This window comes from Citrus sinensis, chromosome 7, assembly GCF_022201045.2.
Source record: "Citrus sinensis cultivar Valencia sweet orange chromosome 7, DVS_A1.0, whole genome shotgun sequence".
Taxonomy (NCBI): Eukaryota; Viridiplantae; Streptophyta; class Magnoliopsida; order Sapindales; family Rutaceae; genus Citrus; species Citrus sinensis.
In genome coordinates, this window is record NC_068562.1 from 25,618,016 (window position 1) to 25,762,194 (window position 144,179).

The following is a 144,179-nucleotide window of genomic DNA, read 5'->3' on the forward strand; positions in this document are numbered from 1 at the left end:
AAAATATTTTAATTAGTTAACAAACTAATTAAAAAGAATTATAATGGATCACAACCCTTTTCATGTTGAATTCTAAGTCTCTCTATTCAATTTGTATTCATCAATTTAATTTGAATATTACTTATTGCTCATTAATGAATGAATGAATGAATGAATTATTCATTAAATTAAACAAATATTAAATATTAAATATTTAAATCCAAGTCTAAAACGAACTCATAATCAATGCTATAAAAGCATATAGCATCATAGAAAAATCCTTATTTATTTTTTCATTCTGTTAAATTAATAAACTTTTCCCTTTTCTATGTCTATGTGCTTCTCTCTACAAGCGAAAAATAAATTAATATTGACAATTTTAACTGGTCACAAATTTCACATGAATTGAATTTCTTTTATAAGGAAGATACGTAAAAACAATTTTGAAAGTTACGAAATTAGTTTAGATTCTACAATCGCATAAAATATTATAAAAATATTTGTAATTGTTTTCATATTTCATAATTGACGTATGCACCCACCTATAATTCCAATTAATTGAGATGATGGGCCAGAGTCTGACTTGCACTTTACTTTAGGATGATACACGGAAGTATGATTGATTATATTTTAAAATATGAATAGTAAAGAAAAATACTTTTGCTGTTAATTTTAATAATTTAAAATAATTACGAATTTTTTTTTAAAAAATAAAAAATCAGAAGGGCAGAACCCATAGCCATAGTCACATGAAGCGCAAGTGCCCTAAAATCTTTATTCTTTAACTCATCTGTCATATTAATAATGAGGGAAAATATGTGGTGCAACTGTGGTACCGTGCCACAATTGCATCCAGCTGTTGAATGTTAGTGGACCCTACCAATCTAAGTGCATCCAACGGTTGGATGCAACTGTGGCATGGTACCACAGTTGCACCGTAGCTTTATCCTACTAATGATAATACTCTGTATTCGAACCCCAACTAATAACTATTACTTCATCAACTCAAAACCCTAACTACTATTTTACTTACACACAGAAGCACACTTTTCTCTCATTTTCAACATAGTTTTCGGTTTGAGCTTCTGTACAAAGCTTGTTGTCATCAGATTGCAAATTGTAAATGATAAACTGCGATGTTATGCCATCATTCCAATCACATTATCAGGGCATTGAGTCAGGAAGATTATTAATAATAAACACCATTTGAGGAAGGAATGGCAACACAGACGGAAGCCTCAAATGTATACAGCCTTTAGAAGACTTTTTACAGGGCACATAAAGGAAGCTACCTCTATATACAACTCTGTCTAATACTCCATAACTGAAAGAAGAACTCCAGGCCCTTGTGTCAAAGCTATAAATAATATGCGGATTCAGTACAACTTAGCCATTTGAAGAACTAAGAAGTACAAAAATTTCTATCATTCAAAATGTAAATTGAAATCAGTGGACTAGTGCTGCATATTGCGCCTAACCTCAATAAAATCAACTTCTTTCTAATTCCGCCAAAGCATAATGTGTGACTAGGATTATAAAATCTACTCCAGTTATTATTTTTTCAACGTTTTCAAAAAAAAGGGGATCCTCATCTTTTCTCATAAGGTAAAACGAAGGATTTCCAAATTTTTTCTATTCATGACCCTCAGCCTTCCATCCTCGGCTCACCTGATTTCTTCAAGCTACCCAATATTCCATCAATCAATTTGTCTTTTTCATTATCAAGTGGGTCCGACACAAAAGAATAGCGCTTCTTAGGTCTTTGCTTCAGTGCAAAATTTCCTGAAGAAGTTGCACTAGTGGTTGCTTCTTCAGAAGAAGCAGATGGTATTACTCCATCGGTTGAACAATCAACCATGCCATCAACATTCTCTGACTTGTTCTTATTGTTGTCGACTTCCTCCTTACTGCTGTACCATGAATCCAGGATTTGCAACAATGAGCTATCTTCGTTATCCACCTCTGGCTTCCCTTGCCCTTCTGGTTGTGTTGCAGTGGAGGCGTCTCCTCCAGAATCTGAAAATTCATCATCAGAGACTGAAGGTTCATAATCTGGATAAGTTTCCGTCTCTGTTTCTTTCACTGGCTCTCCCTTCAGCCCCGATTGCACTGCCTTTCTGTCAAAGCTCAAGTTAGAAACAGGCCCCAGCTCCTCCCATTGAGAGTCAGAATCATCACTCTTCTTTGACGTTTCTAATAGCTCCCTATCTGAGTTAGATAATGGATGATGAGCATCAACTTCTTCAAAGCCAGGATCTGAAGTTTCCAGGCCAGAGCTACACATCACCTTGTTGGAAGGAAGCATATACCTGGACTCAATCGTCACCCCAGGCATTATCTGCAACAGGGTCCGCAACTTTTGGTAACCAAGTTTTTGTATATCCAGATGGTAGCCATACCTCTCAATGAAAAGTTGTCTGAAGCCTCTCATATTATATCCTTCTGGGTACTCCTTCAATATCTCATCAACAAGCTTTTGGCAGTCGGCTAATATGTCATTTCTAGATCTGTCCTTAGGATTCTTATTGATGGCAGATGCAGGAACTCCAGCATGTGAAATCTTCCAACTCTGTTTCTCTTCGTCATGCTTTTGCACTTTCGGCTGGTCAGATTTTGAAGGTGTATTCAAAAAGATTGATCTCAACCCATTTGCAGCAAGAGAATGATCTAAAGAAGATTTCTTTCTAACCAGACCAGAAAGTTTGAAAGGTGACTTTTCAGATGGGTATTCTTCTACCCATTTCTTCTCCAATATCATCAAATCCACAAGGTCAAGAAGATCACACTCACTAAGGTCTCTGAGAACCAAAGGGCCTTCCTCTTTCAAAGATTCTGCCATCTGCTTCCTGTCGTGAATCACAAAAGTATAAGAAATATTAAAATATTGTCTGAATTCAACTATTTACATTTTAAACTTCAGAATTATCATGCCTGAAATTTCATACTACATTGTTACCACAAAAAAAAAAAATCCATCTACTAAGGTCACCGATGAATGAAACCAATAAATGTTGCAGAAATTGCAAGGCAAAAGCTAATGCACGATGAACTGATTGTCTCCCTTTTAAACTTCAGAATTATCATGCCTGAAATTTCATACTACATTGTTACCACAAAAAAGAAAAATCCATCTACTAAGGTCACTGATGAATGAAACCAATAAATGTTGCAGAAATTGCAAGGCAAAAGCTAACGCACGATGAACTGATTGTCTCCCTTTTTTATATATCTTCCAATCTGCAACTCATTTGCATAATTTGCAAATCTTTTGCAGAAATTCATTCAATCTTTTTGATGCATTTGCAATTCCAAACTCATACAAGGAGAGAGATGCCTGATTTACAAGTTCAAATAAGACCATCTACCTATTCAATTTCATATGTAAGCCTCTTTTGAAATAAGAAAAACTTGAACTAAATAAAGCAAAAATCTAGCAATTTGCTTAGTTACAAAAGTTTTTTCAGCCAATAAATTCTTAATATTCTAACCAATAACTAAATAACAATGCTGACTAATTGTAAGAAGCCATGTTCCTGTAAGTTCAGAGTAACCACTAGTCATAGGTAGTTCAAGAGGTCTCACTTCATTTTATATCCTTTCTGTATCTGAAATTGACAACAAAACTGGAGGAAAAGAAAGGAAATCTAGCGATTGCACGAACCTGGTCCTTGACTGAGAGACAATGACTGATCCTCTTGGTGACTCCATAAATGATTCCATGTTTGACCAGAAAGAATCCTTTAAGAAAACTGCATGCTTTTGAGCATTACTGTTTGTCTGGTTCAACTTTTCACTGGACAGATCACTCAATGAATCAGAGTCTGGACGGCTTCTCCGAAATTTACACCAGTTTACTATTTGACTAAGAACACCGGCGCTCATGGTAGATTTTTCACCACAAGCATGAGCACTTTTAGCTGTTTTTTTCCCCTGAACTGATTCTGCTAGATCATCATCCTGAGTTGGAGATCTGATGTTCTTTTCCTCAACTTTTTTCTTTTTGCCATCACCATAAGCCAAAGGTTTTTCAGGGCGTTTCTTACTTATCTTCTGTGAAATATCTCCTGAGTCACTACATTTTTCTGGAATGTGCTGACTTTTTATATCAGAATCACCATTTTTTCCGCCAAACCATCTTATCCAAATTTTTTTAAAGAACACAACCTCATTCACGGGATCTTGTTTCAATACATGTGGCTCGTCTTCCTGCACTGCAACTGGTGAACTAACATTCTTGTCCATCGGAGGGGGCTGTTGAACTTTTTTCAGAGGCTCCTGCACTTCTGCATTGATAACGTTCTCTTTCTCACTCGATAAAGGGTGCTGTTGAACTTTTCTCGATGGCTGATCCACAACTGCTTCAGGAGATGAAGATGGCTTACCATTGGCAGCTCCATTTTTAAGTCCTTGATCAACACTTAATTTCAAGGACTCCGACAGCTCTCGGTCTCCATTTCTACAAACATGTCCATTAGATGTACCATTTTCGCAATCGTGTCCATTAGATGTACCCAGATCTATCTCAAATGGTTCAGGAGCTTTTGGAGTGCTTCCATAGACCAAAAACTGACCATCAGGTTCAGGTTGAAGCCTTAAAATGTTTGGCATTGATAAAAGAAAGCGGGAGAATTTCTTATATCCATATAGGTCTTTATCTATAGTAACAGGACTCTTGCTTAACTCTGCCCGAAGTTCTGTAATGAAAATTCCTTCAGGATATGATTTTAAAATATAACGAATCTGCCTAACAACTGACTTTGGAACTGGACGAAGCTTATCTGAAGCAGGCTCAGGAGGCTCAACAGAACGTGAAATTGCTGGCTGTTCAGCTACTGAGAAAGGATCTAGAAGAGGCCCCTTATAATGGCCATACCAGGAACCATATGGACCATCGGGTGGTTGATTAAAATGCTTTCCAGCTAGGTTCTCTTTTCGAAGCAAAGAATCCCAATTCCACATGACACTTGCAGCACTGCAGAGAACATTAGAAGCACTTTCTCGACTTGCAAGCAATATGTTATAGTTGTTCATCCTTAAACGATGCAAAACGCTGGCAAAGTCCCTGTCACCAGAGATTAAGAAAAGATGTGCAGGCGGAGGGTTTTGAGAAACCCAGCACATGAGATCTACTAAAAGCGATCTATCGGCACTATTCTTTCCACCTGTACTTCAAGAAATATTTGCATGGTTAATGGCCGGAACCAGTGGAACTAATTAGGAAGACACTCAACTGCAAGACATCATTAAAACTGACTGCAATAGCACAAAGTCAATTGTAATAATTTGACCTGTTCACTTTCTGCAACAAAAGGAAGATGTTGAAAAACTTATAATGAATAAAGCTGAGTCATGATCTTGACTCATTCTCATACAACTTGTTCAATTTTCATTCCTCAGAATCTCAAGTTGAATGGCAGAATCATAAAATGAAACTATGCAAAAAAAATATAAAAAAAATTAAAAATTTAAAGAAAACTGACAGATACACATATCTGTTTGTATGCATTAAGAGTATATATACAACTCCAATGGAAGATTAGGGATGAAAACGAAAATGGATGTATCATGCTCAACCCAATCTTCAACCCTCTCTCACTCTCTCTCCGTGGTTAGAGATTGCTAATAAATTACTGCCTTCCATAACGTAGCCCCTAAAAATCTAAAGAATGCTCTCTTCCTGAATCTCATACAAATGCAATCCTCAGCAGAGCCATAATACAGGGGAGTTTCACAGTTGATCAAACATTGGCACACTAACATCAACATTGAAAAAAAAAGGAAAAAAAAAAAGACAAATGCACAGCACATTATCATTTTAATCTCACCCGGATTTCAAAATTTTCATCCTTTCCCACCTACAACAGCAACCACTATCAACGCACAATTATTCAGCTTCTATTTAATACAAAATATGAAACATACATAAACAACCACGCAAACTATGCCATTTCATCATTTTAGTCCTTCAATTCGCACACAATTCAAATCAACATACCAACATGTCAAACCAAAAGTTCCAAAAATTTTACAACAACAACAATCATTCAATTTCCAGAAACAAAAATATACCATGAGGAACATGAGCAATATTAATCCCGGTTGACGAAAGCGCCTCCTGATTGGCCCGGGACATCTGCACCACGTCCCCAAATGCGGTGATCGTAATGGGGCCCTTAATCCCATTAACCCTAATGGCTGCAGTGATCGTGTGAGCAACCTTAAAAGCGTTCACACCAGCAGGCAAATTGCAGTTCTCAAAATCCCACCACACCGAAACCCTAACGTTTTTGGACTCCTCTTCATGGCGTCTAGGCGAAGTATTAGAAGAGGTTGAAAAATGGGCAACGAAAATTCTGAGAGGCGATGAAGGCGAAGACGAAGAAGAAGAACAAGAGAGAGAAAGGAGGGATTTTGGGGAAAATGGTTTCATTGTAAATTAAGTTTTTAGGGTTTTGAGAGGAAATGCGAGGACGGTCTGGCTTCATTTCATGGTGGGTGTGAGAAAAATTCCAAGGATTTGCAGGGAGAAGGGTTTAGGCACAGTGAAAGAGATGGAGGGTAAAAACCTAAAACCCTAATGCACGTGTGTAGCACACGTGTGATTTATCATGTTGGGTTTGAGCCTTGGGTTGGGTCTGTTTATTCATAGATATGATGGGTGACTGCGGCCCAGGTAATTATTTCTTGATTAACACGTAACTGCTCATTATTAATTCCCACTTTAATCTTTGATTATAATGAAGTTATTGGTTGTTTCAAAAGGGCCAAAAAAAAAAAATAATAATACTACTTTAGTCTCTTGCTGTCAAGTTTTTAATTAAATGATTATTATCTTTTGATCAACTGCAGTCTGCAGCTAATACTAAATGTTAAGACAGTAAATGATAGTGATAAACTGAAAAAGTGAAGTATATTATGAGCTTTTGTGTTTTATTTTACCCTAAGATTTGATATATAACTCTAATTTTCTTGCTAATTATTAATTATAATTCTATTGGTTAGATGCGATTATTTATTTTTCAAGTATGATAAATTTTTTTCTTTTTAGAGATGTAAGATTTATTTTTCAGTGGGATTTCACTAATTCTTTTTTTTTTTATATATTGTTATACAGTACTGTTACTGATATTACATCAGGTATTTCAATTAATATTTATAAACAGATTCTACAATTGAGACCTTCTTCATGACATGTACTCCTCTGAAGCGTTGCTAAGATTCTTTAAACCCTCTCAAATATTCAAGAACTGTCCACTCCACTAACATACATCATGTATTACAATTAATATTTACAAACATATTCTACAATTGGGACATTCTTCATGGCATGTACTCCTCTGAAGCGCTGCCCAGATTCTTTAAACCCTCTAAAAAATTTGAGAACTGTCCACTCCACTCACATTTCGTGAGGGATAGATTGACTTCACTCAATTATTTAATAATTGAAAGAGGATTGTAGATAACCCCCATAAATATTTTTATGGAGGGTCGAACATTTGCACTCAACATTGTAAGTGTAAGAGTTCTCCCACTGGACCAAAGGCCCATTGAGAGGATTTTACTAATTCAAAACTAATGATTGTGATCAAATCCAATCATTGGGTGGTTTGAATTTTGATATGATTTGATTCATACAAAAAAAAAAACTTCGTAAAATTTAAAAATAAGGAAATGTATTAATGAGAACTAAATAATAAATAAGTGTACTGATGAAAACATATATCCCAAGAGTTTGGCTGAATAGTTTTTTAGCTGCTTTCTCATATACTCTTATGAATTTATCAGCCCTATTGTGCCCGCAATAGGCACATAACATCAAATTCACCATGTTATATAGTGAAAGTGAATGGTAACTATGTAAGCATTAAAGTTTTTTAAAAGAAAGTTATATGAGGTGTTGTGACTTTAATTAATGGTTAATTTAGGTTAGAAGCAATATTTGTTAGGGGTGTTCGCGGATCGAATTTTACAGATTAGACATCAATCCATATCCGATTCACAATTTTACAGATTATAATTTTTCAATCTAATCTAATCCATGGATTGATTAAATTCAATCCAAATCCAATCCATACATCCGCGGATCGGATGCGGATTTGACTCAATCCATATCCAATCCATACGTATGCGGATCAGATGCGGATTTAACTTAATCCATATCCAATCCACCATTTTGTGCATCAGTTTCCGAATTAAAAATTTTTAGTTCTCCCCAATCCATGAACTAATGAAATTTAAAAAATATATATATATAATATAAAAATAGTTTTACTACCAATTAAATTTAAAATTGAATAAAATTTAAACAAATTAATTGTTTAAATAAAACTAAAATAATACATTCAAAGTTTCAAAATATAGCACATCGAGATTAATTGTTCAAATAAAGTTACACTAATACGTTTAAAGTTTTAAAATATAACACACTAAGATTAATTGTTCAAATAAAGTTACAATAATACATTAATATAACACCGAAATTAATTATTCAAGTAAAGCCACAATTAATTGAAATGACGAAATTTCTGAAACCAAACACAGTCTGATCCTTCACCAGAGCTATTGCACTTGTCGAAAAGTGGTGATTATGGAGCCGTCAACGATGGGAACTAGGAGAAGTACAGGTGGCGATCTTGAAGGTTGTGATAGTGCAATTGTTTGGTTGGAACTAGTGATTGTGAAGTGGTTCAATGGACTCGGGGAAGAAGATGGCTTGCTCTCGCTAGAATCACGCGGTCAACGTCCTTGAAATCGGTGTCGAGAGTGTATCGAACTAGTATTGAGTGTTGCTAATGCGTGGGACGGCGGAGAAGCTTAGGGTTTTTTGTTTGTAAATTATTGGTGACTTGACGTTATGTTATTTTACTTTTGGGTGACTTTGCAAATTGTTGGTAACTTTGCGTTATATTAATTTGCTTTTGCTAATGCGTGTGACTTTACTTTTATTTTGTTTTACAAGTTATATTTGTATATTTGATTATTTAATTATTTTTTATTTAATATTATTATTGGGTAATGGCTAAAATATGTAATAGTGCTTATTTAACTATGTAATGTCACATTTATAATATTCTTTAATTAAATTTATAATAATTATATATATATATATATATTCACGGATTTTTACGGATTTACAGAAGTAAATCCATATCCAATCCACGGATCAGACGAATTGAGCGGATCAAATTAAATTCTGAACACTCCTAATATTATTTGTCAACTGTAAGTATACCCAAAATATAGTTGTCGAAAACTTCTCAAGTTTTGTAAAGTCTTTTATTAGATTTCAAAAGTTACCTGCTTATATTAGTCAAACTTTGCGTAATAATATTTTAGTTTCTCAAATTTCAATGAAAAATTTTAATAGTTTACATCAAGTTTTTGAGTTTGTTACCTTTTTTAATTTTCCCCCTTAAAGAACCTGAATGGAATGGCATGGGCATAAATTTGATAGTTAAAGTAATTTTATTACGTACAGTTGTTCGATCAAATTCTTATATTAATATCAAACCGGGCCTCAATCTATTAAAATGAAAACCATTAAAGTCCTTAGCTTCTGGAGACACAGGTGAAATGAAGATCCATCGAATCCATCAAACCCGAACAATTGTTTTAGCTATAATACCATAACCAAGGTTGCGTCTTCAGTTTTTTTAATCAAGGCAGTAAAATGTACAAAGAATAGCTAATACACATACATATATGCAACATGTTATGTAAAGACACCAAAGACAAATTTAAAATTTCTTCCGCGATGCTTAGTCCGTGTTTAGTTGGAAGAAATAGTTGGTGAGAAGAGGAAATGAAAGGAAAAACAAGGAGAGAAAATGAGTAAAAAAGAGAGGTCAATCTCATTTTCATTATTTGGTTGGACATAAAATTTATCTTTTGCCACTTATTTCTTTCCACTCTACTCTTTTCTACTCGTCTCCTCTACTTTTGTTTCTTCAAACCAAATGCCTTCAGAATAAGCTCAAACACCGAGTTTAAATACAAACTTAAAACTCTAACATAGAAGAATTAAAAACGAAACGAATCTAATTTTAAAAAATTTGAAGCGGGCAAACCTCGCAACCTCTTATTCAATGGCAGACCTAGGAATTTAATCTAGAGGGAACTTAATTTAAATACAACTGTTGGTGAATAAAATATTACTAGCATAAATTCATAATATTATCTATAATTTAAATAGATAATTTTTGGGTGATAAGGTTAGTATGCAGGAGATTAAAATGAAGACAGGTGTAGTTTAGCTAGCTTGACACCTATATTAGATAAGCACAAAATTATCTATAAAAGCGGCAAGATTATGACAGTAAAGGGGAAAAAGGAAAGAAAAAAGGCAAATGGGGAATATAGAAGCAGAGCAAGAAAGAAGAAAGCAGAGCAAGTAGGAAGACAAGCAAGAAGCCATAAAGAAGTCAAAAAGCCAAGAAGACATAAAGAAACCGAAGATAAGCTGAAACAGAAGACAAGCAAGAAGCCATAAAGAAGTCAAAAAGCCAAGAAGACATAAAGAAACCGAAGATAAGCTGAAACAGAGATTACTAGCAGCAGCAAACACAAAGCACAGCAGCTTATTTGTTTGTAATAACAACAACTAAAGAATTTTAGGGGATGATGACAAAAGCAAAGAATGGCAGTGGCATGTCAGTAGCAGTTGCGTCCAAGTCTATTAAGAATCAACGACTTAGGGTGATTTCGCATGGAAATTCAAATTTTTTTCAACTTGATCAAACTATAATTGGAGAAGAAATTTTCTTTCTTTATGATAAAAAGAGAGATATTAAATTTTTAAGGAAATGAGAGCCATTAAACATAATGACTAACATAGGGGAATTAGAGATAAGAATGATATGTTTAAATAATATAAATGAAAAGTTATAAATTGGAGTATGAAAATAACTAGAAATAATAAGGATTTTTTTTTAATAGTCTGTATTTAAGAATGGAACTTAATGAGATATAAAATCAGGGCTTAATAGCTACAGCCTTCCATTAAATCATGAATATTAGGTCAAATTTTAAAAGGCCTAGAAGACCTCAATCTGGTCTAAATAGATCATGCATGTAAAATATTTTTTAAAAAGAGCAGAGCTAGTGGCACCCACTAAAATTCTTATAAAATCACTCTTTGTAAATTTACAATTTCAACCGCGACTAAATAAGTTTTAAAGCTAGAGGAAAAAAATATCTAATTAAAACACATGTATCATCTTCTAGTGATTAATATATGGTTATTAATTGTGGGTGCCTAGATTTTTAAAATTATCAGAGTAGAGCTAGAGGCTAATAATTTATATATATATATATATATATATATATATATATATATGTGTGTGTGTGTGTGTGTGTGTGTGTGTGTGTGTGTGTGTATTTCTAAGCTTCATTATGATTTTAGTTTAATAGTACTATATTGATTAATAACACAAACACTTTATCTTATTAAAGTAATCATTATTTTGAGAGCTTTTAGAAGCTAGTAGTTATATTGAAAATAAATCTCATTAATAATGTGCGTGAAAATATGAAATCAAGTCTAGCGGAAATTCTACAAGCTACAGAGATTCTGGCGTTTTGTTAAAACAAATAAGAAGCTAGATCGTAGGTTTACTTGGGTGTTTTTATTGTAATTTTTAAATATTGTAATTTTGGGTAATTTTGTGTTTTTAGAATTATTGTAATTTTTAAATATTGTAATTTTGGGTAATTTTGTGTTTTTAGAATTATTGTAATTTTTAAATATTTTTAATTGGGTGTTTTTAAAATAGGAGTTTAATGAGAAGTTTAGTAGGAGTGGCTCTTCTCTTAGGTGACTTAGACAATTACTTAGGGTCCTATTATATATTAAAACCTTAAGTTTGTATTAAACATATATTTTATCTTAAAGAAATTTAATTTCTATAGTATAGCTAACTCAATTATAATTAATATATTAATTTTTAATTATTGTTGCTCTATCATTATCTCTTTTTTTTTTTAAATAAACAACCAAAATTTATGCAAAGACTTTCTGCATAAAAGCTTACATTTATTACCTTATCCACTAGCATATTTTCCTCCTAAAACAAAGATACTATGTGCATTTCTTAGGGAAAAAAATCAGCCTTTTTTTCCACTATTTTCTATGGTCAATCGTCGTTGCTCAAAGACTCATAAGTCATATTATCGAAGTTAATTTGTAGTTTCAATAATTCCCAAATTTCAAATTTTTATCTTTCTATACTCCTCTTAATTACTTGTATTATTTAGTTGTCTCATTTCTTTTTGAAAATATTCTTATATTTGTAGGTTGTTTTTTTTTTTTTTAATAATTGTTTGCTTGTTTTCAAAAAATATTTACTGGAAAAAATCGAGCAAAACAGGTAAAAATTCAAGAAAAGAAAAGAAAAGAAAAGTTAGTCCTAGCCCTTCATAAGTGTGTCACAAGCAGTAATAGAGATGTTAAGTAAAAACATATAGTAATTAAATAAGTTTCAATTGAATTAAAAGATGATGAAACAATTTGTCTAAAGTCCTATAAATACTTGAGCCACTTCTGAACGTAGAAGGGTCAAATGCCACCACTCAATTTAAAATATATATATATATATATATATATATATATATATATATATATATAATTAAAAATTTAATGTTGAACATATGCATTCATATAACAAGTAATTGTATGCGACTATCATACAACTTTTGACTTTGACACCAAATAAAAAGTTGAATTAAATATATATATTATTTTAAAGCCCATCATGTTGACTTTTTGGTATTACTTGACTTATAAATACATATTTTATTTGCCCTCTTCATTTATTCCATTCTTCAGTTCAAGTTGACAGAAGCCAAGAGTTAAGATAGAGTGTCCTAAGAGCTTTAAACTCTTATTTTAGTGATTTGAGAGTTTGTGTGTATTGTGATTTTGGGTTGTGAGACAAAATATTATAATACTTATAATTCATTTCACTAATAAAATATTTCCTTCTATTTTCACTGTGAATATAGGTTAAAAGCTGAACCACTTAAATTCTAATATCTTAGTGTGATCATTATTTTTTAATTTTACTTTAACAGTGTGTCTACTTCACTCATTAATTTCCAAACGTTTAAAATACTACAAATTATTATCGGACCACTCTTACAACAATTACAAAATGCCTCTCATATGTTGTGCGTGCATATATATTACATTCAGAAATTGCACAAAGTAGCACATGAAGTCAAAGGACTTTTTGTTTCTCAAAAAACACATGGACGTATGGCAATCAAATGGTCGATAATTGGTTTATTAAAAAGAGAAAGCGTCAAGTTCAATTGAATATTTAAAGCAAATTTGTGACATTATGACACGTAATATCCACATTTTTCATTCAGCTGGTTAATTTCTGCTTTACGGCTGATGTGGTGATTGCATGCAAGTTTCGTGATAGTTTCTCATGCAAATAATTATTGGTGGTCCGAGCCAAATCAAGAATATACTTGCTCCTTTTTTCCTTTCTTTTTTTTTTTTCTTTTTGAATTTGTACTTTGTATTTTAGTTTGCTTTATATAACAACGACAACACTCTTAAGCTTGATACCAAGACAACTGGATCGAAGTTGATATAACAAAATCGTCTTCTTTTCTTGCTTTTAATTTTTGTCCAAATTTTTAAAGCCGTTAAGTACCTTTCAAAAAGATGCATCTTCTTGACAAACTTAAAGCATTCAAATTCGATCTCAATTTGTCTTCAATTTTGTGAGATACATAGTATGTGGAGTGTGGACAATGTGAATCATTGGCAGCATTGAGGATTGCCCAGCTGGTTAGTATTGCCTTAATCAAACTAAACCTTCCTCCTGACTCATGCAACGTGGCTCAAATGCTGAATCTCTTATTGATAAATTTTATTAATTTAACTAAAACATACATAAATAAAATAGAACTTAAAAAATCACCTTCTGAGGTAATGTAAAGGGCAATATAGCGGCCAGATCCCCTAATTGCTTCTCTTGATACGAAATAAGAGAACTTCTACTGACAATCTAATAACAAAATGATTACAAGGTTCCGAATTTGTAAAAGAGGAAAAAATCATGAACAACATATATCTAAACATGAAATAATTAAGAAATAAAAGTTTGGACGTTGATATCGGACACAAGTTGTGATTTGGTTGTTGTTAAGCCTAATTTTTTTGTCAGGCGTGCTTTGACAGAATAGTTCGAAGTACTTATCATTTGATGTCTGTAAGTGAAAATGCAAAGTAAGGTCACAATGGACGTGATTTAATTATCTGCTTTTTGACTCTTCAGAATTCACGCCGAAGACTGAATCATTTCTTATTCAACCCATGAATAGGAGCTTGTTTTACATATATTTTACTACATGTATATTGAAGTTGGATTCAATGTTGAACTCTGATTCTTGTTAACTTTTTTAAAAAATATAATTGCTAGTTATTAGAAACGACTATAAAAATAATTGAATCTTAATTATATATGGACACACGGCAAAAGATTATGAACAAGTGAGTACAACTCAGCTCTGTATTGGATTTAAATTTATGTATATGGCATTATTTATGTTTTAAAATGATTTTCTACCGTGGATTTTTCCATCTACTTTGTCCATTTATTTATCTAAATTTGTATTGAGTTATGATTATATGATAACAATTGTAAATTCTTACACTTCTAAAGAACTATTCAAGCGATTTCATGTCAAGTAATGATGTATAGTTAACTACTTATTAAATCAATTTTTCATTATTCAATAGATAAATGTCACGTTATATTTTTGACATGGAAGGGGGAACAAAGATTTTGAGAGAGCAAAAGCCGGTGACAAAAGCGACACAGATCATTTTGGTCAATTGTATATGTAAATTACATGTCATCTTAATTTTGAATATTTTTTTATTTATTGTTTTTATTTATTGTTTAGCCTAATTAATAGTAATTTATTCTCCTTCCTTAAGCAGAATTCAAACTACGAATCTCTTATTTCGGATATAAAAAATTTTAGTATTTTAACTGGATGGCACCCGCAAATCTTAATTATTTATCATGACATTGATTTCAGTCAAGATCTGGGACCATTTTCCAGTTATACACGGCTTCTTTTCCTGAGGTTGACGCTCTTTCTTTAGCAAAAGATGTAACTTCAATCGTTTTTAAGACACTTCAAATCTGATGTAGTCTCTCTCCATGCAAATCAATCAAAAAAATCTCTCCTATTAATTAATTTTTTAATTTTATTATTATTATTTTTTTTAAAACGACTTATTTCATTTCTTCCTCAATCAACGCGTCCTCTTTTTCACTTAATGCAATTGTTATCAGTGATGATGATTGAGACTTCTGGCAATTTATGGCCAAACTACTACCGAAATTCGAGAAAGATGTAAAACAACATCGTTTCTTGCCGGCCATTATAACCATTTAAGTAAATAAACAATCTTAAAGTTAAAAATACACAAACATAAATATGACTTTATAATCTAGCATTTTGTAGGATAATATGATATTCATATATAGATGTACATAGTTTTTAGGATAATATGATATTCATATATAGATGTACATAGTTACTCCCTTGTTGCGTGATGACTAACTATTTAGGACCAGAATTCTTTCTTAATCTGGCATTTTCCAATTATGAATTAATAAAATATGAGTTTGTGATGGATAGTGGGTAATTATCGGTGGAGGAACTATGATTTCGATTTGACGGAGGCCATAATAGAGAACACATATGCTAAAGTAGGCTGTCACATTATTTAGGTAAAATTGAGAAGACTAGGGCCATAGTGGATTAGTCATAAAATATAGAATGTTATAACAAAATTATATAAAATGACGGGACCATATGTAAAATTCACATGAATGTAGTGAAATTTCAATTCATATGTGGCTCTATTTACATTTTAAAAATTACTTTAAATATTTATTTATAAAATTTTAAAAATTAATTTTTCTTTATACACTCTTTTAAATGCTAAAAATGTCTTTACTTAAATCTTTTTAAATTAATTATTTTTATTTACTATGCACGCATATAAAAATATTCAATTCATCAAAAGCAATAAACAAAATTAAGATGAAGACGTCTTCAATTCTTTTGGAGAAAAATATTTTAAGTACTTATTTAAATGAATCAAATTCATTATCAAAATTAACTCGTTTTCTTAAACAAAAAGAAGAAATAAATAAAAACATCAAATTTCAAAGTTTATTATTTATCTAATCCTAACCTTGCTTCAATCTTAAAAATTATTCAAGAAATCAACATGCAAGTTCATTAGAAGCTTTATGAGGAAATGCCATAACTATAATCCTCAACTAATAATGAAACTAATTTTAGGAAGAAATCAATATAGTTAACGAACCATCACCAGATTTTGCCAACTTAAAAAGTAGATTGCCAGATTTCAGGAAACTGAAAATTGGTTAGTGCAATTAAAAGTTTATTTACTGAAAAATCAAAAGGGTAGTAGTTTATTTATTAATATTTGTAAAGTTTTAGGGTTAAAGTAGAAGAATTGTATATACGTTGAAAGACTAGTGTACTAACTATATGGTGGGTATTAGAATTAATTACGTTTTATTTATTCATAATATATTGTCTTTAATAATAAATCATACCATGAGTATTTTTGTAATAAATTATTTTATTACAATAAGAGTGCTCAACGTATTTTCTAGAGTGTAAATAGTTCCAACCTATTAAGTAGTGATCCATTTGGATTTTATTTGTCATATATTCCTTTTTTTTTTTTCAATTTTGTTCATATTTTCTTACTACAATAGCATTTTTTTATATTTGAAATATGAATATGTCTAAATTTGACTGAAGTTTGAATGGATTTAAATACAAATATTCGAATGATTGTTTCTTTTCTCTCTTTTTTTTAGTATTTGAATATAAGTGGCATTTTATTTGTTGTTATAAATAAAAGCATTTTAAACATCGTTAGTTGACATTCTGTCTTCATTAGTCAAAGGGAATGATTTTAAAATTTAGGAAATAAGCATATTTAATAGAGATATTTTTTGGATATAATATTTACTTCTCATTTAGATTAAAGTTACAGAAATTTACTTGTTTTATTTAAATGTAAACATTTGAAAATCAAATATAAGTTACAAAAACAAGTTAAAAATTAATAAAATTTCAAATTTCTGATATTTATCGTATAAACTTTTCCTTGAGGGACATAAGTATGAACAAAATGGGGTTAAAAAAAATATTTATGCATTTCAGTGATGCTCGTTACTCTGGGATAACATAGCTGGACCCTCTTACTAAAGTAGGAAATGAGACATGATCTCTCACCTATAAAATAGAAGAAATTAATTAAAGAATTAATCAATACAATATTCAAATATTAACCATGACGCTTTCTTTTTTGCGGGAATCACTCTGCTGTCTCCAACATAAATTCAATTAATTAGTAAAACAGTCAATGAGTAAATAGACCTAATTGTTCTTGAATCCTCTAATTTAATTTAATTTAATTTTTTTTTTAAAGTTTCGAATAAACCAAAGTTCTTTCTGTGAACGCTTAATCGATCATTTGTAATAAACAAATCATACAGCTCTTAAAGGAATCGATAGTGGACGTTAAAAAAGGCCAAAAAAGAATCAAGAAGAAGAAATGAGAGAATTTAGCTTTACTTTGTTAGATTGTGTTGCAATTAAAATATGCAAAAAAATTATTTGGAGTAAAGCAGAATCCTATCACCTTAAAAGAATTTATATCAATCAATTAATTAATTAATTAAGGCCATAGTGCTGTAAGAATCAATGTTGCGCGGGATTTAATTAAACATACATAATCAATGGAAAAGAATATATAGATTAATGTGTGACGTCGACTGAAGTTGTGGGCTTCATGCAACACATGTGACAATCCCACGTATGATATCAACAAGTACAGCGATAAGCAGAATAATTGATTCAAATAAGTGATTAATTTAATTTCTTACTCTTCTTTCCTATCTTTTACGTAACCTGGGGGCTAGGCTTTAGTTCAATAATTTCTAATTAGTAACTCGGTATACAGGAATTATGCTGTTTTGATGTTAATGAAAAAGAAGTATGTGGATGTCTTTAGGCTTTTACTGTGATAAGAGTTAAACATTACTGATGGAAATAAAATAAATAAACAATCAATCAAATGGTAGATTGTCTCTGTCTTAATTATTAATTATGAAAGACTGATTGTCAAATAACATTAAGATTGATTAACTCAAATTTACTAACCAACTATTATTATCAAATTATGTTAAATTGAGTACTCTTTGTGTTCATGAATTAATAAGAGAGAAATTCACTTTATATTATTTCTAAAAAATTTCAAACTGTATAGTATTGGAGCAGCATTTTTAATTTGCCTGATCACTTGAGTTCAACTGGAAGAAAGATGAGTTAAAAAAACAATTTGAATTTTCTCCACTCTCCTTATTTTATTTTCAAAAACCTTTATGTGGTTGAGGTTTTTAAACAATCCTTATTTGTAAACTAAAATGTTAGACTTCGTCTCGGTATTAATTATCCTACGATAAAATAACGAAATCCAGCTCCCTCCAAGAAAAAGAAAAAGTCAGATTCTAAATAAGATTAGTGTGTTCATTGAAATTTTGTCCTTCAAGTAAAGTTTATGTCTCGGCCACCTTAAGCTTACAGGTTTTTACATTATGCCCTCCTAAAGTAAAATTGTTTTAGTTTTTTTTTTTTCGTTTTTTTTGTTATTTTTTAATGTCAAAATCTTAATTCCACCCCTGGAATATCTTCCAATCAAAGCTAAACATAAGAGAATCAAATGGTAAACTAAAATGAATTTAAGTAGTCTAATAAATGATTCTTTTGACATTTCTTTCATGTTAATGGAATGAAATTTCTAACTTTTTCTTTTAATTAAAAAATTGAATTCTGACCAAAATAAGGAAAAAAAATCATGATTCTTATGCCAAAACCATTCCGATCACGTTGTTTTCATTACAATTACTCCTTTTACTTGAAGCCGCTAGCATCTTTTGTCATGAAATTCCTTTTCTAGCATTAATTAGTAGGGTAAGAAAAAAGCAATGGGGTATATCCTACAAAGTTAATAAAATGGTCACCTACATCTATTTTCATGTTTCCATCAACAGATCATCTAAAAAAAAAATTATACAACTTTATCACATTACTATATGATCATCCAATTGCATAACATCATACATTTTTAGTATTATTTTCAATCATCATAAATGCATTGCGTAAAGTTAATAAATGGTCACCTATATCTATATATCCATGTTTCCATCAATGGATTATTTAAATAAAATTCAATATATCATTATCACATCACCAACCATTCAATTACATAATATCACACATTCTTATTATTTTTAAATACATTGCGTAAATATAACAACACGTGCTGTTATATATGGGACTGAATACGTTTCTATTGAGATGTGGCCGATTTAGTCTCACCTAAATTTTTCAGAGAAACTTTATGATAACAAATTTTGGTGGTCCCTTAAGCTAAAGCAGTCTATCATGTTCGCCACACACGTCCCAATAATAGAAGAAACACTTGTACTTTTCAGTGAGCATTCTCTTCATTGCCCATTTTCCCTGCGCTTATATAAACCCTCTCTTGATGACCATTATTGTACTTGGCATTCCAAGGTCTGTGACTGAGATAAAAACAGCTAGCTAGTAGATTCATGATGCAATTGCCATTAATGGATAAACAGAGGCCTTACTTGACTGTAATTCTTATACAAGCAATCTATGCTGGCATGTTCTTGCTCTCTAAAGCTGCTTTCAATGGCGGTATGAACAATTTTGTGTTCATCTTCTACAGGCAGGCTTTTGCAACTCTCTTCGTAGCTCCTATTTCCTTGGCTGTTGAATGGTAATAATAACGATTTAATATCTTTTTTAAAAAATTATGTTCATTAATCATTTTTCTTCTTCTTTGTCAATTAATGATAATAATAATAATAATGATGACCATCTCTTTTTTTTGGGTGTTACAGGAAAAAAGCACCTCCCCTTTCATTTCTCACCTTCTGCAAGATCTTTTTCCTCTCTTTAATCGGGTATGTTCTGTGTTCTACCTCCAAAACATTGATGAATATTATGGCAAGAATTAAATTTTTTAAGTTTTTTTTTTTTGAATTTCAGGATAACTTTCAGCTTGGACTTGTATGGTATTGCTTTGATTTATACTTCAGCAACTTTGGCTGCTGCAACTACAAATTGCCTTCCTGCTATTACTTTCTTCCTTGCAGTTCTGCTTAGGTAATTTGTTTAATAAAGTTGCTTGAACTTTAATCAAATCGCATGAATTCTTTTATCAAACAAATTTAGAGATGCTTCATTAAAGCTTTAATTTTAAATATGCATCGCCTCACAATTAAAGTTTTTTGTGCATGATGGGTGCATGTTCTTGGATGTTTCAGATATGTGATGTATTTTTTGAGAAAGGTAGTCCATGTCTTATTAGTCGAGTCGTTTTTGAGTTTGTATTTTGTAAAATACGAGCTTAATAATAAATTATCTCAACTTTCACAATTTCATGATCAGCCATCAATTTATTATTAATTAATCATGTTAGCTTTAATACACATATCATAAAAAATTAATTGTCTTTGTCAAACAAAAGATAGAGGAAGTTCATCATTTCCAACTTGTTTGTTAGGTTTAAACTTAAGAGGTTTTAATTTTTATAAGGAAAAAGAAGAAGAAAGAACAAATATAAATTTTTTTATGAATTTGTTTGTTGTTTGATTAATTGAGCTGATAAGGACCAGCTAGCGAGATTCCACTTCTAGGGAAGAGAAGAGTGGGAAAAAAAAGTTGACTTTGATCAACTGAATGTCTGTACAATTAACTGGGCATAATTATGTGCTATTATATAATACAATAATAATTTAAAAGCTAATTAATTTGTATTCAGTATAACTATGAGTTTTCATGTAATTTTATTTAACTCATCATCTAAATTTAAATTTTATGATATGTAAAAGGTAAAATATTTAATTTGTACTTTAATCAATCCCACCTTTAAAAAAATTATAAAAAAAAAATGAAAGATTGATGGCTAATTAAAAAACTTGTACAATTTCATTAGAAGCCAAACCAAGGGTCCCTATAGTGATACGTATCGACTGACAAAGCCAAAACTTGGTGTAATGACCATGATAAATCCAAGTATTGCCTTTGTCTTGTCACAAAAGCATGCACCACTCCCATGCCATGATATTACAAACGATCACTCTCTAAATCAGTTACGTGGAGTTAGCTGCATGAGTAGACGTACAGATTATTTTTGCAGGTTTCAGATTTTAGCGTCGAAGGACGCCTCTCCTTGAAGGACAGTAGATGTGACCCAAAATGAGCCCCCACCGCACACAATATTATAAAAGTAGAAACGACCCACATCTATTGTTGGACCCATCTCATTTGGTAGCCTAAATGCAAAGCGTTTTCACTTTTCACTCAACTTAGAGTTGCTTATGTAAATTGTTTTCGCAACATATATACTGTTACAATAATAAAATTAATTGAAAACTAATTTGTGTTATAGGATGGAGGTTTTGAAGTTGAAGACAGTCCCTGGGGTGGCAAAGCTTGTAGGTATATTAATTTGCATAGGTGGTGCAGCCACTCTGGCCTTTTACAATGGCCCGCAGCTGAGACTTTTGTGCCACCATCACATTTTTGGACACCATAACAGCCAACAAATTCATGGTCATGTTTCCTCTGGCAAAACTTGGATAAAGGGTTGCTTTATCATGCTCTCTTCCAACACCTTTTTTGGTTTGTGGCTTGTATTGCAGGTACCTAGCCTCTTCTACTACTGATTTGTGTTTCTTTTATAGTCTCATTTTATATTACTTGTTGGGTCAAAAATATATGCATTATTGTAAATGCAAAGGTTTGTAGAATTTTATGAAAATTATAAGTAGGAGAAAGATCAAAACTAGATCCCAAAAAAAAAAGGCATATTTTACGAAGAGAAAATGACATCTTTCTCAGATATTATTTTTATCACCTAGTTCTCTAATAAATAATTAGTTACTGATTTCATCCTTGGTAGTTTTCACATAAAATTGATTGTATGGGACCTTTTGAAATTAAACTAACTTGTTAGTTAATTTATTTGTTAAAAGATCACATTAATTTATTCTTCAACATTTTTTTTTGTTCCTGCTAAAATTTTGACATCAATGATGAAAGAGGATATTAAAACCCTATGAACCAATGGGTAAATATAATTTTTAAGAGAGACTAAAATATCATTCCCCCTTTTTAAAAAGACACACACTAACACTTGTTTTTAATACTAATTTTAGACCTTTATTACCTTACAAGATATGCCAAGATCTAGAAATACCATAGTAATGATTTTATTCATCATTGTTCATTGCAGGGTTTCGTGATGAAAAGCTACCCATCAAAGCTTCTCTTTACAACGCTGCAATGCTTTCTAAGCTCAATTCAATCGTTTGCAATTGCCATTGCTTTGGAAAGAGACCCCCATGAATGGGTGTTAGGCTGGAATGTCAGACTCCTCGCTGTGGCATATTGTGTATATAAATCTAGCTCTATCTCCTTTAACTTTTCAGTTTTTTGCTGTCTATGTTTAAATTTTTTTATATAATTTCTCTTATTCCACAAGCAATTATTAGGTGCATATGCTCATATGTTTTTAAATACAGTTTGATCTATACATTGTGTTTTAGTTGGTTGGCTAAACATTGAAGAATAGATCAAATTCGTATTTTAAAATCAAATATATGTCCATTCAGTGGATTATTTCCCTCTCATGCATATATCAAATCATTTTACCAAAAGGTGGATAAAAACTTTATATATAGACAAAGCTTGAAAAACTAAATTTTGCTTCGTTATGAAAAGTTTTTTAAATTCATGATAATAAATTAATCAAATTCTTAAATATTTTTTGCACATAAGCTTTAATGAAATGCAATCTTATATCTAAAATCAAAGATTAGTAACCTTATTTGTAAATTATGACAGGGAATTATTGTGACTGCCCTGACATACTACTTACAAGCATGGGTTATTGAGAAGAAGGGGCCAGTGTTCTTGGCCATGTCCACACCTCTAGCATTAATCTTTACAACGATTGCTTCTGTATTTCTCTTATGTGAGATTATCACATTAGGAAGGTATATACATAATTTATCCTCTCATATATTTTCTTTTTTTTAAGGTACGAACATATGCATAAATCTGAATTTGATGCCATACATTATGATTTAGTAGCGGTAGGCTTTTGCATGTATAGTATCAAATTTAGATTTAAAAATATACAGACATTCATAGTTTCTAATAACTCATTCACTCTCACTAATACATTAATTAAAACTTTTATATTTTTAATTATTTTTAGTTTATTATTTTACTTCAAGAAAAATTAGCATTTAATAATTTATATGATTTAATATAGGATTTTGGGTGGGCTATTGTTGATCGGAGGGCTTTATGCTGTGTTATGGGGGAAGAGCAAAGAGCAAAAGATGGTTGATAAAAGTTGCTTGCCAACTCAAGTTGATCAGAAAGTAATGAACTCAGATCAGATCAAAGTAATGGCAGCTAAGAGTCCTTCTTCACCAATGTTTCTATAAAATATATACTAATACAAGTATTTTATGTGTTCGGATTAGCTTTTATGGCCTAAGGCTTGAGATGGGCATGCAATTTTTGAGTTTTATTTAATGGTGTGGGAGAATTAAAGAAGAAAAGAAAGAATATGAAAATAAGGAGGAGATAAATATTTCCTACTGCTTAATTTAAAAGTTGTTTAGCTTTATCTAGCCACAAAGCCATCGATTTTATAATTTTTTTATTAGAAACTGCTTCTTAAAATCCTTGATCAATTGTCTCCTCCTCCTCCTCCTCATTTTGCTTCTATAATTACGAGATATTGAAATATCATATTATGTAGCAAGAGCAATACCTTTTCCCCTAAGGGATTAGTCAAATGGTTTTCAAATACTTTTATTTAATTGATTATTTAAATTCAAATTTAGAGAAGTAAAAGGCTGAAAATAGATTTCAACTTTACCAACCCCTTATCTTTAAAAATATATTCAAAATACTATGTAGAAAGAGTTAATTAATATTGAGAAAAGAAAAATCTCATATCCATTAAAAATAGCTGTTGGGCGCTCAACTCAAAAATTAGTCTAATACTAGTCCATGAGTCCACCGCTAATGACCAGGCTGCATTAGAATGATCATTTATCCAATTTTTTAGAAAGGAATTGAAATTAAATCCCTAATTAAGATGTGATGTGTGAAAATTTAAACACTTCGTTTCACTTTTTTACTTTTATTTGGTAAGCTAATTTTCAATTTTCAACAATTGAATGAGCAAAATATTAGTTTGGACATTAAAAAATATCGATTGAGCCAAAATGAATCATCTCAATTTGCAATTAAATAATTGACGATGATATATGGACTCGCTAAAACCGTATGGATGAATGATGATGAGTGGGAATATTACAAGCTTTATTAATCCGTGCAAATTTTGCTTGTAAATTCAATTTAAAACCTTAATTGAACCCAAGAGGGAATTAAATAGGGCCAAGCCCCGGGCCAATTAACAATAATAATAATAATAATTTATAAGAATCGTTTTAATTAATGGATTGAGAAGTAACTAAAATTCTATGGAGTGTCAATTTAAGGTACCTACAAAATAGCAACATGTAAAGACTCGACATCACAAACTAATACACATTCTCCACACACTAATGTTAAGGAAACTCATAAATGTTTGACTGACCAATTATGTAAAGAATCATCAATTTTGATTCACTTTCCAAGAATGTTTTTGAATTCATGGCAACTCAATCATAGATTTTATAAAGACGAATGAAATTAACCTTCTTATTATTGTTCTTCAATTATACGCCACAAAGGAAGTGAAGAGGAAACCAAAAAAAAAAGGCCATTAACGTTGAAGGTGCATTCTCTTTAATCTTTTTCCATTCTTATACTCTTATTCCTCTTTATTTTTATAAATCTTTGACTGTTTTCGCAAACTAATCTCTCTGCTTCTTTGCCTTTACCTTTATTGCTTTTCTCTTATACTTTATATATCATTATTATCTGCCTTTTCTATTTATTAATCTAGTTTTTGAGTTAATTTTTTATACTTCTTGGGTTTCTCATGCTGTTTCAGATCCAAAAAGTTAATATTTAGTTTTTGTAATTTTCTAAATTTTTTACATATGAAACAAAATTTTTCATGCTGAGTTCTAATAATATATACAACTGGTTTATTCATTTGTTCATTTTTTGACTGATACATTCAGCACTTTTTTTTTTTTTTACTAATGAAATCTTTTGAAAAAAATAGTTAATCAAATAATTTATTGCTTTGATATATAGATAAAGAAAAAAAATGGGACGTGGGAAGCTAACCCTAAAACTAATAGACAAGGAGAAACCTCGAATGATAACGTATCAAAAAAGAAAGAGAGGCTTGAAGAAGAAGGCACAAGAATTCGCCACCCTTTGCGGCGTTCCGACTTGCGTGATCATCTACGGTCCAAGGCTGAACAGCCGCCCCGGCTCCGTCGACGTCGAGGTTTGGCCTAAAGATCACAAAGAGTTCATGCAAGTTGTTAACTTGTATAGGGACAAGGCTTTTACCTCTGTACGTGGAGTGAAGTCTCAAAATCTCTATGATTTTTTTGCTGATCGGAACAGAAAAGTTTACGAGAAGATTGTTAAAATCCGGAAGGCTAATTTTGAATCCAAGTTCTCGAGTGATTTGGATGAAGATTTCAACAATTTTTCAATGCATCAATTGAAGGGAATGCTTGTTGTGCTTGATAATAACATTGATGTTGCTACAAGGAAGCTTGCATTGATAAAAGGGCATCATCAAAATTTTGGTTGCTATAATGATAATAACAATGCTAATAATAGTGCTCAAGTTTTGTTTCAGCAGCCGCAGCCACTAGCTTCTCATCATGTAAACATGCAGCTGGCTTCATATCATCATCATGAACCTATTCAAATGGTTTCATTCGACTTCAATCCGGTCGATAATCCGACGATGATGATGATGTTGATGAACGGTGGTGATCAAATTCAATTGGGTTGTAATACTACTGCCCTGTACAATCATCATCATCCTATGCAACATGCTGTGTATTGTGATCCAGTGGGTGCAATGATAGAGAACCGTGTGATGATGAACAATCCAAGGGCTGCTATGCGTTTTGTTGGCTCAACAATGCAACAATTCCAGCCTTTTATTGAACAGTTTCCTGCTCTTCCAAGCCCTCAGTTTAACGGTTTTTATGGTGATAATGGGTTTCTTCGCAAGAGAGAAAAGTTGTAGATATGGAGCTGGAAGATAGATTTATATTTTATTGTCATTATTGAAGCAATAAAAGCTTGTGACAGGCTTGTGATGGGCTTTAATTTAAGTTTAATTGGTTGAATAAAGTTTAGCACTCGGGATTCTTATTTCATTTAAAGTTCTCAGATGATATTTTACTTCACTAATTTCAATTTTACTTCACTAATTTCAACATTCAATTCACATTCAGTTCGGGATATTTAAGTATTTGCTGTAAATTTAGGCCTTATTTAGTATTGAAATTGGATAATCTCATTAAATTAAGTAAATGATAATTGAAGATAAATTTTTTGACTTAAGAGCTTGTTTATTAAACATCTAAAATCTAAAATTTTATTAATTTCAGATATTTTTCAAAATTTACTTGTTTGTATTTTTTAACTTATGTCTAAATATTTATTATTTGTAACTTATGTTTGATTTTTAGATATTTATGTCTAAAGAGAAATAATAAAATTTTGTAATTTTTATCTGAATGGAAAAATATTTGAATGAGAAGTGAATATTATATTTTAAAAATATCTCAATTAAATATATTATTTTCTTAAACTATAAAATCTAATCCCCTTTTTGTTTTTATTTAAAAGGATATAAATGTCAAAATAACCATGTTTAAAATGCTATTTATTTAAAGAAATAAATAAGATGATACCCATATTCAAATATGAAAACAAGAAACACAAAACATATTATTCAGACATTTGTATTAAATTTCAGATTAAAGAAAAAATATCCTAATTTATTTCTATCTTTTTAAAATCATTTGAGCATTTAGATAGCGCAATACCTGAACTTTCAGCTAGGATGCATAAAATAAACAAGCAATTAGAGCAATTCCTAAGCCTTATACTTATTGGTGACCGGGCATTCTTTTATTATTTTGAGGAATCTCATTATCGTAAGCAGCATTGTATTCCCCATGGATAAAACAGCACCCAGCACCTATGGCATCGACATCCCACTGGCAATAGTCTTTCCACGCTTCAGTAGAAGTATTATAGTGCGCCAGTTGTTACAGACAATCAATTTGACACACACAAACAGTCAAAACAGAGACAGGCGGTCCACCTGAAGAAGAAGGCGACAACACATGTAAATGCTCGATTGAGATTGTGCAATGCAGCTGCAAGTGTTGTCGTTTTCAATTTCGATACTTGCCAAAAAAATAAATTGAATAAGTAAATTTGACTTTGCCGTTTCACCTCCAAGCCACTGCTCATCGCTGTCCCACGTAATGTACTTCTTGTTATAGAAGGCAATTAGAAGACTCTAAACAGTTTAACTAGGCATTAAATTTTCTTAGCTGATGCCAGGAGATTTGCTTTCGCGTTATTAATTTATACGGAGGGTCAATATGAGCAAAAGTTTTCTATTCATGCAGAGACTAGCTATATAATCAAAACAAGTTCTTGGGTTTCACGCATGCAAAATTTACTTCAAAATGCTACATATTGACCCCAACCCCCTCTCTTCCTCGTTTGTCTAAACCGTAGTTCTAAACGTTTTACATTATTTCCTCAGAAAGTTCAGTAATTCAGTGAATTGGTTTTGTGAGCACTGCGCAGTAACTGGATGACTTCAGCAGCAACAAGTTGGGCATGAATCCAGCACCAACCAAAAAAAAAAAAAAAGGACAAAAAAACAAACGTCGGCGGCCAAGCTTAGTGAATTAGCAGATATCATCAAGCTTAGTGACAAACTATAGAAAATTTGGTATCTTACTTGCAAACTAAATTCAAGTTCCACACAGAAATTCGCACAAATTAACACAGTGAAAAGTATCTCATTAATATAAACAGCTAATTTACAAATAAAATTGAAAGATTACCAAAGCATTTATCTTCCTTGTAATTTGTATTGGAAATATGAGTTAATATTGTTTCTGAAGACCAATTTTCACTCCACTAAAAAGATTTTTCCGATGTAAAAAGAATATAAATAAAGTGGATTGACCTCAAGGATACAATGACACTATTTTGAGATTCCATTCCAAACACAACTGTTTAGAATAGCAAAGAAAATTTTATAAAGGAAATATTAAATAGAAGGAGAGGTAATAGTTGTGTCTTGAAGGCTTTGTATATTTCCTTTTTTATAGAGAAACCCTCTATAATCCTTTTACTAATTCAATTTGAATCAATCAATCACTTTCTTTATTTAATTTGAATTAGTCATTCTTGTCATCGTGTCTCATAATATAATTTAATTTTAAATAATTCAAATCACATCTAGATTTCACCTATTTAACTCTAATTTGTAAATAAATTAAACTTATGATTAATTTTAAATTAAATATAAAAGTGATGGTTCTCACTTTCTTGACATGTGGGAAGTTAATATTTTGAAATATTAAGAAAACTCCAACAGTTTACAATTGAAAAGAAAGATGAAGGAAAACATACCCACAGAACCCAAGTAGACACCTTCGATGAAGCCCACCCATGTCAGATTAGGCCTCTTCTTCCTATCAACAAAAGGGAAAATAGTAATGGGCCCCCAAACCACATTATTCGATGGGGTATCGAGTTTTTACAAAAATACATGTAAGGACGTGTGTATTATTATTATACACATGTAATTTTTATTTTTAAATTACAATATAATTAAGGAAAATGATGTTCTCACACTTTCGCGCACAAACGTTTGCACAAAACGGTGCGTTTTGTGCACCTTTAAAAGGCTCTTCGTACGTGCACAACAATACACACGCTCTTCCCAGCTCCTCCCACTCGCGTATGCCTCCTTTCACTACAACAAAAAACCACTACCTCCTTTCACTGCAACAAAAACCCAGAAGCTTCCTCATTCTCTAGACACCATTCTCCCTCGCTCTCGGCTCTGTACTCCCTCATTCTCGCTGGATCTGTTTTGCCACACTCTCTCGGCTCCGATCACCCTCATTCTCGGTGGCTCCATTTCCCTCACTGTCTCGGTTCCGATCTGCCTCAATCTCTCCCTCAATCCCTCGATCTCAGTTTCATCTATTTGCAATGAAAATTACGTTTATGGTTGAAATATTATTTTTTGTTATTTGTAACTTTGCATTAAATCGTGTATAGCTTTCGGTTTACAAGGAAAAGTTTGAACTAATTTCAATGGACAGGGAACCTCAACCAAACCATTTTCAGCTGCAAAACCATGTTGCAAATGCACTGCATAATCACTCACAAATCTCTAAGCCACATGAACAGACCAAGCAACTGGGTTTTCTCAGATTTCATTCAACTTGACAAAAATCGCATAGACTAACAATACTCTTGCAGTGGCTGCAAACAACCCACTTTTGTAATATCAACAACATCAACTTCAATGAACCATAAATAAATCAAACAAAATATTCTTTGAGAGAAATTCCAAGTTCAAATATTCATTAAATCATCTTCCCAAAAAAAAACGAGCTGTTGCACAGTTGCAGTGAAAACCGAGCTATTGCAGTGAAAGGAGAACGAAACGTAATGTGCGTGTGTCTTGTGGAATTACGAGGAGCCTTTTAAAGGTTGCACAAAACGCACCGTTTTGTGCAAACTTTTGTGCGCATATTTGTGAGCATATCGCTACTGTATAATTAAATGGTATCTTATTAAAGTTTGTTGAACTTACTTAGTCGAGTCCTTAGTTAAGGATTCGATTCTTTTTTATGAGAGTGTGAGAATTTTCATTTGTTATTTTCTTGATTTCAAGTCTCTTATATTTTTGCTTTTTAGTTTCGTATTTTTGAATTGTACTTTAATTTTGATATGGCGTGACAAGTCTCAAAGAACATTGGGGGCTAGGCTTCAGCTCCTACAAGCATATTGGATTGTATTTTCTAGTATTTGTATTGTAGTCTCTAATGTACTATAATAATAAAAAGAAATATATGATGGTACATTATGAAAATCTAAGTACAGAACGAATTGATTCTTCTAATTTTCTTTTAAATATCTAAGGGAAAAAAAATTAACATTTCTAATACAAACGGAAGGGACTTGAACTCTCAACCTCCCAATGACAAAATTAGGTTGGTATATAATTTTAGTAAAACATCTAACTGCCACAATGTGAGGTTCTTACAATTTTAAAAATAATTAAATATATAATTATCTATTGTATTATATTGTGTGCAAAAATTTCATATTTTAACTTTATATATATAATCACACTCAAGTCGGGACATTCAAATTTTTTGGACTAGAATCAGTGAATTACAGCGCTATAGAAAGACTTTAGTAAAATTTCAGAAAAAAAGAAATGTAAAAAGTTTTTAAGTGGGACGAACGCAAAACATAACTTGTTCTTCTGTGCAGTAAAACATTAATAATATTTTCATAGTGATAATAAGAGAACAAATTTAAAACATGTAGCACAATATTATTGAATTTTCCTGTTAGCACAATATTATTGAATTTTCCTGTTCAACTATCTCATGCAAGTTTTTTTCGTAAATAAAAATAATTCAAAGATCAAACCGAGTTGAACAACAAGAGCGGTAGCAGAAATAATTCTGTAATTATGCGATCATCAAAACCCTCTGGATGCTCATTTCACCAAATACAGCCAGCTTCTAGAAAATATTTACCCAACAAGCATTGCGCCTTGAACCAACACCATCGCCATCACTGCTTTGATTCAATAAAGTTACACAATTATTGCTAATGAAGTCATAGTGCTTGACAGTCTAATGTGAAAACAAAACTGCAAAGAACCCACTTCTTTTATTTTTCTTCCTTAATTAATTCTTTAAAGACTTGAATTTAAACACAAAATTTTACTTAAAAAGTGGATTGCTTATATATACACACAAACATAATAAAGGGATATTATCATTTTCCCACAAAAAATATTCTGACACATCATGTCAGTATCACGATTTGGTAAAACCATCAATTTACCATCAAACATTTAAATTGTTAGTATTTTCCCACCATTCCGTTAAAACTTGGTTAATATGTAACGAAAAAATCATAAAAGGTCAATTTTACCCCTGGAGCATAAAAGACGATTTTGCCCTTTAAGAAGGAAGAACAACAAATGATAATTTAACTTCAAAATTCATAAAAGGTTAATTGCATGGTCTTTTAAAAGGTCAATTTTACAAAATTCGTAAAAGGTAATTTTTGCCCTTTAAGAAGGAAGAACAACAAATGATGATTTAATTACAAAATTTATAAAAGGTTAATTACATGGTCTTTTATGCTCCAAGGGTAAAATTGACCTTTTATGAATTTTCCATTACTTATTAACTGAATTTTAACGGAATGGTGGGAAAATACTAGCAGTTTAAATGTTTAGTGGTAAACTGATGGTTTTACCAAATCGTGGTACTGACATGATTTGTTAGAATACCTTTGGTGGGAAAATGATAATATCCCTATAATAAAATGAAGATTTTGCAGATTAGGATTAGGTTTGGAAGTTGATTCACTTGTATTTAATTATATCTTACTATATACATACGACAATTAAGGTTCCTAACTGTGCGCTTCTACTTAATTTTGAAAACAGATGAAGAAAACGCCCAATTTTTTTTCCCTGCTAATATCACTTAAGTTGTACTTGATAACTAGTGATTCCTATGTTGTCACAACATTTTTATCCCAATTATATTATGACGCAAAATTCTTTTTTTCTTTTTGATATGGATATTACCATCACACTGTAACATATATTATATTAATATCAGACTATTATACTGATATTTACCATCAGATTATTAATGGGTTTAGTTTACATTAGATCTTATGAATATTGTTCAGTTTTTACCCTCATCAATATTTGAGAGATTTTTACATTGATATCTATAATTAGACTGTTAACGGAACTAATATACATTAAATCTTATGAAACATAATTTACATTAAATTTTATGAACTATTGTCAAGATTTTTAGTATCATTAATATTTGAGGGACTACAACACTAATATTTAGAATCAGACTATTATTGAAAGTAGATTACTTAAATCTTATGAAACATTGCCCAAATTTTTACTCTATCACACTATTATTGGGATTAATTTATATTAAATCTTATGAAGTACCACCTAGAATTTTATCCTCACTTGTCTTATTAGACTATCACTAGGACTAGTTCGCATTAAATTTTATAAAGCATTGTCCAGACTTTTATTCGTATTTCGTAAGAGAAAAAAATGCCTCCACTTAATTACATTAAATTTTATGAAATATTATCCAAATTTTTACTCTCATTAAGATTCAAAGGACGTCTACTACACTCATATTCCATGAGTAGAATGTCATGGGTTGCTCAAATTTTCCACCAACGGAGGTTAATTCCACGCGCACAGGTTCGCTTTGCAAAAGTCCGCCTCAAAGTGGAGTGCGCTTAAAACTAGGATGCACTTAATACTAAAGGCGGGATGCGCTTAAAAATGGGTTGCCAACACAACTAGCCAGCCGTGGTGTGCTTAGTGATCATCCAAGCCCAACCCGAGTTCTAGAGTTCTCTACAATTTGTAAATACCTAGAAGTTTCTAAGACTCTTCACTTAGACCCCTAGGATATTTATGCAAGTTGCATGGAAGGTTCAAGAACCTAGCACCCCAACACCTATAAATAAGGGTGAGCCCCCTCATTTGCTCAATAACCACACCACACACAAAAACACTCTAGCACACACACAAGCTCTCTAGCGCTTGTAAAGCTCTCTTATAATTTATTCTTTGTGAGTAATAAAATCATATTTGGTCATATTGTTGTCTTATTTATAGCATTTCTACAAAGCATTCTCGCTTGGCTAGTTGAGAAGTTCGGAAAGGCTTACTTAGCAACTTATGTGCTAGAAGTCATCTAAATGTCGTATGAGTTTTATGCTCAAAACTCTCATCCCGTGACAAGTGGTATCAGAGCTAAGGTTTGCACCCATGCAAGCTAGCTCAACAAGCAATGACCAATCCTCCTAACACAACATAAGAGGGCGTAGTCGGTGTGGAGGTACCGGAGCAAGTCTGTGGCCGTGAGGAGGGACGCGCACAAGCTAAATCTCGCGGCAAGTCCAAGGCTGCTTTTGTAGACACCTTGGAGCCTTGCATGGCCACACTCGAAACTTTGATGTCCGCTGTCCATGACACCCCTGATAATTTGGAGGTAACAGTCGATAGTCTCGAGGGCGAGTATGGTGAGTTCACGGTAGCCACCAAGGCTCTCATGCAAGACCAAGCTGACTCTCTCCGAGGGGAGTTTCGAACATTCCATGATGAGTTGTAGAAATTACGTAGCTTTGTGCAAAGCGAGCTGTGAGCAGTCCATGCGGAGGTCGATGAAGTCCGCTTGGACTGGGCTTGGCACAAGCGTACACTCACACCTAGCCTGGCTTTTCTACGAGCGATGTGCGCCGCATCGATGTGCCAAAGCCCGATGCTTACGATGGTACACGCAATGCCACCGTCGTCGATAACTTCATATTTGAGCTAGAGCAATACTTCGATACCATGAGTGTTCGTGATGAGGCATCGAAGGTAGGCACCGCGCCCACATTCCTTCAAGGCATCGCATAACTATGGTGGCGGCGGAAGCATGGTGAGATGGGCAAGGGCATTTGCGCCATCAACACTTAGGCTGAGTTCCAACAAGAACTCCACAAGCACTTTGCCCCAAGCAACGCGGAGAAGGTAACGCAAGTGCGCCTATGTCGGCTTAAGCAAATGGGTAGCGTCCGCAATAGAGTTCACTACCCTAATGCTTGAGATATCCGACATGTCTGATAAGGACTATCTCTTCTACTTCCAAAATGGTCTCAAGGATTGGGCCAAAGTGGAACTTGATAGACGTGGCATACAAACTCTCAATGACGCGACTGCCGTTGCAGAGTTACTTACCGACTACTCCGCCCAACTCAAGGACAAGAGGTCTATCTACAACAAAGGTGGGGGAGAGGGTCATGAGGACAAAGGCCACAATCGCAAGGAATAAGGGCAGAAAAAGCCTCCAAGCAGCAAGAGTGGACAAAGTAAATCCAAGAAGTCGCCCAAGCCTCGAAGCTCATACTTCATATATAATGACTCTCATTGGATGCGTGACTGCTCAGAGAAAAAATCGCTTAATGCCCTTGTGGCTCAGCTTAAGGGCCAATACACACCAACCATGGAGGAACCCTAACTTAGCATGGGTTCACTCCAATGCCTTGGCGCACTTGTGAGCCAACTGCCAGCACCCACAAGGAAAGAGCTAATGTATGTGAGTGCGCTCATCAACAGTCATGTCGTTCATGCGCTCCTCAACACCAGAGTAACGCACAACTTCATTCATCTCCGAAGATGAGGCCAAGCGCCTAGGCCTCAAGGCAATTCGCGGAGCATGTACAGAACTACAAGCACGAGAATGTGATGAGGACGTCGCAAGCATAGGTGGGGAGGATTGTCACGAGCCGCTCAAATTTGCCACCAACAGAGGCTAATTTTGCACGCACGGGTTATCTTAGCAAAAGTCCGCCTCGAAGTAGAGTGCGCTTAGAACCAGGATGCACTTAGCACTAAAGGCGGGATGCACTTAGAAATTGGCTGCCAACACAACTAGCCAGCCGTGGTGTGCTTAGTGATCATCCAAGCTCGGCCTGAGTTCTAGAGTTCTCTACAATTTGTAAATATCTAAAGTTTCTAAAACTCTTCACTTAGACCCCTAGGATATTTATATAAGTTACATGGAAGTTTCAAGAACCTAGCACCCCAACACCTATAAATAGGGGTGAGCTCCCTCATTTGCTCAACAACCACACCACACACACAAACACTCCAGCATACACACAAGCTCTCCAGCTCTCTTGTAATTTATTCTTTGTGAGTAATAAAATCCTATTCGACCATACTGCTCTCTTCTCTCTAGCATTTCCGCCAAACATTCTCACTTGACTAGTTGAAAAGTTCAGAAATACTTACTTAGCGACTAGTGTGCTAGAGGTCGTCTAAGTGCCACACGGGTTTGTTGTGCAAAACTCTCATCCTGTGACAAGCAGCTCTAATCACTCGGACAAAAGTGGGGCGGAAGTTAGAACCGAAGATAGTGACAATTTTCTACCATATATATGTGCATGTATCGCCACAGGATCACTTAAATGGACAACATTCTAAATGGTCTCCCCTATCATTTAGCACATTCTGAAAACAGAATAAAAATAAAAACATCATTTTTATTTTATTTAATCCACCATGAAGGTGGGGTTAGGCCGGACCCCTACTTGTGTTATAAATTATAAAATGGAAGGAACATGAGAAGGGGGATATGAGCCAAAACCTCTTAGAGAAAGCAAGAGCAAACAAATAATAAAAGAATCAACTAGGTTGTTTAATTAGAGGACCACTGGGAAAACTTCTTATGAGTTAAATAAATAAGGAAAGCAACGAACATAAGAAACAGTGAGTGCTCATATTATACTCAATCCTGTCAATCCCTTAAGTCTTCAAGGACAGAAAGAAATTTAACAGAAAATGCAGGCCAAATGAATGAGATTTTAACAAAAAATAGAAACAAGTACACTCACAAAATTAATCGAACAAAAAAGAAAAAGGAAAATGACCATTGAACTATATGGTTACTGCAACCACCTCCCTGCATATCATCACTCACACTTTGACCCTATTATACAGGAACTTCACTTGATCTCCTCTGCTTTCTTTTCCAGCTCTGATTCTGTCACGGGTTCTATTTTCTTCTCGGCTGATTCTGTGGCTTCTGTTTTCTTCTCGGATGATTCTTCTTCAGTTTTGGTCTCGGTGGCTGTCGCAGCAGGGGCAGCTTCAACTGTTTTCTCTGCTGTTTCATCCTTATCAGTAGCATCGACAAACGACTCTGGGGTCGGGGGAACCTCAGATTTTTGAGCCTCTAGATTTGTAGTTTCGGATTCCTCTTCAGGCTTTTCGGTCTCTTTTGATTCTTCTATCACCGTCTCCGAAGGAGCATTCCCACCTTCTGTCGAGTCCTTTCCTTGTTCATTCTGAAAACATTTTGCATATGACCAAATAAAATTCTAGAATAAAAATGTTTGTTCTAGAAAAACAAAGATTCAGTCAACGTAATGCTACAATTTTTCTCTCTAATGAACTAAATCTTTGACTAATAATACATCTCTAGCAAATCCCATAGATCAAGCCAAAATTTATGCACATAAAGAAAAAATCAAAGCTGTAAATTATCAGCCAAATAAATTAAATATTATTGTTTTAAAAGATAGAGAGAATGTACAAATTCCATAATACACACTTATTTTTTCATAATTTGAATTCAAATAATTAATAAAATAAAATTATTTAAAAACCACTCGACTACTAACCTGTTAATTTCATTTGGAGAAAGGTGGGCAACCATTTAAGATCAAAGCATGCACGATAAAAGTGAAAACTAAAAAGAGTTGCCGGCAATTGGACACCAATATTGGTAAAAGTTGAATAATATAAAATCAAATGATCCCAATAAGCTACAGTACGACAGATAGTCTTTTTGTGGGTGTTGGTATATTCACCTAGACAATAATTTAAGCCATTTTATGGTAACCACCAACCATATCTGCCCATCCAAATATTATGTTTCTCAATAGTCATTTTCAATCTATTCAAAAGCTATGGATTTAAATATCCGGGGCCTAATTGCTTATAGAATCAACAACAATAAGCATAGAATATTGCAATTAATAATCAAAAGAAAGCTTTACCAATATATTCGGTATTTAGCTTAAGTTGTGATTGAGAACAGCCTCATGATGGTCAAACAAAGCATGCAATGTCCCAATCATTCAACTCATTTTTCTGATGAAAATGAATCAAACTCCAAAACGAAGAAGTTAAATTAAATTAATTTTTCTCTCTCTCACATGGGGGTACATGAAGATACAAGAAACTCTAAAAGCCAAACAATGCCAATGTCTATGATATCTCAGAAGATTAAAGAAAAAATAACCAGAAAACGATGCAATGTGAAACAAAAACAAAGAGGAGACAAACAACTGGTGGGTCACAGGGTCAGTAAAATTAAGGCCACTTTGTTTGTCATCAAATAAAAGATATATTCAAAGAGAACCAATACCAAAGATACCTTGTATATACTGATTCCCCCATACAACGCAATAGATTCTGAACCCTTTTAACTTTAATATTCATCATATGAAAACAAGAAATGACAGAAAGCAGAAAAATTCTTCAACGTAAAAAAAAATTTAAAAAAAAATCATCTTTTTGAAAGATTAATTTAGAGAATCTAATAGTTAACAAGCGTGCCAACAAATATTGTACAAACGAATAGACATAGGACAGCATGAATAAAGTTAAACAATTAAGTATATTAAATCGTGAAATCAAAGAGGTTGAGGATTTAATTAATTACTAAGTTTATTTAATTATTACTCAAAAAGTTTTCTGAATTTGCCAGCGTCATAGACTTCCAAGCTTTTACTTGGATATATCTTAAAATGACAACAAATTAACAACCTAATTTTCTATTATTTTCTTTCACTTTCTAGGCAACCAAATGGTGCTGGGATTGATTGCACCCACAAACATTTCAATGAATTCTAAACGTACTAGGCAATGATAAAGACAGAACATCAAGTTCTTTTTGATATCAAAAGACGATTTAAAACTTCAAGAAAAATTATTTCAACAAGGAAAATTAACCGTCTTCAGAAAAATAATTAATTAATCTACAATTCAGGATTACAGTGATCTGGGTATCATCAGAAATAATCAAGATGTCATAGACCAATTAAATCAAAACATTAATACGCAAAAAAAAAAATCAAATTAGATCCATAGACACCAATTCAAAAAGGCTAATCAACAAAACAAAAAAGAAATTCATATTAATATTAATTGTCACCTTGAACAAGTTACTGAGAGATCGAGGCTTGGTTTCTTGATGATCACCATCAACTTTTTTATCATCTTCAACAATCTCCTTATTAACTTCTTTGTTATCTTCAACATCGTTAGCAGTTGCATCAGGCTGATCATCATCAACTTTTTTATCACCTTCTTCAGCCTTCTTCTTCTGATCACCACATTCTTCCACAACAACAACATCCTTTGCTTCAGACGGCAACGTCGTCGTCGTCGTCGTAGTTGGAATAGCACCACCACCGCCTGCAGCGGCGACCTGCTCCTTAGCAGGCTCAGGCGCGGGGGCCGGCGCTGGTGCCTCTCCCTCTTCACCCTTCAACACCTTTGGCTTTGTCGCACAACCCCCCATATTGATTTTCTTCTTTTTTCCTTTTTGTCTATCAGAAATTAAAACAAAAAACAAAGAGCTTATAACTTCTCTCTTTAAAAAAACAAAAAAAAAATTCTTTTTAATTTTCTTTTTTTTGATGAGAGAAAGAGAGAGAATATAGGTGATTTATAGGGGAAGAAGAAGGGTTTTAATTAGTTGTTTCCGACATTCGTTCTGTGGAGAGAGACAGACAGACAAACAACACAAACAGATCATTGGAAGTGTTTTTCACAAACGTTTTTATTTCTTTATCTTTTAATTAGTGGGCAATAATAATAATAATAATAATAATCTTAGATAGAACTACATAGTATAGGGTTTGCTTATAAGTTTATTATTATTCTTTCTTTTTTTGCTATGGTAACAGGAGTCACAGGCTGTATGCTTTGTAGTGACTCCCTGCGTTTTTTTATGTTTATTAAAAGATAGTATAATAATAATAATAATAAAAGAAAGAGAGAAGATGAAGAAGCTGAATAATAGGAAAAGGAAGAGAGATGGGATGTGGTGGGGTGGGGGTGATGTTTAGATGTTTATTTACGGTTTTAACGGGAGAGAAAATCAATGATGTTTTTATTTCTTTATTATTTTGGGTATTAACTAATTAACATTTGGGTTCTTGAGTTTTTACAGATTACAATTTCAAATATAAGGACATACGTTTTATATTTGTGGCACATGAGTCCCTAGTAACATTGTAAGATCTATGGTGGTAATATGTGACATGAGTACATGACTAGTTTATTAGATATATACAAATACTGACATACAGTTGTTAAATTTTGTTTGACATAAGACGACATGATTATTAATCATGCTGAATTCGAGTCATGTACCCATTTAACAATTGTGTTAGATTTGAAATTATAGAGTTCTTGAACATTTGTAGCGCAACTAACTATTTGATTAATCATATCTTATTGCTCTTATTATTTATTTAAAGAACTATGTCATTTTTGTTTTTATTTTAAAATATTCTTCGTCATTTTTGGATCAAAATTTGTTATAATTTGAGTAAGTAATACTATTTTTAATATATTAAAGGAAATTATCAAAGATCCAGCTGACTTTTATCAAAAGGTCAAAAATATCCAATTCCTTCAATAATTATCAAGGTTTGGACTTTGATGTCTATTAGTGTCCATTTTTATGTTAACTTTGTGACAATTTATAAAGAAGTCTGGTTAGATGTACTAGTGATAATTTTTTAAGAAATTTGTATTGTGTCAAACTTTTGCTAAATATTATGTGGGCCGCTATTCATCCTCTATAAAATACATGTTAAATTGGTGACATTATTATTAATTATGACCCATTTCAATGCTTTAGTATTGCATGAGTTTTTAATATTTGAAATTCTTGACATGATTAATAAGCAGGTCAAGATCACCCAAACAACATAAAAATATTGTTGTACTTTTTTTTAACTCAGTATTCCAATCTAAATAACCTACGTACCCTCACGGCCTCACCATATTGAATTTCAACCACAAACATAGAAGCACGTAACCTGACTGGTACCTTAGTCATTTAACAAATATTTATGGACCCAATTGATATAAATAGACAAATTATAGCCGTATTTATGAAAATGTAAAAATCTAGAAATCCAGATGTTATTATTACCCTTTTTGTTTTTCGGTTTTTGTGTTTTGTGTGTTGATCATTATTTCCTAAATAAGTCCCACACATTCCATGTCAGAATTGCTTGATCAAAATTCAAATTCGGTGGCGTTTGTTTATTGGTTTCTTCCAAATTTAAAGGGTTGATTAATCTAAACTCTTTGTTTGCGTCACAACCATATGTGTGCTAAAGAGAAAAATTCCAGTTCATACGGCGATTCTTAAAAAAGAAAAAAATAATAATTTAGTGCGTGTATGGACGCTTTTTTTTAACTAATTAAATATACAGTTGCATATAGGGTAAAAGTTTGTTTAGTCCCTATATTATGAGGTTAGTGTCCATTTAGTCTCTGTATTTTTAAAAACACTTCAAAACATCCCTGCTACTAAATATTGACCCTTATGCCATTATTTTTTATTATTTTTAACTTGCTTTTACAATATTACATTTTTATAATAATGTTTCTTTTTTTGATATTAATAAAAAATTAAATTATCAAATTAAACTCAAAAATAAAATAAAAACAAAAAAGGTATATATTAATTTTTGTGGAAGCTCACGTATGTCTAAAAAATTAATATCTTAAAAAATTACATTATCAATTTTTTTAGAAAAATTAATATTTTATCTCAAGAGTGTGTTCCACAAAAATTAATATATTTTATTTTATTTTATTTTATTTTTTGGTGTTAAACTGGTAATTTATTTTTTTCTTTTTAATAATGTCTAAAAAAATTATTATAATAGGGTTATTTTTTCTTTTTAATAATGTCTAAAAAATTATTATAATAGGGCAATATTATAAAAATAAGTTAAAAGGAACAAAAGATAATGGCAAAAGTGTCAATAATTTAATGGTAGGGATGATTTGAGGTATTTTTAAAAATATAGGGACTAAACGGGTATTAACTTCAAAATATAGGGACTAAACGAGCTTTTACCCGTTGCATATATACAGCCAAAAAAAATTATTTATTTTTTTTCTGTAATAGTATAACTATTAAGAACATTGATGGATTTAGCCTTTTGGTATGCCGGCAGTGACTCCAATTTTGGCCATTAATGGGAAATTGGGAAGACGGCAAAGGCCAATGTTCTAATTGGAAATATCAACATATTGAACCAAAAAAAAAAAAAAAAGTAATAAATAAATAAATAGTAAAACTTATCAGAACTTGGGTTGTGCCTCAAGTCTTGCCAAGACTTTCTGATATTTCTATAGCATATATATTTGTATTACTACTTCGGAAAGCCAAATTTTCTCCTTATCGACCAAATAATAATAAAAATTAGGGGAAGAGAGTCACATTATAGAGCTTGTCGCGAGAGTCTTGACCCATTTGACCAAGATCATATTCTTTTGGGGGGCTATTATTAGTGTAAAAAGACCAATATGTCCATTTTATCATAAAAATTTTTATTCAATCTTTTCACTCATATTCTAGAAAAACGTATTTATAAGACTCTGTTATATTTTGTCATGCATATAAGTCTTGTCTTGCACTCTATCCTTCTCACATACTCTCTCTCTCATTATGTAAATTTTAATAAAATAAAGTGATGAATTTATTGTTTTTTATTAAATTTACAGCATATTAGTAGTTGCCCCTCTTGAATAAAAAATTTCTGATTCTATCTCTTTCAAGTTGTTGATATCCTCTTCTCCAAAAAAAAAAAAAACGTTGTTGATGTCTAATTTTTGTAATTGCAATAAATTTGCCAGGTAGATGTGGAGACCAAATTATTGAGAATCTAAGAAGTTGATAATATGAAAACTTGAAAAGCTGTCGAGTTTAAGGGCGGCCGAAATATGCTGATATAATCCCTTGAGTTTGGCATATAGAATAATATTATGCATGTAAGTTGTTTTGTGTGTCCATATAATTATATCGTGTGTTCCATTACACATTAAACTTTATTTCTATATATGAATTTTTTTTTTATTTTGTTAAATGTGCTCTCCACTTCACTATCTAATTATCTTCTTCTGTCTAATCAATATAACCTTTCAAATAAATATTATTTAAATAGAACTTTTGTTAGTGGAGTTTTTACTAAAAAAATTTATTAAAATTGTCAATATGAGTTTTTATTAAAATTGTACGATTAGTTTAATAGATAAAATTTTTAAAGTTATTTTTATGAAATAAATGAATAAAGATTGTCAAATAAGTAAATGATTTTTAGACATTTTAATATTTTAAAAAATCATTTCAACCTTTACTACCAAAACTCTAAATTTTGAGTTTATTTTTTCTAATAGGAGCAAAATAATTTATTTAATCTTAAAAAAACTAATTAAAAAAAATCCAAACAACAAAAAAAAATATTGAAAAGAGTTTATGAAATTAAATAAGCACTTATAGCCATTAAACTATACCAAATAGGCATTTTATTTCATATGTCTTGTAGTTTTTTATGTTCAGCATATTTATTCAGGCTAGCTATCAATATTACATATTTTTATGGGGTTATATTTTATTAATTTAATTTCATATTTAATCCGACTCAATATATCATTATTAATTAAAAAAAAAGCTAATTACATAGAATGTAGATATTATATATATACTCTACTTTTAGTCTAAGAACAATAGTCATTTCAAAAATTCAGAACTCCTAATTTTTTATTGAGCAGTGTTCCAAAGACAATTTTATCATCCACATAAATTTGTCATACAAACTTAATGCCACATGATGTAATTATAGGAGTGAAAACAAAAATGTTAATACAATAAATGAGAATAAAAATTTTGATATTATTATTTATTTTTGCTTTGATTACTTGTACTTATAAGTGATATAATGTAGAGTCACTAATATCATTGGACGTATATATTGAAAAGTTCAAACACACACAGAAAATCTTTTTTTATAATACAAAGGTATTTTGGGATCCAACCTTACTATATTTACCGTGGCATTTGGTTTATATTATTATTATCAAAGGTGGGAAAAGCAAAATTCCATACTCTCCTCGAACTTAGCACAATTTTGTTTTAATAACGGAAAAAATGGATCCAGTTACGGTACCACAGTGGTATTGTACCACTACTTTTGTCTTTTGTGCCAGCACTGTTGTAAATTTTCATATAACTCATTTCACTTATTTTTATTTAAATTTTACTTTACAAATATTAAGTTAATTTCCACTGCATCCATATGAACATTTTAGTTAGCACCTTATGCTATTTATTATTTATAAATTTTTATTTCATATTGCACTTGTATCACAATACCCCTCTCTTTATCACAATACTCGCGAACCCGACCCGAATTCCGTTTCTGTTTCCATTTCCGGCCACTCCACCAACCAAGGTTGGTACCTAACGGAAGCTCGTGCGACGCCGGTCATCTCCATGCCATCCTTGTCGCAAAAAGAACAGGCCCGACCCGAACCCGTGAACCCGACTCGGATTCCGTTTCCATTTTTGGCCACTCCACCAGCCAAGGTTGTGAAATATCATCTATGCAACCCAAGAGGGGGGTGAATTGGGTTATAAAAAATTATGCAAAACAAACCGCACAACAATTTTTATCTAATGCCTTAATAAGAATAAAAATAATAAATTTAATCAAGCAAAATAATAAAAGAGTAAGGGAAGAGAAATCAAACACATGATTTTTACGTGGTTCGGCTAACCGTGCCTACATCTATGCCTCCAAGCTCACTGGGCTTGAGGATTCCACTAAGCAAGCCTCCAAGGCTTCTACCGCTCTTACAATTGACTTCCAACGTGTCAATAAACCTTTACACTAAGAGATTATTCCCAATCTCTTAACCCAAGTGTATCCCAACACTTACAATTTCACACTTTGATTTTAAAGAATATTGCAAAATAAATCACTCTCACACAATTTGTTTGATTACAAAATGAAAATCCAAAGTGTGAGTAAATGAAATAAATACAAGAATTTAAGGCTCAATAAAATTTGTATGCTCAATAATTTGCTCAATGACAATTGTTTGAATCGTTGAAGTTTGAATTTGATTGAATTTATTTATAGTTGGAGCTGAAAACTAGCCGTTATTGACTTTCTTCTCACTGTTGGATCGCCGTTAACTAGATGTCAGATCACTGTTTTGATTGGTCAATCTAACCGTTGGGTTGAATTTTCAAATTGTCGGATCGCCGTTAGTGTCCAGAGGCTATTTTTCAATTCTGCTCGATGTCGGTTAGTCGTTTGATACAGTGACTGCTACAGCGAATTATTTTATAAAATTACAATTTGGCCCCAAAATTTTATAAAGTTATACTATGACCCAAAACTTTATAAAACTTATCAAATAAGTCCATTTCTAGAATTTTAAGCAATATTTTCTAATTTCAAAGTTCTCAAAACTTTTTCAATTTAAAACATTAATCACGAAGATCATAAAATTACTTTTTATTGAATATAAAGCCTTTATAGTATGAAAACTATATGAAAGAGTAATTTGAGCTTTTAAATCAATCTTAATCAAGTTTATTATCATCAAAATCAATATTAAAGAAATATTTATGTTAACAGGTTGGTACCTATCGGAAGCTCGTGCGACGCTGGTCATCTCCATGCCATCCTTGTCACCAGAAAGCGTTTGGAAAGCTGCCGATTGAAGCCGTGAAAAGCCGCAGAATTGTCGCAATTTCGTCAATTTTTGGTAACCCCACCACTTGGGTTTTGCTCTCCACAATTCCCTCTGTCTTTTCCGACCAACCATAGTTGTCGATTGCCATTGATTAGCCGTTGAAGGATTAACTTAATATTTGTGAATAAAAATGAGTAAAAAAGATTTTATAAAAATTTACAGCAGTACTGGCACTAAAGATAAAAGTAGTGATACGGTGGTCCCGCAGCTGAATCCGGAATAAAATTGCAAACTTCTTTTTCTTTCAAAATGGTAACGATACTTTCTTAAAGTCTGAGTCCATTAATTCCCAAAAGAAGGCCCGAGCCCATTAGCCCACCAACACATTTTTATCCATTTACAAGCAATGGCATGCCAAAGCCCATGAAAGAACTATAAAATTCAGCCCAAATACTTTGCAATTCATAATCGTCATTCCTCTACTGAAACTGAATCATCCGAATCAAATTCTCTCTTGAGTGATGCTACTGGCTCCCCTCAAAAACCCTTATGAAACCCCTCTCATAGACTTACAATTTTATCCCTTTTTAAAATTACATAGAAAGACTACTGACAAATTTTAAAATAACTATCATTTCTTTTCTAATTTAATCGCAGATAAATTATATGATTTTTCTTCTTTTTTAAAGATGGCCATTAATTCACTATTGTTTTTTAAAATTTTTGTTGATAATTCCTCTCTCAATAAAATTTTACAGCAATTATATCTTTAAATATCATCAACTATATCATGCGTATTATTTAATGCTTACAACTTTTTATCTTTCATTTTTCTTCTCATTAAGTGTAAGTTTATTTAGTCACGTTTGATTCTTTTCAAGTCTTAAAATTAATCAACTTTAAAAGAGTTACCCAATCTTCTTTTCCAAAAAATATTTAGTGCTCAGAAGTTGAAAGAATATCCATAATTTAATTATTACAATGCTAGATTCAATTGCAATTTTCTTTTTTCCTTTCTGTTCCAAAGAATAATTACGGGAGAGGAGAAAAATATAGAGATTTTTGTTCAAATTTGGAATGACAAATAGAAAGAGTGAAAGATTGATTGATGATGATGAGCAAATGATTTAAAAAGCAATTGTTTGCTACTAAACAAAGAGAAAGAGATGGGGTGCACACGAAAGGTGTTTCCAAAATCAAATTATGAGGGCTTAAAGATAGTATCATTTGGGAATTATGTAGTGAGGTATTTTAAGTGAAGGGGTTTGATAAGGATATTTGAGGGGTTCTAATGGTTCTACTCTTCCTTCTTTGGATACCCACAAAGCCTCACCAATAACTTCCCTATAGATTTGTTGCAACAACAAATCCCATTTCGTCACGTGTTCAAATGCACAAAATAACATAAAAATAAACTGTAATTAGACAAATAAACTAGAGCAAACCAATTCTTTATTTTTTAAACAATACTTGTACTCGTTCATACCATAAATATTGTTAAAAACCCTCTGTCGTGAAAAAGATTTGCGGCCTTTGATAGGTAAGATAAACTCAAAACACCCCTTCTTTATCTCATACTACTACTTCAATGCATAATCAAATATTAAAAAAGAAAACAGTCCCACTCGAAATTGAAACAAAGTCAAGACTTGTATCAAAATTCATTAATTTAACCAATATTTGGAGAGAAACAAAAACAGCAGCAACTATAGCAGCAACTTGCAGCCATTGCGTTCTTCGTTTAACTAGGAACGGGATGATTAAGATTATTTGATGTCTTTTGTTCTTCTTTAACGTTCTCACGGGGGTATTTGGCTAAACATTAATATTTTGTTTAACCTTTTTTATTCAAATAACAGTGCTCTTTTCGGATAGTTGGGTTACAAAATTCAGATTGCTATCTTCAATCTCGGTCGATTTGCCAACTTCCAAAAAACTGCGAGCAAATATTATTAAAACATTTAGCATCTTGATTTTCTAATAATTAATCAGACGAGTGACATTTATTTTTTTTGTTTGTGGTTATGAGTTTCTGAAGTTGTGCAAATCCAGACAGCAGGCCCCCATAAAATAAGAGTTTGATCTAGTGAAACACGTGACTACATGTGGTAAAGATCTTTAGAATGATTGAATTGGCCACGTGCCAGCATTTTATCTTAAATTTGTCTCCTGAAGATCCGTTTCGGGCAGAATAATAAATATAATTCCAATTTTATTCTCTTTAGTCTCCAGACAATTTCAGTAGTTTTGAGCCAAAATTGAAACGAAGCACTCAAAATGGGCAGCGAAAATGAGCACATAGGGATGCTACCATTGATGGCTCATGGCCATCTCATTCCATTCTTAGCTCTAGCAAAGCAAATCCACCGAAGCACTGGCTTCAAAATAACCATTGCCAATACTCCTCTCAATATCCAATACCTTCAGAATACCATTTCCTCTGCTAACCCCAATTCCCCAGAAAAATTCAACATCAACCTTGTTGAGCTTCCTTTCTGTAGCTCTGATCATGGCTTACCACCAAACACTGAAAACACCGAGAACTTGTCTTTGGATCTAATCATCAATTTTTTTACTTCATCACAAAGCCCCAAGACCCCCTTATATAACCTTTTAATGGACATCAAAGAGAAAGCAGGCAAGCCTCCAATTTGTATAATAACAGATACTTTCTTTGGATGGGCTGTGGATGTTGCAAAAAGTGCAGGTAGTACTAATGTTACTTTTGCTACTGGTGGAGCATATGTCACCTTAGCTTATACATCTATGTGGCTTAATCTTCCTCAAAAGAAAACAAACTCTGATGAGTTTACCCTGCCAGGGTTTCCTGAAAGATGTCATTTTCATATCACTCAGTTGCATAAGTATTTGAGAATGGCTGGTGGTAGTGATGATTGGTCTAAGTTTATGCAGCCAAATATTACACAGTCATTCGAGTCTTATGGGATGTTGTGTAATACTGCTGAAGACATTGAACCTGGAGCATTGCAATGGCTTAGAAACTACATAAAGCTTCCTGTTTGGGCCATTGGACCTCTACTTCCTCAATCTTATCTCAAGAAATCGTCCTCATCAGCGCCTTCATGTTCTTCAATTTACAATCAGCATTCAGGGAAAAAACCTGGAGTAAAAATCCTGAGAAGATCATTGAGTGGCTTGATTTACATGATCCTGCCTCTGTTCTTCACATTTCATTTGGTTCACAAAATACCATAAGTTCATCCCAAATGATGGAACTGGACATTGGTTTGGAAGCAAGTGCTAAATCTTTCCTCTGGGTCATTACGCCACCGGTTGGTTTTGACCTGAGAGCTGAATTTAGATCAGAATGGTTGCCTGAAGGATTTGAAGAAAGAATCAAAGAAATTAAACAAGGCTTGTTGGTGAGAAACTGGGCACCGCAGTTGGAGATTTTGTCACACAAATCAACAGGAGCATTTTTGAGCCATTGTGGCTGGAATTCAGTGTTGGAAAGTTTAAGCCAAGGATTGCCTACGATTGGTTGGCCAATAGCAGCAGAGCAGACTTATAATTCAAAGATGCTTGTTGAGGAAATGGGGGTGGCTGTAGAGATGACAAGAGGAGTTCAAAGCACGATTGTAGGACATGAGGTGAAAAATGTGATAGAAATGGTGATGGACAAGGCAGGGAAGGGGCAAGAAATGAAGGAGAAAGCTGAAAAAATTGGAAGGCAAATAAGGGCATCAATGACAGAGGATGGAGATGACAGAGGCTCCTCTTTAAAAGGATTGGATGAATTTATAAGGTCCATTTTGTTAAGAAGACAAGATCAATCAGTGTAATATCCCACATTGCAAGCAATTGAGTTAATAAGTCTTCTCCCAACTTAATAATTGTATTTTGGGTGGCAATGTGCAAAGTCTTATCAGTTGTTTGCTTTTAATTCTTTGTTTGGAATTAGGGTGTGTGGGTTAATTTTTTTTTTTTAATAATTTGATCCTTTCAATGTTTTTTTTTTTTTCAATTTCATCAGCTTTTTCTGCACACTATTATTTTAGGTGTTTAATATTCATGAATTCGAAGTCTTTGTGGCCAATTACGTTGTTACACCGGAAAAAAAGGGTTTGAATTATTTGAGGGTGCGTTTGGAATTAAGGTACTGTGAAAAAAAAGCTATAAGTATGAAACAAAAGTTAGTAATATATAGTAAATGTAAATTTTAAATAATAATTTTAATTAAATTATTAAAGATATAATAGATTTTTCATTATAGAAGTGAAAAATCATATTAACATAACTTCCAAATTACAGTAGTTAGTGTTTACCTCAGTCACAAACACACCATGAGTCGTGTTCGCGCCAACTTGATTAATAATTTTGTCGGGTTTGAATTTAAATTTTATTTATGACAGAATGAATTATTTAATTAATTACACTAATAGACAATAATCTCTTGACATATTGACATTTATTTTACACGATTGGAGAAAAGATAAACAATAAACATAGAATCACAGTTTAATCAAAACAATGAAACTCCGTCTTTGGTTGTAATTTGTAGAGACGAAATTGGGTTAAAAAAAAGCATAACAAAATCTAATAAGAGAGAACTGTTATATTGTAAACGACATTAATGTACTGGAGCAGAATCCGGAATCCATGCTTGCAAATTGAAACTATGGTAATTGGTGCGGTTATGCCAACAGCCCAGCGTGACATGACATGATCATATTTTCTATATTAATTATAGGTTAATGATCTAAACTGTTATATGTTATATTTTGTTAGCGGTAGTTAGCACCTACATTAGCTATAAATTCACAACTGTGCTACCGACTTCTAGTTAAGAGGCAGTGCATATATATATATACGTGAATGAGATTCCTACATTAACTCAAAACATTAATTGAGAACAAGAGTTAGAAAGTGTTAAGTGGAAATGGCTTCTCTTTTAATAAATCTAATTTTTTTATTCAGTTTCTACCCGGCGATTGCTGTGACGGGCAATGAGATCGGTGCAAATGTATTACAGACGTACATTGTTCGTGTGCAAAAGCCAGAGCAGGGTACTTTCTCCACGGAAAAAGATTTAGAAAGATGGTACCATTCGTTCTTGCCGGCTACCGTCTCAAAATCACCAGCCGATGATCATCATCAATCACGCATCCTGTATTGCTACAAGAATGTGATGTCAGGTTTTGCTGCCAGGCTGACAGCAGAGGAAGTGAAGGCCATGGAAACAAAGAAGGGTTTTATATCAGCCCATGTTGAAACGTATCTGGGAACACATACAACAAACAGCCCTAAATTCTTGGGTTTGAATCAAAATTCAGGATTGTGGAAAGATTCAAATTTGGGTAAAGGAGTTATTATTGGAGTAATAGACTCAGGAGTGAAACCCGATCACCCTTCATTTAGTGATGAAGGAATGCCGCCACCACCAGCAAAGTGGAAAGGGAAATGTGAATTAGAAGGGGCGACTTGTAATAACAAGGTAATTGGGGTAAGAAATTTCCTTAGTAGCATTGGTGAGCCAGCTGTTGATGATATGGGGCATGGAACCCACACGGCAAGCACGGCCGCTGGGAATTTCGTGAGTGGTGCCAATACGTTTGGTTTGGCCAATGGGACTGCAGTAGGCATGGCACCTTTAGCTCACTTAGCAATATACAAAACTGGTAATGGAAAACATCAGGAAGGTTTTCAGAGTAGAATTGCTGCTGCAATAGAAGCTGCTGTTCAAGACGGTGTTGATGTGATTTCGATTTCATATGGTTCTCCTCCTTTAGCATTTTATGATGATCCAATTGCATCAGCAGCATTTACTGCTGTTCGAAATGGCATTTTTGTGAGCTGTGCGGCAGGGAATAAGGGACCGGATCCTAGTAGTTCAACTAATGGGGCTCCATGGATTCTTACTGTGGGAGCAAGCACCACTGATAGAAGCATAGTTGCATCGGCACAGCTAGGAAATCATGCAACATATGACGTCGAAATCCTTTTCATGCTGGTCAATTTCACTTCCATGCAATTGCCTCTTGTTTACCCTGGCGGGAGGAATTCATCGGCAGCATTTTGCTTGCCAGGATCTTTAAATAATATTGATGTCAAAGGCAAAGTAGTGGTATGCGAGAGAGATGGAAATATGAGGAGAAATGAAACGGAATATTATGTCAAGGAAGCTGGTGGTGCTGCCATGATTCTAATAAGTGACAAGTTTGATGCTTATAGTGCTATACTCGAAACACATGTACTTCCAGCAGTGCAAGTAGGTTATGCAACTGGGGAGAGTATTAAAGCTTATATAAATTCAACACCGTCACCAACTGTTGCAATATTATTAAGAACAGGCAACAAGAAATCTGCACCTGAAGTTGCCAGTCTATCAGCAAGAGGACCCAACAAAGTAAGCCCTGGAATCTTGAAGCCAGATATTATTGGACCCGGTGTGAGCATATTAGCTGCCTGGCCATCTTCTCAGGAAAACATAACAAAAACAAAAGCCACATTTGAGATTGCAGATGGCACGTCAATGTCTTGCCCGCATCTTAGCGGTATTGCAGCTTTGCTCAAAAGCACCCATCCTGACTGGTCACCTGCTGCTATAAAATCCGCCATCATGACTACTGCTGATATAGTAAATCTTGAAGGCAAGCCAATTATTAATAACTACAATCTTCTACCAGCTGATTTATTTGCTGTTGGTGCAGGCCACGTTAACCCATCAAAAACAAATGATCCAGGGCTTATTTACGATATCCAGCCCGATGATTATGTTCCTTATTTATGTGGCTTGAATTACACAGACCAACAGGTACAAACCATTGTGGATCATGACGTGCAATGTTCAAAAGTGCCAAGCATTGCTGAAGCAGAGCTAAATTATCCTTCATTTTCTATCAAATTGGGGTCTAGCCCTCAAACATATAATAGGACAATAACAAACGTGGGCGAAGCTAATTCATCCTACACTCATCAGATTGTTGCCCCAGAAGGAGTAGAGATTAGCGTACAACCTAATGAAATATCTTTTACGGAAAGAAATCAAAAGGTGACATACTCGATAACATTCACTAGAAGCCAGAAAACAAGTGCATCTTATGCCCAAGGATATTTAAGCTGGGTTTCAACTCAACATACTGTGAGGAGCCCTATTGCTGTAAGTTTTGAGTAATGAACACTGCAATTAGCTACCTGGGGATACAACAGCAATGAAAAATTCATATATGGAACGACCACCACAGTACCATCTAACAAAATTAAGCCATGTGCCGTGAATTTGTTTTTCTCTCGCCTTATTATTGGTCATTTTCTTAATGAATATACATTTGTTCGTATATTATTAGATGACTGGTGAATGATATGGCTTGCTCGTCCCTTGTACACTCTCTCAAAGGGGACAAAAACTCTCCCAACTATACTATGTAAGCAAGCTCAAGAGTAGTGATATTGTGACAATGTAAGAAACTAAAGTTACACTTTTATTGTTTCAATGCCTCAAATGCTATTTTACAAAAATATTATAAAATAACATAAAAAAATAATCAAACATTATAAATGAGGGATTTATCAAATAAATGTACATAGACACGTCAATAGTCTTGATTCTTGCCATAAGTGTGTGTTATATTGGTGTTGATGTTTTGTCATATATGCATCATATAATGAAGAGTGGGACTATTGGTAACTCTCTGAATATCTTTTACACTCCTTTTCTTTATTAACCTCACTAAAATATTTTAAAAAATTATAAAATTCTTTTAACACCTCTGTCAATGATAAAAATACCCTTAAATAAAATTTATTGTGTAAACTCCATTCGCTCACTTTTATTATTAAACTCAATTTCAACAACCGGGTCTCATTCATTTAAAAAATAATAATGAGTTTTCATTCTCTCTATTATAGCCATCAATGGTAAATTCCTCACCCGAAAATTAGAGAACAAACCAACTTTTTTTATTTCTAAAATAAAAAAAAATTATTTGAATTTTGAGTGGGGGTTTAATTAGAAATTATCTTATTATATAATTTTAATAAAGGCTAAAATTATAAAATAATTAAAATGGTTTTAAGAGGTATTTAGAGGGTTGCCAATAGTCCCACTCTATAATAAATTGATTCTTGTCATTTGTGTATCATATAGAGATGCCCAACGAGTTGGGTCAGCCATCAAAGGAAAGCTCATGCAGACTCGTGCTCGTGCATGCAATCTCCACCATGTGCATCGTGCTGTGTTGTACCTAAATTTTTGCTAAAGCCCAGCCTGGCACGTGTCATGCCCAAGTGTGTTGTGCCGTGCCTTATAAAAAAAGCATGACGAGCATTTTTTTTAGAGTGCATACCAAGTTGTTAGCGTACTTTTTTCTAGCCGATATACCTTTTTTTTTTGTCCATGTTCTTTATTCAAACTTAATAGAATCAAAAGTTCAAAACCAAGGTCCATATTTAATAATAATAAATTAATAATAGTGAGAGAATGTAATACTTACTACTAAGTTGAACTCTATGGTATTAAAATTCTTTTTTAATACTTAACAACAACAATAAATTTTTCTTAACTGTTAGTTTAATTGTTAACTTAAACTTACATAAAGTTATAAATCATAATTCATAATAACATTAATATATACATTTTATAAAGTCATGATATTTATAATTTTATTATTAAAATCATGATATCATCTATTCATTTAATAAATTATAAACATAAAACAACTAGAGTTTTTTTTAAAATAAGAATTAAATGAATTTAAAAACCCTATGCTAATAAAATATATTAAAAGATTCTATTTCAAATTATTTGTAAAATTATAAAATTTAAAGTTTATTTTCATTAAAAAGTGAAACATATTCCAATCCAACCCAGTCTCAGTGCATACTATGCCGTGTCGCATGTCTTACCAAAATGTGCTTGTATTGTGTTGTGCTATGATGTACGGGATGCGTGCTGTGGCCATGTCGTGCCACCTGCCGTCTGACCCATTGGCCATCTCTAATATCACGTAATGATATTGATTTCTATTATATATACATAGGAGAATGCATGATATCTTCATGTGATTCTTATATAAGATTATATGATTATACTATGTAATTTGATAAAAGTTGGTTATTTGCACCTTAAAACTATTTTGATAAATTTTGAAAATTAGAGTTTTACTTTACACACTCCTAAAAAAACCAAATAATCCTCAATTAAAAGGTTTTATTACATCATTATTTTATTTCTAGACAAATAAAACTTGTTATCATAGCAAAATTAATCAATTGCTAAACACGTTCACAGCAATGAACGTATTTTTTTCTTTTTATTGTCATTCCATGTGAATATTTGAAGTTATTGATTGAACAAAATTATCTTCTTAACGTTCTATCCATCAAGAACCTAATGACTCTTTACTAATGTACGTAAAGTTTGGTAATCACTTCACTGTGGAGATGGAAGGAAATCTAATACATATTATCTATAAAATAATCCTTCATGTAATTCATCTCTCAAAGTTAACCGAGAAAATGTGCAAGGTTTAGCTTTTATGAAACTGGAGGTAAAAGAAGTTGGGGTGGAGGAAACAGTTATGCCAAATCGAAGCTTAGATGATTATTACTTACGGTAAATCTTTTTGTACTAATACTCTCTGTAGAAATAATTTTCATGTAATCATAAAAAAGTTTAATTCCAATTTGAGTTATAGATAAAAATAAACTTCAGATTATAATAAGTTATAATTTTTCTTAGTCTCGTATTAAAGTACTTGTCTCCACATGGTAATAATAATTTGTAAATTACAAAAAATATGTGCTATGTTACATTAAAGGTTTAAGTTAGAATAAAATATTATTTTAAAGTTGCTTGGGACAATGTCTTATTCTTTAATCTTTTAAGATAACCTTGAATATTTTCAATACTACATAAATATATATACTAGTTTTTGATATCATATCTATCTCTTTTATCAATACCATACATAGGATTTGACATAATCCATTAATTAATTATTGATGAAGCACACACGTTTACTTTTATATTAGTTTCACTAAGGATAATTAAATCAAAACGATTATTTTGTAACTACACTTTTATTAAGTTACAATTAACCTCCTCAAAGCAATAGGATTAGTTTGGTGCCAACATTATAATTACCGAAAATTTTTACTATATTAGGGTCTTTAGAGAATAATATAAATAAATGTGTCATCTTTTGAGATAGTTTTGATTAATTTGAAATTGATCTACGTTTCGACACAAGCATGCAGTGGCAGAACCAAGATTTTGGTTCAATGGAAGTCATAAGAGAGAAAAACTAAAGTAAGATGTAACGTCATATCAGGAAAATTGAGGAGGCTAGTAGCGAGGGCTAGAATGGAGGAATCACAAAATATGGTTAGATAAAAGAAAATAATGTAAAAATACGGGGCCAATTTAAATTTCATATAGACATGGTAAAATTTCCACTTCAAAACTTTAACTGTCATGTAACCTTTTCTGGCCCAGGGTGATTGGAGCCACCATAGACTTGACCTAAGTTCCGCCCATAGGCGCAGGCCACAAGGCTTCAAGTTTATCAGAGCAATGACAATGAGCCAAAGGGCGATATAAAGAACAACTCATTGTACACTTACGTGTTTCAGAATTAGTCACACAAAATTATTTTGTACTATTATATCTTTTTACTATAATAATTCATAGAAATTAATATATATATATAATAGTTTTATGTTCTAAAATTTTAAAGTGTGGAAAAGTATGGAAAAATTCTAAAATCGTACGGTTTGAAAGATTTATAGTTTTAAACTTTTAAAATCATGTAATTTTAAAATTTTTTTAAATTTTCTCGCACTTTAAAATATTGGATTGAAACATTTATATATTTATATATATATATATATATATATAATTTCAATTGTTAAAAAGAGTTCTTATGATCTTACTAAAATTTTGGACAAAAAGAAAACAAAAAAGACAATCCCCAATATCCAAGATCTTCAGAAAGAAATCAAAGACATTAAACTTGAGATAAGAGAGTTAAAAGAAAAACAAAAGAATGATTCTCAAACCATCCAACTTCTTTTACAAAAGTAATTACAAGATAATTCAGATAATGAATCTGATTCTGAGAATGACGATAAAAATGATCAAAATCTAGAAAACATTGAGTCTGTACCCAATGATTTTCTATTTGTTTTAAAGCAAATCACTATGAGGAAATATTTGATTAAAATTGCCTTAAATTTTTCCAATGATTTTGCAATTGACGCCATTGCCCTTTTTGACACTGGTGCTGATTTGAATTGCATAAGAGAGGACATTGTCCCCAAAAGATTTCATGAGAAAACTAAAGAAAGACTTTCTGCCGCCAACAATTCAAAACTTAAAGTTAATTCTAAAGTTGAAGCTTCAATTCATAACGATAGTTTTGAATTTAGAACTTCTTTTGTTCTCACAAATGACATTCATCATGCTGTCACTCTAGGAACCCATTTTATAAATCTTATTACTCCCTATACTGTCAATTACGATAATATATCTTTCAAAGCAAAAAATAAAAAATTTGTTTTCCCGTTTATTGAAAAACCAAAAACAAGAAATTTAAATATTGTCAAAGCTTGTTCTGTTTATCATAATCAAATCAATAATCTTCTCGGATCAAGACAAAATGATTTAATGTTTTTACAAAAGGATTTAAGTTTACAAAGGATCGAAAGCCAATTACAAAATGATTTCATACAAAAGAAAATTTCTGATTTCAAAGCTCTCATTGAAAAAGAAATTTGTGCTGATCTACCATCTACTTTTTGGAATAGAAAACAACACTTGGTAGATTTACCTTATGAAAATTCTTTTGATGAAAGACAGATTCCCACTAAAGCCCGTCCAATCCAAATGAACATGGAATTGGAACAACACTGTAAAGCTTAAATAAGTGACTTGGAGTCCAAATGACTTATTGTTAAATCTCGGTCTCCTTGGTCTTGCGCCGCATTTTATGTTAATAAGAATTCCGAGATTGAAAGGGGAACACCTAGATTGGTTATAAATTATAAACCCCTTAATAAAGTATTAGAATGGATTAGGTACCCAATACCTAATAAAAAGGATTTGCTTCAAAAACTGCATTCTGCTTTCATATTTTCAAAATTTGACATGAAGTCGGGTTTTTGGCAAATTCAAATCCATCATAAAGACCGTTATAAAACTGCTTTTACTATTCCATTCGGACAGTATGAATGGACGGTTATGCCGTTTGGTTTAAAAAATGCACCTTCGGAATTTCAAAGAATTATGAATGACATTTATAACCCTTTTTCCGAATTCTGCATTATTTACATAGATGATGTTTTGATTTTTTCTCAAACCATCGACCAACATTTCAAATATTTAAAGACCTTTTACTTAGCCACCAAAAAGGCTGGACTAGCCATTTCTAGTTCCAAGGTTTCCTTGTTTCAAACTAAGATCAGGTTCCTAGGTCATCACATTTCCAAAGGAACAATTACTCCTATCGAGCGTTCTCTTGTCTTTGCAGACAAATTCCCAGATAAAATCTTAGATAAAACTCAATTACAAAGGTTTCTAGGAAGTTTAATTTATGTACTAATTAGGTAGTTTCTGTAAACAATTCAATTATGACTCCTTTAAAACCTCCACTTCTAAGGATTGTAATGGTGAGTGTTCTTCCAAACCTCACAAAAGACATTACAAATTCAAAAGCCATAGGAAGCCATTCCGAAATTTTAGAGATTCTTTTTATAAGAAACCTATGAGGTCTCATAAGAAGCCCAACTTCTTTAAGAAGAAAGAGTTTAAAGCCAGACCAAAGACCTCTTTTAATTACAAAGAATCTATATGCCATAAATGTGGAATAAAATGCCATACAACAAAATACTGCAGGATGAATAGAAAGCTCCAGGAGCTTGGCCTTGACGAATAAATCATTTCCAAAGTTGCTCCTCTTCTTGTAGAATCTTCTGACTCTGAGTCTTCCATGTCGGGAGATAGTGACTCTCTCCAGGTCGATGAGTTAATTGACTCAGATACTTCTGCATATAGCAGTAGTGATTCTGAATCTGATTCTTATTTAAAGAAAATCAATGTTTTGACTAAAGATCAAGAAACATTTCTTGAGCTCGTAAAACATATTTCTGATCCAAATCTTCAAAAAGAGTATCTTGATAAGCTTTTAAAAACTCTGGATTTTAATAAAGTAGAGACTTCATAAGGTAAATCTACCAAGTGTTGTTTTCTATTCCAAAAAGCATATGGTAGATCAGCACAGATTCCCACTAAAGCTCGTCTAATCCAAATGAACATGGAATTGGAATAACATTGTAAAGCTGAAATAAGTGACTTAGAGTCCAAAGGACTTATTGTTAAATCTCGATCTCCTTAGTCTTGCGCCGCGTTTTATGTTAATAAGAATTCCGAGATTAAAAGGGGAACACCTAGATTGGTTATAAATTATAAACCCCTTAATAAAGCATTAAAATGGATTAGGTACCCAATACCTAATAAAAATGATTTGCTTCAAAAATTGCATTCTGCTTTCATATTTTCAAAATTTGACATGAAGTCGGGTTTTTGGCAAATTCAAATCCATCCTAAAGACTGTTATAAAATTGCTTTTACTGTTCCATTCAGACAGTATGAATGGACGGTTATGCCGTTTGGTTTAAAAAATACACTTTCGGAATTTCAAAGAATTATGAATGACATTTATAACCCTTTTTCTGAATTCTGCATTGTTTACATAGATGATGTTTTGATTTTTTCTCAAACCATCGACCAACATTTATATATATATATATATATATATATATATATATATATATATATATATATATATGTATGTATATGTATGTATGCATGTATATTGCAATGCCTTTATTTCTATCCAAATCGACAAAAACTCCAAAAGTGGCTTTACATGGAGCAAACCTTGAGTTGACATGAATTTATATTTGAAAAAAAAAATGTTTCTGAATATTTTTTTTGTCAATAGTTTTTTCAAACAATTAATATCCCTGCTAAACATTGTTTAGAAAACTAAGAATTGAATTTAAAACTTTATTTCAAATGCCCAATAGTTTCTCTCTCCACTTAATTAATAGTTTTTTTCAAACAAAATAACTGCTTATTCCCCCAAAAAAAAACTGTAAAGGTGATTTTGTCAATAGCAACTATTTAGGGGCTAATGCTGTCATAAAATTGGTTTAAAATAGCCGAAAAATAGACCTTTTCTACCATAATCAACAGATTATTTATCTCCATATTCTTAACTACCCCTTAGTTTTACCGGCATTCGTCGCTTTTCTAAAAACGGTTGGAGGAGTCTCTCCCAAACCATAAAGGTGAATTATAACTATCCGAAAAATTACGTAATAAGATAATTAATAACCCATCCATTAACCAGATTAAAAGAAAAAAACAACATGAGTATTAATTTTGTGCTTATCTAAATACCATATTATGTAACGCAAAGCATATGATGCGTTCTTTAAAGTTCAGATTAGGAGAGGATTCTTATTTCTAAACCCTGAGCACTACAGGGAAAAAAAAAATGAATGAATATGAAGTTGTGTTGATGAATCAAAAACGCTGGTAATGGGGGATGGTAGTAGAAGGAAAGAAGAGGATTCGGACGAAGGAGAATACGAGATGGATGATTTGAACGAAAGCCTGAGAGAATCGCGTGAAAGCAGGTTTAATTTAGTGGCTAATCAGGTCAGCCTTCTTCGTCGGAATCCGAATCGTGAATCCGTACTCAGTGGATTCAGACATTTCTCCCGAAACTTGGTCTTTCATCCTGATAACAGGTTTAAATTTAATTTTCCAAATAACTTTTTTTCATTTTTCAATTGCATTGATATTATTAAAAGACTAAACAAGCAACAGGATTTTAGAATCGAGTCCTGCTTCCAGGCTTCCGAATTTTTTGAACTATAATTAGAGTTCTACAGAGCTGTATAGTAATTAGAGTTCAAATCAAGATCGTATAAAATTCAGGTGTCCTGACCTAAGCACCGTTATACTTTAGTGTATATCATCAATGAGAACACTCTCTTCCATTTGTTCTCTCAAATTAATTAAAGAATGAATGCAGGTGGTATCGGGCATGGACAAAATTCATACTGATATGGGCAGTGTATTCATCCATCTTCACGCCAGTGGAGTTCGGCTTCTTCAGGGGACTGTCCAAGAACCTCTATGTATTGGACATTGTTGGACAGATAGCTTTCCTTTTTGACATTGTCTTGCAATTCTGTCTTGCTTACAGAGATAGCCAAACCTACCGTTTGATCTGTAAGCGCACACCAATTGCCCTCCGGTTAGCCGTCTTTCCCCTCATCTTCTTGTACATTATAGCTCATTATCATCATTTAATTCTTGTCGGTTTCTTCTTCGGTTTATTTTCAGGTACTTGAGATCAAGTTTTATCATTGATCTGTTTAGTTGCATGCCTTGGGACCTTATTTACAAGGTACGAGTTTTTCCTTATCCTTTTTTGCTTCATTGATTGATTGATTGATTATACTTGTTGTCTCCTTGTGTTGTATTGATAATTTTGTATCTTTGGTTGCTTTTGATTGCCTACATGGACAATTTCTTTCTTTTTTCCTCGTCATAGATTTTGCATTTTGAGGATATTATGGCTGGAAATCAATAATAGTAAACCAACACCACATGATGATGATTATGAGTTCTAATGTCACATCTCAGTTAAAGCCCGGGAGGCTTTATAAGCCTTGGTTCTCCTAAGTAGATGCGTTTTGGCTAAAAAAACATGTGCGTAAGCCCAACGCAGATAACATCTTATGTCAAAATGTCTTTGAAATGAAACACAGGATATGGGATGTACAAAACTTTTGTTCATATATTGATTATTTGGAGTTGTCAACGTATAGTTACTGTTGTTATAACCATTGCAGAAATATTTTCCCAACAGGCTAGTGGAAGAAAAGAAGCAGTCAGGTACCTTTTGTGGATTAGGTTATATCGAGTACGCAAAGTCAGTCAGTTTTTCCACAAGATGGAGAAGGATATACGAATCAATTACATGTTTGCCAGGATAGTGAAACTTATTGCTGTTGAGCTGTACTGCTCGCATATAGCTGCATGCATCTTTTACTATTTGGCTACCACTCTGCCTCCTGACCAAGAGGGGTACACATGGATTGGAAGTTTAAAGATGGGTGACTATAGCTACGCAGATTTCAGAGAGATTGGCTTCTGGAAACGTTACATAACGTCTATGTATGCTTCCGTTGTAACCATGACCACTGTTGGTAGGTTATCTTTCTAACTTATATTCTACCTGAATATATTCGAAAGCATTGTGGTTTCGAATTATTTTCCTTGGATATTTGTGTCTTATACAGTTGAATTTATGGCAACACTGTATGGTTGATTCATATGTTTACTAAAAGCAACAGCATGCCATTTTAACATTCTGAGAACATGGATGTTTTCAGCATTGTCTTAAATTTGTGCTCTTTCCACTACAGGCTATGGAGATGTACATGCAGTCAATCTGAGGGAAATGGTGTTCATAATGATTTATGTCTCCTTTGACATGATTCTTGGCGCTTACTTGATTGGTAACATGACGGCATTAATTGTAAAAGGATCAAAGACAGAAAAGTTCAGGGATAAAATGACAGATCTCATGAAATATATTAACAGAAATAGACTTGGGAGGGATATCCGTGATCAGATCATAGGCCATTTGCGTTTACAGTATGAAAGCAGCTACACTGAGGCATCAGTCCTTCAGGACATCCCCATCTCCATTCGTGCCAAGGTAATTTATTCACAGGAATTAACACTCAATGTTCTTTATTCTCTCTTTTCCCTTTTACTTCTTTTAATAAGAAAAAAAAAATCAAAGGGATGCAGTCGGATTCATCCCCTGATGAAGCGAGAATGCCAAATTATTTGTTCAAAACATATGTTATGTTATACAATATCTATCAGTGGTTGACATCTGTTTTTATCTCTTGCAGATTTCTCAAACTTTATACTTGCCGTACATTGAAAAGGTTCCCCTTTTCAAGGGATGCTCTTCAGAGTTTATTAATCAGATTGTAAGTCATTTCTTTGCCATTTCATGATAGACACCAATTTAATTCCACCAAAAGTAAATCCGCTGCATTTACAAGGTTTTGTAGAAAGTTCATTCTGGTCATGGTTTGGATTGCAATGCTATCATGCACTTAGTACTATCAAGAATTGAAAACAATGGATTATAAGCCACAGCTCTTCGTATTCTTTGCTCTTGCAGGTTATTAGACTCCATGAGGAATTTTTTCTCCCAGGAGAGGTGATAATGGAAAAGGGAAACGTGGTGGATCAACTTTACTTTGTTTGTCTTGGTGAGCTGGTATGATCTCAACTCCAGTTTTTACCTTTTTCAATTATTATTCTGTTTATGTTTCCTAAGGATTGATGACAGTTTTTGGCATATAGTCTTGCTGGTCTGGTACTGCTTAATGTTGATAATATACTCTTCAACCATGGTTTTCTTTTCATTTGTCACCTCAGTAGTCTTGGCTTCTAATTTCCTTCTGACTTATGAGAATGGAAACACATGCATATACACATGTGAAGCAAGTTCTACTCTTATTTTTCTATCTTCAGCAAAATCTGCCTTTGTCTTTGTGTAGGAGGAGGCTGGCATAGAGGAAAACGGAACAGAAGATTATGTTTCATATCTACACCCCAACAGCTCATTCGGCGAAGTTTCTATTCTTTGCAACATTCCTCAGCCTTACACAGTTCGAGTTTGTGAACTTTGTAGACTTTTGCGGATTGATAAACAATCTTTTACAAACATCATCGACATATATTTCTGTGATGGGAGGAAAGTTTTAACCAATCTCTTACAGGTACTATATGTTACGCTGCTAAGCTTGTTTCTCCTCATGAATTCCCTTTTATCATTTGTAGACTTTATTTATTTAATTTCTCAGTTAGATAGGGACCCTTTGATAGTGAAAACTGTTAGTGTATATTCATCAAAGGACTATACAAGCTACATATGTTGACAGGGAAAGGAATCTGATCTTCGACTAAAGCAATTGCAGTCAGACATCACATTTCACATTAGTAAGCATGAAGCAGAACTCGCATTGAAGGTGAACAGTGCAGCTTATCATGGTGATCTGTATCAGCTTGAAGGTTTGATCCGTGCTGGAGCTGATCCTAACAGGACAGATTATGATGGAAGATCACCCTTGGTATGTACTGATTATGTTTTCATCAATGAATAAAGTTTTTGAAGCCCTCTGCCAGCATAAAAGTTTGCTCTTGCTGTTGAATTTTTATGTGGAATGACTGTGCCCTTTGCTTTCTACAGCATCTTGCAGCATCAAGAGGATATGAAGAAATAATGACTTTCCTTATTCAAAAAGGAGTGGACATTAACCTTAAGGGTAATTCAATAATGCAAATGTAATTTTCATACTGCTTGTGTCTATGCAAAGTTTAATCTGCCAGCCATGTCATAGTAACACATTTTGTTAATTTCTTTTGCACAGATAATTTTGGGAACACGCCGTTGCTAGAAGCCATAAAATATGGAAATGATGGGGCTGCTTCTCTGCTTGTTAAAGAAGGGGCCTCATTGAATGTAGAAGAAGCTGGTAGTTTTCTTTGTACAGCCGTAGCTAGGGGGGATTCGGACCTGCTTAAAAGAGTGTTGTCCAATGGCATTGATCCGAATACCAGAGATTATGACCTCCGAACGCCACTTCACATAGCTGCCTCCGAGGGATTATATTTGATAGCAAAGTTACTTGTAGAGGCTGGAGCCAGTGTTTTTCCAAAGGACAGGTACCGTAGAAATATTCATTTTCCCCTTGGTATCAATTATTAGTCTGACAATTACGTTGTTTGGACACATTGCAGACGGGGAAACACACCTCTTGATGAAGGCCGGATGTGTGGAAACAAGAATTTGATCAAGCTACTTGAAGATGCAAAATCTACCCAGTTGTTAGAATTCCCTCATGGCTTTCAAGACATAGCAGGTATTGCCAAAATACTAATATGCTAACCAAACTCCTTAACTACTTGAAATATCAGAAGTACTTTCTCAAACAAAAATTGTGCAAATTTTTTAGTCGGCAAAGAGTTGTATGATTGTATCACAGTTGGGATAAGACTCAAATTGCTCTGCAATATTATCAATTAATAGATGCAGCTTTGGTGAAAGTTGGAACAGTATTAAATGAATACTTGTCCAGCTCGATAACAGTCTTTGTTGCCAATTACAGATAAAAGGAACCCAACAAGAAAATGCACTGTGTTCCCGTTTCATCCATGGGATGCTAAAGAGAGTAGAAGACATGGAATCGTGTTATGGATTCCTCAAAACATCAAAGACCTCATCAAAACTGCAGCTGAACAGCTGGATTTCCGAGGTGGTGATTGTATATTATCATCAGAAGGAGGTAAAATTCTTGATGTAGACATGATTAACGATGATCAGAAACTGTACTTAATCCAGGAAACACATTAAGTAGTAAAATTTCGCTTCTTGTGAAACTAAAAATAAGTAGATTATACTCTGATTTGCATGGTTTGCTCCATGGTTCACCGGTTCCATCTTGCAGTTTCAGATGTGTTTTCTGTGTGTATAACCTAATACAATTCTAGCATGCATAAAGTTGTATAATAGTGTATCAAAGTTTTTTCATTCTTAGCCGCAGCTTTCTCTTGTAGCTAAATGTGAATGGTCTATACATGTTGATTTTAAGATGCATTTACATAAATCGATCAACCAAAGCAAAGTGATCTATGTTTCTAATGTAGAGATTATACAATTTATATATAGTCAATCTCCCATGTGGACATATGCATGGCATTAGTAACATTTTGTTGTGGTACCAACCATGTAGAAGTTCGCGTTTTATAAAATACTGACATGGGCGATTGTAGAATTTTCACTCAAACAAGCTCCTAGTAGCGAAATGGAGCTAAGAACTTGGCACTGTAGCATAATGTAGCAAGTAACAGTGTTGGAAATTTTATTGCGCTGCAGCTGCTGCATATAACAAGTACTTGAAATTTTTGGCTGCAAAGGAAATCAAAATTTATTTTGCCATTTTGGACTGCTTGATTGTTGAGAAAAAGTGAGAGAAAGCTAGAGGAAATTTTAGTGAAGAAAGTTTGTTATTCATGCATTCAATGAATGAGATTACAAGCTCATATCCTAACATCCAGAACTTTCTACACACATACATCAATTGCACGTGTTGAGAAAGCAGACCAGTGAATGTATAACAAATTTCAGAACTGAAGCTAACAACCAGTAACAACTTTTGCTGACTGGACTGCCACATCACCAATATGAGGTATAACGAACTTAATGAACTTAACTACCATGTATTCTTAACATCCCCTCAAGCTTAAGGTCTAGAAAGAACATTAAGCTTGGCACGAAGATAAGCAAAATGATCAAAAGAGAGAGGCTTGGTGAAAGTATCGGCAAGTTGCTCGAGCTGGAAACATGACTAACAGTAAGTTGCTTTTGTGCAATGTGCTCTTGGACAAAATAAAGGTCCAATTCAATATGCTTAGTACTGGAGTGGTACTTTGGGTTATTAGCTAAGGCTTTTGCACTCTGATTATCACAGTACAATATAGGAGATTGAGCAAGATGAATTTTAAGTTCTTGAAATAACTAAGTGAGCCAAAGAACCTTTAAGGTTGTTGAGGATAGAGCTCGATATTCAGACTTTATTGAGGAGCTTGAAACAAGTTACTTTCTAGATGACCAAGAAATAAGGTTATTGCCTAAGAATACACAATACTCTCCAATGGATCTTCGATCATCAGGATCAGATGCCCAATCAACATCAAAAAAAGTAGTTAAGGAGACAGAGCCTGAATTAAAAAATTGTATGCCAAAGTGTGTCGTGCATTATAGATACCTTAGGACTTTTTTACAAGCCTGGTAGTGTAAGATTGTTGGAGTGACCATGAACTGACTTAGCTCGTTCATAGTGTAAGCTATGTTAGGTCTGGTTAGAAGGACATATTGAAGAGAACTTACAGTCTTTTGCATAATGAAGGATTTTCAAAAACAATACCTTTATCCTTTTAAAGCTTATCAATTGTACTCATAAGAGTGTTTCACCCTTTGTTATCAAGTATATTTTCCCTTCTAAGAATATCACCAATGTATTTTGTCTGGGATAAATGTAGTCCTTCCACAAAAGGTGTAACTTCAACACCAAGGAAGTAAAAGACCCAATCAAAAAAAAAAAACAATCATTTAAATTTTGGGTCGGGTTGGGCTTTTTTCAAGCCCAAATTCCATAATTTTTAAGTTTTTTTTAAATTTAAGTAATTTAAATTTTTAAAAAAATGGATATAACATTCTTTATATATTAAAAGTTAACATAAACATCAAAATTACGTTAACATAAAAATCAAAATTACTTAAGATCTGAACCATATAATTATATAAATAATAAAATAAAATAATCCAAAATTATGTCTTATAAAATTATACAAATAAAATCATATTTTTATTTTTTATTTTGAATTTTGGGTCGGGTCGAGTCGGGCCGGTTAAGGCGCGAACCCTAACCCAATTTTAATTGAGCCCTCATATTTAAGCCCGAGCCTGACTCGAAATCCTTAAAATTCGGGTCAAAGCCTGAAAATTTTGGGTTGAGTCAATTGGGCCAAAATTCGAGCTGGGCCTTTTTGTCATGCATCAAAGCAATTAAACTCCCTTATATCTTTGAGTGCAAACTTTAAATTTAGATGTTGACTAACAGTCTCAATATACTTAGAATTGGAACCAATGATCAATATATCATCAACATATATAAGAATGAACAAAATGTCCTCACCAATGTGTTGAATAAACATGAATGTATTAGATTTTGAATGTTGAAATCCCTAGCTAACCAGTTAACTCTTTAACTTGTCATACTAGGCTCTAGGAGCTTGCTTGAGACTATATAAAACTTTGTTGAGTTTGCAAACATAAAATGGATTTGCGAACTCTATAAATCCCTTTGGTTGGTGCATGAATACATCTTTTTGAAACACACCATTCATAATGAAATACGACTAAACTAAGAATTACTCTGATTGTACAAGGCTTCACAACTGGACTAAAAGTTTCCATCAGCCAATCACAACAAAGCTAAGCCTTCGGACATGTCATGATCATATTGACTTATTTAGCTCTTTGGCCATCCATAACTCTTGAGCTGTTTGTTTAGTGGCCAACCAATGCAAACGGTGTGCACTTGACGTTCCTATTTGCTTCGCAAGCTAAAGCTAAGTTGATGGTGGAGAGCCACCAACTTCCATTTCTATATCAATTTTCTATTTTCTATTATTTTACATGAATTATTTATCATTTACCAAAGGTGGGTGGAGAAAGAAAATTTGATTAAAAAACAAAAAACCCCAACTTGCTGAATCAGTCACATGCAGCTGATCGAGCACAGGAAAACAAGCAAACAAAATACAAATCTCAAAATATGACAACTAAAATATCAAGCACATCTTGCAAAGCAACTTGTAACCATTAAAAAGAAACAAAAAACGCAATTGTAAAAACTTAAGATTGAAAGGATTGATTGGAGATCAATCTATTGTGCTTGATGATAACCCTTGGCTGCCAATCAAGATTTGTATTTGAATATGCTTCCATTAGGATTGTACTTTATTTATAAACCCATTTATTTCTCACAAGTTTAATAGTTGTTTCAGGAGGTACCAATGTGTAGGTTTGGTTTCTTTTCAAGGCTTTAAATTTCTCTTGCATAGCTAAAAACTACCTAGAATCTTGTAAGACAGCTTTGACATTAGTTGGTTCAAGATCTTAGGTGGCTGCTAGTTATGATTTTGGTTTAAAGATGCCAGCCTTGGCTTTAGTAATCATTAGATGTGTAGGCAATAAGGATTGAGTAGGGTGATTAGTGTGATTAGAAGAATGATTTGAGGAGAAAAAAGAATCGTTTAAGGAGGAGGAAGAAGAAGAAGACTATGTTGAACCACGACTTAATGCAAAAGATAATGCATGACTAGGGATAACAGCTAGTGGCTCTTCATTTCTACTAACAGTGGAAACATAATTTTAAAAGAAATAGAATTAAATTAGTGATAAGGAGATATTAGTGTTAGAGAAATTGAAGAGGGTTGTTTGAAAAATAATTCTTTATAGGAAAACTCAAATTCATTAAGGAAACATGCCTAGCAACAAACACTTTCCCTAAAGGGTCTAAACACTTACAGCCTTTATGAAGAGAACTATAACCAATGAAAACACATTTTTTAGTATGAAAGTTAAGTTTATGTTAGTTATAGGGTCTGAATAAAGGAAAACAAGAACCACCAAAAACTTTGGAAAATTGATAGCCATGAAGTTAATTGTATAACTTTTGAAATGGAGACGAGTTATCTAGTACTGGTGTAGGCATTCTATTGATTAGGAATGAGGCAATATGAAAGGATTCCGATAAAAAAGAGAAAGGCAATTGAGATTGAGCAAAAAAAGTCAGACATGTCTCAACAATGTGCTTATGTTTTCTTTCAATAATGTCATTTTGTTGATAAGTATGTGGACAGATATGCCTAAAAAGAATACCTTTTTGTTGAAGAAATATTTTAAAGACCATAAATTTACCCCATATCTAACTATAATGCTTTAATATATAAAGAAAATTATTTTTCAACAAGAAGTTTGAAATGCTTAAAGGTTTCTAAGGCTTTAGATTTAAGTGCGAGAGAAAAAAGAATCCAATAATATCTTGTAAAATCATCGACAAATGAAATATAGTATTTGTAACCATCCGTGGAGTATTTAAGGGCTGTCCTCATAAATTTGTGTGTAATAGTTCAAGTGGAGATTTGGTCTTGATTTCAGTGACAAGAAAATGAATTTGATGCATTTTTCCATATTGATAAGCATCACAAAAATCAATAGATTGATTAGAAAATAAAATGCATAGGAAGACTTCTTTATTTAGATGACCAAATCTATTATGCAACAACTGGATTGACACACTGCCTATGGTAAGGAAACTTGTAGAAACAGAACTAAGATAGGTTGCAGAATTATGCCTATTTTGTATAACAAAACTTGATTGTTAGACTCTTGTAGAGAGTTTACAACTTTATTATTGAGAAGAACTGACAACATAGAAATTGATTTGAATTTTTTTGAAATAGAATCTGCAGAGTGAAGAAGAGAGTCATCATGTGACAGTTGCTTGCAGAGACCACCTTCAACTATCCCCTGTGTCATCAAGCCATCTTGTCCTTGATAAAGCACATATTAGAAGAAAATTCAATGATTACGTTATTATCTTAAAAAAAACTTAGATATACTGATAAGGTTCTTGGTGATTTTAGGAATACATAAAGTATTGGTTAAAGACAAATGTATCTAAATAGGTATAAAGATAAGTGCAGCCAATTTGTGTAATAATAAGATCTTGACCATTTCTAACTAATAACAATTGAGAGTCATGATAAGGCTTACCTTTAGCTAGATTTTGTACATTATTAGTGAGATGATGAGTTGCTCCACTGTTTAGGTACTAACCTTGATCTCTAACCCCTTCTGAGGTAACCATATAAGCAGCTCTTGAGCCTTGATTCTAATTTGAAAAATGATGCTACATTGGAGAATTTGGAACAAAATTCCCATTGAACATGTTTCTACAATCAGCAGCAGAGTGATTTATTTGAAACAAATTTGACAAGTGATATTTCCTTTGCTACTTCCTCTGCCAAAACCACAAGAGAATCCAACATTCCCACTAAATCCACCATTTCCATTAAATCCATTATCGAATCCACTATTTCCATTAAATCCACTAGAGAATCCACCATTTCGGGTAAAAACACCAAGAAAAACACATCTACCTTGAATTTTGTTCCCTATAACCACATCTGCCATATCCAAAGCCTCCCTTGTTATTATAGTTATCATTTCTACTCTTATTCACATAATTTTCATTCTAATTTCCTTGATTATTAGCATTCCATCCAACATTCTTTCCTGATCTCTTTTGATTATTTCCACCCTGAGCTAAGTTAGCTCAAAGTTCAACGTAGCTTCTTTAGCCACATTAGAGTAAGCACTTTAAGTCTAACTTCATGAGTTAACAACATATAATATGCCTCATTAATGCTCATTTTAAGAACATTTGCTTCAATATATACCACAACAAGATAATAAGGTTGGCCTAATCCAAAGATTAAGTGGGTGATAAAGTCAAAGGGGCTAACTGGACCATCAGCAACTGCTAATTCATCAGTCATAGACCTCCGTTTACCAAAATACTCTGTAATAGACATAGATCATTTGTTAAGATTGTTAAACATCTTTAAATGCACTTTTTTGGCTGCAATTTTCAGAACCAAACTATTACTCTAAGCTAGTACAAAGTTCTTAGAAAGTTTTAGAATTTACCACAAGACTTAAGATCTCAACATTAATGGATGACAAGAGTCAGCTCAAGAGCATCTGATCATAGCTTTTCCAAGTAGCATATGTAGGATTTTTAGAGACAACGGCATCAGTACTTGCTGATTCACTAGTTAGAAACTAATTTGGACAAGCAAACGATCCATCAAGAAAACCTTTTAGTTCATTTTGGCTTGAATAGAGGAAAGGATATGTGATTTATGGTGTAGTTTGACTTGTCAAGCTTGATCGGTGTTTTGAAAGTAAATGACGAAATTGAAGATGAAACATTTGCATTGAGACTTGAAGAAGCCATAAAGGTGTTGTGACTGGCTCTGATGCCAAATCAAAATTTATTTTGCTGTTCTGGACTCTTTAGTTGGTAAGAAAAGTGAGAGAAAGCTTGAGAAAATTTTATTGTTCATACATTCAATGAATGAGATTGTTAAAGCTTGATCAAACTTAATCAACCAAGATTCCCCAAGACTGCTCTAAACACTCTGATGTTTGACTAAGAAACACTTTAAGAAACAAATAAAAGATACACAGAAAGAAGCCGAAGAACAGCAATCAACCAAAAGAAAAAACAGTTTAAGTGGTTCAGCCTGGAGATGGCTTACATCCACTGAAGAATAGAGCAGTAATCTTTATTCAATCACCAGAAACAAGATACAAGATTATAGATGAAGTTACAGGAATCCCTCATAGTGATTTCTTATCTCTTAAGGCTATTTATACACACGTAAAAGAGCACAGAAATCTCTCTCAACAGTCAGCTATCCTCTGTAATCCGATAACCCAGATTTTTCCCGCTCTTGTAACAGAACATAACAACCTTCTGAGACACGTGTTTGATTCACGTTAGCCAAGGCTCCAAAACGGCACTCAGCAAAGACGTATTGGTTAAGTGGAAGCACGTGACCATCACGTGTTTCATTTATTCACACATGGATGATCAAACAGTTTTGTCATACGGTTTTGCATGACTTTAACCGACCAGTCGTATTCTGTTCCAATCACGAACTGACATGTCGTATGAATTTCTGGAAACCAGTTTCAGAGCTCACACTTCAACAGAGATTAAAAGCTTATATACTAACATCCAGAACTTTCTACACACATACATCAATTTCACAACCATTAACAACTTTTGCTGATTGGACTGCCACATCACCAATATCAGGTATAAAGAACTTAATGAACTTAATGAAATTAACCATCATGTATTCTTAACGAAGTAAGAGAAAATACAATAGAGAGGAACACATATGATACTTCTCTGGTATGACAAAGATGAACGTATATGATACTTCTCTCTTAATATGAGCTTTCCAAAATTGATAATGATCTTATCTCACTAGAATTTTATTCCAGAGAAGTTCAAATTATGAGGAATTCCTTGCTAGAGAATCTTGGTGGGATTAGCATATCACTTCCATTAAATAAAATCTAATTTAACAATTGCTAATTTTAGTATTAAACAAAAATAAATTAAGGAAAATATTAATAAATGTTGCATACTTAAACGAACATATGAAGATTAACTTAAAACCATATTGTTTTAGTATTAATACTATCCTTACTTATTTCTGATATTAAGTTTGTATACTCGCTGACATGGCAGTTGATGTAGCACTATCAAATTAGCAGCTACCTCAGCTTTTTTTTTTTTTTATATAAATATTTTAGCTTTTAAAATAATTAACAATTAACAACTTTTTTTTCTAACCTTTGCTCCTGATTTATTGTAAACGAAGCTAAGAAAAAAAATAATGACGAAAAAGATAGTGTGAGACATTAACGTTTAATTAGATTGTTCATTTTTAATTTATTTTTAAGCAATAATATTTATTAAAAAAGTAGCTGACACGGAACATGCCAAATCAGTTGCCATGTCAGGGAGTATACAATTTCAGGATCAGAAGTATAGCATTATGGTTATTTTAAAGAAAGTCAATCAAAATTACGGTTTTTTTTTATAAAAAAATTTAAGCTTCTCCGAAATCAAATTTGGATATGTAATTTAATAGTCCAAAAAATAAATAAAAGAGAGTTTAATCGAGCCCATGGAGAAGAATCTAAAAATCCAGCCCAAATAGTCTGTAAATTCACATGCTTAATGCTTAACACACACATAAACCTCGAATCCTCAAGGCAACAGCAAAGGGAGACCAAAGAGACAACCTCGGCGAGCTTCGCTCAGTTGAATGATTAATAAAACATAACATAAAGACACTTCAAACGCTTTTGGTCAATCCTTATTCCTCTGTTTAATCTAATTCTTTGCACCCACAAAATCAAAAGCACATCACTTTCCTCGGCGTAGCAAAATAAATATAAACACCAGCAGCTATTGAACATTCATTGAAGCCGAGTCAAAGGCTTTGTTTCATTAATTCTTTGATTTGATTATGCAAATACCCAGATGGCAAAACGTGTTGTTTCTCAAGAATTCGTTAAAAATATCAACTTTATTGTCATCAACAACGCCAGCAACAACAGCAGCAGCAGCGACTTCTATTCATTTTGTTGCTTCATTTCATTCGACGCCCACTTCTTGTGAGAAATGGAAGAACAAATGGAATGCCGTAAGTTTTTTTAATGTATCTTTGTTATTTACTTTTGAAAATATTAGATGGTTATTTTTGGCCCTTTTGTTAGTACCCATTTGAGGAAATTCTGAATTTTGTGTGCAATTGATATGGGTATGGACGTTTAGATTGTGTATTTGAAGGTGAAAATTCAAATGTTGAATGTGATGGGATGTTTCAAGCATTGAAATTCAGTTCTGATGTATAATGTTATGGATGGCACGTGTCTTATTTGTAGGGTCCTTATCAAGTTTAATACTTGGTGACAATGTTAAGAAAGACATTCATTCGATTTCAAGATCATATCATGGCTTTCGAAAGCATAATTTGTGTTGCTTTACCTGAAACTACATAAAATAGATTCTTAATTTCTATCCCTGGATTGTGTTCCTATGTTGTGTGTGTATTCTTTTGATGAACAGGAAGCAATCATTTGCTTTAAAATATTTTCTAGATTAACAAATGATCTTAGTTTGGAGCATATCCAGTTGGGTCACTGGGTGAGTCAACTCTGCAGCCCTGACCATTGAAAACCTATCCTTTTGATCAAAGGCTTTTACAAAATTGCCTACAGATCTTCTTCGTGTGTTTGTGCAGTGATTGCCAGATGCTGACACAGCAAGGACATGGCCTTGGGACACTTTATTCGTGGATGAATGTTTGTCCAAGATGTTTGTAATTGACCATATCCAGTGTTGACACAGCCTCTGTTTGCAAGAGTATCTACACTTTCAGCTGGAATATTCTGTGTATAGAGCCACCATTGCTGCACAACAAACTTATAAGAAATTAGTTTGGATATCATCTTTATTGTTCTATATTCTCTTTAGATCTCTCTTTTATATTTACAAGTCTTCCATCTGGCATTGATGCATTGCAAGGAGGGTTTTCCAGTGTTCCAGGTGCTTCTTGTAAGGCGTTTTACTTTGTTCTTTGTATCTATTGTCGAGTCATCTTCTAATCAAGTGTAGGTGTTGCTTAACTGTTGTCTTTCATGTCATTCTCTCCTCAGGCCTGTGTATCATCTTTTCTATGCTGTACATTTGTGTATTCCAACTTTTTGGAATGCAAAATTTGCAGCTGAGTTTACTGTCCTTTGGGTTTGACAGTCCCATAGTGTCATCATCTTCAGTTTCAGTATTAGACCCTTGCAAATTTTTGCTGTGCTTTAATGTATTTGTCCCGTCTATTTCTTCCATCCACAAATATCTATATTAAGAGAAGTAGAGAGAGAGAGAGACATGTAGCAAAAGAGAGAGAAGAGAAGTCTTCCCATGCGAACTTGCTTTAATAGTTAAGGCAGCTAATTGACTTCTGCATAATTTATCCTGGTGGTTTTTATTAATAACTTTATTTAGAATAAATAATAGCTAAGAGGAATATTTTGAATGAGGAACATTCAGATGTAGTTGCTTAGGTACTTCTATAATTCAGTAATGGAATATGTCTTTGGTCAATAGGAAAGGATGAGTTAGGTTATCTTGGGTTTCCATTTACAAATTGTTTGTTCATGGTAGTTTTCAGCATATTTTAGCCAGTAATTGATTTTTTTTTTTTCAGAATTCTTATTTTTCTTTCCCCAGTATAAGTGAGTATGCTTGAATTTTTTTTTTTTTAAATTACCATGCTTACCTTCTACAAAAAAGTTTGATGGTCAAAATGTTTTTTCAGGATGCAAAAAGAGCTCAACAACCATCTAAGGTATGCTACTTTGTATCAGCTTTCAGGCTTTATGCATTACGTTAAGTTTCAAAGTAGCTATTATCAAATGACAAGATAGAGCAGCCAGGGCAATTTAAGTAAATGGCAATTGTTGAAAAGCCCTCTTAGTGCAACAATCCCGTATTGGCATTTTTATTTTAATTAACCTAATGATTGCATTATCTGAACCATTCATTTGATAAACTCCTTGTGTTCTTTCCCCGCCCCATCCCACCCTTTCCCCTTTCCTTCCCATCCGTCTCATTGTTCAGATAGGGAATTTTTTTTTGTTGAAAGACAAGACGATCACAGAGTATAATTTCTTGTTCATGACATTTTTTTATTACAATGAATTTCATAAATGAGGTAGCTGATAACTTCCATAATTTTTCCTGACACTAGAAACATTGAACGCAGACGTACATAAGATATCAAACACGTCACAAGCGCGCTGATGCAAAAAGAGCTCTGAAAGACCTTCTTTTTAGAAGTGGCTCTTCAAATTTCTCATTCCAGGTAAACTTGTCTGTTACACAGTTTCAGGCAATGAACTTTTGTTTGATTTGAATGTGTTTTAATGAAGAATATACTGAGCCTAAGCTATTTTTTTTTACTGTTCGGCTTGTTGTTAGATATATTTGTTGTAAGGTGTAAAGTTAAATCCAGTCTTAGGCTTGTAGACATTGATTGTCTTGGGTATTTAATGATCATGTTTTAACCTAAGATCATTGTGGTCAACTTGTATTGCTCTTGCACTTGTATAACTATTTTCCTGTGAATGCTTCTTCTTCAAATTCCTTACGAAAAAGATAAGGTACCGCAGCATTTTTAGTCCACTAAATGCAGTTTGTTTGTGGGGGAAGAATAAGTCGGGTAATAAATAAATGATTCTTTTTTTATTTAGTTATTTCTTTCCGGACCAGAAATATAGCCACAAATTCTAGTGAAGTCTTTCTTCCCCTCTGGAATGCACCCCTTCTCTTATTTTATATTTTTTTAATTTGATGTAACAAATGACTGGAGCCATAATAATAATTCCAAATCTTGGGTTCATCACTGCACTCTCTTGTGTTCTGAATAGAGACCCCATAAAAATCTAATGGGCTTACTCTGATTTTTTCGCCATTTCATCCATGATGGAACATCATAAATGCCTTAGGATGCTTATAGTTACATATCCCAGGACTCTTTTTAACTTCTTCTCACTAAAATTTCCATCCCATATGTATCTTTCTAGAACTCCACTTTACAGTATCTGGATACTGATATTTAGTTGCTCTGTACTACTGCCCAGAATGAAGACCCAATTTGGAAATTTGATGGGAACTGTGAAGGGGATATAGGATCTGACAGGAAAGGCCAATCCAAGTCTTCCGCTCGACGTTTTGGAAAACCTGACTTGAAGAGAAAGAAACGTGAGCTTGTTCATTGTTTTACTTTTTTCCATAATTTATATTTCAAGCTACAATATATTCACTTATTAGTGTTTATATAGCATGTATAGTTATATATTTATGAGATTCAAAGCTGGGAATGTTATCCTTTTCATCTCAGTCGTAATGTATCTATATCTGAAGATCTAGTAAAATTATAATTTTTTTTAAAAAATGTTGTTGTCAATTTGACTTATTGAAGTCATCATGTTTGGTAGATGATAAGATTACCTCTAGCACATGATATTTCATTTGCGACATCTCCTCCCCGAATGCCACAGAAAAATCTAAGACCCTATAAACATTTCAAATAACTTAAATAGATTTAGACTGTAAAGCCAACTAAAAAATTGAATCTCTGGAAACATGCTGTGATTTTAACGGTTGGCTAAGGCGATCTAGACAAAGTAGAGATCATGATAGCATAAGAGAAGTTACTGTCAAGGACTAGAGAGCCTGGTAGCATGGTGGAAATGGTTTCAATCATTTTGCACACCAAAAAGGGTTCAGTGTCGTTTGAGTTATAGATTCAGGTTAAATTTGTGGTTCTTAGGTGAGATGCAATTTCAACAAGTAATTAAATGAGAAAAAAATCAAGGCAGCTAGAAATAACTGATAATAGTTATGTTGCTCAGCCTTGCGCCTATATTCACTACTATGACCTCAACCTTGCTGTCAAGGTAAGAAGCTAAGGTCACCCTAGTTTCCCAAGAAGGATCCACATCTCTTCTCTAACTAGCTCTACCCCAGTGCCTTCTCAGCCTCTAAACACACACACAGTAACAATTTTCTAAACTTACTGAACCTAACAATCTCTACAGTGTAGTTCCCTAATCACCATAACTGAGTAATGGAAATATGGAATCTTTGCTTGCTGTTGCTTTTCCAAAAATGAATATATTCATTTTGTTTCACTCTGAGAACAAAATTTGTGCATTACCAAATATAAGAGGGTAAAATGAGAGATGAAGCACAAGCCCACTGTTCAGATGCTACAAACTGAAAAACAGAATATTAGTACTTTCTGTGATGTTTTATACTTTTTTAAAGAATTCATGCTTCTTTTCAGGACAAGGCCCTTAAAAATTAGCCCCGATTAGGAGTTTTCTTTTCTAAAACAGTCCAGACATTTACTAGTTATGTATATTGCTATAATAACAAGAGATGAAACCATGCTAGAATATTTGTAGAAAAGAATGAGGTGCAGTTGTATTAATTTAATGGATGCGAATGTTTACGATTTCTTGCTTCATGTGTATTTTTCATAAGTTATTTTGCCTTTGTTTTTTACTTGTTCAGGTAAGTTTAGAAGAGAGAGTTTCTCTGAGGACTTCGATGATCCTGAGACAATCTTCCAGGAAAGATTCGGGAACAGATGGTACAGTTGGACCTACCAAAAACGGGAGGAGTCGTCTTTCCAGTATTCAACATCTGGATTTGAGTGGCGCAAGCATTCAAACAGGACAGACCACAGAACTAAAGATTGGGAGAACGAAAGTGACATTGAATCTGATGATGAGCAATGCACTGTAGGATCAAGTTCTGATAGAACAATCCTTGGTCTGCCTCCAAGTGGCCCTTTAAAGTTAGATGATGTTAAGAATGCGTATGTATTCGAATTCTCTTTCTCCTCAAAATGGCAAAATGCAATTAGACATTTTGATCTGTGTTATGCTTTACCTTGAGTACTGGCTCTAAAACTATTAGACTTGCTTTGCAGCTTCCGGTTATCAGCTCTAAAATGGCATCCTGATAAGCATCAAGGCTCTTCACAGGTCAGTCAGTAAATGTTTTGGTCTTTGTCATATTACTATTTTCAATTCTTTGATGATGACTACAGAATTTACCTTGATAGATCGCTCTAGAATTTTTTATCCTCAAATTGACGTAGAATCATTGCAAATCAATGAATATGCTCCTCAGATGAAAAAAAAAAACTTTTGTTAAGTGAACTACTGCAAATATGATCCCGCATAGGTATCAAAAGAAATATTTTACATACTTGCACTGATTCAAAATATCAAAATGACATGTGCATCAATTTGTAAGTCAGAGAAGCAAATTAAAATTTTGATCTAATAACCCATTTCCAATCCATGATATCTGGTTGATATGAGAATGTAAGTTGGGATGTCAATTCTTCTTTACGTAAAAGAAGTTGCATGGCAATTCCTTTTTTCATTGTGTTTGGTATCGTCTTTTAACCTCGTATACCCTCTATGAGTTTCTGCAGGCTATGGCTGAAGAGAAATTTAAGTTATGTCTTAACGCATACAAATCCTTATGCGCTGCTCTCTCCTGAATTTCAACTGTAAGAGTTCGTCGAATTTTATACAGCTTCCAAGTAGCTTTCCTTTTCATACAAGATCAATAGTTAATTCAAATATTAAAAAAAAAAGTTGTATTTTCTTCTTTTCAGCCTCGGTGTGTACCATTAACATTATCCATTTATCAACTTTTTATTTGTGTATTAGTAGTAATCTACAACATAAATCTCTTGATTATGTGGTGGTTGCATTTGGTACTGTTTTTCTGAAAATGATGTTTTTGAGGTCATTTTTCGAAAAGTTATACATTTCATATTGTAAAAATCACTCTTAAATTTTATTTTTTTTAAAAGATTATAATTTGTTGTTAATCAATTTTTTATCATTATTTTACTTCTCAAAAATAGAGAACATGCATTCAAAAAGGAGACCTAACAAATAGTTTTGAGCGTAAATTCCTAAATTCGTTCTGTTTTGCACACCCACCACCATGAAAGCCATTTATATAATTCAGGTGGATTTACAGAAACGATTAATTAATTAGGGCTCTGAATGGCAGAAACATTATAGTAAATAATGGGGTGGAATTTGGATGTGTATGATTTATGTTAGTAAGCGTATTTAACATCTGCAATAAATACAAAACTCCCATTTTGTAGCCCTTTTGTGGTGGCACCGGTAGGACATTTAATTTGTGGACAAAGACCAGTTACGCAATAAAAATCTTCATGTGTTTGTATTCCACATGATGTAATTTTACTGTGCCAATAAAAAAAATGATATATTGAGTACTTACTTTATATTTTAATTTTGCAGCATATCATTACTCCAAATGATATAAGATGTTCGCAACAAATCGAATATATATGTAGTTTATGTAGTTTGTGGATGCCAATAAGTAGGGGTGGGCGTTTCGAGTTTTAGTTCAAGTTGCAATTGGTTCGATTATGAAAATTCAACATATTGGACCAAAAATAAAATAGGCCTCATAAGGCTCAAATAAATTTAACCTCAATAAGACTCATCTAATAAATTTTCTCTCAATTATGCTTACGAAGTGGTGGACAAACCACCTAGAATGTTCCTCCTGAGTAATAAAGTTTCAAAACCCAAGGAATCGAGGTCCTATGTTCTTATCCTAAGACGAACCACCTAGGATAAATCAATTAGGTGAGAAGAATTCAAAGCCCAAAACATGCCGAGGTTCTAGGCTCTTATCCTAGGACAAACCTCCTAAGTTTTGAGGCTTCTATGATCCTAAGGTTTTAGTAAAAATAACGTAGAGATAAAACGTTTCTTCCTTTAATCCACAGATAAGTTTGTATATCCATGTGTCAATCAACATGGTCACTAAAAGAAAAATGTTGCCAAATGCACAAGAATGATGACATTTGTCATCAAAATAACTAGCACTTAAGTCAAATCAGTTTGGCAGATAAATATGTCTTTCATTCTCACTAAAAGGTAAGACAAAAAGAGACTCAAAAGGAGAAAATGCTAACTTTCCCCCTTTAATTTTTCTCTTTCTAAATTTATATTTCCAAAAGTCCGGTGACTGACTTGACCGTTGGAGGATTTACGCCGGCAAAGTCAGCATTCTGATCATTTTCTTGTGTTTGTAGAGTATCACTAGATAAGAACATTTTGATTGCCTAAGGAAGTGGACTGAGAAGAGGATATATAAAGGCCTATCAAGATCGGCCCAAAGGAAAAACTCACCATGATCAAATCCAACAAAGAGGAACCCAAGTCCTAAGGGGATCGTCATCAGTCGAAATTTTCATATCATAAGTTGGGACAAAATTTGCACTAACAGTTTAGCGCCGTCTGTGGGGATCTTCCGATAAATGTCTTGGAAGCCCTACCATGAGCATGGATGCTAACAATGAGTACTATAACCTTGAGGCTGATGATGAAAGTTCCAAAGTGGATGAGGATGTTCACTTCTGACGAAAAAGACGACAACGAGACCTAGATGATGATGACGTAGTGCCTATCCATCCTCCTCAAAATCCTCAGTTGAATCCACCTCGCCACGCTAGACGTCGAGGACAGCCTCGTGTTGTTCGACTTCAACAACAAGTGGATCAGTTGGCTCGTAACTTCAATAGAATGTTCGGCCAATTTCCAGCTCAAGCTGAGGAAGGCGAGAACTCAAGTGGAGGTAATGTGGTTGATTCCAGTTCCTCTAGAACAAGGTCTAGAGAAGAGTTAAATGAAGATGATCTCAGGCATTCCCTTAACCAAAGAAGATCTAGGAGGAGAATGACTAGAGAATGTTTAGACCAATGAGAGGATTATAAGAAATGATGCAGAGACTTGAGCAAATGGTTCGAGAAATGAGCCAACTTGATGATGTAACAGCAGAACCCGAGCCACCATTTACTTCTGATATAATGGTAGCAAAATATCCACCTAAGTTTCATTTACCCCAAATGGAGCCTTATGATGGGCAAATGGATCCAACTGAGCATTTAGAATTGTATCGCACCCTTATAGAAGTACAATGAGCATCACAAGTAATTCTTTGTCGGGCTTTTCCTCTTACCTTAGTAGGAGCAGCACGAAGATGGTTCCGAAGGTTGCAGCCACACTCCATCTCATTTTTTGGAGATTTGAGTAGAGAATTCACCTCCCACTTCCGAAGTGCCTAACAAAGAGGAAAATCAGTGACTTACCTCTTGACCGTCAAACAACAGGAATGGGAGACCTTAATAGACTACATCAGAAGGTATAATAATGGGATCACCCAAGTAGATGGCTATGATGATGGCATAGCACTTTCTGGTATTATGGAGGGGCTTAGAATGGGAAAGCTATGGTGGTCAGTTTCAAAAAGACCACTCATTTCTTACTTTGAGATACTTGCAAGAGTTGAGAAGTATGCCAATGCGGAAGAAAGATTCAAGAATAGAAATCAAGAGAAATGAGAACCAAGCAAAAGAAAGAAAAAAAAAGATGATCAAAGAGAAAGAAGGGTTGTCAGACCGGATCAATCTCTAAGAAAAGATCAATTTTGTCCTGGGGAATGCTTTGAAGTTCGAGACACTCGTCCTCGGTTGACCTCTCAATTCACTAACTTTACAGAGCTTAATACTCCTCGGGACCAAATTCTTATGCAGGTTAGAAATCCAACTTTGTTTAGAAACCCCACCTCCTATGAGGACGAATCCATCCCGAAGAAATCCAAACAAGTATTGTCATTTTCATAAAGATCATAGGCATGACACCTCCGAGTGTTTTGAACTTAAAGAACAAATAGAAAGCCTAGTTCGACAAGGACAACTACATGAATATGTAAGAAATCTCGAGGATAGAGTAAAAAGTGAGCAACCAGAATCTTTAAGGAAGAGAAAAGGAAAGCAGAAGGAAGATAGTGATAAAAACATGTCTGATGTCAATAACATTTAGGGAGGATCGGCTGCAGGAGAATCCGGGAAGTCAAGGAAAAATCTAGCTCTCCAAGCAAGACATGAACTTGATGGTCCTGAGATTAATTTGACTAGTCAATCTCAAGGATCAATGGTTCGTGATATACTAATAATCTTCTCCAAGGATGACGCTAGGGGAGTTCATCATCTTCACTGTAATGTTTTAGTCGCCACCCTCCCTGTGGTAAATAAACGTCTTCATCGGATTCTTATTGATAATGGGAGTTCAGCTGATATTTTATTCTTGTCAACCTTTGCTCGAATGGGGTTAGAAAGATCACAGTTGAAACCTTACACTACTCCACTTCATGGGTTCGCAAGAGGAAGTGTAGTTCTTGAAGGAGTTATCGAGCTCACAGTGTCCTTTGAAAAAAGTCCAACTAAGGTGGCCACTATGGTTAACTTTAATGTGGTTTATCAACGAAGTTCCTATAACACTATCTTAGAAAGGCCGACTCTTTATGCTCTAAAAGTAACAACTTCAATTTATCATTATACGTTGAAGTTTCCAACTGAAGCTAGGGTTGGAGTCGTGCGAGGAGAGCAAAAAGAAGCAAGGGAGTGTTATGAGATAACGTTCAGGATGGGTAAAGAAACTCTTCAAATCACAAGCCTTGATCCCAGGACAGTGAAAGATGATCAAAGGGCGAGCCTAGTTGATGACTTAGAAGACTTTCTACTTGGTGAAGATCTGAGTAAAGTCGTGAAGATTAGAAGTCGATTGTCTGATCCGCTAAAGAAACAACTGTTAGCTTTCTAAAAGAGTATCATGATGTGTTTGCTTGGACTCATAATGATATGTCAGGCATTGATCCTAGGGTAATAGTACATCGTTTAAGTACTAACCTAAAGATGAAACCAGTTCGACAGAAAAGAAGAAGTCTGAACGCCGAAAGGTCTCTGGCTGTGAAGGAAGAAGTAGATAAACTTCTCAAAGTTGGTTTTGTCAAGGAGGCAAGGTATCCTGATTGGCTAGCCAATGTTGTGATGGTGAAGAAAGCTAATGGGAAGTGGAGGATGTGTGTAGACTTTATTGATCTTAACAAAGCTTGCCCTAAGGATAGTTTTCCTTTGCCACGGATTGATCAACTAATGGATGCTACAGCTGGACATGGACTGCTAAGCTTCATGGATGCATACTCAGGATATAATCAAAAAAGGATGCATAAACCTGACCAAGAAAATACCTCTTTTATCACTTATCGAGGTCTCTATTGTTATAAGGTTATGCCTTTTGAACTCAAAAACGCTGGAGCCACCTATCAAAGGTTGGTAAACAGTATGTTCGTTTAACAAATTTGGCATACCATGAAGGTTTATGTAGATGATATGCTCACCAAGAGCCTTAAGCCTGAAGATCATGTAAAAGATTTACGGGAAACCTTTGATATCCTTAGGAAGTACAAGATGCGTCTGAATCCAGCTAAATGTGCATTTGGTGTGTCGTAAGGAAAATTCCTTGGCTTCATGGTAAATCAAAGAAGTATTGAGATCAATCCTGAGAAGATCCAAACATTGGTTAATATGAAGTCTCCAAAGAATGTTAAAGAAATTCAAAGGTTGACGGGTCAAGTAGCAGCCCTGAACCGCTTTGTCTCTCGAGCCACAAATAAATGCCTTCCTTTTTTTAAGGCTCTTAAAAAAGGAAAATAGATGAAGTGGACTGAGGAATGTGAAGAAGCATTTCAAAAGCTTAACGAATATTTAAGAAGCCCTCCTTTGCTTGTTAAGCCAATTCAAGGTGGGTCTCTCTTCCTCTATCTTGCAGTGTCTGAATATGCCACTAACTCTGTCCTTGTCCGAGAAGATGATGGAGTGCAAAGGCCTATATACTATACAAGTAGAGCATTGGTTGATGCAGAAACAAGGTATCTAAGTTTTGAAAATATTGTTTTAGCCTTGATTGTTTCAGCAAGAAGGTTAAGGCCTTATTTCCAAGCTCATACCATAATCGTCCTTACTGATCAACTAATTAGACAAGTTTTAGCTAAGCCTGACATTTCAGGAAGGATGACAAAGTGGGCTATTAAGCTTAGAGAGTTTGACATCTTATATCATCCTAGGATGGAAATAAAATTATTCAAGGATGGAAAGAATCATCCTAGGGTAGAAATTGAATCACCAATCAATCATCGTAGGATGGAAATAAAATTATTCAAGGATAAAAAGAATCATCTTAAGATGGAAATTGAATCATCAAGGAATCATCCTAGGATGGAAATAAAATTATCCAAAGATAGAAAGAATAATCCTAAGATTGAAATTGAATCATCAAGGAATGATCCTAGGATGGAAATAAAATAAAATTTCTAAGGAAATAAAATAATCCTTGCTAAGCATGAAAATCAATGATAAAAATCTTTGGAAAAATCTTCCTAAGGATGAAATTTAAGGAAAATTTCCTTAAAAAAAATTCTCCTAAGGATAAAATACTCCTAAGGATGAACTTTAAAGAAAAATTCCTTAAAGAAAATCATCATAGGATAAAATCCTTCGAAAGATAAAATCATTCTAAAGATGAAATTTAAGGATAAAATCTTCCTAAGGATGAAATCCTTAGAGAAATTTCTTCTAAAGATACTAAAAAAATAAAAATAAATAAATTATAAAGAAAGTCTAATTTTTTAAAAAAACAATTAGACTTTGGGGGGGGGGGGAGGGACAACTGTTGAACCAAAAATAAAAAAGGCCTCATAAGACCCAAATAAATTTAACCCCAATAAAAATGAATTTAACCCCAATAAGACCCATCCAATAAATTTTCTCTCAATTAAGCCCACGAAGTGGTGGACAAACCACCTCGAATGTTTCTCCTAAGTAACAAGGTTTCAAAACCCAAAAAGAGCCAAGGTCCTAGGTTCTTATTCTAAGACGAACCACCTAGGATAAATTAACCAGGTGAGAAGAATTCAAAGCCCAAAACATGTCGAGGTTCTAGGCTCTTATCCTAGGACAAACCTTCTAAGTTTGGAGGCTTCTATGATCCCAAGGTTTTAGTAAAGATAGCCTAAAGATAAAACGTTTCTTCCTTTAATCCACAGACAAGTTTGTATATCCATGTGTCAATCAACATGGCCACTAAAAGAAAAATGTTGTCAAATGTCACAAGAACGATGACATTTGTTATCGAAATAACTAGCACTCAAGTCAAATCAGTTTGGCCGATAAATATGTCTTTCATTCTCACTAAACGGTAAGACAAAAAGAGATTCAAAAGGAGAAAATGCTAACTTTCTCCCTCTAATCTTTCTCTTTCTAAATTTATATTTCCAAAAGTTCGGTGACTGACTTGACCATCGGAGGGTTTACGTCGGCAAAGCCGGCCCTCTGATCATTTTCTTGTGTTTGTAGAGTATCACTAGACAAGAACATTCTGATTGCCTAAGGAAGTGGATTGAAAAGAGGATATACAAAGGCCCATTAAGCTCAACCCAAAGGAAAAACTCACCATCATCAAATCAAACAAAGAGGAACCCAAGTTCTAAGGGGGTCGTTATCAGTCGAAATGTCCATACCATAAGTTGGGATAAAATTTGCACCAACACAACCCAAATTCGATTCGGACTCAAATTTGGTTTGGAATATAATTTCAGGTAAAAATTTAGTTTGAAATGAAATATAAGCAAAATTGAGTTTTTTTTTAATATATTTAAATGTAATCTAATATGGTTTGATATTCGATTCGGTTTTATTCCAAACTGAATCTAAATCCAACCGGTTTTCAATTGTCAATGCAATCGATTTTTAGGATTAAATTCAAACTAATTGAAAATTGAAATAAATTTCAGGCTCGGTCACACCAACCCCCCCCCACCCCCCCAAAATAACAAGATTAATAAGCTGTTACTTATTTTCCACAATCCGCACAAACAAGGTTGACAAGCTTAAAAAAAAAATTATATTATTTAAAAAATTTACAGAACGGCTTTTAGGAAACCATTTATTAAGATAATTTCACTTGAAATATTTATCTCGATAGTATTATTAACAAGATGATTGGTTAATTTTTGGGTAAAACATTTCAGGTATAAATTTTTATTAAATAAATGTGTCGACGACGAGGTCAATCTATTATCTACCCAACACTTTTTTTTTGTTGAGAAAATTCAAATTAATACATAAAAAAGAGTAAAAGTTTATTTAGTCTATGTATTTTAAGATTAGTGACCATTTAGTTCCTGTATTTTTAAAAATGTCTCGAAATATCCCTGCCGTTAAATTATTAATACCCCTACAGTTATTTTTTATTTCTTTTGACTTACTTTTACAATATTACCCTTTTATAATAATTTTTTATTTGGACATTAATAAAAAATAATAATTAAATTACCAACTTAACCTAAAAAATGAAAATAATAAAATTTATATTAATTTTTAGTTGTCAAAAATTATATGCAAACTACCAAGTGTGCAAATGGTGCTTGCAAAAAAATTAATATAATTATTTTTTAGGATTAAATTGGTAATTTAAATATTTTCTTTTTATTAATGTCTAAATAAAAAAATTATTATAAAAGGGTAATATTGTAAAAGAAGCCAAAAGAAATAAAAAGTAATGGTGTAAGTATTAATACTTTAACGATATAGATATTTCGAGACATTTTAAAAAATATTAAAATTAAATAGATACTAATCTTAAAATATAAAAAATAAATAAATTTTTATCCCATAAAAAAATTAAGAAAAAATTTTTTCTGCTGGGTGATGTACAAAACGACAGAATAGGCAGAGCATTTAAAATCACAGCATCAGTCATCAAATTCAATCATCACAGCAACAGTCTTACAGTTAGAACTCATCAATCATCATCAAAAGGGGCATTCATCACATCACATGGACTGATGATGTACTTCGGATTTCAAATTTCAAATTGCAAGTTTCCATCACGATTATTTATTTTAACAAATTAAATATTTATCGATGAATTAATTAATTAATTAATTAATGTACGCAAAAATTTTTAATTCCCTATCTCTTGTCTTATGTCTCATGTCACCAAACTGGCAAAAAAGCACAAGCAGCCTTTCCTAAAAGAATTTAAAAAGTCTCAAAAGTAGTCAAAGATTTCCTCAAAAAGCGCTTTTCGCTCTCAATAATCATTTGTAACATTAAATATTTTGAAAACAAAGAATATTGAACCCCTGTATTTAGGACAAAACTACGTTACAGGATCTGTAAGGTACAGACTGCAGCATCAGCCGTTGGATGTGGTTGGATGTGGAGTGAGAAACTAAACAAAAGAAAATCGGATGGTGGGATGACGGGAGATGTTTGTTACAGAATCTGTAACATAGACAGGTCCCTGTATTTAAAGAAATTAATACTTCGACACCCAACTTTTTAAACATACCCAACCACACCCCGTACATGTTAGTAATCTAATCTCTCTGAGCGCGTGAGAGACATTGAATATTCCCGCATCCATATTTTATTAACTTTATTACAATCATGATCAGCAAACTCTGATCAATAGAGTTTGAATATTTATACAAGTCAAATTAACTTTCAGATGCTTGATTAAAAAGTGACTTATAAAATTAATATAAATTAAAAAATTTAGAATCTAACAAGTTAAAATTACTTCTAAATATTTAGAAGAAAATCAACTTCTACAATATATACGAGAGAATTCTAGCTCTCAACTTAAAGTATGATACGAGGAGATAAAACTCAATCAATAAGCAGTTTGTATAACAAATCTTGTTATAACGTGAATATAAAGTTCAATAGTTTCAACTTTCATCGACACACCAACTAACAAGCTAAGAAAATCCATTGTTGTCTAGTTGGATATGTTCAAAAAATTAGAGTCTAATGGATAGGGGTGGGCACGGTTCGGTTCGAAATTAAGTAGAACCGATTTAAATCGGTTATTTTATAAAAAGAACCGAATAAGAACCGAATTCAATAAGAACCGAACTCAAACGATTCTTTTCGGATCGGTTCGGTTTTTTCGGTTCTGGGCCTATTTTTAATTTTTAATTTTTTAGCCCATTGGGCCTCATGAATGTACTAATTTTTTTCAACAATTAATTTGTCCTAATTTTATTACAAATATTAACAATAAATACAAAGTATTCAAAACACATTTTATCACTAATATCTTACTAACTATTAATAAGATACTCCCAAAATATGAAATATTAAAATTTCAAAATACATAACCAAACTCCAATACTCCATCTATATAAACATAATCATAATGTTATAAAGAGAAATAACACATGTTTTATTTGAATAAAATCATGTTTGATTTGAATAAAATTATTAACATATGTTTGATTTGAATAAAATCAAAAAATAATTCGGTTTTTCGGTTCGGTTTTTCGGTTCAGCTAAGTGAACCGAATACCGAACCGACATTTCGGTTTTTTTTACAAACGGTATATTCCGTTTTTTTAAAAAATAAAAACCGAACCGAATTAGAAAAAACCGTCGGTTCGGTTCGGTTTTTTTAACACTACGGTCTTTTTGCCCACCCCTACTAATGGAGTTTAAGTTATCAATTTTCTTACACTAAGGGGTGGTCAGTGAAATTTAAAGTAAAAAAAGAAAAAATAAATTATAGTAATTAAAAAGTAAAATAATTAATAAACATGAATTAGAAGGATCATTCTATGATGTTATCATTTTTTTACCAAATTAATAATGTAAGAAATATATAGCAATAAGTCTAATCAAAGGTACACATTATTTTTATTAATAACAATTTTAAATTATTTAAAAATATTATAACTAGTTAACAAACCGCTAGATAAATTGATGATTAAGAATGAGAAAGGTAATGCATCAATGTTAGGGCGTCAAATTACTTTATCATTTAGTTTTTTTTCTTTAATGCACATTCTTAATAATTTTAATACCGCTAGACAAAATTGATAATTATCCGGTACTTTTTAATTAATTATTTATTTATTTATTATATTGAATGAAAGAGATTAAAACACTTAAATTTTGAAAAGATACTACACGACAAGTAGAAACACACAGAGAGCGTAATAGAGAAATCGTAATTAAAATTAAAAATAAATAAATCAATTAGAAACAAAGAATTACAACAGAAGAAGAAACCATGAAGCCGTAGATGAAGATCAAGAACCCAAAATGCAAGGCCCAGTTCCTCTTAAACTTGCCGAAATAACTCTCCGGCGGCTCCTGATAATGAATCTCAAACTCCCCGCAGCCGGCACCGCCGTCTTCGGCGAACCCATCACCGAACTCCCCGTTGCTCAACCTGATCTTCATCTCCCGGAGCTTCTCGGTGGCGAGGCCTAGGGTGAGCTTGTGGCAGCGGCGCTGGTACTTGAAGCCGTTGATGCAGCGAAGGGTCTGGGCGACGGAGACGTAGAAGAAGAGGTGGGCGAGGGAGAGGAGGGTGATGGGGATCCAGCAGTGGCGGCATTGGAGGCGCGTGGACTGGGACAGGCTCTGCGCGTTGAAGGTGAGGCCGAGGAAGATGAAGAAGAGGAGGAAGTGCTTGTGGAGCTTCTTCTTTTGGAGGTCTATGGCTCGTTTTTTCTCTAGGGTTTTCTCGAAGTGGAGCTGGATGATTGTGTTTATGGCTTGTAAGGCTGTCTCTTTCGGGATTAGGGTTTGGTGGTGGGAATGGTGGTGGTGGGGTTCGTAATCCGCCATTGATGAGCTCTTGAGTTTGAGCTTCAGCTTCAGTTTGTGTGTTGAGTCCTGTGAGGATTAAGTGAGTTTGTTAAGTGAGTTGGAATCTCGAGGATTTAAAAATGGCATCCAACGGTTGCATCAATATTTACAAGAAGCCAGAAAGGAAAAAATAAATAAATAACTTGAATTGTTGTGACTGGCGAGTTGTTGGGGTTGAATTGAACGAGTTGTTGTAGTTCTTGTTTTTGTTGGGTAGAGTGTGTACATTGTGTCCTAAGGCCCAGCTATGCTTGGCCCATTCGGCCCAATGGATTGAAGAATGTTAGGAATAGGGATGACTGAAATTCTTTGAATCGCAGTTGGGAACTTGGGATCTCATTCCAAATAGAATAATATTCGGTCCATATTTTTTAAGGATCGATTGTAAATTAGTATACCGATTGATAATTTAAAATGGAGTTAAAATTTCAAAATGGTGATTAATATCTCATTTTAAATTAATTTTTTTAATTTTAATTTTATGCTATTCTTTTATACAGCGACTAAAAAAATGTATATTTTTAATTTTGTTCATTTTATTGCCAAAATCTTTGGAAATATGTTCATAAAATATTAATTTACATTTTAATTAATTTTTAAGTAATTTTATTCGATTAACCAAAAAAGTTGAAATTTTAGAAAAGGTGAGAAGTAGAGTAACAGGTTTATTATCATCATAACTCAAAGTGGGATTGCGCGAATTGAACCCTATCATCAATTGCTACATAAATAGTCTACCTATTTTACAGTTAAAGACACCAGCTTACATTTGTTAAAATTTGTAACTTAAGAATATTTGATTTCTTTTTAATCCTTTACCGCGCTAAAGTGCCAATCCCAGAGACCCGGACCTGCAATAAATTTGTACAAAGTTCCAAAATGCAAATTCCTTAAATATCCCTCATTTTCTTGTATTTTTCTGAAATTTTTTGCCACTGGCTTGCCTACCAAAGATCAAAATGATCAATGATCTTGCAACTTGAAAAAGAAAATCCAAAAGAGCAGGGCCACCTGCTACTTACTGCCACCAAGAAGATAAGATCTGGCTTCTTGAGTTACAGATGTTTTTGTCTTCACTGTTTCCGCATTTCATTTTCATATTTGGGCTAGTTCGCACCTCTCAATCTTCTGGGTTTTTTTTAAAAGAGAATTATTGCTCATAATATTTATAATCATATAAATTATTGAGACTAATTTATATCAATTTTAATATAACACCGCTTAAATTTTTTAATTCTCTCAAATATTCGAGAAACGACAACCCCCTCTTAAGAGAAAGACCGTCTTCACTCAAGTTCTACGACTTCAAGAAAAAAAATTTAAATTAAACTCCTACAATGCGTCTACTAGGGCTTAGGCTCGGGCTAAGCCCAAGTGGTTTCAATCTTCTGGGTCTTATTAGAACAATTTAGGCTCTTTTTTTTCAATTAACAATTAACTCAGAAACATATACAACAATAGTGACACTTAACATAGATAAATTAATAATATTAATAATTACTACAACATATTACTTTAAATTCGTTTCACCTTAGGATGAAGAGCAAGAAATCTAACAGCTAATCTGTCACAAATATAGAAAATTCAATTCAAATGTAATCAGTACACACAACATTAAGTGCAAATCAAATTAGTCACAAGAAAAAGATGTGCAAAACAGAACTAAAGTAAGATGGTAATCAAAGATGGTGACTGTCTTTGCCAATCATATCTTTATTGCCAGCACACGGGTATATATATCTAATTATCTATAATAGTTACTCCATCATAAAGTACACTCCTGATGCTAGTGTAAAATGATTGATACAACAAAATTTTCAAAAGCACAAAAAGTGTTACATCACAACGTATAGCTATATTTTACACACCAGCGGGCTAGCAGCTACCTTATTCTACACTCTACTCTTTCACATTTTTCTTCAACAAATGATGAACATATACACATATATAGCTTAAGACAACATGCCATTTCCCCATGAGTTTTCTTCATAATCTAGCAAAAATAGAGTTTTCCCCCCTTTTTTTATTAAAGGAAAAATGAAGGATTAAGTGATGCAAACCGGACCCACGACACACGACATATTAAAAGCTAAGCGAACTGACTTTTAACTTTTTGAAAAGAACTTCCACTATTTGTGTCTCATCAACCCGTGATTGCCACTGATGAAGGATTAGTGGCAACAAGTTGATAATCATCTCCCTCATTATCCTCATTATCTTCGTTATCTCCTTCTTGACTACGATTAGCATTTTCGTTTTCACCATTCTCTGTCAGTGATTCGACTTCTTGTTGCTGTCCTTGCGCGCTCATCATGTGCATTAGAAGTTCCTCAGGCTTCAACTCGTATGCTGGATTAACGGGATTATCAACCTTCTTGGCAGTCTTCTCTTTGTATAGAGCATCAAGCTGATGAAAATATGGGCATGTTTTAGCATCCTCGGGCCTCTTCTTATTGCTTTCTTTGACCTTCTTGAAGTATTTGTTCATGTTTTCCCATTTCTCTTTACACCGCTTAGCACTCCGATCATAACCAAGCTTTTTCATGGCTGCTGATATGTCCTCCCACAGCGGCCCTTTTGGCCCAGATTCATGATAATGTCCATCAAGATTAGACCTTAGCCTTATCAAGGCCTCAACTTCATCTTTAGGCCACCGAGATGAGCCTATATGATTAAAACTCTCACAGCCATTACAGTTTTCTTGCCTCTCAACAGCCTTCTCCACTGAAATTGGAGTTGCAGAAAGTTGAACCGGACAAGGTTGGTCCGAAAACTTTTGCAAAAATGCCAGCACTGCAGCATCCTTAGCTGCCGCAATGGATCTTTCTTGAACCAAAAGCTCACGCTCTCTCTTAATCCTCGCCAATTCTTGCATCTTCCAAGCTTCCTCCCTTGCGATTCTTTCTTGTTCACACTTCTCTATGGCCTCTATAAATTTCTTTTGCAAATTCTCTTGCTTCTCTATAACTTCCCTCATCAACCTCTCGAAAAATTCTGTTAATTTCCTCTTCTTCTCCGTCTGCGTCCCATCTGATTCTTTACTCGATGTAGAGGTGGTTGAAGTAGAGACATCCATAAAACTTGAAATCTGATTCTGAATATCATTTTTAATTTCACTGATCGGGTCAACATCTATCGCCATAGAAGAATTGATTCTTTCTGGTGATGAAATTGGCAGAAAAGAATGGCTATTGTCTAGAGCTTGTAATTGATCAAAAAACCGATAAGTTTTCCCAGATCGGCCTTCTCTGGTTCTTCTATGGTATTTATAGATGTTCTCAAACTTTTCTTTGCATTTCTTCGCGCTTCGGTTATATCCCAGTTGTGATAATTTCCTGGTATCACCATTCATCACTGACATTTTTCAGTTTCACTCTAATATCAACTATGCACTCACCAACAAAATATGTCCACAGCAACACATCCATAAAGAAATCAAAAGGATTAAACAAACTATTGAAGCTAAATAGCTAAAAATAACTACCGCTACAAGATTCAAATAACACTTAATGCCAAGTAACAATATAAAAAACTGAAAACCAAACATACGTAAAGCATAACAACCACTACAAACAAATAAAATAGCGCAAAACAAACTTCAAAATTCTAAAATTTTCTAGAGAAACAAACAAACAAACTTCAATCAAAATTTTCAAGTTTTTTATCATAAAATCTATAGCTTTTAAAATAAAAATGTTACCTTGATGCTTCTTCCCAAAGAGGAGCCTTAAGCCCAGAGTCTTTGAAAGCAGCATCCATTTCAGACCTTATCTTCAACAAAGCCAAAGTCTCATGTTTTGGCCACCGGTTACCGCCAAAATTCCGGTCACCCTCTTCACCTTTAACTCTTCCATCCTCCTCCCAACCTCCATTCTCTCGGTTGCCGGTGTCCTCTCCCGAATTTTCCGGCAAAGTTGAGGTTTCCATGATTTTTCCCGGAAAAAAAAAGAAATTTTTTTTACAGCTGGAAAATTTAGGTGAATTATGGGGTTTAATGAAATTTGGTAAAACTGGGGTTTAACATTTATGGCTTAAAAATAATGGGTGGGTTTCATTTCCTCAACAATTTTCTACTACCAAGTGCCAATTTTATTGGGTTAAGTAGGTAACAACGTAAGAGAAATGAGCGGTGAATTAGGGTTTCTTAAAAGAGATAAAAAGGAGTGTGAGTTGCGCTCACGTGGAGCTCTATCCAGCTAACTCTTACGACTTGTCAACTTTTTATTGGTCCAACGTTTATCTTCATTTTGACATTTTTTTTTGTTTTTGACCCTGGTTTTTTTGCTTTATGTTTTTAAGTCAAAATTTGTAACCCGAATGTCAAATTTTGGTTTCATACTTCTCGCAAATTAATTACAGGAACTGTTAATCTCTATTTATAATGTAATCATTCGGAGCTTTTAAAAATTGCGGACATCTGAATTAGATAAAGATTCGATAAACTTTTATAGACTATTGAATTTTTTTTCTCATTTTTAATATAATTTGTTAACATACATGAAAGTAAAGGGGTAAATAGGAGAACTTGAATAAAAGATGAAAGTAGAGGGTAAATAGGAGAAGTTGAAAAAAAGGGTGTAGTTGATGATTGAAGAAAATAAATTAAAGAGGTAATAACAGTTGTAAACAGGAAAGCTTTGGATATGTACGAGTTGGCTTTCGCCTTGCCAACCAAATTTGGTTAAAAAAATGAGGCCCACACAGCCCACAATTACCATTTTTGAAATCTTTTGTGCTTTCCCATTTGGACTGCTCACTTGAGGTGACCACATTACAAAACCTTTAAGCAACTTGTTTCTTTTTCTAATCAAAATTGCATGATATAAAAATTGAAAAATCTCGGCTTGATTTGTGTCATTTTCGTATATGAGTCTCCGTGTCACAATAAGATTAACTTTCCACACCAAGATTATGAGATTTCTGGGTAATTTTGATTACTTTGAACACTGCATTGGAAGTTGCTTCTACACAAAGAAAGATTAAGAAAGAATGGTGTTTATATAAATGTAAAAGAGTAAGATAAATTTAAATGGTAGTTAACATAATAGCAAATTGATTACTACGAGACAAGAAGAGTGTAGAATTGGTTTACGTAATTCATTGAGGTCTTTTTCACATTAACCTTGCAAAGCAATTATTGGAAACTTCGAGAGGTTAATTTCAATCAAACCCCATAACATTTATCATTTTGTTGTAACATCGAAAGAGTGGAAAGATCTGTAATAAAGTAATGTTGGCGATATATGCGCGTGTGTGTGTGTGTGTGTGTGTGTGTGTGTTTTGAACTCCAAACGTAAATTTAAGTACCATTATTATTTATTAGCTTCACTTCATGCGTAATGTTAATTTGCATGCAATTAAATAATAACAAGTTAGTCGTACTTGAGAAAACACGTTGGAAAATAAAAATTTCAGATAAAATAATATATTTTTATTATCAATCACATCATCACTAAAATTATTTCTCATGAATGATATTTATAGTACGGTTTCATAGTGAGGTCAGATTAATAGATAGTTTTCACAACCATAACTTGATTGACTATTATAATACAATAAGAAAAAAAAATCAAATCTAAATTTCAATACATATCGAGGGATCTTAGTGATTTATTTTCTTTTTTCACAGCTTTGCTAGGTTGTAGAAATTTGGCAAATGTTAGGGTATCGTGTGAAATTAACCCAAAAATTCTAATTAAAGTCAAATATTTCAACCGGGAAAAAGGTAGGAATCGTGGTGTAAGAGCCTTCTACGCAGATAAGCATTGGACCAATTAATAGGTGACCAAACCAACCAAATTGATTGGTTTTTTGTAATGTAAGTTGGTTTAAAAATATCGAAATCTATGGTTAAAATTAAATCATGTGACGAATTGACGATTCCACAGATATAATTAATGGCCTTGTCTACAATATTACAAGTCTCACTGTAGTAGCTTTAAGTTGACGGTAACTTAACATTTGAATGCCTTGTACGAAAAGAGAGAGATTTGTTTGATTCATTAATGTATGTTAAATGTGGTCAAAATAATGTATGCTTGTCAACTTACTCAACAATGAACCAATCGTTTTCTTTGAAAAAATGTTTGAGTTAGGTTTCATCAATACAGGTCTTGACAAACTTCTAATGCAATCACCTCTAGACTTGTTATATAATGTTCATAAAATTTTTAAATTTACAAATTTGATTGAAGTAATCAAAAGAAAGGAGTGAGTAATGAATCAGAAATATTGGAATAGAAAAATTATTCCCATCAACAAAATATTTGTGGAAGATGATGTATTTTTTCTGTACTGCTTTTGCATATTTGAGATGCATAGAAAAGTTATTATCACGCTTTTATTTTATAGAATATATTATGATATGAATATAAGGAGAAAAAAAAAAGGACAAAAATATTAGCCACAAATTTTAATGTAGTGTAAACAAGAAGATGCGCCATATTTGGACTTAAACTTTTCAACGTATCAAGCCCAAGGACGATGTCACGACTCTGGCCTTATTATCTGTCTGATGGGCTGGGTTTGGGCTAGAAAATTTGACCCAAAAAAGAATACGACTCTTATTGGCACCCGTGTTTGGATATTTTACAACCTTAGCTTTATTAAATTACAGAATATATTTTATAACATATAAACAATATTAGGGTGGGGTTATGTGCACTCTGAAAATTACCCTGAACATTCTATTATTATGTGCACTCATCTATTAATTTAAAAAAAAATGAATTATATTTTGTACACTCTTTAAAACACCAAAAAATGCTCATTTAATCCTTTTTAAATTAATTATATTATTTACTCTACCACTCATGAAAATGCTATATACACTCAAACAAATAAATAAATTAAACATTATATCCTTTTTGGCCAAATCAAAGACGTTGCTTGAATACAAACGAGACACATGCTAGCCATAACATTATATTTCAAACTTAATTTCACTACTTGAACATCCCATTATATTCAACTCCACAAAATTCAGAGGGTCATCAATTCAACTACCTAACCATCAGGAAGAGGAAGAATAAGGAAGATTATTTATGTTGTAAACTAGCAAATTAAAAGGATCACACATGCCTCATTCAAGTTAAAATCTTCACTTATTGAGTTTCCTCTATAAATATTTATTTAAGGTATTTGGAAGAAAAAAATTAAGATTTAAAATAGTAAGAAAATTAAACATTAATTGTAGTGCCCTAAATGAGTGTTCAGATTAATAATTATATGCTCATAATAAAGTGTTTTTAATAGTAATTTACATCATGGGTATTTTTGTAATAAAAATATTTGTAAAAATATGAGTATTCAGAGTAATTTTTAAAGTGCATTTAGCCCCACCCATAATATTATTGATGAAGATTCATGTTTTTCTCATTTATTATGCCAGTAATCTTGCTTCCTTTACTTCCAATTCTTATACATATAACGACATTTTTATTGAGAGATTGTTGATTTCAGCAATGAAATTGATATATACCATTACTTTATATTGTTTTCATAATACTCAATGATCTCTCGAGTTCAATTATTTTATAATATTATTCTTATTTTTAATATTTATTTTAAATTAAATAAATAATATTAATTGACATTAAAATAAAAAATTTAAATACTAAAAAGTAAGAAACATAGGTTTTGGCTATGAATAAAAAAATTAATAAAATGATATTTTAGATTCTCAAGATCAAATATAAAAAAGTGACTCATTTACCTCTATTTTCTTTTAAATGTTTTGGAGTCTGGTGGGTATTAAATATTACAAAAACAATAAAAAAAAGTGGTATATATTAATTTTTATAAGGGAGACTGGCAATCTCTTTTTTTATTGCTATATAAATTTAAACTAATGTATAGTGCATGAAACTATTTCTTAATGTGGGTGTTGGTTTTCTTAACATTCAAGCACATTTTGTCACCTATTCACAGTTTATCAAATATTACTAAATGGTTTTTCGAAGTATCTTATAAAATAAGAAAGAATAAGGACGCTCTTAACAACCTAAAATGTCAAAAAATAATGAGTTGATTATTGCCCGTGTAGTTTTTTATTATCAGTATCTTTATTTAAAATTGTCATGTAAATATTTCTAAAATATCTAAAATAATTTTAGAATAGTCTCTAACCATTTCTTTATTTATTTATTTTTTCTAATCAAACTCTAACTCGAACAACATAAGATGTCTTTTATAGATAGTATAAAAGCTTAACATGTAAATAGAATATCACAAGTCTTAGAATTACATCTATTAGTGGTAAAATGTAGACCAGAGGTATTGAGGGCATAACACATGGGGAGTTTGACTAAAGACTGTGATAAAGAATAAAGGGAAAGCTGAAGAAGGAGGATGAAATGGGAAGATCTCAAGGAACCAGCCTCAACTATCCAAATTATCTGAAAGTAACTGAAAAATGCATCCTACAAAATTTCCAAGTCACCACATGTCTATATGGGACTGTAGGACAATGGCAGCCATGCCAATGCCATCAGACCATGCCATTACAATACAGTTCCCATATGGATTATCTTCAAAATATCTCTTTGTACGCTGCCAAAATTAGAATTGAGGAAGGGGGACCACATACAAAGCCACCTACACCATCTCCAGTGAAATCAACTACTCCTCAGGCTAATTGCTTCATCCAATATAGGCCAATTAGGGCTAAGCACTCGCTATCAGCACAAGCGGTCCCCTAATGGAAAATTGTCCAATCCAAGTAAGCTTATTAAAAGCCTTCATAAGAGGGGCCAAATTACTCTTAAAACCCTATATGAGAAGGGAAATCACCAATAACGGCTCACAACGTGTCTAAAATGACATAAAGATGCCCTCAGAAGCACTCTGCCTTAAAAGGTCAGGTTGGTCTCACAAAAGTTTACACATTCACAAAAAGGACTCAAGTTTTCTCTTATTCTAGGATTTCTTATAAACGCATCACCACTTTCAACCTCTTATTGACTTGACTGTCAAAATGTTGTCATAGGTAATTGCCTCTAATAACTTTTTTTTGTAATTTTAAATTCGTCTCATCCATCATTATCCTTAAAAACTATCTCCAGATAGCCTAACTTTCATCTTCACCAGAAAACCACCTTCTGCAGAGAAGCTCTCCTAGTATTTTGGACTAAACCAAAGTCAGACCAAAACAACATCAATTCACTATACTTGAAATCATACTAAAAAAGTTATGATTAGCTCTAGGAGGGATTGCAAAAAAAAGCTTGAATATAGTCGGGCTTTAGCCCATCCTAGTGGTTAGAGAGTCGAGCTGTGGTTTTAATTTTTAGTAGTAATGCTTAAACTAATTTTTTTATCTTACCAATCTTCACTTTTCAATTAATCCCATCAATTTTCAAAATTACCTTTATTATCAATTTCAAAAAATGAAAGTACGTTGATAAAAAAACTAGCTAAAACTTTTTAGTAGATAAAGAGATTAATATCAAGTCTGAAAATGAAACAATTTGATATTGTTGATATGAGTCATTCAAAGCACAAATAAAAATGGAAGATGACATACCAAATAAAAAACAGAGGAAACAAAAACAATTAAAAAAATAAAAATCACCCATCCTCTACTATTGAAAGTGATTTAATTTGTTATTGAAATCAATGAGTTCTTTATTTTTCTTGAATTGGAAATATAATTGGTTTATTTGATTTATGTATTACACAATTAAAAAATCAGTATAATTAGTAACAAGAAAACCCATAATTTGTTATAAAATTTAACAAAAACCCAACAACAAAAACTCATTATATGCAACAAATGTTGATGGATTGATGAAGATAAGTGGTGATAGTGATTTTAATGGTGAATTGGTGGTAATGAAATTATGAAAATATGCAGAGGGGTGATGGTGATCCTTAAGAAAGAAAATGAAATACATTAATTATTTTTTAATAATGGTAAATTTAAAAATAAATAGTGTTAGCGGAAAAGTGCAAGGCTAGTGAGATAAAAAGAGGGGTTCAAATATCAGAAGTGTATTTAGCCCGACCCGAACTTACAAAAAGCCCCAGCTTGGTTATTAATCTTAAAATTTACTTTTTATTTTCCTAATTCCACCATTTTAATTCTAAATGCATCCATCTAAAAATGTTGAGGCCTAATCCAAACCCCACCAAAGCATTTAAAATTCAAAATTTAAACTATTAAAAATACTTAAAATTTATTTTTTTTCAAAATGGAGCTTGGAATTCCCATTAAAAAAAAAGGGGGCTTGGAATTTGGAAAAAGTCCGGGCATGGAGAATCGAGTGCCGAGCTTTCCCTGGCCGGGACTTAAGTCAAATATGGCCAAGCCCGGTCCAACCCAATTGACACCGCTAATTGAGCTTTGGGTGTAGAATCAGATCAATTTTTTCTTTTTTTATCATTTTAAAATCCCTTATTGTAATCTTTTTTCATTTTCAATGAAATTAAAAAAGATGAAAAAATCATTTTAAAAAAATCAGTTGGTGGGTCTTGCCCACGGCTGGTATCCACCCAAATCGAATCTCGGATTAAAACGAATCTTTTCTTTTACCCTTTTGGTTGTGATCAAAACGAATATTCACATTCCATGCTCTGAGGTTTTAAGCAGAAACCTAGAGCTAGAAGAAGCCAAAAAGAAAGAAAGCAAGCAAGAGTTTGGGAATTGAGAGTTAAAATGGGCGTCACAAAAGAAAAAGTTGAATCTACTTTGACTTCAAAACTCAACCCTTCTCATCTTGTAAGCTCTTCTTTTACAATTTTTGTTTTACTTTTCGAATTATGTATCTTTTATTTTTATGCTTCATCACATTCACATCACCCACATATTGGATTGTTGATATGCCAGTTTAGAGTTGGAAAATAGAAAAGAAATAGAAAAATCAGAGTCTGGGTTCAGTTTTTTTTATTTAATTTTGGATTGGTTTTGGGTTTGTTTCGATGCATTGGTGCTTTATGTAAAGTTTGTAACTGGTAGACTTCATATGTTTTTAGTACTCTTAAGACCCTTTATTTGAACATTGAATAATTTTAAAAAGGATTGTGGAGTAAATGAGAAGGTTATGATTTGGATGTAGAGTAAATAAGATTTATGTCAATTAGTTACTTAGTTAAAAAAAGAATCTTAAAAATTTTGTGGTGTATACTTTTGTAATTTTCTCTCTTCTTGAATTCTTAAGAAAGGTTAGTTCATATTTCCAATTCGTGGAATCAGTTATCATATAAATCCTTTACGTGTGCAGTGAGCGATTGTTTCCCGTGTGATTTTTTAAACTTCATGCGTGTAATTTTAGATATTGGGTTGGTGGGATGGAATGGTTATATATCCATCTACAAGCATTTTGAACGGCAGTATCTACTGTTTATGCTTTACTCCGTCGATGTAAAATCCCCTTTGTAGGATGGTGGATTGCGGATGTGTTCTTTCTTGTTGTTATTGGAGTGGTACTTTTAGGTTTTGCTTTGTTAGAAATATGGTATTGCCTGTTAGAAATGCGAGATATGGCATCATCATATTGAAAGGTCATCCTCACCATTGCATTACATAGCATTTTTTGAACTAGCAAGGAAATCCATGACATGAAAGTAATTGTTCTTTAGGATGTTATATGACGTTCTCTCCAACCGGCTTGGGATTACTGATTGACGTAATCTGCTTAGCTTTGTCATGACACCAATCATTTCTTTTGTAGTTAATAACTTATTCTGACTGTTTTAATGTGCATCGCTAATTTTATTACCCTTGGTGTTTGAATTGGCTGCTGCTCGAATACATCTTGACTCGTAGTGTCAAATTGTCAATGCAACTTAGTCAATTCCTCAAGATGGCTGATATTCTTATAAATTTAGTGTGCTTGGACACCGCAGTCAGTTCCTGCACCTTTTTTTTTTTTAATTGCTGTAATTGCATCTGTAGAATCAACATTCCTTTTTACTAAACTAATCCTTTTTTTTTTGTCCGTCAGGAAGTGATTGATACATCTGGTGGGTGAGTATTTTCATGCAAACTAAAATTTAGTCCTAGTTCGTATGCTTTGAGCGACTTTCCTTGCCGTTCAATTTCCTGAATGTGCTCTGATTGGCTTTCTCAGATGCGGTGCGAAATTTGAAATTGAGATTGTATCAGAACAATTCGAAGGCAAGAGGCTGCTGGCGAGGCACCGGCTAGTGAATGCTGCCCTGGAAGAGGAGATGAAGCAAATCCATGCTCTCTCTATAAAGAAAGCTATGACCCCGGAGCAGTGGAAACAACAACAAGAGTCTAATGCTGCTGCTTAAAAACATGCTCTTCAATATTACAGTCATCGCTTCAAGCTGAATGTGACTAAACTATAAACATAAAATGCATTTGGGAATAAATTTAGCACTTCTTGTAACTTGGATCAATTTACTTAGTTATTACTGAATGTTCAAACTCTTTTAAAATTAACAATTTAGGCAACTGCTTTTCTCAAATTTAATGTGCTTTCTGTATCATGCTATTATGGCATCAATTTTGATCTGAGCCGCCCTACATATGAGCGTAGAAGCTTTCTCAATTTAAATTCAGTGACAGACAAATTATTTATAGTCTCCTTTTCATATAAATATCTGTAAATCAAGACCTTTTTAATTTTGATTTAAGTTGGATAATAATTTATATATTAATAAACTGCCTCAAGATTGAAGCTGGCCAAAATGCAAAAGAAGGTCCTTACCTTCATGGTTTGCATGTGTGGCTTTTAGAAGAATGATTTTGTGATGTGATATTTTACTTTTTATTACTAACATCACATTATTATAATTTCAATATGATTAGAGATGGTCAATGGGCCAGGCCGTGCCGTGCTGGTCTGATCCATCAAGCAAGGATCATATGTGCTCGTGCCTGTACTATACTGTGTTTACTATGTGTTTTGTGTCGTACTTAATTTTTTTTAAGCTCATCTTGGCACACGTGCCGTGGGCCGTGGCATGTCGTGCCTAAGAAAAAAGTTCAATAAATTTTTTTCTTTTTTTTAAAAAATTTTTTAAGAACGCATGTCAAACTATTAGCATATTTTTTTTCAAGCCTATATATATATATATATATATAGATTTATATGCCTTTATTCAAATTTAATAGAATAAATTTTTTTCAATAATATTATAAATTTTTTAATACTTAATAACAATAATAATAATAATAATTTCTTAAGGGTTAACTTTATTGTTAACTTGGATTTATATAGAGTCATAAATCATGGTTCACAATAACATTAATGCATATTTATAAAATCATGATATTTATAATTTTATTCATTAAAATCATGATATTAATCATTTGTTTAATAAATTATAAATATAAATAAATTATAGAACTTTTTTTAAACTAATATTTAAATGAATTTAAAAAATTCAATTTCAAGTTATTTGTAAAATCATAAATTTTAAATTTACTTTTATTAAAAATAAAATGTGCTTATTGTAAATTTTTTTTATCGTACCGTGCTTAACCCATCTCTAATCGTATCGTTTTTTTAAGGCTCGCGTGCTTAAAATTTTAAGTGCAGCTCAACCCACGTGTGTGCTGTGCCGTGCCACTTACCCCACCAAATTATGCTCGTGTTATGCCATGCTCTACGAACACATGGCGTCTGACCAATTGGCCATATCTAAATATGACAAGGTTTACCTCGAGTCTCCCTCCCTTAAGATTTGGGAAACCTCGACCACATATACAGAGACCTATCCTCTTATGCTTTTAATTTTAAAAAGAAAAAAAAAACGCACACAGCCAAAATTTTAACATAAAATATGAAAAAGAACAAAATTTTTTAATGAGAAAATAACAGAAATCATGCTTAATGAAGAAAAAAAATAATTATGAATTAAACTATTCCAACCAAACAAATAGGACAAGGCAGATACGTATATAATAATGCAGGCATAATTAAGTTAACAAGACAGATAGAGGAATCAATATCACAGATCCTGAGCTTTTCAGTATGAGCTTACAACAGAAGCAAAACATTTTTTACATGTTATTGTGATTGGATTCATGGCCACTAAGCTTGTTCAATCACCAATCCCAGCTCACAAAGTGCTTCCACCAATAAGCACCAGAGCCACAAAAAAGATAAAATCTAACAGACTAATCCCAGCCACACATTCATGGACTAAAAGCACAAGCTTTAGATCCATTTACACTGCCAAGGTTGCAGAGCAAAGCTCTGGCTTAATTGGAGATGACAGAGAGACACGCGATTCTTCGGACAAAAGGACACTTACCCAGATCAAAACAGAGCTTTTGCAAGTTGTTCAAGGTATGCCCATTTCAAAATTTGGTCTCATACTCTCATATTCACGTGCTTTAGCATTTACTTAAAATGAGATGCATTTACATAAATTATAGGAATCAATAGAGGAATTTTTGGGGTCCCATCTGCTAAAAAATCTGAGATTGAAGCATTAGTGGAGTTGCTAGAGTCTCAGAATCCAACACCACATCCTACTGCAAACTTAGACAAGGTGAGTTTGGTATTTTAAGTGATTTTTGTGGAAGTGTTTATTAGCATGGTAGTTAGTAGTTATGTTTCTGTGATGGGTAGGTAGGTGGAACCTGGAAGCTAGTTTACAGTACAATTACAATATTGGGTTCTAAAAGAACAAAGCTAGGATTGAGAGATTTCATCACACTTGGAGATTTTTTCCAGTCCATTGATGTTGCTAAGGTATTTATGGTAATTTATTTATTTTTTCATCAATTGTGTAAAGTGTAGCATCATCTGTTTTTGCTGAGTTTCGATATTTGTGATGCGAAAAAATGGAGGGTAAAGCAGTTAATGTGATCAAGTTCAATGTGAGGGGATTGAATCTGTTGAATGGGCAGCTGACAATTGAAGCCTCTTTCAAGATTGCATCTAAATCGGTTAAAGCTTCAATCCTTTTTTGTTACTTTGATTCTAATTCCTTTTTTCTCTTTAAAGTTGCAATAAAACTTCTGCTTAGTTTTAAAGGCTTCTTTTCTCAATTTTGCAGAGGGTTGACATTGCTTATGACAACTCAACAATCACTCCAGAACAGGTAAGCTCTCCTTTAAGCACAACCAATTCATACAAATGCATATCCTATATTTTTCTTCAAATACAAATCATACTGTATAAATTATGTGCATCAATGGGCATATTGTGTCACACGCACAAGGTCTTTTGGGTGATTATAAAAGCATTACATTCTCTATATATGTGTTTTGCCTCTTTGACTCTAAATTCATTTATTTTCTTGTTTGGAAAACAATAGCTGATGAACATGTTTCGGAAGAACTATGATCTTCTGCTTGGTATCTTCAATCCGGATGGTTGGCTGGAGATTTCGTATCCTTTTTACTTTCTCCTGGTTGAAAACTTGATACTGAAAAGACAATATTGTGCTTTCTTAATTCCTTGATTCATTATCATAGATATGTTGATGATACAATGAGAATAGGGAGAGATGACAAAGGCAATATCTTCATATTAGAGAGATCATCTTCAGCGGGAGAAAATGTGGTGGAATAATCAAACTCGTTTCCACGTATTTTCCAGTCATTATGAAGCTCAAAATACTATACATTGTTACGAATTCTTACTAGTTATGCTCAACTTTGGATTTGATTCAATCCAACAATTTATATTTTTAGGCTGCATATGAAAACATTAGCAGATTAGTCTATAGAAATAGTAGAATATTTTCTCAAGTCCTGTGTTCTGTTGAGCAACTTCATCTGTCTCTAGGCAATTTCTATGTACACCCCACTTCAAATGTTCATCTCTTTTTACACATACGTCACAAAATTGAACATTATTAAAAAAAATTAGCTTCTGTTTATAACCAAGATATTGTTCACACAGATATTATTAAGTTCTTTGATCTTATTTGATAAAATAAAACTAAAATAACTGAGATTTAAAAATTTTGCCTGTCGTGACGAAGAGGACAAGTCAGAGAATAGCAGAGATTGAAAAAATTTTCAGTCTTTTTGTGTGGATTTACAAAAGTTATTGAAGTTAAAATATGGCATCATTGGCATGGATGCATGGGCATGCATAATTTATAATGTAGATCAATCCCATTGAATTATTTAAGGTACAGTTTGATGATTATGTTTCAATTTGGGTAAATACATAAGCAATTGGTTATGCTATTGACCATGAACGAATGAATTTATCTTCTTTTAGGCAAGGGAAATAACCAATAATATGCATGATGTTATTTTAATGATGAATTTAAGAAAATGCTGATCCGTTTTAACCAAAAAGGTAGAAAGTAACCATTTTGACGTTAAAAATAACAAAAAATGATTTTAATTCATGGATGAGCTGAACTTTTTGTGGACCTTTTAAAACGATGTAGTTGATAGTTATTATATAAGAAAATATAAATAATTAATTCTTAACTATACATAGTTACAAATGTGCACTTAGTAGAAGACTATTGAAAGATAAGTATTAAGTACAACTCAACTAAACACTAAATTCAAATTCGAGCAAAATATTATTAAGAAGTACTAATTGAATGTAATCTTGCTGTAAAATTGAGTTTGGCTAGTTTGTTTCTCTATGATTTAAGATGTGTCTTAGAAAATTTTAAAACAATCTAATTCGGTTTCATTCGATTAAGATTGAATTTCTTTGTATTTTCAGTTTTGTTTGATTTTTTTGGAGAATCGTACGGGAAATTGTTACCTAATCTTATTTCATGTGATAGGGGTGCCTAGGGGCCTACCCAGCGACGATAGGAAAGAGGCTTTAACTGTTTTGGGCCTTAAATTGCTTAAGTTGGCCTTTTAAGCCCCTTTTTTATTTTACGTCCAGCAATATATAATATATTAAGGCCATATTTGATTAGAAGAAATAAGAGAAAAGAAGAGAGAAAATCTTAATTTTATTATTTATTTTAATATAAAATTCATCATTTTTTCTTTATTTGTTTGTCAATTCCTCTCCTGTTCTCCTCCTTTCCCTCCTCGCTCCTCCTTTCGTTTCTTCAAACTAAATATGCCACAAGGATAATTCATAAAAGGACAATAATATATTTAGGAATATATTGTTATTATTTTTTGAATAAGAATTTAAACGACTTTGCTTCTTTACATTAGTGCATTTAATTTCTCTGTAATACATGACAAATTTGAGTATGTTGTAGAAAATATAAAGTAGTCAATAAAGTGCAAAGTGTTGCGCCCAGCAAGTGTGCTCCCCCAAAACGGGGAGTAGGGATTCCATCTCCAGGAATGACCCTCAGAAAGTGTGCTCTCCCAAGAATGGGGAGTAGAGATTTTACCCCCAAGATTGGGCCCCAGAAAATATGCTCCCCCAAGAATGGGGAGCAGGGATTCTATCTCAAGATTAGGACCCCAGAAAATATGCTCCCCCAAGAATGGGGAGCAGAGGTTCCACCTTTAGTAATGGGCCTTAGAAAGTATGCTTCCCAAAAAATGGGGAGTAAAGAATCTACCCATAGGATTGGGGCCCCAGAAAATATGTTTCCCCAAGAATGAGGAGCAGATGTTCCACCTCCAAGAATGGGCTCCAGAGGTTCTACCTTTAGGAATGGGCCTCAGAAAATATATTCCCCCAAGAATGGAGAGTAGAGGTTCCACCTCTAGGAATGTGCCTCAGAAAGTGTGCTCCCCCAAGAATAGGGAGCAGGGATTCAACCCCTAGGATTGGGGCCCCAGAAAACATGCTCCCCAAGAATGAGGAGCAGAGGTACTATCTCTAGGAATGAGCCTCATAAAGTGTGCTCCCCTAAGAATAGGGAGCAAGGATTCTACCCCCAATAATAGGGCCTCAGAAAATATGTTCCCCTAAGAATGAGGAGCAGAGGTTCTATCTCTAGGAATGGGCCCCAAAAAGTGTGCTCCCCAAGAATGGAGAACATGGATTCTACCCCAAGAATAGGGCCCCAAAAAATATGCTCCCCAGAATGGGAAGCAGGAATTATACCCTCAAGATGAGCCCTAGAAGCCATGCTCCCCAAGAATGGGGAGTAGAAATCATGTTCCTCGAGGAACATGGAGCAAGAATTAGGCTCCATAGGAATGAGGAGCAGGAGTGGAGGATGGCAGAAGTCATGGTTTTAGATAGCCCTTGACCCAATTCTAGATTATGGATTGTACAAGAAAAGCCAAACCCAAGTAGAGGAGCTGTCGTTGAAGATCAATAGAAGGGCATTGCTTGGCCTAAAAGCAAATTAAGTAGAGTTTGACTCGGATACAATTTATAAAAATGTAGAAATACTTTGTAATTCAAATCTTAGAGGATAGAGTTCAAGTTAGGAAATGACTTTATCTATAGAAGGCTATAAAAGTAGAGGTCTCTCATTGTGTAAGGTATCGAAAAAAAAAAATAGCAAAGAGAGAGGGAGTCAAGTTGTAAGTGCGATCTTAATAAAATATTTTACAAGTGGGCATGGTTCGGAATTAAGTAGAGCCGATTTAAATCGGTTATTTTATAAAAAGAACCGAATAAGAACCGAACTCAATAAGAACTGAACTCAAACGGTTCTTTTCGGATCGGTTCGGTTCGGTTCGGTTTTTTCGGTTCTAGGCCTATTGGACCTATTTTGAATTTTTAAATTTTTAGCCCATTGGGCCTCATGAATTTAATAATTTTTTTCAACAATTAATTTATCCTAATTTTATTACAAATATTAACAATAAATACAAAGTATTCAAAACACATTTTATCACTAATATTTTACTAACTATTAATAAGATACTCCCAAAATATGAAATATTAAAATTTCAAAATACATAACGAAACTCCAATACTCCATCTATATAAACATAATCATAATCTTATAAAGAGAAATAACATGTTTGATTTGAATAAAATCATGTTTGATTTGAATAAAATCAAAAAATAATTCGGTTTTTCGGTTCGTTTTTTTTTACAAACGGTATATTCGGTTTTTTTAAAAAATAAAAACCGAACCGAATTAGAAAAAACCGTCGGTTCGGTTTGGTTTTTTTAAGACTACGGTTTTTTTGCCCACCCCTAAAATATTTATCTTTCTCTGCCTGTGGACGTAGGCCAAAAGCCGAACCACATTAATTCTCTGTGTCTTTTCGTTATATCGCCCCCACGTAAATTAATTTTCTAAGTTGACTAGAAATTTGCTTCAACAGAGTAATTACTAGTTATTTCCTCTTAAAGAGAATTGAAGTTTTGTATCGTTCACTAGCAATAGCAGCATCAAAATTCTATGCGTTTACCAAATTAGAACATAACAAAATTGAGAAAACTGTATTTCCAAAAAACCCATCAAAATTTATATTAAAATAATCATATACATAGACACACACATACATACATACATACATACATACATACATATGTATATACATACATTATACACATGTAGAGAATTTAATATATATTTCCATAACCACTCTTATTTTAACTTGCTTTGCTTCTCTCAATCTACATAAAGAATGAAAAGATTTCCAACCACTGCCATTTTCTTACTTGTGCTCTTCATCACCACAGGTAAATTTGTTTAATCTCAGTCTCTTCTAGATCCATTTTCTTAATAAATTTGTTGAAATTTGTACAAACTATACATGAACATTATTACGAGACTATATCAGTTCACTTTGCGGTGAGAAAAACAAGCACAAACTAATTAATATACTTACAAAGAAGGAAAGAAAATCTTTTTTTTTTTTTTTCATTTAGAGGTTATAAAAAAATTATCACATATATGTTTGAGTTTCATTCTCAAGCACGAAAAAAGTATGCAGAAAAATTTGGATTTAATTTGCGGATATCTACACCTAAAATTTCTCGTATATAAAAGTCTAAGAGAACTCAATATGTTGATTTATAAAATTTCTAATCTGAATATGTTGATTTATTTTGTTAGCAATTATGATTGATTTAATCAGGTGATAGATATCAATTTTAATATGTTTTTATTTATTTATTTATTTTTACGGTGGTGGTAGGCAGTCACAAGCTACGGTAGGGAACGCTGATGACTGTACTGAAACGTTTTTGACACCCGAATGCGAGCAGGATTCCTGCGCAAATGCTGAAGGTTAGTGCATCCAATCGAACCATTATTGTCATTCTACTCAACGTATTAAATAAGATTAAGCAACGTAATAATTATATCTACCTATCTTTCTTTTTATTTGAATATTTTTTCATTTTATGTTCCCACAAGTTTAGGTTCAGTTGTAGTGGTAAAAAGCAGCATTCCTAGAGTTTAGGCAACAAACTTCAATGCTTCGTTCGAGTTCAAAATTTTGTGTGATTACTTTCCAGTGATAAACATAGAATGAGAGAAGAAATTTGGTGCATGCATCGTTTGTATTATGTTAAGTTATGAATATATGTTTGTCACTCGAACGTCATTACACAAAATTTATCAAATTAATCCTAAAAAAAAAATAATTCTTACAAACAATCTTGAGAATATTATTGAAAAGAAAAAATATTTATTTATCAAATTAATCCTAAAAAAAATTTCTTTGATAAAATTAAATTTTTTGTTGTTGTTAACGTCCTTAAGGTTATTGCAATAATATTATTATAAAATATAAGATAAAATAAATTATAAGAATATAATATAACCGACAACAGGAGAGACTTGAAGTATTTTTTAATATAAGGATTAAAAGAGTATTTACCCTATGTAAAACAACAAATAATAAGAGGGTTTCAATAGGATGAAAGAGTGGGGCTATTGGCACCACCTCAAAACTCCTCTTAAAACCCTCTTTTTTAATATACCTCATTAAAATTTCGAAAAAGGTGGGACTATTTGAACCCACCAAACTATTAACTATTTATTAAACTCATTTTTTAAAATATTTTTATGATTAAAATTACCTTAAATTAAATTACAGTTACGGGCATTAAAATACAACAAAAAAAATAGAATTTTTATTCTTTCAACCCATTTTTACATTCAATATAATTTTATTAGATCCTAATTATATTTTTATTAAGTCATTAATTTAAAGGTGTGATTATTCTGTGAAGCCATATATTGTTGTTAAATGGGCACATTTCGATTCAAGGTAACTAAGTTGGGCCAATCTGCATTTGCACTTGATCTTTGTTTGCGGTTGACAATTGATACATAAAGCAATTCTCTCTCTCTCCCAATTTTTTTTTTTTTTTTTTTGAAAAGTTAGAAGTTGGGGCTAAAATTGTCGTTGAGACAGCATGTCGTTTTGAGTCCTGGGTACACCGGTCGCCACAGACACATTTCTTTCATCTTTGCTCCAGCGATTGTTTTAGTGCCACAGATCCATATTGGGTTATGCAAAAATTGATCACATATGTATCACAGTTGAGTACGTTTTTTAATTGTTTTCGAATGCTATAATATAGAAGTTATTGTGATCATCTTCTAATGAAAGCAAAAGAAAAAAAAAACTTCCTTAAAAAAAAGAAAAACAATGAAACATTTATTAAAGGTTTATAAATGAATTTCATGAGTTTAATGAATAAGATCATCATTATTATAAAAACTCGGTTTAGTAAAGATAGATTAGATATTTAAGTGAGTTTATTGAGTAAAATTTAAAATTTTAAAATTTAAGGCGGGTTTATTTAGTAAATAAATTTAGTGAGTAGTTTAATGAGTTCTAAGAAGTTTTTTTTTTATTTTTATTTTTATGACAATATCATAGTTGTTCAACTAATATTAGCTACCATTTTCATAGCACTTGTAAATCCCTTTGTTCCAACATCTTTGGTGAACAGCCAATTGATTTGAACCGCGGGTATGATATAAGTGTGTTTTTGAAGAAGTTGAAGACATCTTTTGATTCCAAATTGAAAGCCTGAATCACTCTATCAGTCGAAGCCAACGACAAGAAATCATCAGCCTCTGTAACATATATGACTACTAGTTGAGAGAGTTTCAAAACCTATGAAAAAAGAAAGTCTTAAGAATCCAAGGCACGACGTACAATGAATATTATTAAGACTTTTAGCAAAACTAAAAGCCTTCTACTGCTCTTATTCATGTAAGCATGTTGCAATTTTCCTATAAATTCTCATCAACCATTGAGAAGGAAGAGAAAATGGATGTTAATTGTAAATATTGGATATGTGAAGCCCTAAAAAATCAAAAGAAGGTTACGAAATTCTTAAATAAATTTTAAACTCGGAAGGCACGTAGGTGGGGACGTGGGGTGTATAGAGTTTGTCATGTAATCATTTTTCTATTTGTATGTCTTTAAGTGCAACTTCAATTAAGGGTAGAGTTGTAAATAGCCAAAAGGGTTTTAAAAGGAAATTGAAGGATGTAAATGGTTGGATTTTGAACAGCTCCAATCTATTTTGATGAACTTGGAAGTGTGAGATGACTAAAAACATAATGGTAACAAAATGCAATTATAGATATATTTTTTGATAGAGCTATGGAATTGACCAGGGCACTAAAAACAAATGCCCGTGACACAGAAGAATCCAAGGAGCAATTAGAAATGAAAGAGCACATAACGAACCAAACGAATGTTAACAAAAGATGTGTTAGGAATCCAACAGTGACATGCTTTGGAACCTTTGTATGAACTTTTAAAGAGGTAGAAGTGGAAAAAAAAAAATCTAAATCGATTTCTTAGTTTATTTTTTTAATGATATGATTAATCAAATAAAGTTGTTCGAAAAAAATCAATCAATCAAACTTTTAGGGAGTCATATGTTTGAAAGCTTGTAAGCTTTATCCTGACGGTCCTTATCAAAATTATATGTGCGATTGTGTTAATAAAATGGACAAAACATGAGAAATGATTAATCAAATAAGACTAATAGTTTACAATTTCATTTAGAACTTAGTGATCATAAGTCTATATTTCTGAAAAAAAATACAAACCCTCCTTATTAACAGTAATTAATAATAACACTCATATAATGGGAATACGTAATTTTTTGTTTGTTAACATCTCGCGGGTCATTCGTGGATATGTGTTTAAAAATTCACATACTTTCTAAGCTATCATTTTAAATACAACCACCACAACGATGTATCATTCCGCAAATATATCAAATTAACTTCCCTTAATTGGCTCTCCCATTCCCAAGCAAATAAGAAGAATATATGGCGCTATGTCACAATATCTCCCTTGCAATTAGCTTAGTTTTTATTTTAATTCATCGTGTAAGAAGCTGGCCAGAGGATCCAACGCACGGTTTCGTCGAGCTTCCACTAAACACATCAAACTTTCGCATCCAGAAGCCGTATAACTTGCCTGTTAGTGATCGCTACAGCTTCGTAGATGGAGTTCACAAGCTGTGGGTTTACTCAACAGATGAGCCTTTATCCAAAAATAGTCCCACCAACCCTCGCACCGAGGTTCTCATCCGTGTAAGTAAAATTTCTTATCACACTCATTTTATTTTGTTGCTTTCACTTCCTATAATTGAGTTATTTGTCTCTTCTTTAGTTTGAGCTTATTAACCAACGAGATCCTGTATATTTAAAAATTAAGTACCTAAAAAATCCTCGTCGTATATCTGTTTGTTTTCCTTAAATTATCCAGCTTTGGTCTGTATGTAAAATTTGTTTGAATTTTAAGACACACTATTTTATTCTTAATTTATAAGGATAAGGGTATTTTAGATAATTTTAAATACTATTGTAGCTAACGGAATAATTAACCCAAACTATTGGGGTTGAATGAACATGTACCCTTATTTTATGGGTAAATTATGATTTAGTCCCTCAATTATGGGAAACATTACTCATTTAGTTTCTATATTTAAAAATCGCCCAAAACATTCCTATGGTTAACTCCATTACTGTTGGATCTGACTTTTCCAATGTAAATATATAGTATTATTATTATTTTTTTTCTGATATAACTTAAATATAAACAAATCTGACATGTTACAAATGAAAAATAAGAAATAATCAAGTAAATTTTAACAAAGTACAAATATATAGCATGAACAATTTGAATAATTTTGGAACCACAGGAGCTAACTTTATTATATATCTTATAATCAATTGGCATTAGAATTGAATTTTCGTACTTCAATATTTCTTCTCATAGGGATACAGCTATTCTTCCGATGTATGGCAATTCCAAGGATATGGGTACGTGCCATGTGGTACATCTGGTGTGTGCATAATGCAAGTGTTCGGAGCAAGCCTTCCTCGCAACACAACGCTACAGCTCAGAGTCTACAATGGCTCACTCACATACTATGGGGCTCCAATTCTCGTCCCAAACATTTATAATAAATGGTTCAGGCTAAACGTGATTCATAATGTGAATGCATCAACGGTTAAGATTTATATTGACGGAAGCCTCAAGTATGTGGCACCTGGCCGTGGGGGAAACTCTTATTACTTCAAATTTGGGGTGTACGGCCAGGACAATGAGTCTCACTACATGGAATCGCGTTGGAAGGACATTAAGGTTCTTAAAAAATGTGTTTGATTACTCCTTGATTAGTTAATTTCCCATGAGCTTAAATGTGTATGCTCGGGTATTTGCTAGTCCAACGACAAATAATAGAGCGTGGTGATTTTGAATGATCACATCTTCTATAATAGTTAAGACTTTAATTTGTGTCTTCCTAATCTCCTAATAATTATCTAGAATCTGTGGTTCTAGGGCATTAACATATGCCCAAAAAAAAAAAAAATAGTTGCCAGGTTTCAAGCTTATGACATAGTGAAAAAAAAAAATAATAATCACCAAGCGAGGATTGAAAGCCGAAACAATGAAAATTCAAAAAGCGTAAAACGAAAATAGTACAAGAAAATGGATAACAAGGAAATGACGTCATTAGAGAAGGTAAAAAAAAAAAAAAAAACTTGGAAATATTCGAGGGCGAAACATCCATCTAGATAATCAGATGATGGCCCCTTTTTTTAAGCCGGCAGCTGCTGGGCTATTTTAGTTATTTGATTTTTTGAGTAGGCCTTTTTATGCTTCTCAAAATTCTTATAAGAGATATTATAAGGATTTTAGAAGGGGTTAAAAGTTCCAATCTATTTTTTTTTAAATTATCACAGTACCTTGGCCCAACTATATAATTAACTAGAAAATAGAACCGCCACTCACGCAGCTTTAAAAAAAGAATGTAGTATTATTATTTTTTCTTATTTTACACTTGATGAAACTGATAAAAAATATGAATTTATTTTTTTTAAAAGATGAGTCAGCCTTATAAACAATAAAAAAAGCTATTAGCCAGCAATACAAATAAAGAAGTAATGCAAGATAAAGAATAAAATGAGAGAATATATTATAAACTGATTTTATTCATTCCAATTGTGTGTGTACAAAACAAAAAGATGACTCTCCTTTTATAGTTACATAATCACTCCATGAAATTAATAAAAAATTATAGATTATAATTTCTTGTGAGATAGTGGGAGTTATAGGGAAGCTAAAGGTTGCTAATGGGAGAGTGGAGAGACTAAGAGATATATGTTGTGAACATCTACATTTATTTTAATAAATTCATAACACTTCCCCTTGGATGTTCATTACAAAGAATATGCCTCATTAAAATCTTTACATAATTGTTATTGTGTAATAACAATTAAATTAATTATAAGAAGATTATTTTTAAGAGATTTAACATATACTTACAATAATATAATTAAATCAAGTTGTAAATAAATTTCTTTTTGCATAATTTTAGTTATTAATTTTTTGTTTATTTATGTTCAATATTGAATTTTGCACCCAAAATAACTTGCAATGAGAATGTAATAACAGAAAATATTCCATAAATACTGCAAAAAAAAAAGGAAAAAAGAGAGAGGAGAAGAAGAAGACCAAGAGATTAAGAAGATGAAGAAGAATGGCCAAATCACCAAAAAAAAAAAAGAAAAAAAAGTTCTTATATAATGCTTTTGTTTTATTTTATTTTTTAAAAATAAAAAGTATTACACATATTTTGTAGTTGAATTTGTTCTCAAAAGTATTTTTCTCATTATTCATTTAAATATTAATTGAAAATAAAATTTTAGAATTTAAGATATGAGAATTATAAATTGAATAATGAGTATGCTATATGAATGTTCAAAGTAATTGTATAATATTAACTTATAATAAACTGTCCTTAATAATAATTCACATGATGGGTATTTTTGTAGTACATATTTTTATTAAAACTAGAGTGTGCAGAGTAATTTTTGAAATGCAAATAACCCCACACATAATTAATTAATGAGGTATTATGACTTTTTCTTCCACAAGTATGGTTTTTATTTTATTGCAACTTTAACTTTAGAGGCACGGCATCTCAATACCAAACAAATCAAATGCTCCGTTTGTTTGAGCTGCTCAGTACTCGAGCCAAAGCTTGCACCAGTTCTTACCAACAACTAAGTGCTCTAGTAATGGCTGCCGTTCTCTCAGCATAATAAGTTGTGTTGTGTAAACCCAAAGAAGAGAACCAAAGCGCCAATAAAACTATTTTTAGATGCTATATTTGTTTAATTGATTTCCGTAAAAATGATTCAATGAGATGCATTTAGAGCAGTTTCAACCTTCAATATTCTATCCTAATTAATGAGTTCAAATTTAACAATATTGACATTTTTCTTTATATTAAAAAAACCAAGAGCATCACCATCCAGTAATTCACCGTAGATTTAAATGAAATGCTTTATTCCATAAACATACCAGCAGGGTAATTTAATTTATTTGGACAGCTAAAACTTTGACACAACACTGGTCCAAGCAACAGCATAAAAGAGAAATCGAGTCAATGCACGAGGCCACAACCACAAAGAACAGAACAAGAGTACTCTTAAAATTGAAGAAGCAATAATTAGAGCGAGCATGTTGCCTTAAGGTTTACGGTTTGCAGGTGGAGCAGAAACTGCATCACAGTAAGTTTTAAGTATGTTGGCTTCGGCGGGTGTGTATCCGAGTGAAATGACCGCAGATGGCCAGGAGCACTTACTCCAGATGATATCAATGGAACCGCAACAGGAAGCTATATCAGCCTTGCCAGTGAGGAAGAATTGGACGGTCAGGCTTGAGCAAGAACTCAACGCCTGAAGTGAATTCCAGCACTCCATAAATTGGCCTTGGTAAGCTTGAAGCCTTGCGGCAAGATCATAACCTGGGGTATTGACCTTGTGGTCATAGCTAGTCCTAGTTGCAGTACTTGCATATGCCAGGAGGCATAATGTTACAACCAAAACGAGACACACATTTTTGAGAGCCATGATGATGAATGACTAATTAATCTTTTTGAGATATTTAGTTTTGTATCGAGTTGATTAAAACTTAAAGTTTTGGGAGGTTTTTATAGAGAATGAGACGAAGAGGGTACGTGATTAATTTACAGTAATTGAGTTCATGAAGTCAAATTGCACGTCTGTTAATTAACATTAACACAAACTAGTAGTAGTTACTTAAAATTTCAAATTAAGTCCACCACTACAGTCCTTTATTATGGTCGTATGAACTTGACTAGAGAATGCTTTCAGTTTTATAGAATTACAGAATCAAAATCTATTTATGTCATCTCAGTGAACATGACCGAAAATATAAATTGAATTAAAAGATCCCAACATCAGAAAATGAATTAATTTTGGACTAATAAATATAGTATGCAGTATCATAACTTATTGTGTTAACATTTTGACTAATAATTAATAAGCGTCTACCAATCCTATAACAGTATTAAAGCAGTTTGATAACTGGAGACTAATTAGGACACTGGACATATGACCTTTTTTTGTTTATTTTTTTTTCATTGCTTTACCATCGTTTTACCGTGCTTTAAATTATATTCTTTCAGAGTTTAATTATCATTTAATCACGTATTTGATAGTCAAAACTAATGAAGAAAACAGTTTATATCCTATTTTAAAAGGTTAAAGTCCATTAATTACATCGTAACCATGTTTCACTTTGATGAGATTAAAAATTATACTGGCCGGGGAGGAAAAACGACAACACCAGCAAAATTTGGTGAAAGAGTCATCAGATCCCTAAGCTTTTAAGCAAGGAACATCAAAACCCAATTTTAACTAATTTTACCGTTTATCTCTCCTATTTAGCTAAAATAGAAAATCATGATTTTGTTTCCTTTTCGTCTTTTTAAAGCTTTAAAAAATGGTTTATGGGATTGGACTATAAAGGATGGTAGCTTGGGCTTTTAATGTTAAAATAACTTATATAAAAAAGTTGAGGTATTGCATCATTTATACTCTTCTTCACTTTAGAAAAATGTGTTGGGTGCTTTTGGAGCAAGGTTTTTTTTTTTTTCAATTCATTCTTTATTATGTATATACTTCAATCAATCATAATAATACATACACACATACAATAACAGCGAATAATTAAAGAGTAATGCTCAAGATGCATAAAAGAACTTCTCTTTTACAATAGATTTTCAAGTCTATTTCTACACTGAATATAGTTTCAATACAAGTTATTATATTATTCAGGGTGAGCCCTATCAGCAGTAGAAAATCATTCACTCTGCAAGGGGCCGGTTTATGGACTGAGTTTAAAATTCTCCTTTACCCTCCATTCTTCATTATAGTGAAACCCCTAAGTGGCTTAAAGTGGACATAGACGATCACATTAAGAGTGAATCACCATAAACATATGAGACATATTAATTGCTTTTATTTTTATCCTTTAATTACTTTTATTGCTAGTATCGGAGCGACTCAGGTACGCTAGCTAGAGAGAGAGTATTGCGGCGACCATTGTTGTGATATGAAGAAAGTTGACACCTCCTACATCATTCTAGTTTTGTACGTGGATAATACGTTAATTGCAGGAGTTTGCTTGGAAATCATATATAGATTCGTTGAAGAGAGAGTTATCAAATGGAGTATTAAGTCGATTAATTAAGGACATGGGGCATTAATTAGAACAAAAGGATTCCATTTTTTTTCCAAAACTTATTTAAATCATCAGGTGCGTATAGCTTTTAGCTATGTTGCCCAATAAGTTTAATTTCCAGTACATATATGAGAAGGTAGCTGAATAAAAATAATCCAATTACACTTTAATTTCCAATATATATATGAGAAGGTAGATGCACTTGTCTTCTAAATTCCAAATTGAAAACAATAGATATTATGATCAACAATCATAGAAAATGTTGCAGATAATTATCTTTATTTGCCTAAGTAACTTTATTGTGGATAAATACTTTGGTCTCTGAAATGTACAAAATTGAGCCTTCACATATAATTTTTAGGTGATAACAAGAAATCAATTGTACACATAATTAGTACAAACTACGGTGATGATTATGGAATCGCGATCCCAGTGATTGTGGAGCTCGTAATGTTTGAATGTATGAGGATTGTTGCCTTTAGTAAACCTAAACCTAAAGGAGTCGGTCAGAAGAAGAAGATGCATTAGCTTTCTAAGCTTTTTACAACAGAAAGTACAACTAATATAATAGCAAACTATATATTATTCTTTAACCAATATGCTTCGTCCTAGTGTTAATATGTTACTCAGATCTACTTGGAATCTCACAAGTAATTGCTGTGGATAACAATTGAAATCCAGTGCGTGCAACAAACTAGATGATCATAAAAATAAATAAGAAAAGAGAAAGTTTAAATGGTGCCTTCTCTGATAATTACTTCTCAGCTATTACTTTCTTTTCTGATTATATTTTCTTTTAACCTTTTTCTTTTGTCTCTTTCTTCATGCTTAAAAGAAATTACATGAAATTCGTGCACGTAAGAAATTTGACAAGATTTCAATCTTAACAAGACACTAGAAGGTGGTCCACATAATAAACATACACTTGCGATGTTATTAACACTAAATAGTTCACTACATATAAGAGACATTTGTTCTCAAATTCATCTGATTGCCAAAGAACAAAGGAAGATTCAAATACTTCAATAAAAAAATAGCTCCAAAATATAGCCCCAGCAGCAACCTCTCAAACAAAACCACTCTTAATTTTCTGACCAATCAAAGCTCCAGTCATGGCTACTAAGAATGTGCCCATTATATATAATAAACAAATGTCAAATAAGATCCTTGGTTTTGCTCACAATTAAAGTAAATATATATTGGTTATAAGGTAAATACAAACACCTCTCAGCAAATGGCAGTGTTTCCAAGTTGTTTCAAGCTTTAAGTAACTCATGTGAAAAGCAAGATGTTGAGTGTTAGAAAATGCATATTTATAAAAGAGAAAACCGTCATTTTACATTTCAAGTCTTACTAACAACCCTTACTTTTATGTATTTAACCTTCTTGTGATTTAATTACATGTGTTTTATTTTAATTAAGTATTTTATGCATTTTAGGGGCATTATAGTCATTTCACAATAAAGGAGAGATCAGACGGCAAAACGGACATCGTTTTTGAACTCAGGACGGTCGAAAATCTTAGGAGGAGCATAAAAGGAAAAATGACACTATTCATATGTACGGTACTATTCATATGTACGGTACTATTCATATGTACGGTACTATTCACGTGTACGGTACTAACCGCGTTACTGTTCATCCGAGTCAAACCGTGTTACTGTTCATCCACGTGGTCAAACCGTAGACTGTTGACTGATGACGTGGCGCAATCCTGAGCGTCCAAACTATTTTTAATCCGATGACCATAATTTACTCCATGTATCTATAAAAAGGGGGCCTCCCCCCCTAATTTGATATCTCTGAATCCATTTTTGGACTCTGTTTTCTGTAATTCCCTCTCCATCTTGTATTTTCTTAGTATTTTAATAAATTCCTATTTTGCCCCTAGTTCAATTATGAGTAGCTAATTTTCTTTCAAGCTTGGGTTGAAGGAGAAGTCTCAACATGTGTCATGGGCTTAATTTGGTAAATTTATTTTCTCTTCCCCTCTAGTTTTTGTGGATGTTTTGACTTCTCGTCGACAAATAATAATAATCTTGTCTAGATACCGCCTTGGTTACACCGGCTCTCTAGTATAAGGTTATTATTATTTGGCACGATAAGCCCTTAGCACCATATTGATTAGAGCGTGGTTCATGAGGTGTGGATTCTCCCCTCATGATTTAATTGGTATTAATAAGGAATATTTAGCCCATGATGCATGTTGATACGGATCCAGATACCCAAGTACGTCATTTCAATAGATTTCGCTTCAATTTATTCTCGCCATTGCAATTCCAATTTTAGGATAATTTAAATCACTTCCACCACAATTTCAACCACCCATTTACAAAATTAATTCTACATATAATTAAAATCCACCTCCTCGTGGGATCGACACTCCTCACCATTGATCTATACTACAATAGATTCGTGCGCTTGCGAGTACATTAAAATTTGCACAACACACGACTCGTCATTAAATTGAAACAACATTGTGTGTGATCGTTTTGGTAACGCTTGGTTTTAGTTAGATCACGAAGTAATCACGTGACCATCTATTGAAGCCAAGATTCGTTATAAACAGACTCAACTAGCACGTGTCGAAGAGCTGTGCGTTCTGGGTCGTTAAAGCTGTTAAAGGGATTGGTTTGTAAGCTGCTGGCCTTTTGGATTGAGGGCAATGCGTGTGAGAGATTGAGGGAATTCTGAGAGAAAGCAATTACTTGTTCTTTGTTCTCAAAGTCTCTGTAACAACTTCTTGAATTCTTTCAATAAAAGCCTGTCGATGAATTCACTAGTGGATGTAAGCCATTAATGGCTGAACCACGTTAATGGCTCCATGTTCTACTCGTAGCAAGTGATTTGTTCTTAGTGCTTGTTTTCTGTGTTAGTGAATAATCTTTTGTATCGAGTCTAGTTAGGTTTAATTAACTCTCTAAACCTGATCTAATATGTGAATGCATCTTGATTAATCTTGGTGGAGAATCCTGGGAGAATCTGGTTCTGTTGTTGTAAAGTGAGCGAATCAAATTCAATAATTGGTATCAGAACTCGGTTCTTAACCAAGATTCACGTATGGCTACTCAGAAGGTTGATTTGGAGAAGTTTAATGGCATAAACGATTTCAACATCTGGAAGGTTAAAATTGAAGCTCTCTTGGTTACTCAAGGTCTCGGTAATGCACTTGAAGATTTATCCAAGATAGAGAGAATGGGGATATCATCATCAAAGACTCTAGAACAGATGGTTGAAATTGATAAGAAGGCAAGAGGTACTATAATCCTTAGCCTTGCTGATTCTGTAATCAGAGAAGTGGCCAAAGAGGCATTTGTTGCTGGCTTAATGGAGAAACTAGAAAGCTTGTACATGAAGAAGTCATTGGCTAACAGACTCTACATCCAAAAAAGGATGTTTACTCTAAAAATGGCAGAATGCTTATCACTAGATAAGCACATTACACTTGCAGCAATTGATGAAGCTTTAGATGATGAGGGAAAAGCTTTGCTATAGGTAAGCTCTTTACCAGAATCTTATAAGAATTTTGTAGCTGCACTCATGTATGAGAGACAAACTTTCTCATTGGATGAGGTCAAATCAGCTCTGAATACAAGAGAGTTGCAAGAAAAAAGAGAAAATCTTAATCAAGAAACTAGAAAAGGGTTAACTGCAAAGGGTCAGCATTACAAGAAAACAGAAAAGAAAAGAAAAATAAGAAAAGTCCAAAGACAAGAACAAGACTCTTAAGTGCTTCAAGTGCCATAAGGAAGGTCACTTTAAGAGAGATTGTCCAGAAAGGAAGTACAAACAGAATAAGGAGCAAAAAAGTCAGAATGGTGATGCAGCAATTGTTAAAGAAGAAAGGTATAAATCAACTGGAGTACTAATTGCCTCTGATGTTGATCAAGAAGGTAAGTTGGTACTTGATTTCGGGTGCTCTTTTCATATGTGTCATTTTAAACATCATTTCTCTTAGTATCATGAATATGATGGTGGTATAGTAATGATGGGGAGCAATGCAATTTGTAGAGTTGTATGGATTGGGGTTGTTAAATTGAAATTGCATGATAACTCAATTCTTGAGCTTAAACAAGTGAGGCATGTGCTTGATTTAAAAAGGAATTTGATCTCACTGGGATGTTAGATCAGATAGGTTATACTGTTAAAGTCCAGTAAGGTGTAATGAGTGTAGTAAAGGGGTCATTGATTCTGTTGAAAGGAACAAGGAAGAACGGACTCTATGTGTTTGAAGGGACAACTGTAACAGGACTGGTTTCAGTGTCATCTAGCTCTAGTGTTGATAAAACTAGACTATGGTACTTAAGACTTGGTCATATGAGTCTTAAAGGTCTTAAAGAGTTCTCAAAACAGGGGCTGTTAGGTAGTGATAAAATTGGTGAGATGGTGTTTTGTGAAGATTGTGTCCTAGGGAAATCCACAAAAATCAATTTCAAATCATCAGTTCATACTACTAGAAGCATTCAGGATTATATACATTTAGACTTGTGGGGACCTGTACAAGTAGTATCACAGGGAGGTGCTAGATATTTTCTATCTATAATTGATGATTTTTCGAGAAGAGTCTGGGTTTATGTTCTTAAAAATAAAGAACAAGTGTTTGAAAAATTCAAGAACTATAAGGTCTTGGTTGAAAAACAGACTAGGAAAACAGTGAAGAAGTTAATGACTGATAATGGATTGGAGTTTTGTAACCAGGTTTTTGATGAATTTTATGCAAAGAAAGGTATTGCAAGGCATAAGACTGTAAGAATGAAACCTCAGCAGAATGACTTAGCAGAGAGGATGAATAAGACTCTCATGGATAAGGTAAGGTGCATGATGATTCAAGCGAAGCTACCTAAAAGTCTGTGGGCTGAAATTCTCAACACAGCTCGCTACTTGGTAAACTTAAGTCCCTCTACTGCCATTGAATTCAAGACACCCTTTGAGCTTTGGTATGGTAAACCAGCTAGTTATGAAGATCTTAAGGTGTTTGGATGTCAGGCTTATGCTCACATAAGTCAAGGTAAACTAGCACCCAGAGCACTGAAATGTATGTTCATTGAGTATCCAGAAGGTACCAAGGGTTACAAGCTTTGGTGCACTGATCTCTCTCTACCTAGGTGCATAATTAGCAGAGACGTCAAGTTCAATGAGGAAGTAGTAGTGGAAAGTGTTCAGAAAGACAGTGTTAAAGCTGATCAAGTTCCTGATACACATTTTGAGGTGGAGTCACATGAAAATATCAACCTAAGTAATGACTCAGAATCAACTGAAAGTGCTGATGATACAGGTGAACAAGAGACAGTTTAAAAAGCTAGATCAACTCAACCACAAGTCATGGATTATCAGTTGACTAGAGATAAACAGAAGAGACAAAGCAAAGCACCTAAGAGGTATGACTATGCTGATCTGATTGCACAACACTCTGCTCATGAGATAAATGCTGAAGAACCACAAAGTTACAAAAAGGCTATTAATTGTCAGTATGCCAATGAATGAAAGAAATCTATGGATGAGGAAATGATCTCACTTCATAATAATTGCACTTGGGAACTAGTTAAAAGACCTAAGAATATGAGGATTGTTGGTTGCAAATGGATACATAGAATTAAAGAGGGTATGATTGCTGCTGAACCAAAGAGGTTTAAGGCTAGGTTAGTTGCAAAGGGATACACTCAAATGGAGGGTGTTGACTTCAAAGAAGTTTTCTCCCCTGTAGTAAGACATGCTTCTATAAAAGTGCTGATGGCTATAACAGTAACACAGAATCTGAAGCTGGAACAACTTGATGTTAAAACTGCTTTCCTGCATGGAAACCTTCAGGAAGAAATTTTTCATGAGTTAACCAAAAGGGTATGAGGCTCATGACAGAAAAGATTATGTGTGTTTGCTAAAGAAATCCCTTTACGTTTTAAAGCAATCTCCCAGGCAATGGTACCTCAAATTTGATGAGTTCATGACTACTCATAGATTTCAGATGTGCAATTATGACTGCTATGTTTACTTTAAATAGCTAAGTCAGCATAAACATATCTACTTACTATTGTATGTAAATGATATGTTGATTGCCTGTGAAGAAAGGTCTAAAATAGATGCTTTAAAGACATTACTTGGCACTACCTGTGACATGAAAGATTTAGGAAGTGCTAAAAGGATATTGGGAGTTGATATACAGAGGAACAAAAGTGAAGGGCCAGTATTCCTATCTTAAGAAAAATACTTGAAGAAGATACTGGAAACTTTCGATATGGAGGATTCTAAGCCAGTACATGGCCCCTTAGCTGCACACTTTAGGCTTTGTAATCTATATTGTCCAAAGTCTGAAGAAGAATGACTTAAGATGGTCAATGTTCTATATGCCAAGGCAGTATGATGCCTCATGTATGCTATGGTACTGACCAGGCCTGACATCTCACATGCTGTGAGTGTTATTAGCAGATACATGGCATCACCAGAAAAAGAACACTGGAAGGGGGTGAAGTGGATATTAAGGTATCTCAAGTGCACTTTGAAACTTGGTCTGGTATATGGTAAAAACTCTGGAACAGAAGAAGGGTTGTAGGCTATGTGGATTCTGACTATGCAGAAGATCTGGACAGAAGAAGATCACTCACGGGATACTTGTTTATGCTAAATGGCTGCCTGATCAACTGGAAGGCTAATTTATAGCATGTAGTAGTACTCTCCACAATTGAAGCAGAATTTACAGCTGCCACTGAAGCTGTAAAGGAAGTCATTTGGCTTAAAGACTTAATCACTGAGCTTAGTTTAAAACAAGAGTTTGTACCAATCTTCTGTGATAGCTCTAGTGCACTGCATTTGTGCAAGAACCCAACTCACCATGAGAAGACCAAACATATTGATATCAAACTTCACTTCATAAAAAATGAAGTCTCTAGGGGAGTTATCAGGATGGTTAAAATACACACTGAGGATAATCCTTCTGACATGCTCACAAAGATGGTTCCAGTAACTAAATTCAAGAAATGTTTGGACTTAGTTGGTACATGCAAAACATGATATGGATCAATTGGTGAATGGATCAGTTACAGGGCGTTTGATTCAAGGTGGAGTATTGTTGGCTGTAAGGTGAATACAAACACCTCTCAGCAAACGGTAGCGTTTCCAAGTTGTTTCAAGCTTTAAGTAACTCATGTGATAAGCACGGCTCATCATTAAACTGAAACGACATTGTGTGTGATCGTTTTGGTAACGCTTGGTTTTAGTTAGATCACGAAGCAATCATGTGACCATCGATTGAAGCCAAGATTCGATATAAACAGACTCAACTGGCACGTGTCGAAGAGCTGTGCGTTCTGGGTTGTTAAAGCTATTAAAGGGACTGGTTTATAAGTTGCTGGCCTTCTGGATTGAGGGCAGTGCATGTGAGAGATTGAGGGAATTCTGAGAGAAATTAATTACTTGTTCTTTGTTCTCAAAATCGTTGTAACAACTTCTTGAATCCTTTCAATAAAAGCCTGTCGATGAATTCACCCGTGGATGTAAGCCATTAATGGCTGAACCACGTTAATAGCTCTCTGTTCTACTCATAGCAATTGATTTGTTCTTATTGCTTGTTTTCTGTGTTGGTGAATAATCTTTTGTATCGAGTCTAGTTAGGTTTAATTAACTCTCTAAACCTGATCTAATATGTGAATGCATCTTGATTAATCTTGGTGGAGAATCCTGGGAGAATTTGGTTCTGTTGTTGTAAAGTAAGCGAATCAGATTCTACAATATAGACTATCCAAAACCTTTCTTTATATGCTCTATTGATTCACATAAATTAGATTTCCACAAAAATGGCCATTGATTCACATAAATTAGAATTCCACAAAAATGGCAAACATGATGCATCATTTTCATTTCGTCTTAATCAACTCTAAAATCTAAACAGATACAATCAAACTATCCATATTTATTAAACCAAATCCCAAATAAAGCAAAAACCGACATCAAAGAACATAATCACATATAAAAACGTAAATCAATCAATAAAGGAAAATAAAAACCATTAATCATGAGAATTCACAAAACAATCACATAACGTTAAATAAATCAAAAAAATTTGAAAAAAGTAATACGAAGAATTAATGAGAGCAGAGAAGATACTATAAAAAAAAAATGCAGAAACTGCAAAATTACAAAATTCTTTAAGCTTTGCAAAGAAATTGCCATAAAAAGGTAGACGTTGACATAGAAAACGAGATGATAATGCGTAATACTTCAATATTATTTCTGTCCAAAGCAAATAGTTGTACAATTCAATCTCTATGGAAAAATAAATGGCTTAAATGAGGTGCTTTCATTTATTAAGAAAAAGAAAGTGTTGGCAAGGGTACAGATAATACATAGAGGAAATGAGGAAATCGTGTTAGCAACCCGCATGCCCCGTACAAATAAAACGAGGCGGTTTTAAATATAAATTTTAAATAATAATTTTTAACTATTGAAATCGTGTTTGCATTTACTTTTGATGAGAACATCGATGGCTCGACAAGGCTTGATCTTCAAGACTCCTAGCTGCAGTTGCTTGTGCCATGAGGCATAATGTCAGAACCAGAAACAACAACAAATTTCTGAGAGCTATGGTTACTAATCTATATTTCTTTCTTTGTAAGAGAGATGCGGAACAAAGCATTATATATATTAACTTAGAAACTTTCTGGAGGATTTATATAGGATGATTTCTTGATAATGTTTGCAAGAAATTTCCCCTTTTAAATAGTATTAATGGCAAGAGAAGCAAGTTGAGTACTCTTAATTTTGGTTAATTATATGAGATCAATTATATCCACCGCCACTTCAATCAATTATGGTCATATGAAATTGACTACAGTAGTTATCCATTTAATAAAATTTTAAAGGTTGAAACTCTGTGCTAATTGTAATTATAAGTCAAGAATTTAAATAAAAAGATCGAACTATCAAATTAGCTATTGTATACACTGCCAAAATCTGAAAACTATTATGAATTTATTTTTAAGAAAATATAACATGTTCAGGAATAAATTTGGGACCCCTAAATATGAGTATGTTGTATCGCATTTATAAAATTATTTCCTTAGTATTTGGCACCTCATGTAGGACGTTATTTTAGAATTTTATTATTTTAGGTCTTTGATATTTTCTATTTTAATTAAAGTCAGTGTCTTAGTCTTTTATTTCTATTATGTTAGTTTCCCTTTTTAAGTTAACTTAGGAAAATAAGGTTGCTTTAAAGAGGTCTTGCTATTATTTTGATAACTTCAACTTCAATTATTCAATAAAAACTCCTCTTTCATAATTTTCTTTTGAGATTATTTATTAAAATCTTTTTTGTAGAGGTATTTGTATTAGAGCGTCATCTAGTTTTGCTTAATGCATTTTAAAAATCTCTATTGTAGAGTCATTTATATTAAAACGTCATCTAATTTCACTTAATGTGTTATTAAAATCTCATTCAGTCATTTGGATTAGAATGAGATCCAATCACATTTTGATTAGAACGTAACCTTATTGCATTAGCTTGGTCAATACTAGAATGATGTCCAACATTTTTCTACCCTATCAATTCCACTTCTACTACCCTACTCCATCAGTTGATATCAAAGTAGAGATTTAATTATGCTTCGATTAGAACACAATGCATAGGCTTTGCCCGGTACTATAATGTTATCTAGTGTTTTCTTACCCTATCAATTCTGCTTCTATTATCCCGCTCCGTCAATTGGTATCAGAGCGGTTCTATGCCAATTGCACAGTTTTTCTAGCTACCACGTCCATCCTCATCGAATCTACCACTGAAGAAAAAAAAAAAATCCCCGAACCACCAAAACCTAGCCAACGGCGTTAATCACTAGACTCATTAACCACCACGAGCTAAATCCCACCTAACACAGCTCCCAACTATTGCTTGCAACCATCGTGTGAATCATCGAAACCTGCAAGCTCTCCACCCACTCACCGTTGCCAAACTACCACCATTTTCTTTTAATATACGCCACCATCATAATCCTTAGCAACCAGTGACCATCATCACAACCATCCACCACTATAAAGCCACCAAAAGCTACCACATAAAATTCTCAAAACACATGAGTTTCACCACCACAATTTGCGTCCACTGTTGCGAATCTGGCCAATCCACGACCACCGTCATGCTCCTCACCACCATATCTTCGAGATCTGACTCCCTTTGGCCCTAATCACAGCCATTAGGCCCAACCACATTGAATATGAGAGTTAAGCCTTATTTACAGTTTTGCCATTAGTTGTATTTTTAATTTAAGGAAAAATGATATTGATAAAATGTTAGTGTTCATATTGTCTCTGTTGTGAAAATTTTAATATACTCGTAAGCGCACGAATCTAGAAATAGAATGGTGGTAACGAGGTCGATCCCACAGGGATTGTTATAAATTAAAAAGTCTAATTTAAATCTAAAATTAATATTAATTCTAACCTAGTTGAGCAAATTGAGTTTTTAAGAAAATTAAACCAATTAAACTAAAGAAGCAATTAAAATAAAGGAGAATTCAATAAGATAAGAATTACCAAGGTTTCAGAATCCACCACTATTCAACTAGTAATTATCTAATTATTAATTAATCCCCAATTTTGGAGTGACAACTCGAAATCAATCTATGTCATCTCATGGATATAACAATTAAGCCCAAGTAATTAAATCTAATGTAGGTTCTTTTTCTGCTTAATAATATGACATCTAAGAATCTCATGTAAACATATTGAATAACAAAGAGTCAAAGTTTTCCTAAGCACTCTATGTAAACAATTTAATGAAAGACATAGAATCAAAGATAATCATGTATAAACTTTATAAATCCAAGCATAGATTTAATTGAATATTAATCCTAACAATCAATAATGCATGACAGAATTGATGAAAAGATTTTATTAACATCTAATTAATCATGTGAAATAAAAACCATAATCATCAAAGAACATATATAGGGAATTAATTAAATAAAAAGATAATTATTTCATTGAATAGGGTTTCATCCTTAACCTCAGTATAAGAAAATTAGTTAGACATACTTGAATTGGGAGCAACAAAATAAATAAATTCAGCCATGGGGAAGCCGAATTGCTGCAGATTTTCTTCTCTGTCTTGAATCCTTGCGTCTCCAGTTTTTCCTCCTCCCGTGGCCCTCTTGCCTTTATATAATGTTACTGACTTGCTTAATCCTTATTGGATTCTAATTGCATTAATTCTTCTCCACCGACTTATAAAGCCCACTCACCAAGGCCTTTTAAAATTATTTCCTTACTAAACTTTGAAAGCAAAGCACACGTTTGACCACAAAAGCAAAAGGCCAATTAATGATTTCTTCTTTTAATGCCCAACACATGCATTCCAAATTGCCAAATCTTTGCTTTCCAAATGCATGCCCACCGTTCATCCTTTGAAGAGATTGACTTCCATTAATTCTTGGTTGCATTTTTGTCTTCCAATTTAATCTTTATTCCTTCTCAATTTGAAGTGTTTTCATGCCCTTTTTATCAATAATCTCCAATTAATTCCCTATTCAATAAAATAATTCAATTAATTAAAAATAACAAATAAATATAACTAACAATTATTTAATTAATGGTAAAATATGTATGTATTATATGCTCATCAGTCTCCTTGAGTTTTAAGATATCCTAGATTTCAATGGTAATCGTAATGATATTTTTGACTGGATATGCATAATGGATTATTTTCTTCAAACTATCTCATCAAAAGTTGTTGTTTTCTCGTGCATCATTTAAGTTGGTAGGTGATGCTTTAGATTGGTGGGAAAAACTACAAGAATCAAGGATTCAACAAAGAAAGAAGAAATCAAAGAATGGTTTGAAATGAGAAAATTGATGATTGTGATGATGTTGAACCGCCATTTTTTACACCAATAAAAGCAAAGAAGAAGTACAACCTATTCTTGACTTGCACATTGAGTCTAATACCACAATCAAGTCAGCGCTGCAAAATTAAGTTGAATAGACCCAACAATGATTGACATGATTATGCCTATCCATGTTGAAGAAAAAAATGTTTTTTCTTGAACAAGATTAAGATTTGGATGCAAAGACAAAGTTGATTGGAAAAAGCATTGAGCAAGATTTGGCAAAAGACTTGAGACTCTTAGAAGTTGTTTGCTCCTACATGACTTCACCTTTTCGCAGAGTGATTAGAAAGACCTAGAAAAACATGAAGCATGGAGAATTTCAAGTTCCAAGCAATTTTGATGAGCAAGGCTACAAGTTTAAGCTCCAAGATGTGTTGATGCTCTACTACAAGTTCCATCCTTCTAGATAAACTTGAGGACGTGTTTTCTTTTATGAGGAAAAGACTGATATAGGATGTTATTTTAAGATTTTAGAACTTTATTATTTTAGGTCTTTGATATTTTCTATCTTAATTAAAGTCAATGTCTTAGTCTTTTTTTTTCTATTGTAATTGCAATTTAAATTCCCTTTGAAGTTAAATTAGGGAAGTAGGGTTACTTTATTATAAATAGAGAGGTCTTATTATTGTTTTGATAACTTCAGCTTCAATTATTAAATAAAAACTTATCTTTTATAATTCCTTTTGGGATTGTCTATCAAAATCTTTCTTGTAGAGTCATTTAGATTAAGGCACATATAATCTTGCTTAATGTATAACTAAAATCTCATTTAGTTATTTGGAATACAACGAGATCCATTCACACTTTGATTGGAGCGTAACCTGATTGTGTTGGCTTGGTCTAGTACTAAAATAATGCCTAGTTTTTTCTTACGCTATCAATTCCACTTCATCAGTGCCAAATAGTGGACGGTGGAGAAAACGACCCTCTAGATGTAGCTCTCGTGACTGCACTTTGCGGCCCATAGTCATTTGAATTTCTATAATTATAAGGTTAGAAATTTTGTTTAGAAGGTGAGATTTCTCATTCGCTTCTAAATCTTAAAAAATCCAAAATAAAAAAATAAAAAATTCCACAAACAGACAAAATTGAAAATCCTATTTTAAGCATCTAAGAGTTCTAGGTTCGTTCGGATTGTGTGAAATCTTTCCTACTCATGAAAGATGTGTCAAATAGGTTAGAGCAGCAAACCTCATATGTCTTTAAAGTAATTAAATAGATTTTAGAGATGTCAATGCAATTTTAGTTATAATAAAAATAAGTAATTTTATAACTTATGAAATTTATCACCCATCAGATGATATGAGACTTAAGTTGGGACTCGAATTTTGAAATTTCTAGAAATATTGTACTATGTGACATCTATTATTCATAAAGTTGAACTCTGATTAAAAAAAAAAAGTACACAAAAATTCTATTCATGAACTTTTTATGTCATAATTATAATACTATATGTGAGATTATACAATGGATTCTTCAAGATTTAGATTTTTTTTCTCTTTTTCATACTTAATAAAAAAAACCTCAAATAACTTTTTTATCTCACAATTACAATACTATTTTCCATATAAAATGAATTCTTTAGAATTTAGATTTTTTTTCCATATTTTAATTAAAAAATTCACAAATAATCTTTTTATCTCATAATTATAGTTCTATCTGCCAGATTACACAACAGATTCTTCGGGATTTTGATTTTTTTGTTTCTTGGTTTGTTATTTAATATCCTCAAAACTACTATTTTTCTTCTTCTTATAAATAATGCTAGAGGCTTTATCCATCCTTCACATTTGAGACCAATACTCAATTTTCTAATTTTGTAATACTTCATCAATATCCCCCCTGAAAATATTATTTCATATAAAAATCATGGTTAAAGTTGTAGAACAAGGAGGAGATGATGATGAAGAAGGTGAAGACCCGAGAAAGTTTTGACTATATCGAATTAGCGGTTTACCAGAAATAATTGGGAGGTGAGATGTATATATATATATAAATTTTCATATTTCATTTATGTATTATATTGTAACTTCTTATGTAATCAATATTATATATTTTAAAAAATATACGTGTGCTCATTTAATATACTGTTCTGTATAGGTAATAATACTTAGCTGCATCATAATTTAAAAATATATTCTTCTTTTTACAGGCATGCTTGAATTTGGATATTCGATGGTTTTCAAGTCAGTTCGAACTGATATGGCTTGGTATGTCCAAAGATTGTCCAAATTCATTCGGAGTCATTCCCAGGACTACAAAATGTGGAAAGATTTGTGTGCTTGTGCCAAGCGCTTTTTAAGCTTCCTTTATAGTGCTATGAACGTATTAAGGTGCCCCGCACGTTATGTCTCCCGCTGATGAGAACGACTCGCACATCCAGTCCAGGTTCACTTATCAGAAAAAAATAATATGGTGATTACTGAAGGCTGATGGGGCTGAAAAATCTGAGGAAAGTGTAAGCACAAATCCGAAGGATTTAAGAAAAGGAAGAAGTTGATGATCATCTCAAATCTGAAGGAACTAAAGCTGATCTCAACTTAACTTAATGGGTCTTCAAGCCTTTTTGTTTGTATTCGTATGCGGTGTAAAAAGCTTTATGTATTATGACTTTAGGGGGGAGAAAAATACAAATGCTTTTGTGGCCCGGAAGATTCACACAAAAAGATTTGGAGCCTTTCCGTTTCCCTATTGAGGATGATTAATGATATAGCTGTAGCAGAATCTCTGGAAGGATATAAGCATGAGCTCCATGAGCTTTTGTCTACAAGTTTTAGAAAATTATAGATAAGACTATTTATTGTATATGTTGAGATACGAAAAAATACGCATAAAATCTGCACAAATTTTCAATTTCAACAGGCTTCCGCAAGTTCAAATTAGATTGACAATTTCTTTAATTACCATTACAACTGGGAAGATCTTATCATCCAAGTTAATTCTTCCATATAAAAAGGTGAGTTTATTTCATTATTAAATTAATGATATTACTACATTCAAATTACTCACAACAAATATTTCTTAAATTCTAACAAAGAACTGCAATTTCTTCAATACAATAATCATTAAATTACACTAAAAATGGTAACTCCAAAATCCATCACTCTAGTAAGGAGCGTTTGACAAATTATTACGCATGTACTAGTGGGGTGTATTAATTCTCTTGTTTTATTACTACGTGCATTTAATTTTTGAGGTTGTACGAAAAAACTGAGATACTATGACGAACAATCATTAAACATATTGCAGGTAAATATTTTATATCATATTTGGTAACCATTCATGTTAGTTGCCCAAAGTAACTTTAGTGCAACTAAATTCTGTGGTCTCTGAAGATACAAAATTGAGCCTTCATATATCATTTTCTAGGTGATAAACAAGTAATTAGTTATACGCATAATTACGTACAAACTAAGATGTTGATTGTGGAATCGTGATCTCAGTGATTGCGGAGATCGTAGTGTTTGAATGTATGATGATTTTTGCATTAAACAAACCTAAAGTTAAAGGAGTCGGGACAGAAAGAGAAGACGCAATAGCATCGCAGTAAGCTTTTAGCATGTTGCTAATTTGTTCAGGAGTGTATCCGAGTGATATGAGCGGGGCTGGCCAGTTGCATTTACTTTTGATGATATCATCAATGGCTCGACAACAATTAGCAATATCAGCTTTGCCAATAAGGAAGAATTGGAGGGTCAGATTTGTGCAGGACACGAACTCACCAAGGGCCTTGACACAATCAGTAGCTTGGTCCGCAAGATTCCTAGCTGCAGTTGCTTGTGCCATGAGGCACAATGCGAGAACCAAAAATAGCAACAAGTTTTTGAGAGCCATGGTAATTACAAATCTATTTTATTTGTTTGTAAGAGAGATCACTACTACAAAAATGACCTTTACTGACACTTCGTTTCTGACACTTCGTAAAAAGTGTCAGTAATGTTATACATTTGGATCATTTTTTCCATTTAACAAATATGTATCATAAATCACTGGTACTAAGGTGTCAGTAGCATAAAACTCAGTAATTACTAATACTTTAGTATCAGTGATAAAAACAAATATAATTCTAATTATGTTTTTACTTGGACTCGAACTCAATATCTCCGAAGTTAAAATTTTAATTTCAAACTACAAACCACTTGTGTGCATATTTTCTTTGTTTAGTTAAACCGTATATAATTAACTACAAACCCTTTGCTATAATTTAACACAAAATTTTCGATCTCCCTCCACCAAAATTTGTTCCCTCTCAAACAAACTAAAATCCAAATCCCTAAAATTCCAAGTGCCTAAATCCCTAACTCTCCCTAAGCGCTAACCAGCGGCAGCCCCTCTCTAAGGCCTTAGTAGCACGCATGATGACAACGACACACGCAGCCCACTCGGCGGCGGCGGTGGCGGTAGCCCAGCAGGTCGCACCACACACTGCAGTAGCTCGCTCGCTTTCACTCTCTCTCTGAAGGCACACACAGCAGCAACAACCCCTCTCTTTCACGCTCGTTTAGTCGCTCTCACTTTCTCCGTCTCTGGTCACCATCTCACCCTCCAGTCTAAATTATTGCTTTTGCAGCCGCGTTCAGCTGTCACCATCGCGCCGGCCGCCTGAGACAGTGAGTTGAGATTCCACTTTTTAATTTTTTCATTAATTTTTTGTCTAAATTAGATTAGTCAAATACTCAAATTAATTGAGTTGTGAGTAATACTGTAATAATTTAATTTGCCCCGCATCCCCTGAAGAAGGTAAGCAACTCCATTTTTAGGGTTCGTGTAGTAGTTGTCTTGCCTGAATCGCCTTAGTAATCATAAGGTCGGTTTCCTCAAGAAGGGCAACTTCGATCTTTTGGCATTTTCAGTGCTTCTTCCGAATCTCTCTTCACTGTAGCTTGCTTCTGCATGTGATTTGAGGGCCAAGAATTTATCTTAAGGGCGAATCATATTATGTTTCAATTCTCTGTTTGACCCTTTTAACTTTTGAATTTCAACATTATGTGTTTAGTGTTCTGTCAGTTGTTTTATCAAATACATAGGCCTCTGGGCTTTAGACACTAGTGTTCAAAATTGTCATCTAGTTTTTATGGTATCTTTGAGCAGGGGTTTCACTTCATTTGCTTGAATATATAAAAGATCAGTTTTCATTGTCATGGATAAAAAAAAAAAAAAAGGCTTTGGCCAATGGTACCTCAGGAGGTCAAAGCCAAGGCTTCCAAAGACATTGTTCCCACGATCGATGTGACTCAGTTTGGCTACTTTAAGGTTTTGGGTAAGGGCCTTTTGCTTGAGAACCAACTCGTTGTGGTGAAGCGTTTCCAAAACAGCCAAGAAGAAAATTAAAAAAGCCAGTGGGTCTGTTGTGTTTACTGCTTAGGTTTATGTTATTGCTTTTATAAATTTTTTTCTGATATTTTGGTTTCAGCTTTTGAGTATTTGACTATATAGTTTTGGATATTTATATTATCATCGGAAACTTTTTGCTTTATATTAAGACATGTTATTGATTAATAATAATATTTTACAGAAAATGTTTTAATTTCTGTCTTCCATTCGGCACTCGTAGTATTTATTTGATTCGATTTCTGTCATGGTGTGTTGATTATGCGGATGATAAGATACTACCTTGCTCCTTTACTTATGCTTGATTCCTTATACTAGAAACATACCTCTAGTAGAGTTGCCATTTATCTACTTTATTGTTGTAAAATCTGTTATAAAATGTATAAGCAATCATTCATTTGAACTCTCTTTATACGCTTAAAATCTGAATTTATGTATGAGGTGTTAGTGTCAATGTTGTTGATCATTTCAGTAAGTAGTGCCAATTTATAATGACCTTGGTGCATTTCTATTCAGTTAGTAAACTTTTGTCATTTAAGTTGTTTATTTGTTTAACAAATGTATAACTAGTTTCTACAAATTTACTTTGTGTATAATAGATAATTCAAAATCTTAGCATAGAGGAAAGTGAAGTTTCTGAGGTAAATAGGGTACTTTACAAAAAATATACCACATTAATGGCTGGTCTAAGATGCATTATATATGTAAGTTTAAATGCACTATTATTTATATACATATCCTTGCAAAAAAAAAACCAATAAAAGCAGTTTCATAAACTGATGTAAATGTTGTTATTATTGTTAATTTGCAGGCTATCTGCTATGACTTCAACAATGATGACTATCATAGGTAACATTATTTTCTTTTCTAATTCATTTGAAAGTGTTAATTTGCAGGGGCTGTTTCTACTATAGAACAGCAACAAGACAGCCCTTGTAAATTTCTAGTGGCTGTTTTCACTGCACAACAGCCCCTACAGATTTCCCGGGGCTGTTTTGTTGTTATTCTAAAGTCAAAACAACTCCTATAATTTTTTTGGGCTATTTTGCAATGGAAATACTTTTGAGGATTGTTGAGGAATGAGGGGAATGAGAGCGGTAGTTTTTTAGAAGGCTTGATGAGAGTTTCATAAATTTGACAAGTTTTATGAGATTAAAGTGAAAGAAGTTTATGCTAAGGCTGAAAATTTGAGTGGGCAAATGGATGTTTTGATTGCAGATTTCTGTTGTTTGATTATAAAAAATAGGAAGTTTTTAATTAGATTGACTTAGATGTTTTGTTTTCTGTGACTTGTAGCAGGTTATCCAACATGGTTTCTTCAGACAACTTAAGCTAAGGTTCTTTGTTTCTATAACTTTCAGTATTATTGTAATCTTATTTCTTATTGTTTTATTAGTTGTTGAAACATCCTTCAATTGCTCTGTTTAACTACTCACAATCAATTTGTTTTCGATAATCTATTTCCATACTAATTGATTTTATGTTGTTGTAGGTGGGAAAAAAATGAAGCTGCAGATGGATGTTGAGTGATGTTCTTGTGCTTCTTTTTGGTGGAAACTAAATTCGTACTTTGTGGTTGTTGAAAACTTAATTTAGTACTTATATTTTTCTTTTCCAGATAGTGGTGTAGTTGAATCATGTGAATTTGAGTGATGTATTTGGGATGTTTATTATGTGAATTATATTGTGACATTTTATATATTTAATATATTTTGAGCTTTCTTTTGGTTGTAAAACATTCAGGAAAAATATAATTAGAATAAAAAAAATTTATTAACCAATCCTGCATAACATTATTAAATACTGACACTAAATATTTAAATTGACATTAATAATTTTTTATATTATCGAGCTAGCTTATTATTGATACTATAGTCACATAAATCACTGACGTGTAAATAGTATCATTAAATACCAACATCATCGTGTCATTATTTTAGTGATACTATAGTGAAACAAATTACTGACACAAAAATTACTGACACCAAAAATTAGTGTCAGTGTGTTCTGGCTTGAGCAACACTGACACAATTAACAAGTGTCAATAAAAGTAATTACTGACGCTAAATTAGTGTCAGTAAAACTCATTTTTCTAGTAGTGGATGTAGAACAGAGATGATATATAAGTTTAGATACATTTTGGAGGTTTCATATAGGATGAGATCTCATGATCATGTTCGCAATTTTGAAGTCAAATTTTGCCTCTGTTAATTAATATTAGTGACAAGAGAGGCAACTTCGGTACTCTTAATTTAGGTTAATTATAAAGTCAATTAAATCCACCACTACTACAATTAATTATGGTCGTATAAACGCGACTACAGTAGTTTTCCATTTAATAGAATTACATTAATAAAATAATCGCCCTATACGATAATTTGCATAATCGCATGGATTAGAAAAATATAATCAAATTAAAATTTGAAACTTTGTGCTAATTGTAATTATAAGTCAATAATTTAATATCTCGATTGTTTTATTTAAATAGTCAAAGGGTTTTTAATTAACACATATACCCTTCAACTATAGCAATTAGAAAATTGAATTTAAAAGTTTTTAATTAACAAAAATTTAATATAAATAATATAATCTATCTAGTAAACTAATAAATATTAAATTATTTTTATATTTAAAATTAAAAAAATTTAAAATTATTATATTATTTTAATAATATATTTGTAATATTATAAAGATTTTAGATAAATCTTTGGGTTAAATAGATTTTACAGTTAAAAAATCTCCATATTAATAATATTAAAATTAAATTTACATAATATTCAAAATAATTTTAATTTTAATTTATTTATTTTAATATTATGTTTCTATCTATTATTAAAATTACTTTAATATAATAAAATAGGTCTCATAGATTAAAAATATAAAGATATTTTTAAATATTAAAATTATTGTGAAATTTATATATTATTACATTTATTTTAATGCTATATTTCCATTTATTATAAAATTTTGGGGGTTTTTTTTTTAGAGATTTATAGAATCAAAGGACATTATATTCAAAAAGGGGTTTTGGTGTCCCTTATTGAAAACTTGGAAATCTTATAACCATTTCCCTATACCTTAGAGGTATAAGTGTCCTTTTTCTTAAAAATTATGTTTAATAGATAGGATTTTTTAGTTTCATGCTCATCTAAATTCTAAAAAACTAAAATAAGTGGAAACCATACAAACATTCAAAGACGAAGGTCCTATTTTGAGCAACTAAATATTTCTTGGTCTATCGGGTGTTGTGAAACTTTTCCCCTGCTCATGAGAAATTTGTCAACTAGGCTCGAACTAACCTCATATGACGCTTGAAATAATACAAATAGAATTTAGAAACATCAGTGCAATTTTAATTATAATAATGGAAAGTAAGTAATATTACAACTTGTGAAATTTATCATGTAGATTAGCGCATGACGCATAATCCGAGACTTAAGTTAGACTTAAATGTTGATATTTTTACTATTATTGTATTATGTAACATATATTATTCGTAATCACAAACATGAATTTTGATTAAAAAAGAATCTACAAAATAAAGAGATAATTCTAGCCATAGAATCAAAAATCTTTTTGTCATAACTACAATACTATCTATGAGATTGTACAATGAATTCTTTGTGATTTAGGTTTTTCATTCTTCATATTTCGATAGAAAAATAACATCAGATAATCTTTTTATATGATAACTACAATACTATCTACCAAATTATACAGCAAATTCTTGAAGATTTATATTATTTTCCCTTTTTCATATCTTGATAGAAAAATAACTTCGAAAAACCTTTTTATCTCATAATTACAACACTATTTGTCAGATTATACAGTGAATTCTTCAAGATTTATATTTTTACTTTTTCATATTTTGATAGAAAAAATAAGCTCAGATAAATTTCTTATCTCATAATTACAATACCATCAACCTGATTATATAGCAGATTCTTCGGGGGATTTAGATTATTTTCCTTTTCATATTTTGATTAAAATATCTAAAATAAGCTTTTTATCTCGTAATTATAATACTATGTGCCATATTATAAACTAGATTATTTGAGATTTAAATTTTTTCTTTTTAAAATTTTGATCAGAAAAATAATCTCAAATAATTTTTTATCTCATAATTGCAATACTATCTGCCAGATATGCAATGCATTACTATGGATGTAGATTCATATTTTGAGTAAAAAATCTGAAATAAACTTTTTTTTCTCATAATTACAATACTATCTATCAGATTATACAGTGGATTGTTTGGGATCTAACTTTTTCTTTTTCATATTTTGATAGAAAAATAACCTGAAATAACTTTTTTAGCTTATGATTATAGTACTATCTGCCATACTTTACAGTGGATTCTTCAGGAATTATTTTTTTTAATTATATAAATTTTGAATTAGAAAATTTGAAATGAACCTTTTATGTTATAATTACAATATTATCTGCCATATTATATAGTGAATTCTCTTATATTTAAATTTTTTCTTTTTCATACTTCGATAGAAAAATAACTGCAAAGAATCTATTTATCTCATAATTAAAACAGTATTTGCTAGATTATACAGTGGATTTTTAAGGATTTAGATTTTTTTCTTTTCCATGTTTTCATTAAAAATCTAAGACATACTGTTCATCTCATAATTATAATGCTATGTGTCAGATTATACAACGGATTCTTTGGTATTTAATTTTTTCTTTTTCATATTCTGATAGAAAAAATAATTTCAAATAACCTTTTTACCTCATAAATACAATACTATCTGCTAGTTTACACTGTGGATTCTTCGGTATTTAATTTATTTCTTTTTCATATTCTGATAGAAAAAATAATTTCAAATAACATTTTTACCTCATAAATACAATACTATCTGCCAGTTTACACTGCGGATTCTTTGGGATTTTGATTTTTTCATATTTAGAATAAAAAATTTAAAATAATATTCTTATCTCATAATTACAATATTATCTGCCAGATTATACAAAGGATCCTATGGGATTTATATTTTTTCTTTTTATGGTTAATTTATTTAATATTGAAAAAACCACTATATTCTTCTTATAAATAATGCTAGAGGCTCTATCCATTATTCATATCTGAGAGCAAAACTCATTTCCCAATTTTGTAAAATATAATCAATATTTCCCCTCAAATTTTATTTCACCAAATCATGGTTAAAGTTGTAGAACAAGGAGAAGATGATGATGAAGAAGAAGATGAAGATCTAATAAAAGTTTGACTACATCGAATTAGCGATTTACCAGAAATAATTGGGAGGTGAGATATATGAATTTTCTTATTTCAATGTTGTATATGCGCTCATTTACCTGCCTCATATTTTGAAAAACATATTCTTCTTTTCACAGTCATGCTTGTATTTGGATGTTCGATAGCTTTCAAGTCAATTCGAACTGATATGGCTTGGTACGTCAAAAGAATGTCCAAATTCATTCAGATAATCCCCAGGACTATATAATGTTGAAAGGCTTGTGTGCTTTTGTGCCAAGTGCTTTTCTTAGCGTCGTTTCTAGTGCCATGTATTTATTAAGGGGTAAGGTACATTATGCCCCCATTAATAAGGCACGCCTCACACGTTCAGTCCTCATTCGCTTATTGGAAAAAAAAAATACGTACATATATATAGGTGATTACCTGAGGCTGATAGGGCTGAAATACCCAAGGAAAGTGCAACCACAAAACCAAAGGAGAGGAAGAAGCTGATGATCAGCCCAATTTGAAGGAACTGAAGCTGATCTCAACTTAATTTTGTCTTCAAGTCTTTTTACTTGTATTCTCATCCAGTTGTAGTCCGGAAGACTCACTCAAAAAGATTCGGAGCCTTTCCGTTTTCATATTGAGGAGGATTCTGATGATAATGCTGCTGAAGCTGAATCTTTAAAATGATATAAAAGCAAGGGCTCCATGAGGTTTTGACTTGAATTTTCAAAAATAATAAAGATTACTACTGTATTATATATGTTGTGATACGAAAATACGTACAAAATCTGTAAAAAATTTCAATATCAAAGAGTTCCCCAAGTTCACATTAGATTGTCAATTTCTCTAATTACCATTGTAATAGTCAAAATTTAACCATCGAAGTTAATTCTTCCATAACAAAAAGGTGAATTTATTTCATGCAATAAAGTCAAATCAAATCATTCCATTAGATGGTATTACTATATTCAAATTACTTGCAACAAATATTTCTTAAACTACAAAACAGTAATCATTTTGCCCCCAGAGTTAATTACAAAATGACGTTTCTGTCCCTATAATAGCCACAAAATGAAATTTTTATCCCTAAAATTAGTTACAAAATTTATTTTTACGCATACTCAATTATTTTTTATTTTTTAAATAGAAAAAATTATTAAAAAATTACATGTAAGTGTAATTAACGGACTTTTTTTTTTTAAATCATACAATTTTTTTTCAAAAATTCTTGTTGAATCAAACAATTTTTTTTTTTATAAATTGTAACGACAAAGTTTGATTCAACAAGAAATTTAAAAAAAAAATTGTATAAGTTAACCAAAAAAATCCCGTTAATTACATTTAGATGTAATTTTTTTATAATTTTTTCTATTTAAAAAATAAAAAATAATTGAGTATATGCAAAAATAAATTTGTAACTAATTTTAGGGATAGAAATGTCATTTTGTGGCTATTATAGGGGTAGAAACGTCATTTTGTAATTAACTCTAGGGGCAAAAATGTAATTTTGTAATTAATTTACTGTTCTTGTTAAAGTTAACAGAAAAGTTAACGGATTGTCACCTGCTCGCCTATTTTTAAAAAATATTTCACCTTTTTTAAGTTTGTCAAAAAATCTATCAGTCAGAGGTAATTTACCCTTTAAATATTTATAAGGTGTTTTATAGAAAATGAAGGGAAGAGAGATGTATGTGAAGTAAAATTGTGACAACACAATCCAGTTAAATTAATAAGTTTATATGAGATTGACTAGACATCATGGCTTTCCATATAGTAACTAAAATCTAGTGATTCATAACCAATGTCAAGTGAAAGCAAAATGGCTTGATGTTACATTTGTGAGCATGCATGTGCATGGGGGAGGCAATATCATAATATGTTAGTTTTTTTACTTCATGGGCACTTAGACGATTCATTGAACAGTAAAAGAGAATGCATGCCTCATACATTAGTTAAAACTAATAAAAAAGAAAAATAATTTAAAAGTATGAAACTTTTAATGGCATAACATAATCATTCATTAGATTTGATTGCAATATATACGAAGTATCAACTTGTTTCCCAAGTTGATCATATTACTACAAGAAGTTGTAAGATTGAACTAATGTTAACCATTCAATTTGTTCAAAGGGCTGCTATTAAGTTAATGTCCTTTGCATATATAGGACAGCACATATCACTTGTCTTCATTAATTAGTAAATGGATTTTTTTTTTTAAGCACATGAAAGCCGTATGCTTTAACAAGCACATTTTTCGCAAATAGTAAACTGATATATCTCATAAACAAAAGTGGCATTAAGAACAGGTTTTGCCAAAGATGATCCTCTATGATCTATAATCATTTTGAATCATGACTTTCTAAATTTTGGTTTTCGTATTTAAGATCAGACATCATCTACGGACATTAGGCAAAATAAAACAGAAACTGCAGGAAAGTCCAACATCAGCTTATTAAAAGTGAGGCTTCCACCTGTGGCTGGCTCTTCAAATTGAGGTGCCTGGTTCTGCATCACATTCTCTTGCACAGCCCGCAACAGCTCAATCATTTTACCAGCTTGAAAGGTTTGTACAGAGAAGCTGAGTCTCAGTTGACAGTGGCCTGTACAGCTTGCAGGGGCTTGATTGAGAGAGCATCCGTGTTGCTGGTATCATCATTCTTTTTTCCATTTTGAGTCTCTTCTGATTCTTAAGGGGGTTGAACTTTCTGAATGACTTCGGTCAAAAGTTTCTCAAATGGCATGTCGGGTGATTTCATTGATTTGGCTTCTGTAGCACCTCTGAAGGCGACTAACTTATCATCCCCTTAAGCCATCAACACATCAGCACATATTTCTGAGTATTCATTATTAAATTTACCTTGTCCAGGTCTAACATCACGCAAGAGTAGAAAGATGTCCTGGAAGTCTAAATGTTCAATCAACAAATCCATACGGCCCTATGAATTGATTGAATTCGGACCAAGTGCATCATGGCATGTAATATGCATAATGATTAATTAAGCAAGAATTTACACACATTTTAAATTACTAGAAGACTTTTTTTCGTTTACTTTTCAAATGTTAAAATTTGTTTATCTTACCTTGAGACTGTTTCTGGTAAATCGCTGATTTAATTTTGTGTGGAACTTTTATCTTATCTTCATCTCCTTCATCATCTTCGCCTCCTGGTTTTACAACCTCGTGATTAAGTTTTATTAAATATTATTTTGGTGAGGGAAATATTTATGAAGTTTTAGAAATTGGAAAAGGAATGCTTGTATCAATTGTAAATGATGTTTTAATCAACTTGCATTATTTATAAGAAGAACTTTAGTGGTTTTGAAATTTTTAACTAATCTACATATAGTAAAAAGATATAAATTACAAAGAATCGGGGATATATTATGGCATATAATATGTAACCTAACATATATTAAAAGTCTTTAAATATGTAATTTATTTTGTTAAATAATTATTTTTTATGAAATTGTCTATAAAATATTACAATGAAATTGATTTTGCAATCCTAATTTATTGTTATGATTTTTTTTTTAGTCTGGTAAAATGTTTTCATCATGTATACGATAAAGATTATTTATGATTGTTTGAGGGCCACCTCTCGAAGGCCAAAATGCTACAAAGTTCTACATACAGTATAAAGTGCCATGTGCAAATCGTGACATATGGAAATTGAATTTAAATATTTGGCTCATTGTTTATAGTTATTCTGATTCTGATTATATATTTACACACACACACACATATATGTTGTACAA

At 32.8% G+C, this 144,179-nt stretch overlaps 13 protein-coding genes and 1 pseudogene across 17 annotated transcripts; 10 read left to right on the forward strand and 4 right to left on the reverse strand.

The window, feature by feature from the left end:
* Positions 1-1,151: 1,151 nt before the first annotated feature.
* On the reverse strand, positions 1,152-6,593 carry LOC102616418 (uncharacterized). Its single transcript, XM_006464490.4, has 3 exons — positions 6,049-6,593; positions 3,641-5,141; positions 1,152-2,825 (listed from the first exon to the last, which is right to left on the reverse strand). Exons 1-3 carry the CDS (start codon positions 6,407-6,409, stop codon positions 1,625-1,627), a joined length of 3,063 nt encoding a protein of 1,020 aa, XP_006464553.1. The 5' UTR covers positions 6,410-6,593; the 3' UTR covers positions 1,152-1,624.
* A 12,935-nt stretch (positions 6,594-19,528) lies between these two features.
* LOC102616126 (WAT1-related protein At5g64700) lies at positions 19,529-23,773 on the forward strand. Its single transcript, XM_006464489.4, has 7 exons — positions 19,529-19,864; positions 19,989-20,051; positions 20,137-20,253; positions 21,542-21,794; positions 22,388-22,546; positions 22,999-23,150; positions 23,432-23,773. Exons 1-7 carry the CDS (start codon positions 19,674-19,676, stop codon positions 23,607-23,609), a joined length of 1,113 nt encoding a protein of 370 aa, XP_006464552.1. The 5' UTR covers positions 19,529-19,673; the 3' UTR covers positions 23,610-23,773.
* Positions 23,774-25,396: 1,623 nt separating this feature from the next.
* LOC102612897 (agamous-like MADS-box protein AGL82) lies at positions 25,397-26,344 on the forward strand. The gene has a single exon (XM_006464800.2). It carries the CDS (start codon positions 25,397-25,399, stop codon positions 26,342-26,344), a length of 948 nt encoding a protein of 315 aa, XP_006464863.1.
* A 9,360-nt stretch (positions 26,345-35,704) lies between these two features.
* LOC102615831 (uncharacterized) lies at positions 35,705-39,073 on the reverse strand. The gene is made up of 2 exons (XM_006464488.4): positions 38,166-39,073; positions 35,705-36,291 (listed from the first exon to the last, which is right to left on the reverse strand). Exons 1-2 carry the CDS (start codon positions 38,532-38,534, stop codon positions 35,950-35,952), a joined length of 711 nt encoding a protein of 236 aa, XP_006464551.1. The 5' UTR covers positions 38,535-39,073; the 3' UTR covers positions 35,705-35,949.
* A 7,934-nt stretch (positions 39,074-47,007) lies between these two features.
* On the forward strand, positions 47,008-48,808 carry LOC102612590 (UDP-glycosyltransferase 92A1-like; annotated as a pseudogene).
* An 816-nt stretch (positions 48,809-49,624) lies between these two features.
* Positions 49,625-51,884, forward strand: LOC102612290 (subtilisin-like protease). Its single transcript, XM_006464799.2, has one exon. The coding sequence runs from the start codon at positions 49,650-49,652 to the stop codon at positions 51,882-51,884; it is 2,235 nt and encodes a 744-aa protein (XP_006464862.1). The 5' UTR covers positions 49,625-49,649.
* Positions 51,885-59,136: 7,252 nt separating this feature from the next.
* LOC102615529 (potassium channel SKOR-like) lies at positions 59,137-64,410 on the forward strand. Of its 2 annotated transcripts, XM_006464487.4 has the most exons (13): positions 59,137-59,524; positions 59,812-60,036; positions 60,126-60,189; positions 60,655-60,994; positions 61,214-61,509; positions 61,712-61,792; positions 61,990-62,088; positions 62,372-62,593; positions 62,756-62,944; positions 63,064-63,139; positions 63,245-63,539; positions 63,615-63,736; positions 63,983-64,410. In XM_006464487.4, exons 1-13 carry the CDS (start codon positions 59,313-59,315, stop codon positions 64,225-64,227), a joined length of 2,466 nt encoding a protein of 821 aa, XP_006464550.1. In that variant the 5' UTR covers positions 59,137-59,312; the 3' UTR covers positions 64,228-64,410. The 2 variants fall into 2 exon arrangements, with proteins under 2 accessions (XP_006464550.1, XP_052301077.1); XM_052445117.1 differs by lacking the exons at positions 59,137-59,524; positions 59,812-60,036 and having other exon boundaries at positions 60,638-60,994.
* Positions 64,411-72,240: 7,830 nt separating this feature from the next.
* Positions 72,241-78,347, forward strand: LOC102614862 (hypothetical protein). Of its 3 annotated transcripts, none has more exons than XM_006464485.4 (8): positions 72,589-72,737; positions 73,338-73,651; positions 74,412-74,441; positions 74,859-74,957; positions 75,736-75,856; positions 77,174-77,480; positions 77,595-77,649; positions 78,108-78,347. In XM_006464485.4, the coding sequence occupies exons 2-8, from the start codon at positions 73,610-73,612 to the stop codon at positions 78,174-78,176; spliced, it is 723 nt and encodes a 240-aa protein (XP_006464548.1). In that variant the 5' UTR covers positions 72,589-72,737; positions 73,338-73,609; the 3' UTR covers positions 78,177-78,347. The 3 variants fall into 3 exon arrangements, with proteins under 3 accessions (XP_006464547.1, XP_006464548.1, XP_006464549.1); XM_006464486.4 differs by having other exon boundaries at positions 73,338-73,642; XM_006464484.4 differs by lacking the exon at positions 73,338-73,651 and having other exon boundaries at positions 72,241-72,737.
* Positions 78,348-80,447: 2,100 nt separating this feature from the next.
* On the forward strand, positions 80,448-83,021 carry LOC127898886 (uncharacterized). Its single transcript, XM_052431389.1, has 4 exons — positions 80,448-80,642; positions 81,553-82,267; positions 82,378-82,796; positions 82,887-83,021. The coding sequence occupies exons 1-4, from the start codon at positions 80,448-80,450 to the stop codon at positions 83,019-83,021; spliced, it is 1,464 nt and encodes a 487-aa protein (XP_052287349.1).
* A 5,542-nt stretch (positions 83,022-88,563) lies between these two features.
* LOC102614573 (hypothetical protein) lies at positions 88,564-89,440 on the reverse strand. Its single transcript, XM_006464483.4, has one exon. The coding sequence runs from the start codon at positions 89,205-89,207 to the stop codon at positions 88,611-88,613; it is 597 nt and encodes a 198-aa protein (XP_006464546.1). The 5' UTR covers positions 89,208-89,440; the 3' UTR covers positions 88,564-88,610.
* A 1,451-nt stretch (positions 89,441-90,891) lies between these two features.
* Positions 90,892-93,357, reverse strand: LOC102614280 (trihelix transcription factor DF1-like). 2 transcript variants are annotated; one of them, XM_006464482.4, is made up of 2 exons: positions 92,929-93,357; positions 90,892-92,563 (listed from the first exon to the last, which is right to left on the reverse strand). In XM_006464482.4, exons 1-2 carry the CDS (start codon positions 93,153-93,155, stop codon positions 91,372-91,374), a joined length of 1,419 nt encoding a protein of 472 aa, XP_006464545.1. In that variant the 5' UTR covers positions 93,156-93,357; the 3' UTR covers positions 90,892-91,371. The 2 variants fall into 2 exon arrangements, with proteins under 2 accessions (XP_006464545.1, XP_024954858.1); XM_025099090.2 differs by having other exon boundaries at positions 90,892-92,582; positions 92,929-93,128.
* A 6,346-nt stretch (positions 93,358-99,703) lies between these two features.
* On the forward strand, positions 99,704-101,660 carry LOC102613989 (hypothetical protein). The gene is made up of 3 exons (XM_006464481.4): positions 99,704-99,945; positions 101,171-101,193; positions 101,297-101,660. Exons 1-3 carry the CDS (start codon positions 99,883-99,885, stop codon positions 101,481-101,483), a joined length of 273 nt encoding a protein of 90 aa, XP_006464544.1. The 5' UTR covers positions 99,704-99,882; the 3' UTR covers positions 101,484-101,660.
* A 1,446-nt stretch (positions 101,661-103,106) lies between these two features.
* LOC102613689 (fibrillin-5, chloroplastic) lies at positions 103,107-104,988 on the forward strand. The gene is made up of 7 exons (XM_006464480.4): positions 103,107-103,489; positions 103,579-103,694; positions 103,775-103,897; positions 103,996-104,094; positions 104,205-104,249; positions 104,466-104,539; positions 104,626-104,988. The coding sequence occupies exons 1-7, from the start codon at positions 103,225-103,227 to the stop codon at positions 104,720-104,722; spliced, it is 819 nt and encodes a 272-aa protein (XP_006464543.1). The 5' UTR covers positions 103,107-103,224; the 3' UTR covers positions 104,723-104,988.
* A 7,188-nt stretch (positions 104,989-112,176) lies between these two features.
* LOC107175519 (citrate-binding protein-like) lies at positions 112,177-113,968 on the forward strand. Its single transcript, XM_015526965.3, has 2 exons — positions 112,177-112,535; positions 113,224-113,968. The coding sequence occupies exons 1-2, from the start codon at positions 112,269-112,271 to the stop codon at positions 113,611-113,613; spliced, it is 657 nt and encodes a 218-aa protein (XP_015382451.1). The 5' UTR covers positions 112,177-112,268; the 3' UTR covers positions 113,614-113,968.
* The last annotated feature ends 30,211 nt before the right edge of the window (positions 113,969-144,179 follow it).

Excerpts from the sequence above, each read along its gene's own strand:
- LOC102616126 (XM_006464489.4), top strand. The coding sequence starts at position 19,674 with ATGATGCAATTGCCATTAATGGATAAACAGAGGCCTTACTTGACTGTA. Across the intron at positions 19,865-19,988 it reads ATTTCCTTGGCTGTTGAATG|GAAAAAAGCACCTCCCCTTT; the intron begins GTAATAATAACG and ends TGGGTGTTACAG. Across the intron at positions 23,151-23,431 it reads GAGATTATCACATTAGGAAG|GATTTTGGGTGGGCTATTGT; the intron begins GTATATACATAA and ends GATTTAATATAG.
- LOC102616418 (XM_006464490.4), bottom strand. The coding sequence starts at position 6,409 with ATGAAACCATTTTCCCCAAAATCCCTCCTTTCTCTCTCTTGTTCTTCT. Across the intron at positions 5,142-6,048 it reads TATTGCTCATGTTCCTCATG|GTGGAAAGAATAGTGCCGAT; the intron begins GTATATTTTTGT and ends CTTGAAGTACAG. Across the intron at positions 2,826-3,640 it reads GTCTCTCAGTCAAGGACCAG|GAAGCAGATGGCAGAATCTT; the intron begins GTTCGTGCAATC and ends GATTCACGACAG.
- LOC102612897 (XM_006464800.2), top strand. The coding sequence starts at position 25,397 with ATGGGACGTGGGAAGCTAACCCTAAAACTAATAGACAAGGAGAAACCT.
- LOC102614862 (XM_006464484.4), top strand. The coding sequence starts at position 72,561 with ATGCAAATACCCAGATGGCAAAACGTGTTGTTTCTCAAGAATTCGTTA. Across the intron at positions 72,738-74,411 it reads GGAAGAACAAATGGAATGCC|GATGCAAAAAGAGCTCAACA; the intron begins GTAAGTTTTTTT and ends ATGTTTTTTCAG. Across the intron at positions 74,958-75,735 it reads CTTCAAATTTCTCATTCCAG|AATGAAGACCCAATTTGGAA; the intron begins GTAAACTTGTCT and ends ACTACTGCCCAG.
- LOC107175519 (XM_015526965.3), top strand. The coding sequence starts at position 112,269 with ATGGCGCTATGTCACAATATCTCCCTTGCAATTAGCTTAGTTTTTATT. Across the intron at positions 112,536-113,223 it reads GCACCGAGGTTCTCATCCGT|GGATACAGCTATTCTTCCGA; the intron begins GTAAGTAAAATT and ends TTCTTCTCATAG.
- LOC102613989 (XM_006464481.4), top strand. The coding sequence starts at position 99,883 with ATGGGCGTCACAAAAGAAAAAGTTGAATCTACTTTGACTTCAAAACTC. Across the intron at positions 99,946-101,170 it reads AACTCAACCCTTCTCATCTT|GAAGTGATTGATACATCTGG; the intron begins GTAAGCTCTTCT and ends TTTGTCCGTCAG. Across the intron at positions 101,194-101,296 it reads GTGATTGATACATCTGGTGG|ATGCGGTGCGAAATTTGAAA; the intron begins GTGAGTATTTTC and ends TGGCTTTCTCAG.
- LOC127898886 (XM_052431389.1), top strand. The coding sequence starts at position 80,448 with ATGATGCAGAGACTTGAGCAAATGGTTCGAGAAATGAGCCAACTTGAT. Across the intron at positions 80,643-81,552 it reads TGTATCGCACCCTTATAGAA|GGAGGATCGGCTGCAGGAGA; the intron begins GTACAATGAGCA and ends AATAACATTTAG. Across the intron at positions 82,797-82,886 it reads GAGGTCTCTATTGTTATAAG|GTTTATGTAGATGATATGCT; the intron begins GTTATGCCTTTT and ends CATACCATGAAG.
- LOC102613689 (XM_006464480.4), top strand. The coding sequence starts at position 103,225 with ATGGCCACTAAGCTTGTTCAATCACCAATCCCAGCTCACAAAGTGCTT. Across the intron at positions 104,250-104,465 it reads CAACAATCACTCCAGAACAG|CTGATGAACATGTTTCGGAA; the intron begins GTAAGCTCTCCT and ends GGAAAACAATAG. Across the intron at positions 104,540-104,625 it reads GATGGTTGGCTGGAGATTTC|ATATGTTGATGATACAATGA; the intron begins GTATCCTTTTTA and ends TCATTATCATAG.
- LOC102612290 (XM_006464799.2), top strand. The coding sequence starts at position 49,650 with ATGGCTTCTCTTTTAATAAATCTAATTTTTTTATTCAGTTTCTACCCG.
- LOC102615831 (XM_006464488.4), bottom strand. The coding sequence starts at position 38,534 with ATGGGGGGTTGTGCGACAAAGCCAAAGGTGTTGAAGGGTGAAGAGGGA. Across the intron at positions 36,292-38,165 it reads CTCTCAGTAACTTGTTCAAG|AATGAACAAGGAAAGGACTC; the intron begins GTGACAATTAAT and ends AAATGTTTTCAG.
- LOC102615529 (XM_006464487.4), top strand. The coding sequence starts at position 59,313 with ATGGGGGATGGTAGTAGAAGGAAAGAAGAGGATTCGGACGAAGGAGAA. Across the intron at positions 61,793-61,989 it reads CAGAGTTTATTAATCAGATT|GTTATTAGACTCCATGAGGA; the intron begins GTAAGTCATTTC and ends TTGCTCTTGCAG. Across the intron at positions 62,945-63,063 it reads ATGATGGAAGATCACCCTTG|CATCTTGCAGCATCAAGAGG; the intron begins GTATGTACTGAT and ends TGCTTTCTACAG.
- LOC102614280 (XM_006464482.4), bottom strand. The coding sequence starts at position 93,155 with ATGGAAACCTCAACTTTGCCGGAAAATTCGGGAGAGGACACCGGCAAC. Across the intron at positions 92,564-92,928 it reads CTTTGGGAAGAAGCATCAAG|GAAATTATCACAACTGGGAT; the intron begins GTAACATTTTTA and ends TGGTGATACCAG.
- LOC102614573 (XM_006464483.4), bottom strand. The coding sequence starts at position 89,207 with ATGGCGGATTACGAACCCCACCACCACCATTCCCACCACCAAACCCTA.